This window comes from Schistocerca americana, chromosome 3 (genome assembly GCF_021461395.2).
Source record: "Schistocerca americana isolate TAMUIC-IGC-003095 chromosome 3, iqSchAmer2.1, whole genome shotgun sequence".
NCBI classification, from domain to species: Eukaryota; Metazoa; Arthropoda; class Insecta; order Orthoptera; family Acrididae; genus Schistocerca; species Schistocerca americana.
The window spans coordinates 354516666-354660844 of NC_060121.1; the positions used below are offsets into that span (position 1 = coordinate 354516666).

Consider the following 144179-nt stretch of genomic DNA (forward strand, 5'->3'; position numbering starts at 1 on the left):
CACCATTGGTGTGAAATTATGAATGTTCTGGAAGTTTTTGAACAGACCTTTTGTGTGTCCCACAATAGGTTATCACAGAACCAACTGTAATTTGTTGCTTGTAATTGCTGTGTGTCAGTGTTCCACCAGTAAAGGGAAGCCTGCTAACAGATAGCAGAATGCCTACAACTACAGATTGCACGTGTAGGTTGTGCTGTCCTCACGTTTCATTGTCAACCCTTGTCTCCATATCGTCACATCAAATTAGTTCACACCTGCAGACAGGCAACCCAATTACCAGATTCACAAAGCAAATTGCCTTCAAGCTTTCATGGACACATCATGTAAACAACTTGCACTTGACACATCACAAATGAAGCCCATGTTGAACACCTGGAGCGCAAGCTACAAACTTGAAAAGATGCTCTGTTCACTGATGTGCGAGTGCTTTCAGTACGTCTTGTACGTTTTGCACAATTGTCTTCTGAAACCCTGAAGGTATTTATGAGTAATCCTGTAAGTCATATCCCTCCCCCTTTGAAAAACGAAATGTGAAAAGCCAGAAACATTCTCTTTATATTGTTACTTCTTACAAAGACTTAATTAAGATACGCATACATTTTGTTTTTTTTGTTTTTTTTTTTTTTTTTTAGATAAAACTGGTATTCAAGGAGTTGAAATGTATGTTCTAAATCTTTTGAGCAGAAACAATTCAGATGCTTGACACTTTTAGAGGGTCAGGAGTGACAGTTTTAAGCACTGTGCCACCTGACTTCACTCAATCCCATAGTGACTTACACTTGGAATGGCTTCTTTTTTGAACAGATAGTCAAATTTTTTAAAAATATTCTGGACCCTTTAAGAAGCCAAGTCCCTGATTAACTCCACCATTAGCATAAAACAAATATTTTTCAAAATTTCTGAAATGTGGCCTCACTGCTCATGGACAGTTACAGGAAAGTCACTACATGGGAAATCAAGCAACAGTATGAAATGAAGGTGTTTGGAGTGCAGAATATATTTTTCATTCTTGTCAGACTATGAGTGGTTACTGTTTAACGTGAAGTGGAGGCTCACCAGCTTCAGTGCAAAGGTGGATGCATGTATGTCGGCTGCATAATCTTCTGGTCTACAGTGAAATCTGGATACCCCACTTACTCTTTATATCCGAGTTCCCCAATTTTAGTTCTGGAAGATTAAAAGCTCTACGGAAATGGTCAAAATACAATACACTCAAACTTTCTTTAAATTCAGTTCTTAGGGTCCTGTCATCTGTAGCTGGCATCTACTTGCTGCAAGACTAGACAGTGAACTGAAAATTGAAGTAGTTGGACAAGGCAGAGAGAGTATTTTGTGTCACTTTTCATTAAATTATTTTTATGTAAATGGTACACCGTGACAATTTTTATATACATTTTGAAGAGAGGAAGTGAATTATCAAATAAAAGATACAAAGTGCTATTTAAGAAAGATGCACTGCTGTTGATATCTTTGCAATGAGCAAAGTTACAAGAAAGGAAATCGTGCTGTTTAATGTCTTCCTGTTACTAAACATTTTCTCGATACTTTTTTTATTTTGCTTCTGGATAAAAAGTTATCTGGGGCAGTAAAGATAAATGAGATACCCTGTACTAAAGTGTTGACAGCAAGCATATTGTCTATGAATAGAAATTTGACACTATGAGGTTAGTTTTAAAAGGGCTGAAGTACAGTTTTTTTGTCTTTTTTTTCAGTATTGGAATCAAGTGAAATGTGGGACATCAAGAAATGTAATATAATTGATAGATACAAGTTCATATAAATGTCTGCTTGTGTCTGTGTACGTGCGGATGTGTGTGTGTGTGTGTGTGTGTGTGTGTGTGTGTGTGTGTGCGCGCGAGTGTATACCTGTCCTTTTTCCCCCTAAGGTAAATCTTCCCACTCCCGGGATTGGAATGACTCCTTACCCTCTCCCTTAAAACCCACATCCTTTCGTCTTTCCCTCTCCTTCCCTCTTTCCTGACGAAGCAACCATTGCTTGCGAAAGCTAGAATTTTGTGTGTATGTATGTGTCTGTTTGTGTTTCTATCGACCTGCCAGCGCTTTCGTATGGTAAGTCACAGTATCTTTGTTTTGTATATATATATATATATATATATAAACAAAGATGAGGTGACTTACCGAACGAAAGTGCTGGCAGGTCGATAGACACACAAACATACACACAAAATTCAAGCTTTCGCAACAAACTGTTGCCTCATCAGGAAAGAGGGAAGGAGAGGGGAAGACGAAAGGAAGTGGGTTTTAAGGGAGAGGGTAAGGAGTCATTCCAGTCCCGGGAGCAGAAAGACTTACCTTAGGGGGGAAAAAAGGACAGGTATACACTCGCACACATGCACATATCCATCCACACATACAGACACAAGCAGATATATTTAAAGGCAAAGAGTTTGGGCAGAGATGTCAGTCGAGGCAGAAGTGTAGAGGCAAAGAAGTTGTTGAAAGACAGGTGAGGTATGAGTGGCGGCAACTTGAAATTAGCGGAGATTGAGGCCTGGCGGATGACGAGAAGAGAGGATATACTGAAGGGCAAGTTCCCATCTCCGGAGTTCGGATAGGTTGGTGTTGGTGGGAAGTATCCAGATAACCCGGACGGTGTAACACTGTGCCAAGATGTGCTGGCTGTGCACCAAGGCATGTTTAGCCACAGGGTGATCCTCATTACCAACAAACACTGTCTGCCTGTGTCCATTCATGCGAATGGACAGTTTGTTGCTGGTCATTCCCACATAGAATGCATCACAGTGTAGGCAGGTCAGTTGGTAAATCACGTGGGTGCTTTCACACGTGGCTCTGCCTTTGATCGTGTACACCTTCCGGGTTACAGGACTGGAGTAGGTGGTGGTGGGAGGGTGCATGGGACAGGTTTTGCATCAGGGGCGGTTACAAGGATAGGAGCCAGAGGGTAGGGAAGGTGGTTTGGGGATTTCATAGGGATGAACTAACAGGTTACGAAGGTTAGGTGGACGGCGGAAAGACACTCTTGGCGGAGTGGGGAGGATTTCATGAAGGATGGATCTCATTTCAGGGCAGGATTTGAGGAAGTCGTATCCCTGCTGGAGAGCCACATTCAGAGTCTGGTCCAGTCCCGGAAAGTATCCTGTCACAAGTGGGGCACTTTTGTGGTTCTTCTGTGGGGGATTCTGAGTTTGAGGGGACGAGGAAGTGGCTCTGGTTATTTGCTTCTGTACCAGGTCAGGAGGGTAGTTGCGGGATGCGAAAGCTGTTGTCAGGTTGTTGGTGTAATGATTCAGGGATTCCGGACTGGAGCAGATTCGTTTGCCACGAAGACCTAGGCTGTAGGGAAGGGACAGTTTGATGTGGAATGGGTGGCAGCTGTCATAATGGAGGTACTATTGCTTGTTGGTGGGTTTGATGTGGACGGACGTGTGAAGTTGGCCATTGGACAGGTGGAGGTCAACATCAAGGAAAGTGGCATGGGATTTGGAGTAGGACCAGGTGAATCTGATGGAACCAAAGGAGTTGAGGTTGGAGAGGAAATTCTGGAGTTCTTCTTCACTGTGAGTCCAGATCATGAAGATGTCATCAATAAATCTGTACCAAACTTTGGGTTGGCAGACTTGGATAACCAAGAAGGCTTCCTCTAAGCGACCCATGAATAGGTTGGCGTACGAGGGGGCCATCCTGGTACCCATGGCTGTTTCCTTTAATTGTTGGTATGTCTGGCCTTCAAAAGTGAAGAAGTTGTGGGTCAGGATGAAGCTGACTAAGGTAATGAGGAAAGAGGTTTTAGGTAGGGTGGCAGGTGATCGGCGTGAAAGGAAATGCTCCATTGCAGCGAGGCCCTGGACGTGCGGAATATTTGTGTATAAGGACGTGGCATCAATGGTTACAAGGATGGTTTCCGGGGGTAACAGATTGGGTAAGGATTCCAGGCGTTCAAGGAAGTGGTTGGTGTCTTTGATGAAGGATGGGAGACTGCATGTAATGGGTTGAAGGTGTTGATCTACATAGGCAGAGATACGTTCTGTGGGGGCTTGGTAACCAGCTACAATGGGGCGGCCGGGATGATTGGGTTTGTGGATTTTAGGAAGAAGGTAGAAGGTAGGGGTGCGGGGTGTCGGTGGGGTCAGGAGGTTGATGGAGTCAGGTGAAAGGTTTTGCAGGGGGCCTAAGGTTCTGAGGATTCCTTGAAGCTCCGCCTGGACATCGGGAATGGGGTTACCTTGGCAAACTTTGTATATGGTGTTGTCTGAAAGCTGACGCAGTCCCTCAGCCACATACTCCCGACGATCAAGTACCACGGTCGTGGAACCCTTGTCCGCCGGAAGAATGACGATGGATCGGTCAGCCTTCAGATCACGGATAGCCTGGGCTTCAGCAGAGGTGATGTTGGGTGTAGGATTAAGGTTTTTTAAGAAGGATTGAGATGCAAGGCTGGAAGTCAGAAATTCCTGGAAGGTTTGGAGAGGGTGATTTTGAGGAAGAGGAGGTGGGTCCCGCTGTGACGGAGGACGGAACTGTTCCAGACAGGGTTCAATTTGGATGGTGTCTTGAGGAGTCGGATCATTAGGAGTAGGATTAGGATCATTTTTCTTCGTGGCAAAGTGATACTTTCAGCAGAGAGTACGAGTGTAGGACAGTAAATCTTTGACGAGGGCTTTTTGGTTGAATCTGGGAGTGGGGCTGAAGGTGAGGCCTTTGGATAGGACAGAGGTTTCTGATTGGGAGAGAGGTTTGGAGGAAAGGTTAACTACTGAATTAGGGTGTTGTGGTACCAGATTGTGTTGATCGGAATTTTGAGGTTTTGGAGGGAGTGGAGCTGGAAGTGGGAGATTGAGTAGATGGGAGAGACTGGGTTTGTGTGCAATGAGAGGAGGTTGAGGTTTGCTGGAAAGGTTGTGAAGGGTGAGTGAGTTGCCTTTCTGGAGGTGGGAAACCAGGAGATTGGATAGTTTTTTGAGGTGGAGGGTGGCATGCTGTTCTAATTTACGGTTGGCCTGTAGGAGGATGCTCTGAACAGCCGGTGGGGATGTGGGAGAGGAAAGATTGAGAACTTTTATTAAGGATAGGAGTTGACGGGTGTGTTCATTGGCTGAGTTGATGTGTAGGTGAAGGATTAGGTGGGTGAGGGCAATGGATTGTTCAGTTTGGAACTGGTATAGGGACTGATGGAAGGAAGGGTTGCAGCCAGAGATGGGAACTTTAACTGTGAGGCCTTTGGGAGTGATGCCAAATGTCAGACAAGCCTGAGAAAATAGAATATGGGAGCGTAATCTGGCTAGGGCGAAGGCATGTTTGCGGAGGGAATGTAAATAAAACTTAATGGGGTCGTTGTGGGGGTGTTGTGAGGGTGACATGGTATTAGAAGGTGGAAAGTGTAACATGGGGTGAAATGAAAATGAAAATAAAAATATATGGGGAGAGATAAAGGTGAACCGGAAAGTAACTGGAGATCTGGAATGAAAAAGGGCGAAAAGGTGTTGGTTACAGCTGGGCTATGTTGGACTTGGGTTGGTAGACAACGATGTGCATAAAGGTTAGGTGGTTGTGTTGCCGCCAAAACACGTTAAAGGACGGAGAAATTCGGGAAAATTTCGAAAAAACTGCGTGTAGTATATTAAAAGGAGTGGTATTGTGGTGGCAGATTATGAAAATGAGGTTAACAATTGTCTGACGAAGAAATAATGACGTTAAAACCTGTGGGAAGCGGCTAAAAATTATAAGTGATGTGGGAAAAACGGAAATGGAAATAAAGCGAAAGTTATTAGAACTGGCCCAAATGGTTGTTTAAAAGGTGAAAGGAGCTGTTTGTGAAGTAGAAACGGTGGATATTATAGCAGCGGTAGTGCTGAAAGCGGCAAAAAAATTTTTTTGGTTATGGTTTGGAAGTGGGTTACGTATTATTTAGTATATATATATAGGCGGGATAAAATAGTATAGCAGATTACGGTAAAAAGGAGAAGGTGAATACAAAGTGAAACTACTGGCAAAAACAGAAAGAGGAAAATAAGACGACAGAAAAGATTTCGAAATGCAACAACGACAATAACAAACGTAATTGTTGGATTCAAATTAATGATATCATTATAATAGAAGGAAACATTCCACGTGGGAAAAATTATATATAAAAACAAAGATGAGGTGACTTACTGAACGAAAGCGCTGGCAGGTCGATAGACACACAAACAAAGACAAACATACACACAAAATTCAAGCTTTCGCAACAAACTGTTGCCTCATCAGGAAAGAGGGAAGGAGAGGGAAAGACGAAAGGAAGTGGGTTTTAAGGGAGAGGGTAAGGAGTCTTTCCAATCCCGGGAGCGGAAAGACTTACCTTAGGGGGAAAAAAGGACGGGTATACACTCGCACACACACACACACACACACACACACACACACACACACACACACACACATATCCATCCACACATATACAGACACAAGCAGACATATTTAAAGACAAAGAGTTTGGGCAGAGATGTCAGTCGAGGCAGAAGTGCAGAGGCAAAGATGTTGTTGAACGACAGGTGATGTATGAGTGGCGGCAACTTGGAATTAGCGGAGATTGAGGCCTGGTGGATAACGGGAAGAGAGGATGTATTGAAGAGCAAGTTCCCATCTCCGGAGTTCGGATAGGTTGGTGTTAGTGGGAAGAATCCAGATAACCCGGACGGTGTAACACTGCGCCAAGATGTGCTGGCCGTGCACCAAGGCATGTTTAGCCACAGGGTGATCCTCATTACCAACAAACACTGTCTGCCTGTGTCCATTCATGCGAATGGACAGTTTGTTGCTGGTCATTCCCACATAGAATGCATCACAGTGTAGGCAGGTCAGTAGGTAGATCACGTGGGTGCTTTCACACGTGGCTCTGCCTTTGATCGTGTACACCTTCCGGGTTACAGGACTGGAGTAGGTGGTGGTGGGAGGGTGCATGGGACAGGTTTTACACCGGGGGCGGTTACAAGGGTAGGAGCCAGAGGGTAGGGAAGGTGGTTTGGGGATTTCATAGGGATGAACCAAGAGGTTACGAAGGTTAGGTGGACGGCAGAAAGACACTCTTGGTGGAGTGGGGAGGATTTCATGAAGGATGGATCTCATTTCAGGGCAGGATTTGAGGAAGTCGTATCCCTGCTGGAGAGCCACATTCAGAATCTGATCCAGTCCCGGAAAGTATCCTGTCACAAGTGGGGCACTTTTTGTGTTCTTCTGTGGGAGGTTCTGGGTTTGAGAGGATGAGGAAGTGGCTCTGGTTATTTGCTTCTGTACCAGGTCAGGAGGGTAGTTGCGGGGTGCGAAAGCTGTTGTCAGGTTGTTGGTGTAATGATTCAGGGATTCCGGACTGGAGCAGATTCGTTTGCCACGAAGACCTAGGCTGTAGGGAAGGGACCGTTTGATGTGGAATGGGTGGCAGCTGTCGTAATGGAGGTACTGTTGCTTGTTGGTGGGTTTGATGTGGACGGACGTGTGAAGCTGGCCATTGGACTGATGGAGGTCAACATCAAGGAAAGTGGCATGGGATTTGGAGTAGGACCAGGTGAATCTGATGGAACCAAAGGAGTCGAGGTTGGAGAGGAAATTCTGGAGTTCTTCTTCACTGTGAGTCCAGATCATGAAGATGTCATCAATAAATCTGTACCAAACTTTGGGTTGGCAGGCCTGGGCTTCCTCTAAGCGACCCATGAATAGGGGCCATCCTGGTACCCATGGCTGTTCCCTTTAATTGTTGGTATGTCTGGTCTTCAAAAGTGAAGAAGTTGTGGGTCAGGATGAAGCTGGCTAAGGTAATGAGGAAAGAGGTTTTAGGTAGGGTGGCAGGTGATCGGCGTGAAAGGAAGTGCTCCATCGCAGCGAGGCCCTGGACGTGCGGGATATTTGTGTATAAGGAAGTGGCATCAATGGTTACAAGGATGGTTTCTGGGGGTAACGGATTGGGTAAGGATTCCAGGCGTTCGAGAAAGTGGTTGGTGTCTTTGATGAAGGATGGGTTGAAGGTGTTGATCTACGTAGGCAGAGATACGTTCTGTGGGGTATTGGTAACCAGCTACAATGGGGCGGCCGGGATGATTGGGTTTGTGAATTTTAGGAAGAAGGTAGAAGGTAGGGGTGCGGGGTGTCGGTGGGGTCAGGAGGTTGATGGAGTCAGGTGAAAGGTTTTGTAGGGGGCCTAAGGTTCTGAGGATTCCTTGAAGCTCCGCCTGGACATCAGGAATGGGATTACCTTGGCAAACGTTGTATGTGGTGTTGTCTGAAAGCTGACGCAGTCCCTCAGCCACATACTCCCGACGATCAAGTACCACGGTCATGGAACCCTTGTCCGCCGGAAGAATCACGATGGACCGGTCAGCCTTCAGATCACGGATAGCCTGGGCTTCAGCAGTGGTGATGTTGGGAGTAGGATTAAAGTTTTTTAAGAAGGATTGAGAGGCAAGGCTGGAAGTCAGAAATTCCTGGAAGGTTTGGAGAGGGTGATTTTGAGGAAGAGGAGGTGGGTCCCGCTGTGACGGAGGACGGAACTGTTCCAGGCAGGGTTCAATTTGGATGGTGTCTTGAGGAGTCGGATCATTAGGGGTAGGATTAGGATCATTTTTCTTCGTGGCAAAGTGATACTTCCAGCAGAGAGTACGAGTGTAGGACAGTAAATCTTTGACGAGGGCTGTTTGGTTGAATCTGGGAGTGGGGCTGAAGGTGAGGCCTTTGGATAGGACAGAGGTTTCGGATTGGGAGAGAGGTTTGGAGGAAAGGTTAATTACTGAATTAGGGTGTTGTGGTACCAGATTGTGTTGATTGGAATTTTGAGGTTTTGGAGGGAGTGGAGCTGGAAGTGGGAGATTGAGTAGATGGGAGAGACTGGGTTTGTGTGCAATGAGAGGTGGTTGAGGTTTGCTGGAAAGGTTGTGAAGGGTGAGTGAGTTGCCTTTCCGGAGGTGGGAAACCAGGAGATTGGATAGTTTTTTGAGGTGAAGGGTGGCATGCTGTTCTAATTTGCGGTTGGCCTGTAGGAGGATGCTCTGAATAGCCGGTGTGGATGTGGGAGAGGAAAGATTGAGAACTTTTATTAAGGATAGGAGTTGACGGGTGTGTTCATTGGCTGAGTTGATGTGTAGGTGAAGGATTAGGTGGGTGAGGGCAATGGATTGTTCAGTTTGGAACTGGTATAGGGACTGATGGAAGGAAGGGTTGCAGCCAGAGATGGGAACTTTAAGTGTGAGGCCTTTGGGGGTTATGCCAAATGTCAGACAAGCCTGAGAAAATAAAATATGCGAGCGTAATCTGGCTAGGGTGAAGGCATGTTTGCGGAGGGAATGTAAATAAAACTTAATGGGGTCGTTGTGGGGGCGTTGTGAGGGTGACATGGTCTTAGAAGATGGAAAGTTTAACATGAGGTTGAAATGAAAATGAAAGATAAAAATATATGGGGAGAGATAAGGGTGAATTAGAAAGCAACTGGAGGTCTGGTATGAAAAAAGGCGAAAAAGTGTTGGTTAAGTTGATCCTGTAGTGAACTTGGGTTGGTAGACAGCGATATGCATAAAGGTTAGGTGGTTGTGTTGCCGCTAAAACACGTTAAAGAACGGAGAAATTCGGGAAAATTTCGTAAAAACGTATTAAAAGGAGTGGTGTTGTGGTGAAAGATTACGAAAATGGGGCTAACAATTGTGAAATAATGACGTTAAAACCTGTGGGGAGCGGCTAAAATGATCAGTGATGTGCGAAAAACGGAAGTGGAAATAAAGTGAAAGTTATTAGAACTAGCCGAAATGGTTGTTTAATACGTGAAAGCAGCTGTTATTGAACTAGAAACGGTGGATTTTATTGCAGAGGTAGTGTTGAAAGCGGAAAATAAAATTTTTTTGGTTATGGTTTGGAAGTGGGTTATGTATTATTGAGTACATACAGGCGGGATAAAATTGTATAGCAGATTACGGTAAAAAGGGGAAGGTGAATACAAAGTGAGACTACTGGTAAAAACAGAAAGATGTCACAGCGGGACCCACCTCCTCTTCCTCAAAATCACCCTCTCCAAACCTTCCAGGGATTTCTGACTTCCAGCCTTGCCTCTCAATCCTTCTTAAAAAACCTTAATCCTACTCCCAACATCACAACTGCTGAAGCCCAGGCTATCCGTGATCTGAAGGCTGACCGGTCCATCGTCATTCTTCCGGCGGACAAGGGTTCCACGACCGTGGTACTTGATCGTCGGGAGTATGTGGCTGAGGGACTGCGTCAGCTTTCAGACAACACCACATACAACGTTTGCCAAGGTAACCCCATTCCTGATGTCCAGGCGGAGCTTCAAGGAATCCTCAGAACCTTAGGCCCCCTACAAAACCTTTCACCTGACTCCATCAACCTCCTGACCCCACCGACACCCCGCACCCCTACCTTCTACCTTCTTCCTAAAATTCACAAACCCAATCATCCCGGCCGCCCCATTGTAGCTGGTTACCAATCCCCCACAGAACGTATCTCTGCCTACGTAGATCAACACCTTCAACCCATTACATGCAGTCTCCCATCCTTCATCAAAGACACCAACCACTTTCTCGAACGCCTGGAATCCTTACCCAATCCGTTACCCCCAGAAACCATCCTTGTAACCATTGATGCCACTTCCTTATACACAAATATCCCGCACGTCCAGGGCCTCGCTGCGATGGAGCACTTCCTTTCACGCCGATCACCTGCCACCCTACCTAAAACCTCTTTCCTCATTACCTTAGCCAGCTTCATCCTGACCCACAACTTCTTCACTTTTGAAGACCAGACATACCAACAATTAAAGGGAACAGCCATGGGTACCAGGATGGCCCCTTCGTACGCCAACCTATTCATGGGTCGCTTAGAGGAAGCCTTCTTGGTTACCCAGGCCTGCCAACCCAAAGTTTGGTACAGATTTATTGATGACATCTTCATGATCTGGACTCACAGTGAAGAAGAACTCCAGAATTTCCTCTCCAACCTCGACTCCTTTGGTTCCATCAGATTCACCTGGTCCTACTCCAAATCCCATGCCACTTTCCTTGATGTTGACCTCCATCAGTCCAATGGCCAGCTTCACACGTCCGTCCACATCAAACCCACCAACAAGCAACAGTACCTCCATTACGACAGCTGCCACCCATTCCACATCAAACGGTCCCTTCCCTACAGCCCAGGTCTTCGTGGCAAACGAATCTGCTCCAGTCCGGAATCCCTGAAGCATTACATAACCAGAGCCACTTCCTCATCCTCTCAAACCCAGAACCTCCCACAGAAGAACCACAAAAGTGCCCCACTTGTGACAGGATACTTTCCGGGACTGGATCAGATTCTGAATGTGGCTCTCCAGCAGGGATACAGGGATACGACTTCCTCAAATCCTGCCCTGAAATGAGATCCATCCTTCATGAAATCCTCCCCACTCCACCAAGAGTGTCTTTCCGCCGTCCACCTAACCTTCGTAACCTCTTGGTTCATCCCTATGAAATCCCCAAACCACCTTCCCTACCCTCTGGCTCCTACCCTTGTAACCGCCCCCGGTGTAAAACCTGTCCCATGCACCCTCCCACCACCACCTACTCCAGTCCTGTAACCCGAAAGGTGTACACGATCAAAGGCAGAGCCACATGTGAAAGCACCCACGTGATCTACCAACTGACCTGCCTACACTGTGATGCATTCTATGTGGGAATGACCAGCAACAAACTGTCCATTCGCATGAATGGACACAGGCAGACAGTGTTTGTTGGTAATGAGGATCACCCTGTAGCTAAACATGCCTTGGTGCACGGCCAGCACATCTTGGCGCAGTGTTACACCGTCCGGGTTATCTGGATACTTCCCACTAACACCAACCTATCCGAACTCCGGAGATGGGAACTTGCTCTTCAATACATCCTCTCTTCCCGTTATCTACCAGGCCTCAATCTCCGCTAATTCCAAGTTGCCGCCACTCATACCTCACCTGTCATTCAACAACATCTTTGCCTCTGCACTTCTGCCTCGACTGACATCTCTGCCCAAACTCTTTGTCTTTAAATATGTCTGCTTGTGTCTGTATATGTGTGGATGGATATGTGTGTGTGTGCGCGCGAGTGTATACCCGTCCTTTTTTCCCCCCTAAGGTAAGTCTTTCCGCTCCCGGGATTGGAATGACTCCTTACCCTCTCCCTTAAAACCCACATCCTTTTGTCTTTCCCTCTCCTTCCCTCTTTCCTGATGAGGCAACAGTTTGTTGCGAAAGCTTGACTTTTGTGTGTATGTTTGTGTGTCTGTCGACCTGCCAGCACTTTCATTTGGTAAGTCACATCCACACACAGAGTGGTAAGACCAAAATGGAGTTTAATTGAAAAGAAAGTAATCAGAAGATAACTAAAACTGGCTGAAAATAACCCTGCATTGGGCAACAAATATAATACTGAAATTGGCAAAAAAATAAAATCTTTTTTCCTGTACCTACCTATTTGCTAAATCATTTTACATTATATTCTGTATAATAAGAGCAACACTGAATCTAGATTCAACACCTGTGCTTACTTAGCCTCCTCCCACACCAGAACACAAGTCTGATTCAAGCAAATAAGGCATGAGCATCAGATTGCAACAGGTGAAGAGAGCTGTACTTGCCATAAGACATCTACTCCTTGCGGCTTCAATTTGAGAGAGAAATTTCTGAGACTGTGTGTCCGTATGAAAGTGAGTGACGAACTGTGGGAAAACAGGAAAAGAATATATTCGAAGGCCACTGAAAATTAATTGGACTGATAAGACAATAAATGAGGTGGTTCTCCACAGTATCAGTTATGAAAGAAATGTGTGGGACATACTGATCAGAAGAAGGGGCAGGGAATGTGTTTTCTGGGAATAACTTAATGGTATTTCAGGAAGCTGTAATCAGCAATAACCTTAAGGGTAGACAGAGACTATTACATGCAACAGCTATCTGAGTGTATCTGAATCCTCCCAGAGTTAAGGGGAATGTGTCAGGAAATCATCCAGTTTCCCATATTAAGTTAAAAACTTAAAGGATGATTCACTTTTCAGTCACACTGAGATTCTGCAACTTGCTATAACAAATTTTGTCATGGCCTTGTGCTGTGGCACATTCTGCAGTTACTGATGAATCCCACTCCCACATAGAACAGTCAGCTATAAACTTGACTTTTGATGGAATTTAATTCTCAATTGCTCACCTCAACAAGCACTTTGTAGTGACAAAAATCTGATCCTGGTTAAACATTGGAGGTGAACAGAGTGAGTGAATGCACTGCACAATGTCTCACTTACTGGTACAACATACATTAATAGTGCTTCTCCCGCCTCTCCTTGAATACTCGTATTAGCTTCCCGGTTATGGAGGTGTTTAATAAGACAGTTGATTGAGTATGCAAACTGTTTCCAGGGTATCGTTTTACTCTCTCATATTTATGAAAGATTTTAGCTCTTGCACCTGAAAGGCTGTGATGTTCTCAATAAACAAACTTTACTTCTCTGCAGTTGCACACCTGTTCCTAATTCATTATTCTTCCTATGGCGACTGTAACCCTTGAAGACAGGGGAACTAGTTTCTCAGAGATATCTCTTAGAAGCAAACACATGGGCCTCTCTTGTGCCACCTGTTTTAATTCCTCCACATAAATTACTAATACAATGATGTCCCACTGGATTGTGGAACACATATCAATGAGGTTTTCCTGCCTAGGCTATAAGCGTTATTAAGTGTATTGTCATTCAACGACAATTGGGTGTTAACTTAATTACAGTAGCTGATTTGGTTATTTAGCTATCAATGTTTCTATTAGAAGCATTCCATTCCAAAGGTATTTAATGGGCTTCAAATTTGTAGTAATCACTTCTAATGCATTTTGTACATAAAGGGGGAGGAGGGGTATCTTGTTGAAACTTTTCCTTCCTCCCATTTAATGGCAACACACAGAAAACTGAATTTTTTTGCTGCCAATACAGACTGCTCTGGACGACTAGTCTGTAGAGTTCTCTGGATGTTCAAACAAAGAGGATGATTTTTGGTTTAGTCATGAGCATTTTTGGTCCCACGAGAAGTTAGGGAAGTAAATACTCATCCAAACACAGCCTTCTGTAGGCAATAATACAACTTGAGTGTGAAAAGTGACTCAGAGATTCCTCACTCACAGCTGCTTTGCCTCAACAGCCATCTACCTGATCAACAGTTTTTTTAGGTCCAGTTTTAAGTGGATTGTAATATACTAACAATCCAGGTGATTACATCAAGATCCCCACTAACTCATTTTTTTACACCTTTTCTAAGAAAAGTACGCCATTTTTGGCCACATGCAGACAACGAGACATTGGACTGCACTACTCGTGACAGAAAAGCACACCAAGCACAAATTTTTGAGGCAATGGATTATACCTTTATTCAGAGGTACCAAACTCCCATCAACTTTATAAGAAAATTTATTTCAGAAACATTTTTTCTATAACAAATATGCTATACAATCTATAAATTTCAAGTGTTATAAAACAAATATAACACCAATGATCAGGTACAATTTAAGATGTTACAAACTGTATCAGACTGCATTAACAAAAAAACAAAGTAACAAAAGTAAATAAAAATAGTGAACTACAAATAGTTTTCCAGATGTTGCTACCTCGTAGCCTTTGTATAGTGCAAGTTGTACTCAGTACATTCTTCTATATTCTCTTGATTCAGTTTTCTCACCTTTAGGAAGTGTGTGACAGAAGTTATGTAATTTAGCCTGCCAGCAGGACACAATTCCATCAAGGGTATATAAATCAATATCATAAAAAACTATATTAACAGTAATACATTCAGTATTCTCAGATAATTTGTGAATTACTTCAACATTAAAAAGTTTTTCAGTGCAACTACAACTGTAAAACTCACTTCTCAGAGCAAAATCAAATTATGCAATTACATTAATTATGACATATTTAAAAAGACTTACAATTAGCCTATACCATTTACAAATAAATTTCATTCTGGGTTAATGATGATAAATAATGATATTCTGAGTGAGAAAGTTGCATGTCTGCTCTTCATCAATAATGAAGGACATTTACCAGTCTTAAATATTGATTTTTAAATATTAACATGAATTATGTTAATATTTTTATATCATTCTCTACTGTACATTATTATTTCTTTCCTGAAAAGTAACAAGCTTTCTTTGGCTTATATGTACACAAATTCGATTTATCTCTTGCTTTAAAATAAATAAGATAAATGTAAAAATAATACAAGGCCCCAAAAAGTGACCATTCAGGTCAATATTAATGACATTCTACCACAAAACATAATAATCAATGTACATCAAGGTAAGAGTAAGTTAGATGAAGAAAATGACTGAAAAGTTATAATTAATATGGAAGAGTAATTAAGTGCTAACTCAAATTTGAGTTATCTGCAAACTCTTTAAGTCTCAAAACTGATTTATCTTATAGGCATATCAGAGCAGTAAACTCTACATATAAAATATTTCCTTACAATACACAACACAGTACACATCATAGTCATCACTTCAGTGGTCTTACATTTGAATGTATCATGTGAACAACAGCTATTATTTGTTCCAGGCCATCTCAACATGAAGACTGCAGATTCCAGAAATGTATGACTTGTCAAGCACATTCTCATACTTTACACATAAATCATTTAACTGTTCTTTTATAACTTAAGTTTACATGTATTCCTCTCTAATAATGAACACTTACTTCTTTTATGTAAAGAGATACACTTCAACTACTTTCCATGCATCATATTGCATAACAATATCCAGAACTAACTCTCACATTTTTCCATTTCTGAATTCACAGAATATTTCTGATACAATTTCAGATAATATAGACAACAAAGATAAAATTATCCCAGATAAAGGGCATTTTAGGTACTGACTTAGCCAGTATTGAAAATTGAAATTTCTTCAATTAGTCACCCAGTTTCTTTGCAAGATTAAGTAAATTGGAAACACCTGTGAATAAAATCAGTCTATCCCTCTGTGGTGTCATGAATAAACTGCTACAGACAGAAACAAAATATCAACAACATAGTCAAACAGTTCAATTCACTGTGGGGCAAGGGGTGATATACCAACATTAGTATTTGCGCCAACAATAGTGACAGGTCCTGCTTCAAGATTTTTCAGCAGTTGTGTCAACCAGTGTTTTGTTGACTTGTCATCCTGTAGGCAATTTGAGAATGTGGTGTCCCTCAACTGATCAGGCAGACACTGTCGTAGTGCCTCTCTTGCCCTGTAACACAGCTTACATTAATGCACATTTGTAACACAGTACATTCACAATAGCACCTAGAAAAACAATACTGTAAGTAAAGACAAAAGGTCTACAACAGAATGCAGCAGTTTGAAACACACATCTCATCATATTTTGAACTGTGATTACTTTTTCAGAATACAGGACATAATAATGAATATTGTACTTCTGCAGTTAAAGCTACGTCTTTTTGTGAATTATTTAATTTGGATACAGCCCATGGTGAGTCCTGCATTTATTACCTTCTTAAACACCTTTATAAGTCATATTTGATTTATTCCATTGATATCCAGACATTCCTATAGATACCAACAACTTCCATAAGGCTTTAAAAGTCTTTACATTACTCCCACATCACCCAACACTGTCATGTAATAGTTACAATACCCTACTCTTATTTACTAGGAGTGGGCTTCCAATGTCCATTTGATCATCCTGAATAAAGAATTTCACTGTTTCTCTAAAACACTCCAAACTTTACTTCCAGAATGGCAAAGTGAATGACATAAAAAACTGAGAGTTCTGCCGACATTAAGGTACTCAATCTCTACACAATAATAAAAACTGATTCTAGTTCCTATACTGACTATAACAAAGAAAGGAGTAATGTGCTAATGGTCTTCAACTGGATCAAGTAATTAGTACACTCAAATAACTAGGCAACTAAGCTGCTGATCTACCTCAAAGGGAGCCTCTATTTTCTCATGGTTAAGTTACCGACAACTTTAACATGTTCCACACCTCACAGTTAACAGTAATTTATTGAAAGTAAAACAACTACACAAATTACCTTATAATCTTTATAATGAGAAAATTAAAAATAATTTTAATGTTTCAAAACAATACACATATAATAGTGGCACTAGCATTATCTTATTTAGAACTTACCTAGGGTTGTCAGAGAGGCGGAGGTAGCATCTCACAACATGTTTAAGCAGCCTTGCTGAAGGATCTTTTGCCAGAGACAATACCATTTTTCCCTAAAATATAATTTCCACAGGTATAAAACAGAAAATTTAAGATTCAACATGTAATACATCAATAAGCAATGTTACGCAAACAGAATTTCTGGTGGGTGAAATTATTGCAAAAACAGTGCACTGATCAATTTAAATGAGTCAGGTGAAATATAACTCAGCATACAGCTATTAAGACACTTACAAGGATCATAGCAACATGTGAGAATCTGTCATAAGTCTGACAAATGTATGAGAGGCCACTGTCATCAAGAAGTATCTTCTGTAATATGAAGGTAGCCACAGTCTTTGATAGTTCTGATCCACTTTCCATTATTCGCAGACACAGTGGGATTATCTCAGTTGTCAGAAGGAATGTAATGACCTCTTGTTCATCAGTCTGTGAAAATATCACCATAAAAAATGTGATAATCTGCATTTTGTGTCTAAAGATCTAGATTTTATGTTAAGCACACAAGATTCTTTCAACACATAACACTGAATGGCAAAGTTACACCAAAAATTTTACAATCTGATATGACAAGAACATTGAAATATTCTAATTGGTACAGCACAATTTTTTTTGTGCACTGATTTGTCTTGTACATTTTCCACACTGCCTGGCAGCTATCAGATGCATTTAACAGCTAACTTATAGATAATAAATACAGAAAATTGTGCTTATTTAAAGGAAACTCTGACTGTTACGGTGCCTGTGAAAACTAGCTGACAAGTTATATTTGAAATGAACGATCAAAATTTTGAAGTTAATCTCTTTCCAATCACACTTCATTGGTCTAATTAATCTAGTGTTGCAATGTAGTCACAAGTGCAAATGTAACTCCAGCTCCATATGAGAATGAAGGATATGCGACCTGCACAAAGACTCGAAGTGACTCAGTAACATTCTGTATGTTCCTTTATATTTTCACTTTGCCTTTTTGTTTAATTCCTTTACTTCTATGTTTCTCTCTGCCCTTCAAGGTACCCTCACTCAAGCCTTCTTATAAACAGCTATGGACATCAAACTCTTTCCAAAAACTGGAATACATTATCTCTGTGGCAATTCAGAATTCATTTGCTGCCTGCTAAAGAAAATATATATCAAGCCTATGCACTTACGATTTACTATACCTGCACTACTTATTCAGACACTCTTTCATATTTCTTACCCATGGAAGACAACTTTGATTCTGTTGATGACTCAATTTGAGTTTCTATTTGTATTTATGTCTATAACAATTTGCTAACTCCTGAAAATTTCATTATACATGAATAAATCTCCACTTATATGTTCAAATATTCACTGCTGCCATTAACTTTCCATGTTCAGAAAAGTCTTTGAATCCAGAAACCTAAATACAAATTTTTATATGTTCTTTCACTAGTTAAATCATCTTAAAATGTTGCAACTGGGGTTTTTGGTATATTTAACATTAATTGACTAGAAGGGCGCACACACACACACACACACACACACACACACACACACACACACACACACACACAAAGGAGAGAGAGAAAGAGAGAAAGAGAGAGAGAGAGAGAGAGAGAGAGAGAGAGAGAGAGATGTATTTCTTTGACACCTCTTTCTCCTACGTTTGCATTATTGCATTATAAAAATTACTGAGTGGTTATAATTACAGTGGAGCTACTCACAGAGGTCCAGTGTCGGCTGTAACTATCATATGTATGTATTCCAATGCGTTAATGCGGAAACTATTTATGCTGGAAAAAATTAGTTAATTTTTGCCACCAGGTGTAAATCTGGAACTGTGAATGTAAGAAAGATGTATAGAAATGTTTTCATATTTACTGGACTCTGAACGGGATGTGAGTAGAAAAGGTCAGACACATGAGAAAGGCATAATGCTGATTTTACTATTGACCGCTACTTACACAGCATGTTCAATATGAGCACTTGAGACATCGACAAAGTGCTGTATCCCTAAAATGACGTGATCAACAGTTGCTTGCAGCAGTTCTGTTGGAAATGGAGGAATGTGATTCCATATAGTGGCCTTCAGATTAGGTAGACTGAATGTGTCCCTGGTAAACATGTTCCCTTAGATCTCCCCCAGAGCTCTAAGTCACATGGATTCAGATCAGTTGACCTTTCAGGCCATGTGTCTGGAAAACCTCTGGAGGTAACAGGTTCATGTACGGACACATTATTAAGCAATATTTACTGGGCGAGTGACACAAGATGCTGCCCTGTCTTGCATGAAAACTGGGGTTTCCACACAGTTATGCTCTTCCAAAGCAGGATTCACATGCCGTACATGGAGGTCTTGATAACATGCACACGCCACTTTACACTTGACAGGCCCTCTGTGTGTATTCTCTTCAAATAATGAATAGAGAATACAGATGCTTGAGAATCCACATAACACAGTCACATGCAGCAACTGCAATGGCTCTTTGTGCACAACATGGTGTTTAATAATACCCCAAATTCAGTAGGCCTATGTATTCGCTGCACCCTGCAGTGTAAAAATGTGCCTTGTCACCCCATAGAATATTGCTTAGCCACATGTCATCAACTTCAATCTGTGCCAGAAGCCAAAGAGCAAATTCAGAGCATTGCTATGAATCATGAAGTTTAAGTTAATACACCTTCTGAATCTTGTACAGGCACCAGTGTAAGATAGGGTGCAAAATTTTCCATACTGTTGATCATGGGATGGGCAATTCTTGGGACACTCCACAAGCACTAGCACTACCTGGGGCACGTGTTCCATGGCTAGTTACAGCGATAACAACCTCATCAATAACTTCCACCGGCATGGGACGCCTTCGTCTTCTAGATGCCACACCAAGCTCACCTGTGTTTTCAAATTTCATTATCTTCTTCTTTAAAACATTTAATGACAGTGGGCCTCTCCTCAGATCTTTTAGTTGACAACAGTTTCTCAATAGAGCACTGTAATTGATGCCCTTCACAAAAGACAGCACTCTGTCTCTCTTCTCGATTACCATCCTATTCACTCACATTATTGCTTTTCAAATGACAGTGTGGATGTCATATCATCATAAGAACAGTGTACATCACAAGATTTGCATCCGTTAGTCGCAACTGGAACTAATTTGTTTTCCAGCATAAATTGGTTCCATATTAACACATTAGCATATCTACCAACTTTTGCTGTCATATGGTAATTACAGCTCACACTGGACCTCTGTGAGTAGCTGTACTTTAATTATAACCACTGTGTATTACTTGAGAAAGCATCAGAAAGCAAACTCGGCTGTAACAGAAACTAACTCATTCAGATGGTTAGCTGTAGACAAAATCCAGTGAAAGACAGTACACATTGTCGTCTTGCAGTCCAAGCAGGGAACGTCAGCAGAAAATATCTTCACTAGCAGCTGTGAAAGCACGGTGTTAACATCATTAAATTTACTGACAATGAGGTGAAAGCAATGACTGTGCTGATGGAAAGTGTAACAAGAAAAATGATGAGGTCATATCAACTGTGTGCAAGTTACATCAACGAGGGAATGATGATGAGCAGAGTGGGATTTCTAGAAGCACAGTAAATACATAAATATTCTATTGACACAGGAATAACAGTAATATTTGGCAGCAATTTCTGCAGTATTATGAACTTTGCAAAAGCTTCACAGTTTTTGTAACACAGAACTGAACTTCAATGCAGGCAAGGAAATTCTAGGAATAATTATTCCATCTATGGAATTCAGTTTTAAAATGCACCAGAAAAGACAAGTCATGCTATGCAGGACACTGGCATAGAGCCTGTGACAGCATTACACTATTACGAATACTGCAGTGTTCTCCCCCCAACTGTTTCTCAGGCAAAAAAGCACAATGGTTTTGTCACCCTGGACACATCCTAAGTTCATTTCCTTAGCTAATAATACTTCCAAAAGCTATAGTTTGCAAGAATGAAGATTTCCCTTGTAAATATCAACTTCTAGTACACCTACTCTCAGCTACACATCATTCACTCTTGTTTCTCAAATGGATCTCTCTGCAGTAATTTCGTGGATGGGAATTATCCCTCATGTGATACCGGCATTGATTCAATACTGTGTGGAATCCGTTACAAATAGGACTAACATAATTTTACTGTTGCTTCCCCCACAGCAAAAACACTAAAACTAAAATCAGTTTCAATGTAACACAATTCTGATAAGGCCTGGATGAAACTGGGCATTGGTTAATTGAATACTTCAAAAACTGTTATGTTCTAGGAATTACTGAGCTGCAAATAAAAATAAAAATAGGAAATACAAATTACTACAGCTGATGTTTGCGATGAAAATGGGAAACACATAACCTGGTTACAAGACAAGTATTTATCTTCAAAACTAATGAAATCTAGCTAAATTGGCATCTTCTACAACTTCACTGTTAAGTGCAACAGGAAGAAAAATACTGGAAACATACTGAAGCAAGATATAATATTAACAACACTGCTTTCTAAAAAATGAAAGCACTTTAAAAGCAAATGTGGCCTAAACTTGTATGGCATTTACAAATCAAGCAAATTCTTGAGAAATGGAAACAAACTAGATGCTTCAATTGCAGCATACAATACACACAAAACACGAAAAATACAAAGTATGAAACTAAGGATGACAAAGACGTTTGATTAAAAGGAACATGAAAGAACTGCAGTTCAAATATAAATAGGCAATGAAGCAGTTTCAGCATCCTACCAAACTGCAAACTGCTTCTGGATCGAGGATCTGGTGTGACTTAAGATGGAATCCATCCTGTGGATTAACAATGAGAGCCTGTGTGCTGGAAGCCTGGATGTGGTTTGCCACATCCAGCAAGGTGGAGACTGGATTTATGAACATTTAGAAAATGTTCGCACCCGTACACTTGAGAACACTACATGATACAGACACTTTTTCACCCCCCCCCCCCCCCCCCCCCCCCCCACACACACACACACACACACACACACACACACACACACAGAGAGAGAGAGAGAGAGAGAGAGAGAGAGAGAGAGAGAGAGAGAGAGACACTAACATTGCCAAATACTGTAATTAACATGCTAACCCTGTAAAGTTACAGGATAAAGGGCAGCAAAAAGAAAAAGATTATCATTCTGCAGCCAAGAAAGAATTCACTATATGGAATATTACATGGAACAAACTGAGATGAATTAAGTATCAATTTTGGACAAAGTAGAAAAATGTGAATATCTATTTAGAGAGCAAAATCATACGAGGTAACTTAAATACCGGGAAGAAAAATTCAAGGATGGAAAATCCAGGCTGGAATGTAACAATGTAAGTGTGGCTTCAGCAGTCAGAAACTGCAGTCGTGCGCTTGTGTGTGTGTGTGTGTGTGTGTGTGTGTGTGTGTGTGTGGGGGGGGGGGGGGGGGGGGGGGTCTATCTCTGATGAAGGCCTTGTTGGCTGAAAGCTCATTTTCTGACAGTCTTTTTTGTGGTGCCTATTTGTGACTCAGCATCTCAACTTAATATTGTTAAATACTGGAGTCACACATAACCAATACAGCATGGAAAGGAGAATGTTCTTCTACTAAAGATACAGTGTTTTATAATTATATACCATACTGTGACAAAAATGAAATCCAGAAGAGGAGGTTTATAAAAGATTCTCAAATGTGACAGTAAAACTAGTTTATACACTATTGAACAATAATATAAGACATTTTTACAAAATTTTAATGAAAGTGATACCCGTGTAGCATTCTGACATATGGGTATGGAGTACATTGATAGCTATCATCACAGGATGATACACATGAGAGTGAGGCAAATTTCCCATACACTACTGCAGTCACAAACCAATTGACCAGTACCTTTAAACCTGACCGACTGAGGTCATTACAGATAGATCTCTGGACAGGCATGTTGCAGGTTGAAGAAATGATTCCACCATTCACTTAAAGTAATTTGGAAAAACCATGGAATGCATAGTTTGAAGAGTGATGTTTCCACCAGCAACTTTGGTTAAAATAAGTAATGTATTTAGCACTAATGGCTGGTTTCGAGCTTTAACTCATCATGAAGTGCAAGAATGGATGTTGACACTTTCCTCAGTCAGATACTTATGAGGTGGATATGTTTACATTCATTCATACATTTGAAAATGAGCTAAAGCTAAATCAAGTGAGTTCACTTGTTTTATAGGCTACTTAGTGATTTATTACTTGGTCATTAGGTTGTGGACTATTTTTCTGTGTCTACATTTCACCTCCTAATGCTGCAGAAATCTTCAGAGGCCCAACAAAGCAGTTTGTTAATTCTCAAATTTTAGAATCTCAGCTGAACACTTCATAAGTAAAATGCAACAACTAGGCTTGACACCTGACCACTAACTAAATTTCATTGAACTGTGTGGAGATCATTTATTGTGCTGCAATTCCTAAGGTTTTCCTGGACAGGAGTTACATTTATAGTTTCCAAGCCAAGTTTACAACACCACTTTTCTGCAAAATGATTTGATGACTAAGTTATATGCTTCAAGTAATGGTCTCAGCCACTCTCCCATCATTTGAGGTAAATGACTAGGATACTCTTGAAAATACTGTATGGATGACTGTTGTTATTGTCCAAGTGGAGGGAGAAAAATATACCTTTCCACTTCTTGAAATGTTACTCCAGGCTGCAGTGGATCATGTCCAACCCAAGAGCAGTAACATGATTCACATAAACTGTGTTTTTACATAAAAACTGTATATAGGTATCATTGATGGAAGTGGGATTAATCCTCTTGTCCACAGCTTCACAATACATTTCTATCCTGAAAGTTCTCACTGCTAGTAAAATATTGTCATCAGTGCACAACTGCTAGAGCTATTCATTCTGGTGAAGTTCTTGAGAAAAACACTTGTTATCTGCGATCAGTGTTCATAATATCCTATTTTGCCACCAATCTACTCTACTGACACTCAAATTTTGTTGACAGGTGTGAAACCATTAATGAGGGCTTAGAAGTCTCCCATCAGGAACTTCCTCCTGAATGATTGTGAATTTTAGCCCTTGCAATCTGATAATAGCAGTAGATGGACTGTTCTTGAATGTACTGTGGCCACTAATCCCATGTGTTATTCCAATGATCAGATATTTCATTCTACACTAATTCATCAACCAAAATGAGCACCCATTTGGGGAGCATTGTTTCTACCACTTCATTGGGAATATGTGTGTGTGTGTGTGTGTGTGTGTGTGTGTGTGTGTGTGTGTGTGTGCGCGCGCACGCACGCACTAAATAGTTATGGTTCTCTGTTTAGTTTCTAGGTAAAAAATTATTTATAAAAACAATTATTGTTCTGTCATTTACACATGTTGTCCAATGAAATTACACTACAATACCCATATTTTCAGCTATGTATGGAAAAGGAGCAAAGTACAAGAGCAATGGCAGTTCTTATAATTTAAGTGCAGTTATTTTTTTATATTTAATCTAGACTGCAGTGGAGAACATTACAGCTACAGTAAGTTGTTAGTTAGTAAACTCCATCGTGCTCACAATCAACTTACAAATTATGCTATTTTTGTGGAGTTAGATAACATCTCTGGGTTATAATGATAGAAATCTTGAAAATAAAGGGGCAATGTGCTGAAACTATATCCACAAAAATCAGGTTTGGAGAGGGGGAGAGGTGGTAACAAAAGCAGAAAAATCAACACACATTCATGTTAAGAAGGAATGAGCAATATATCAACAATATTAATAAACTTTTATGTTGAAGAACCAGAGATGGGAATTTAGAAAAAAAATATTGATAGTATAAATGCAAGAAGAAGAGATACTCATAAGAGAATCAAATACAATGAACTTTCTTAACAGAAAATAATGAAGAATTTGAATAACTGATGAATGGAATGAACAGCAAATCTTCAGTCTCAGAACATTTTCTAGAGTGTTAATAGAGTTGTTTCTAGAGTAGCCAAGGAGAAAGTGCCATACAACACACTGTCTGTGATGAAGAGATAAATGATATGCAAGGTGCAGGTCCCACCTTCATTCAACAAAGTAGCCACAATACCTATGCCTTTGCAGTTTTTCTCGAGTTTCTACCCCTCAGTGTGAGTAATGAAAGTACTAACCCAAGAGGCCTTAATAATAATAATAATAATAATAATAATAATAATGCCTGAGAAAGACAAGAAACTAATTTGCCACTCATTACAACACAGATAGGTATAAATGTGAAATGAAACAAGGCATTCAGCTGTGGATACTACTGTGATATTGCACAAAGTGTTACATATTTAATCACTATGATTGACAGTAACAAGACATTTATAACACCAATAGCATGAAGTCTTCCAACTTCTACAGATTCAGAGCTAGGGAGGTGAGTGCACTAGAAAGTACAGATTATAACTTTGTTTATATCTAACTCAAATTGTACACTAAGTTGAAGGCAATAAGTACTGCAAAGGAGATGACAAATTTGCTAAATATCCAAATTCAACAAGAGATAGCAGTAGTATTTAAAGACTTCTGTTTCCTAGCAAACAATATTACACAATATATGAGAAATGAAATAAATGCACAGCAACGGTGTAGTGCAAACTGTTCAGATATATAGTGACAACTGACAATTTGTGCCAGATCAGGACGGGAAATGAGATTTCCTGCTTAGCACGAGAAGTTTCCTCAACAATTAGTCAACCTGACTTGACCAAAACTTCCACTATCACTGATGTTACCACAGGTTCTCGCAAGTGAAAAAATATTGAAACTCTAAATCAGGCCACTAGAAGTACTCAGACAGCCTAATGCAACTGCTAGTTGGAAGCTGGAAATCTGAATTTGAGTCCCAGTCTAGCACAAATTTTCAGTTGACACCACATTTTCGTAATATTACACAAAACAACCAAAGTGAGGGAAACATCAGAAATACAGATGCTAGTAAACACATCTTTCACAGAAAAAGCTTCACTGGTATCACATACTGATATGGAACTGAGGAAGTGTTTCCCAGAAACTGTGTCCACATATTTGCATGGAAGTGAGGCATCGACAGTGTAAAAATCATGAAGCACTTTAAATGTGTTACAAAAGAATGTAAGAAAATTACAGGACAGAATGAATAAAATGAAGATACGCAGGAAAAAGAATGCTACGAAAATTTCTGAAAATTTCTACTGGAAATTTTAAGCAGAAGATTAAAAGCAAATTTTGTAAAGTGTTCAGGATATTTAACATCAAATTGGAAAATACAGAGGAGAGGGAAAATTGGAAGGATATGCAAATATCAGACCAGGAAGAACGAACAGAGTGTGTCAGGAATAGCAGATATGCATACGTGAAAACAAAAGATATAACAAAAAAACTTCAGTCAGTGACAACAACAGGAAAGTTCAATAATAGCATAGAAGTGACATTAAACTCGGGGCACTCTACAAATTGGTGAAAATTGTTCTAGCACTTCATATATTTTAAATATTTCCTTCAGACAATTTGAAACAAAATCCTATTGTACTACACTGAAAATCCCATGTGAATATCAATACAGCACATCAAATTATGAAATTTCTTTAGAATACTAATGAAATTTTGAAGTTCACGTCTTACAATAACAGAGTGTGTATGAAGACAAGGAAAAAAAATTCCTGGATTTCCTGCTTTTAATACACTTCTTCCCAGGTTAAAATACACTTTCTTTGCATTATGAGACAGTATATTTTCCCTCAGAATGTTAAAACTTATCAATCCTTTGAATGGTAAAAGTTTTGTTCACTGGTGCGGAGCTTCCCTGCTCATTAGGAAACACTACCCAGGATAAAAATAACGTGTTTCGGAAAGATCTTTGGTGTGCAGCAACATATATGCTGCATATCTTTGTAATAACAAAGTATAAATACGTTCGTTTTGGAAGCACTGAAATCGAGATTGTGACGCGCATTTCGCAGCCAATCATAGCTCACATCATGTTATCTCAACCACACCTGTAACCATTCGTGCTGCCCCTCTCTGTATACATTCAATATCCCTTGTTAGTTCTATCTGGTATAGATCACACACACTTGAGCAATATTCTAGAAAAGGGCGCACGAGTAATTTGTAAGCAATCTCCTTTGTAGACTGTTTGCACTTCCTCGGTATTCTACCAGTAAACTTAAGTCAATCACCTGCTTTACCCATGATTTGACCTATGTGATCATTCTATTTCATATCCCTACTAAGTGTTACACCTAGGTATTTGTACAAGTTGGCAAATTCCAACAGTGACTCATTCATATTACAGTCACAGGATACTATGTTTTTTCGCTTTCTGAAGTGTAAAATTTTAAATTTCTGGCAAGTTGCCAATCTCTGCACCACATTGAAATCTTGTCAAGATCTGGCTGCATATTTATACATCTTCTATCAGATAGTACTTCATTATAGATAATTACATCATCTGCAAAAAAATCTGATTTTATTATTAATACTTTCTGCAAGGTTATTAATATACACCAAGAACAGCAAGGGTCCCAACACACTTCCCTGGGGCATACTTGAAGTTACCCAAGGTAACTTGCTGTGTCCTCCATACGAAAAAGTTCTCAATCCAGTCACTAATTTCACTTGACACGCGATATGATTGTATTTTTAACAATAAACGTAAGCGCATTACTAAGTCAAATGCTTTTCGGAAATCAAGAAATACTGCACCTATCTGGTTGCCATGATCCAAAGCTTTCAGTATTTCATGTGAGAAAAGCAAAGTTGGGTTTCACATAATTGATGTTTTCGAAATCCATGCTGGTTGGCATTGAGAGGTCATTCTGTTCAAGATACTTCATTATGTTTGAGTCCAGAATATGTTCTACAATGCTACAACAAACTGATGTCAAGGATATGGCACAGTAGATCTGTGGATCACTTCAACTACCTTTCTTGTAGACAGTTGTGACCTGGCATTTTTCCAAGAACTGGCCGCAGTTTTTTGATTGGGGGATCTACAATACCTTATAGTTAGAAGAGGGGCTAACTCAGCCACAAATTCAGTATAGAATCTGACAGGGATTCCATCATGTCCCGGAGCTTTGTTCAATTTTAATGATTTCAGCTGTTTCTCAGCACCACTGACACTAGTACTTATTTCATTCATCTTTTCAGTGGTATTAGGATTAAATGGGGACCAATTCTCCTGTGTTTTCCATTTTAAATTAACACTTGAAAACAGAGTTAAGCATTTCTGCTTCTGCTTTGCCATCCTCAATTTCAGTTCCTATCTCATTCACTAGGGACTGGGCAGTAGCTTTGCTGCCTCTAACAGTCTTTATGTAGGACCAGAATTTCTTGGGGTTCTGTGATAAATCACTTGACAATATTCCGCTACAATGATCACTGAAGGCATCACACACTGCCCTCTTAGGAACGCGTGTTTCATTCAGCATCTATCTATAGCACTACGCTTTATTTTATACCTGTTATTCAGTGGTCTCTGTTTCTTTAGAAGTTTCTTTACAGTGACTGTATACCATGTAGGTTCCCTTCCACTATGAACTGTTCTACTGGGTACATCTATCAAGTGCATGGTCAACTATTCTTTTAAACTTGAGCCAGAGTTGCTCTACATGCTACTGCCCTGTGCTGGGAGCTTCACGTCCATTGAGATATGACACTACTGATTTTTTATCCAGTTTATTGTACATGTATATCTTTCTGCTTGTTTTAGTTGTACTTTGCTAATCATTGCCGTCATAACTACATCATGTTCACTGATAACAGTTTCGATGTGGACATCCTCAATGAGTCCAGATCTATATGTTACCATTAGGTCCAATGTATTTCCATCATAAGTGGGGTTCCTAACTATCCATCCTAGGTTGGTTGGTTGCTTGGTGGGGATCAAACAGCAAGGTCATCAGCCCATCTAATTAGGGAAGGAAGGGGAAGGACGTTGGCCCTGTCCCTGAAGCAATGTAGGGAAATCATGAAAAACCTAAATCAGGATGGCCGGACATGGGTTTGAACTGTCGTCCTCCCGAATGTGAATCCAATGTGCTAATCAATGTGCCACCTTGCTTGGTATCTATTCTACATAGTTTTCAGGGAAGACATTTAGTAAAGTTTCACAGGGTATCTTTTCATGCCTACATCTAACAGAATTGTAATTTTCCCAATTGATTGCTGGATGATTAACGTTTTCACTGATGATTACAGTTTGATTGGGGAACTTACTTACAAGTGAACCGAGGTTTTCTCTCAAGTTTCCAGTTAGATCAGGAGATGCATCTGGCAGGAGGTAGAAGGATCCAGTCATTTTATGCCCACCCCTAATACTGAGTCTTACCCAAACAATCTCACATGTAGCTTCAATTTCTGTCTTGGTGGATTTGAATTCCTTGGCTACTGCAACAAATACATCACCTCCATTTCCCGTTTGCCTATCCTTTTGATATAGGCTTAAATTTTCCCAAAAAATCTCACTACTGATAATTTTAGGTTCCAACAAGCTTTCTGTACCTAGCATTATGTGAGCTTCACTGCTTTTCATGAGCACTTCAAACTCTGCCCCTTTGCTGCAAATGCTTCACCAGTTTACCATTAGGATTTTAATACTCTCACCTGTGGGGGGGAGACACTTTTTCCTACATTACACTGATACTGCTGGGTTTCCTACAGCTATCACTATCTGGACTGAATGGAGAGTCACCTCATCTAAAAAACCCTTGTGTGCACCCCACACACAGTCCGCTAACTGAGTAGCAGCCTCTGATGTATAGTACACATCTGACCTGTTTAGAGGGACCCTACAGTTGTCAAACATACGGTGAAAGTCCAGAAAGTCACAGCCTAGCTTGTCACAGAACCTTCGAAGTCTCTGGTTTAGTCATTCCATTTGACTCAAAACCAAAGGGCCACATCAGTTCTGGGGATAATGCTGCAAATTTAAAGCTTCATTGAAACTCCACATGCAAGGCTGGTTTTCTCAATCTTCTCCACCAGATGTTGGAATGACTCAAGAATGACCTCAGAGCTCAGACAACAGGCATCATTTGTTCCAATGTGCACCACAATCTGGAGTTGTTGCAGCCTCTTCCCTCAATGGCTGTCAGAATAGCCTCATCATCATGTTGAATGAGGCACCCAGGCATACACAATGAGTACACCTGGTCTCCTTCCCTGTCCCTTGCTGCCATTTCCATAAGGGGTACCGCCATTCATTGTATGTTTGAACTGCCAACGATTGATAGACCCCTACCATTCTTGTATGTGCCTCCTCCTGACACAAAATGAAACAGGTTTCCCAGAACAGATGAAGTGAGTCCCATTGGTTCAGTTTCAGTGAAAGACAGCATCTCAAACATTTTGGTTAGGGGAACTGGTAGAACACCGAGTCCTCCCTGGTCACCTCCACCTGGTACAGGATGCCTAGGTCTGCCATTGACACACCACCTGCAGACACATGGATGGATAGTGACAGCTCCCTTACTTTCTGCAGGGGAGACAGGAGCCACAAAAGAGGATAGCAGTTGAGGCACCTTTGGTACAAGTATCACAGGTACACTACTCTCAGAGCTCCTCCAACACACAGATTCACAACAGCTGCCAATCATCTGACAGTAGTCAGGGCAATTTCCAGCTGTTTATACGAATGTTAACCAACTAACACAGAGTTTGAGAATAGCATTCACAGTGGAGCAGCATTTTGGGTAGTGCAATGTATTACAAGGCAGTAAACAAATTAACTTTGAAGTAAGCCTGCTGATCATCTTTTAGTCTGTTGAACTAAAAGTTGCTAATTCCCTATAAGAATTGAAAAAAATACACAAAATGAGATATCTATTGAGGCAACACAAAAACCTGTGGTAAAAATTTCTAGTTTCCTGAAACAGTTTGATGTTAATTATTGTTGTCAGCAAACTCAAAAACAGAATTAATTCACAATAAATGCAGATAATAAATAGGGCTACTCCTCTTTAAGGGAAAACTAGATGTAACACAATATGTTAGTTACTAAATCTGCTACAGTAACTAAAACACAAACGCCAATTTGCTACAAACTGCTTGTGGGTTATGCAAAGGACAATGGGAGCTTCTGAAAATTCTCAAAAATGTATGTTTGTTTGCCAGTGACATTTTAAATGATAGCATAAATGTCTGGTCTTCCAGTCCCAAAATTTTTCTGCATGGCTGGTCCTCAAAGTGTTGTTTTGAATGCAAGTCAAACACACTGTGATTTGAGATTTACCACATATTCTCACATGTAACATAATTCATCTTGTGTGAAAGGAAATTTACTTTGAAAGTAACACTTCTCAAACCACCATTTGCAATATTTTCCCATGACCTGTTAGAAATTTTGACAGTTCTTATGCCATGCTCATCAAAAGAAGTTTTTTGTTAAGAAGCATTGCCCATCTTCACCCTAAGGCCTTTGACAAATTTTGCCACTGGCAAACATTTGTGTGTGCACTGTGTTTTGTTGTTGTAAATGGCACATTTTCCTTGCAACTTAAGTTTTATGTTGGTGTTTTTCTCTTCTTTATGTTTTATTGCTGCAGTATTATTCTGCAGTGGCAGGTCAAAGTAAAACTCTTTGTAACTTAAGTACGTATTAGTTCATACCATCAAAATTACAAAAATTTAACTCATAACTAAAACAATGAAAAATTCCCAGAATTCTAAGGAAATCTTAGGTGTTTCCCATTTTTCTCCTGGATAATAAAATTCCCAGGTTTTTCCAGAATTTCCCAGTTATCCTTGGGTGTATACATCATGAATAAATACATTTGTTATTTTTATAGTTTAATATTGATGACTTTTGTGTAGATTTAAATAACTCTAGACATAGTAGGGTAAACAAAACGACTGTATCAAAAATTACTTCCCGGATATAACACACTTCTCTCTAATCTAACACTATTCCACTGAACCATCACAATACAGTACACATGCAGTTCACAGAGATTGCACAATGTGTGACATGATATATTGCTATTGTAATATAGATCATAAGGCATATCGCTTATTGGTGCAACACTCTCATTCCCAGTGGGATGTGATACACGGTGTGATTTGCAATGCAACTCACTGTACGACAAGGAACAAGGCAGCATGAATCATGTTTCTGCTTCAGTTGCAAATCATGAGCTCTTCTAAAGAGGATGTTGCTGTACCTTACTATTTATAGGTCAAAAAATTGAAAAACGAAAGGAAGTACTTGGCGTACCCATGCAGGGCTACAAATATTCAACACACTTCAGCTGTGGTTTCTCGCGGAGCTCTCCCAACGTACCACAAATTCCACAAAGGAGACCACACAGATTCCACTTCGTGGAACAATACGTTGTGCGAAGGAATGAGCACTCAGCATTTTACTACTATTGTCCCAGAATGAACCAGTTAAGTGGCTTCTACTAAGTTTCTATGCACTCTGCCAATGTGGGCTGCTTCTGCATCGTATCTCAGGTTGTATCACATATTGTATCACCTCAGTGAGAACCATGCCTAACAAATATCTTTGTTCAATGTAAATAAATGAGATGTGCCTTATAGATATAATGCATATTACCTTACAATAATTTTTAATTACAAACATTTAGCATTTCAGTGGTCTGGGCAGCTTCAAGAAGCTTTTGGTATCATAGGCAACACTTCTAGGGTGAAAAATAGAAGAGGAAAACAGATATTACTAAATTTTTACTAGCCTATAGCTACTTTAAAAACATTTGTCTTTCTCTTTTTCTTTGTTATCTGCGGCAGAAATGGCCAATTGAATGAGCATAATGGTACAGACTTCAGTCAGTGTAGTATACTGCAACATACATGTTTTGCACAGTAGAAGTTCCTCTTGTACATATAGATATGTGTTAGAAACATTTTTTGCTTTCATATAATGTGAGCTTTCTTGACATTACTTCACTGGATCTGATAATACTTTTTGGTACAAATCTGCATGCACACAAGAAAAAAGAAAAACAGAAATGGTCATTACACTTTTTTTACCTGCCTTTTTTAAAATTTTAAAACGTTTAACTTAACTGACAAAATCAAACAATTATTACACTGAATTATTAGTTTTGGTTGTCTAAGCATCTGCTTTCAGATTATTTACTGTCACAACAAGATACTATTACATTATTGCATGTTCACATACATGAGATGCCAAAACTGAGCAGTACAGTTTTGACATAACGTCTATTTGATCGTGCACTACGTGATAATTTGTTGGGACAGTACCATGGCAATAATATGATCTGAAAAATGGTTGCTATGACAACTGAAATTGGTAACACATTTTAACTGTGTTATATGGTCATCCACAGAATAAACGTATTTTTTAAGAACAAAACATGACAGACTTTTTCATAAGGCTTAATGATTTCTGTACTGCCACAATAAATGTGCAATGATATGAAAGTACAGTTTTATATCTGCCACATACCTGGACAAAACTTATATCTTGCAGCTGCACCTAAGACTGTCACACACATAATGTCCCACAAGAAGAAAATTTCATGCAGTTTCACACATCAGAACAGATTAGAACCAAATCTATAATTTTCACACAATTAAAGCAGTCAACATAATAACAGTTAAATACAGTCACCAGACCACTTAATAAAATACTATTAAATAAAAGCAAACAATTAATCAGCTGCTTTTCAATACATCTAAGCACATACTTAATAATGACTTTATTATATCATTACTGTAAACCTACTAGAATACCAAGACTTGTGGTAATTTAAATTAATGAAATGATCAGTCAGTATCACATGACTGCTAGGTGCAAAGTTCTCTGACATGGAGAGAGATGGCATTGCTATCAACTAAATTTTGCTATTACTGTATCTATACGTACTGCACAATAATGTAATTATAGTGCCACCCTCATTTGTAGAAATGCTCATTTATGAACTTCTTAGATTAGTTGTAGTGCATATGTTATGTCAAAATGAGTAAACAGGAATACTGGTCCCATGCCATCATAAATCTCGGTTTTCGACAGTATGCAGACAACAGAATTTCATCCAAAGGTGGTGAAGGTTTATAAAGCATTTACTCCATAATTTTCTACATTAATAAACCAACGGGGTTCAAACATGACAACTCATCTTGCAGATGATAAATGCAAAGGACATTCTAAAACAAACAGCAAATGAAAATCTAGAGGAACTGCACATTGTATGATCCAGTAATTTACAAGGTTACTGCCATTTGGCCACTGCTAGCCACAGCAGGCAGCTCTGCTGTGCCACCATTGCCTTTGTTGCAGTCAATGTGTTAAAGGTGTGTGGAATATCTGAACCACTGGCACATCTACAGGAAGTTTGACTTAAGGACTGACTATAAGAAAGCTCTAAGTAAGATGCATATCAATTTTTTTAATACCTAGTGGTTATAATTACAGTCCAGCAACTCAGAGTTCCAGTGTGGGTTGTAATTATCAAATGGAAGCGAAACTTTGTACATATTTGAATGCATTTATGTAGAGCTAATTTACGCTGGGAGGGGGGGGGGGGGGGTGTGTATAATTCCAATTTTGGCCACCAGGTGCAAATCTGCCACTGTAAATGCAAGAAAGATGTATAGAAATGTTTCCACACGTAATGGATTATGATCAGCACATGACTAGTAACAGTCATACAAGTGAGAAATGCATAATACTGATTTTATTATTAACTGCCACTTACACAATTTGTTCAATATGAGCACCAGAGACATCGAGGACATGCTGTACAGTGCCAGATTTACACCAAGTGGTTAAACTTGGAAGAATTTTTTTTTTTTTTTTTTCCATCATGAATCCATTCAGCATTAACGCATTAGCATATCTACCAAGTTTCACTACCATAACAAAATTAAAGCCCACACTGGACAAATGTAACTGCACTTCCATTATAACCATGCAACAGTGACCACATGCTAATGTGAAAATGACTGCCAAAAACGAAATGATAATCAAAGTAGTGGTGGAGGCCTGTGAAACCGCACAAGAAAGGCGGAGTCAGTTTCCATTTACATCTATATTTATACTCTGCAAATCACTCTGTTGTGTATGGCAGAGAGGTACATCCCACTGTACCAGTTATTAGGGTTTATTCCCTGTCCATTCATGTACAGAGCACAGGAAGGAGGACTGTTTAAATGCCTATGTGCCTGCTGTAATCAATCTAATCTTGTCCTCATGATCCTCATGTAGGGGGTTCTAGTATATTCCTAGAGTCATCATTTAATGGCAGATCTTAATTTTGTTAGCAAACTTGCTCTGGGCAGTTTCCATCTACCTTCAAGAGTTTGCATGTTCACTTCTTTCAACATCTCTGTGATACTCTCCCATAGGTCGAACAAACCTGTGACCATTCGTGCTGCTCTTCTTTGTTTTTGATTAACACCCCAGTCAGTCCTATTACGCGTGGGTCACATGAACTTGAGTAGTATTCTAGAATGGGTTGCATGAAAGATTTGTACGCAATCTCCTTTGTAGACTGATTGCATTTCTCAAGTACTCTACGAATAAACCAAAGTCTATCGACTGCTTTACCCATGACTGAACTTATGTAATTGTTCCATTTCATATCCCTACAAAGTATTACAGCCAGGAATTTAGAAGAGCTGGCAGATTCCATTGTGATTCACTGGTATTATGATCACAGGAATGGCTTTTTTTTTTTTTTTCTCATTTATTTTGGCAATGCAAAATTTTAAATTTCTGAACATTTAACCCTAATTGCTAATCCTTGCACCACTTTGAAATCTTAAGATCTGACTAGACATTTACACAGCTTCTGTCAGACAATACTTCATTACAGATAGCTGCATGATCTGCAAAAAGTCTGAGATTACTATTAATATTGTCTGAAAGGTAAGTAATATACAGAGTCTGTCAAAACGACCTCCCACATTTCGAGAGGCCACTCAGTGAATTGTGGTGGGAATACCAACATGGAGCGGGTATCGATCGAAAGCAGTGCACATGCGCAATGGCTCTGCTACATGAGCATCGCATTTGTTGTGGAGGAGTTTGTGATGTGGTTCTGCGATTACTACTTAGTAACCATTTCACATTCGGTTGGACCTTTGCCAACTTTATTTTGTACTTGAATAGAAACAGCTACTCGAGTTTGGGTATTTGTCTTTAGAGCATTAGTTTCTGTACTGAAAAGAAAATGTATTGGCTGACTTCGGGCTATAACAATGGCGGAAAATGTGGCACATGAGAGTGCCTATCCAGCAATCGCCAATGCGTTCAGCACTTAAACATGTAGCTGTCCTGGAACAGGCTGAGAGGAGTGTAACAAGTATCCTTCACAGAAATCTTCACATATGCCCATACAAAATGTTGGTTACTCAAGAATTAAGTGAGAGAGCTTCTGAAACTTGCAGACCTGTTGTTGTTGTTGTTGTTGTGGTCTTCAGTCCTGGGACTGGTTTGATGCAGCTCTCCATGCTACTCTATCCTGTGCAAGCTCCTTCATCTCCCAGTACCTACTGCAACCTACATCCTTCTGAATCTGCTTAGTGTATTCATCTCTTGGTCTCCCTCTACGATTTTTACCCTCCACGCTGCCCTCCAATGCTAAATTTGTGATCCCTTGATGCCTCAAAACATGTCCTACCAACCAATCCCTTCTTCTAGTCAAGTTGTGCCACAAACTTCTCTTCTCCCCAATCCTATTCAATACCTCCTCATTAGTTACGTGATCTACACACCTTATCTTCAGCATTCTTCTCTAGCACCACATTTCGAAAGCTTCTATTCTCTTCTTGTCCAAACTAGTTATCGTCCATGTTTCACTTCCATACATGGCTACACTCCATACAAATACTTTCAGAAACGACTTCCTGACACTTAAATCTACACTCGATGTTAACAAATTTCTCTTCTTCAGAAACGATTTCCTTGCCATTGCCAGTCTACATTTTATATCCTCTCTACTTCGACCATCATCAGTTATTTTGCTCCCCAAATAGCAAAACTCCTTTACTACTTTAAGTGTCTCATTTCCTAATCTAATTCCCTCAGCATCACCCGATTTAATTTGACTACATTCCATTATCCTCGTTTTGCTTTTGTTGATGTTCATCTTATATCCTCCTTTCAAGACACTGTCCGTTCCGTTCAACTGCTCTTCCAAGTCCTTTGCTGTCTCTGACAGAATTACAATGTCATCGGCGAACCTAAAAGTTATTACTTCTTCTCCATGAATTTTAATACCTACTCTGAATTTTTCTTTTGTTTCCTTTACTGCTTGCTCAATATACAGATTGAATAACATCGGGGAGAGGCTACAACCCTATCTCACTCCTTTCCCAACCACTGCTTCCCTTTCATGCCCCTCGATTCTTATAACTGCCATCTGGTTTCTGTACAAATTGTAAATAGCCTTTCGCTCCCTGTATTTTACCCCCGCCACCTTCAGAATTTGAAAGAGAGTATTCCAGTTAACATTGTCAAAAGCTTTCTCTAAGTCTACAAATGCTAGAAACGTAGGTTTGCCTTTTCTTAATCTTTCTTCTAAGATAAGTCGTAAGGTTAGAATTGCCTCACGTGTTCCAACATTTCTACGGAATCCAAACTGATCTTCCCCGAGGTCCACTTCTACCAGTTTTTCCATTCGTCTGTAAAGAATTCGCGTTAGTACTTTGCAGCTGTGACTTATTAAACTGATAGTTCGGTAATTTTCACATCTGTCAACACCTGCTTTCTTTGGGCTTGGAATTATTATATTCTTCTTGAAGTCTGAGGGTATTTCGCCTGTCTCATACATCTTGCTCACCAGATGGTAGAGTTTTGTCATGACTGGCTCTCCCAAGGCCATCAGTAGTTCTAATGGAATGTTGTCTACTCCCGGGGCCATGTTTCGGCTCAGGTCTTTCAGTGCTCTGTCAAACTCTTCACGCAGTATCTTATCTCCCTTTTCGTCTTCATCTACATCCTCTTCCATTTCCATAATATTGTCCTCAAGTACATCGCCCTTGTATAAACCCTCTATATACTCCTTCCACCTTTCTGCTTTCCCTTCTTTGCTTAGAACTGGGTTGCCATCTGAGCTCTTGATATTCATACAAGTGGTTCTCTTCTCTCCAAAGGTCTCTTTAATTTTCCTGTAGGCAGTATCTATCTTACCCCTAGTAAGACAAGCCTCTACATCCTTACATTTGTCCTCTAGCCATCCCTGCTTAGCCATTTTGCACTTCCTGTCGATCTCATTTTTGAGACGTTTGTATTCCTTTTTGCCTGCTTCATTAACTGCATTTTTATATTTTCCCCTTTCATCAATTAAATTCAATATTTCTTCTGTTACCCAAGGATTTCTATTAGCCCTCATCTTTTTACCTACTTGATCGTCTGCTGCCTTCACTACTTCATCCCTCAGAGCTATCCATTCTTCTTCTACTGTAATTCATTCCTGTCAATTGTTCCCTTATACTCTTCCTGAAACTTTCTACAACCTCTGGTTCTTTCAGTTTATCCAGGTCCCATTTCCTTAAATTCCCACCTTTTTGCAGTTTCTTCAGTTTCAATCTGCAGTTCATAACCAATAGATTGTGGTCAGAATCCACATCTGCCCCTGGAAATGTCTTACAATTTAAAACCTGGTTCCTAAATCTCTGTCTTACCATTATATAATCTATCTGATACCTTCTAGTATCTCCAGGATTCTTCCAGGTATACAACCTTCTTTTATGATTCTTGAACCAAGTGTTAGCTATGATTAAGTTATGCTCTGTGCAAAATTCTACAAGGCGGCTTCCTCTTTCATTTCTTCCCCCCAATCCATATTCACCTACTATGTTTCCTTCTCTCCCTTTTCCTACTGACGAATTCCAGTCACCCATGACTATTAAATTTTCGTCTCCCTTCACTACCTGAATAATTTCTTTTATCTCGTCATACATTTCATCAATTTCTTCATCATCTGCAGAGCTAGTTGGCATATAAACTTGTACTACTGTAGTAGGCATGGGCTTTGTGTCTATCTTGGCCACAATAATGCGTTCACTATGCTGTTTGTAGTAGCTAACCCGCACTCCTATTTTTTTATTCATTATTAAACCTACTCCTGCATTACCCCTATTTTATTTTGTATTTATAACCCTGTAATCACCTGACCAAAAGTCTTGTTCCTCCTGCCACCGAACTTCACTAATTCCCACTATATCTAGCTTTAACCTATCCATTTCCCTTTTTAAATTTTCTAACCTGCCTGCCCGATTAAGGGATCTGACATTCCACGCTCCGATCCGTAGAACGCCAGTATTTTTTTTTCTGATAACGACGTCCTCTTGAGTAGTCCCCGCCCGGAGATCCGAATGAGGGACTATTTTACCTCCGGAATATTTTACCCAAGAAGACACCATCATCATTTAATCATACAGTAAAGCTGCATGTCCTCGGGAAAAATTACGGCTGTAGTTTCCCCTTGCTTTCAGCCGTTCGCAGTACCAGCACAGCAAGGCCGTTTTGTTAGTGTTACAAGGCCAGATCAGTCAATCATCCAGACTGTTGCCCCTGCAACTACTGAAAAGGCTGCTGCCCCTCTTCAGGAACCACATGTTTGTCTGGCCTCTCAACAGATACCCCTCCGTTGTGGTTGCACCTACAGTACGGCCATCTGTATCGCTGAGGCACGCAAGCCTCCCCACCAACGGCAAGGTCCATGGTTCATGCAATGCCACACATAAAGAATGCCATACTAAAACACCAACACTTCCCCACCTTTTGGAAGACGGCCAAGGTCCTGATGTTCAGGAAGTCGGAGAAAGACCACAGCCTCCCAAAAAATTACCGACCCATCAGCCTTCTGAGCTAGCTCAGTAAGATTGTTGAGAAGGTGATTCTCAATCGCATGACCAGGCACAGCATAACCAATGACATCCTGAGACCGGAGCAATTCGGCTTCAGGAATCACCACTCCACAACACAACAACTCTTACGGGTCGTTGAACATATAACACATGGCTTCAACATAAACAAAGCTACAGGTGTGGTGTTCCTGGACATCGAAAAGGCTTTCGACCGTCTATGACACAACGGCCTCATTCGCAAACTCAGCGACGCGGGATTCCCCGACGGGCTGGTGCGTCTAATACACTCATACCTCACACACAGGAGTTTCAACACTGACGTGCAGGGAAAACAATCAACACGACACGGTATACACGCGGGAGTACCCCAGGGAAGCATCCTAGGGCCCCTACTGTTTAACCTCTACATAAACGATCTCCCAGCCACACACAACACAACAATGGCAATCTACGCGGATGACACAGCCATCCTCGCGCAATATTGGAAACCATCAAACATTACGCCACGCCTACAGATTGCACTCAGAGTGGCTGAGCCTTGGCTGGAGAAATGGCGCGTTAGAGCAAACGTCGACAAGTGCGAAGCCGTTCTGTTCACTAGAAGACCGAAGCAACTGCGCAAACACCGATACTGCAGACCAATAACTCTACATGCACGCCTAATACGTTTCCGTGAGAAAGTCAAATACATCGGTGTCTGCCTGGACCGGAAATTACTCTGGGGGGACCACATACAACGCATGACCAACCGAGCTAGCGTGAGGCTCTAACAGCTCTACCCTATGCTCAACAGGTGTAGCACACTGAACAGAAGGATGTCGAGGTCCATGTACATGACACTTATCCGGCCCCTGATGACGTACGCAGTTCCTGTCTGGGGATACGCTGCGCCTACACGCCTGCGCCCTCTGCAGCTCATAAAAAACAAAGTACTCAAAATCATAAGCAATGCTCCACGATACACACGCATCGCGGACCTTCACCGGGAATACCGACTTGAGACTCTCACGGAGGTAATCCACAAATTCACCACAAGACTATACAGAAACTCCAGACATTCGCAGAACCTGTTTATTCTGAATCTGGGGAACTATGACCACAACCATAGATAGACCAAAAGACATACTTGTAAGGACCTAAAATATATGGCCAAGCATACGCTAACATAACGGTACAGGTGAGCCCCTGTTAATCAGACGCCATTACTGGATATCCAGCTGGAATACACTGCCGAATAACTGGCACCACGCAGGGAAGCCGTACCGTACACTGCATGCAGACAAGCTCCACACATCCCCCACACAGCGAGATGATCTATGGCCGATCTCCCACTACTGTAAACGATCTTGACTGTTCCAGGAATGTAGCGGCTGGAGCAACTGGGATACATCGCCATCGCTTGTCACGGTAATTATGCATGATACCCATACTAACAAATCCAACCTTGCATGAACTATCGCAGCTAGTAAGCCACTACTGCTCTTACTATCCATCCCACTGTCGCGGAGGTTTTTTTCCCATGGCATGAGCCTTGGCACTTTTTTCCCTCTGCTCTTCAAATCGCTACCCTCACAATCACAGACCTGTATGGAAGGAAATTCTGTATAACATTCCCCCTGATGCTGTTTTGATTTCTTCTGATAAAGTCCCAATGGCACTTGTCATGTAATTTAAACAAACAAATCTTCCACTACTGGGCAGCTGAAAACTACCAGGAAATTCACCAGTAATGTAGGATCCGCATTTTTTCGAAGAACGTGGTGTAACATTAATGATCACTGTCACATGATAAACATCTTCCTTTGACCTATGTTAAATCCATTTGTTGGGGACCACGAACAGGGGGTAGTTTGGTTCTAACCAGACGGAGTCACTGCTCACATCTCTCAGTGTTCTCTGGAAATTTTGAGATAGTTGTTTCCTGGATGGCCCCTCTCATCACGAGGAGAAATCGCCTGGTCCCCAAGATTACTCAATTTATTAGGTTGTGATTTTTTTCTTTGGGGACAGTTACAGGATGAAGTGTAAAAACATTGTGCCACACTCCTACAAGCTCTTAAGAAGGCAATCACCCAGGCAGTGGCTGCTATACCACCAGAAATGGCATGAATAACGATGGAATCTTCCGGGAAGGGCTTCGCCAATGTATCAACAATGGAGGACGCCACTTACTGGACGTAATTTTTAAAACCAGCTACTGTAAGATGGTGTAGTACTTTTTGTTCACAAATAGAAGTCTCTTCTCTGTATCTTCTGGAGTTTGCTAGTAACTACCTTTTGAAACACAGGGAGTCTTTTTGCTGGACCCTGTATGACATGAACAGTGAAGTTCCTGACTCACTTCCTTACGGAACACCCAAAGTAATTTCTACATGTATTGATGACTCTCCATCCAACATGCTGTGTCCTTGCTACGAAAAAATCCTCAATCAAATTACAAATTTCGCTTGAGATCCCATACACTTTTTTAATAATAAGTGTAGATGTGGAACTCAACTGATTTTCAGAAATCAAGAAATACCGCGTCTACCTATCTTCAACCAAAGCTTTCAGTACGTCACGTGAGGAAGCTTAGAGTTGGGTTTCACATGATCAATGTTTGAGATATTTCATTATGTTTGAGCTCAGAATGTGTTCTAAGATTCTGCAACACATCGATATTACACAGTAGTTTTATGGATCACTTCTACTACCCTTCTTGCAAATAGGTGTGACCCGTGCTTCTTTCCAAACTGGGCAAAGTTTTTTGTTCACCGGATCTACTATGGATTATAGTTAAAAGAAGGGCTTACTCAGCTACAAATTCAGTATAGAATCTGATTCCATTCCCCCTAGTGGTTTGTTCAATTTTAAAGATTTCAGCTGTTGCTCAACACCACTGATACCAAATTTATTTCACTAAACTTTTCAGTTGAATGAAGATTAAATTGGGGCAGTTCTCCTGAGTTTTCCTTTGTACAAGACTCTTTGAAAAACCAAGTTACAGATTTCTGCTTTTGCTTTGCTAACATCAATTTCAGTTCCTGTTTCATTCTCGAGTGACTGGGCATTAACTTTGTTGCCACTGTCAGCCTTTATATATGACGAGAATCTCTTTCTGGTTCTGTGAAAGATCATTTGGTCATATTCTGCAAAAGAAATCGCCAAAGGCTTCACACATTACTCTCATGACAGTCAAATGCATTTCATTCAGTATCTCTCTATCTGTAGCCCTATGCTTTTACACCTATTATGCAGTAGTCAGTCTTTCTTTGAACGTTTCTTTACAGAGACTTTATACAATGGAGGACCCCCTCCTATAATGAACTGTTTTAACGAGTAAATATTTATCTCCATTGCCTGATCAACTATTCTTTTAAATTGAGCCAGAGTTCCTCTACGTGCTCCTGTCCTGTGCTAAATGTTTCAAGTTTCTCATTGAGATATGACACTACTGCTTTTTTTTTTATCTAGTTTACTGAAATCACGCAACTTTTTACTTGCTTTAGTTGTCCTTTGTACTTAGTTAATCATTGTTGCTAGAGCTGCCTCACTGTCACTGACACCAGTTTCAATGTGAACATCATCAAAGAGGTCAGGTACATTTGTTGTCAACAGATGTAACATATTTCCACCATGAGTGGGGTTCCAATCAATCTGCGAAGTTTTCAGAGAAGGCATTTACTAATGGTTCACAAAATGTCTTGTGCCCATCACTAACAAAACTGTAATTTTCCAAATTGACTGTTGGATCCTTAAAAGTCTTCAATAATGATCGCAGTATGACTGTGGAACTTACTTACAAGCGAACAGAGATCTTCTCTAACATTTTTGGTTACATTAGATGGCGAGTCTAGTAGTCAACAGAAGGCTCCAATTACCATTTTATGCCCACTGCTGATACTGAATCTTGTCCACACAATCTTGCACATTACTTCAATTTCTGTCTGTGAATTTGAGTGTGTTTTCTGGTGCGACAACTACACCATCTTAATTTCCAACCAGCCTATCCTTTCGACATACAGTTAAATTTTCTCCTAAACTCTCACTGCTATCTTCTTCAGGTTTTAACCAGCTTTCTGTAGCTAGTTTTACATGAGGTTCACTCATCTTCAGGAGTGCTTAAAACCCTGGTACTCTGTTGTGAATGCTTCAGCAGTGAACAACTAGGATTTTAATACTGCTGCATAGATTACAACCAGTGTTATCTCACATGCATAAGGGGTTATTTTTCTTGATTGAAATGCTGAGGTATAATGGAGGACATCATGCTAGTTTTCTGAATAGAAAAATATGAGACTACAAGGACTGAACTATCTTTCATGATGACTGTCCATGATTTAAATGGTAAAGAGAAGTATCTGCACAATGAATTGGTGGGCATATCCATCCTACTTGCCAGATTACGGACCCTCTGATTTCAAACTAGTCCCATATCTAAATTAATTACTTGTGGCTGGGAAATAGGAGTCAACTGACAAGACTAAGGTAGCAGAAGTGGTACTATTTTAAGACCTCCCAGATTAGCAGTTGAAATGTAACCCAATTACTCGAAAAGAAACAAAGTACAATGACTTAAACAGGGATTACATAACATAGCAAGTGAGTTTTTTAAATTAAAAACAGTCATTTGAAATCAAGCTGAGAACTCTTTCCACTGACTTCTTCACAACAGAACACTGCAATCACCAGAATCGTTACTGACAATGTAGATGGTACTGAGTAGGTGACTGCCACACAGCATGCCTCCACCAAGTAAAATACGATAGTTTCACTACTCACCCTGCATATATACAGTTCTGTATTAATGAACATGTTTAGTAGTTACCTAAAAGTATGTGTGTGCATCTTCCCAACATACAACACAAAAATGACACTTTTTTTCTCTTTGCAATGCTAAAGATTGTTAAATGAAGTTCTAGCTATCTGCAATAGAAACTATACTCACTAGCGTAATCACTAATGAACACACAACTACATTCACAAAAAATTTATATACATGAGATAATGATACACAGCTGTGATGTCACTGTCATTACTGAAACAAATGACTGTCAGTACTGAAACAAATGACTGTCAGTACTGAAACAAATGACTGTCAGTACTGAAACAAATGACTATCTCAAGGTGTCTGCCTGGCACACAAAAAAGGTCAGTTAAAGAAATGAACAGAAATACTACAAGCATTTTACGTCTTCTGGTGAAATTTTACAAGAGCATATTGTCTATTTAGAGCTGTCAGTTCATAGCAATTGTCCACAACATACTCAACTTAAAGAAAATGTTCAAAATATCCTCTGCTTCTACTCGTATGAACTCACCAGATCATGAGCAGTTGCTTACATAAAAAAAGGCAAATTTTAATGTTAAGAAAACACCTGCAGCTGTTATTTTAAGAGCTTTTGTGAAGCCGTGACCAGTCTCGTTCAGTGCTGCATATTGATATGTGTCCAACACACACTGCTGACTGTGCTTAAATCAAGCCAGATTGTTGGGCTATGCTTTCGTCAGACTTGTTACACCATAAGTTGTTCAGCCTATCACTTGGTTTGAATAAGAATCTATGAACTTTTTTTCCAACACAGCTTCAATGAGTCTGGTAGTGGTCTTCTGTGGAAAGTTTTCTCAAAGGTTTGGACTGGATACACTGATCCTACCACTAAATTCATTTGATAGGTAGCTTTGATATCATTTGCATCACAAAACTTTGTGCATCCTACACTGCACCACCACTTACGGTGAGGAATGCTAGTCGTAATTACACTCCTACTTCTGTCTGCTTCTTATTCATTCATTTTCCAGTCTGTCTTAATAATTCTCAATTTGCATCTCTTCACCGTTCTCTGAGCCTCATCATATTCTGAATGGTTTTAAAATTAAAAGTTTATGTCTCATTTATAAATCAAAACTGGAAATAAACACTAATTGTGGACCATATTAATCTTCTGATTTTCATGGTGGTTGTCATAAAGGTAAAACTTCTGGGCGATTAGGCCACATCACGTTCCCCTTCAAAAATTTTCAATATTCAATGCACTGACTGCTCTGTTGGGATCATCTTCAGGAGTCTTTCGGTGTCCTTGCACTTGGCTGAACACTACCAAAAATCACACCTGTATTCACTTCCCCAAGCTGGAATTTTTATAGAAAATTTGGAACAGGAAGGAGTAATGTGGATAACATCTGTTATATGCCTGCACAGGAAAGAAGACTGGACAAAATAATCCACAAGCATACTTCTGATTCTGCAAAGAGCATAATATTTTGGTGATTGATCCAGCCACCATCATCAGGAAGTCCCACTAACAGCAGCAACAGGAGCAGTGCTCCCAGTAATAAAAGCAACAGAATCAATCGCCAAATATTAATGCCTTTACGCACATCAACAGCTAGCAGTACATCCATAGATTTTTTTTTTTTTTTAACCACAAAATAAGAAATTGAAGAACAACAATTAATTTGAGTGCTACAAACTTTGGTCTCCGATGTGGAATGGATCTAATAGGAATGTAATGGAGTGCGGCAAGATTGGCAACAATTATCCCTATAACAACACAGTAGATCCAAGTTAAGCAACAGTCTACTATGAACAATTTCAATATTTTGTACGAAGGGCTGAAAATCAGCTAGAAGCTAAATACAAACAATGCTATTTTCCATCAATATGTTTTTTGTATACACAACAATCCCAAAATCATCATCATCTTGAAGCTAGAGTGAGAAATATATCTTTCATTCCTAGATGTGTTGATCTATAGAAGACCTGACAATACTCCCAGACAATACAGTGTAAAGGAAGCCTACAGATTCAAATAGTATTTAGACAGCAACTTGCACCACCACCCAGCCCAAAAAATAGCAGTGCTCAGCACACTTTCCTGACGTGCCTTCCACAGCAGTGACAATTACAGCTTGGAATCAAATCTGAATTTCTTAAAAGAAACATTGATGGCCAACAGCTATGATCGCTTTTTCACTGATAGGACCTAGAAACAAAATTATATTAACTTTGTGAAAAAAAGGTAATTAGTAACCTACATCCCACCCAAAGATTACCATTAATTAGTAGAGTAACTGCATAAATAAAATCCTTTCGAAAAATGGTACTGAGACTAAATTTTTCAGCCAGTAGAAAATATAAGACTCACTCTGGTTTACACTGTGGGAGTCTGAGAAATAGCACTGTGTATGCTCATCGCACTCCTCGTGAATAAGTTAATAAATGAAAATAATGAAGGACAGCAATAGCATTTGCAATCATAGGTATATGTATGAAGGATTTTATTAGAGTAAGTTTGCTGGAACAGCATCATGATCAGAGTGGTAGATCACAAGATACTTCAATTTTAACTAAGCATGAAATTGAAATTTGTGGGACCCTGTGAAGGCAGAAAGCTAACATTGTCATGTTAGTGGGATGGCAATGCACTATGCCCAAGGGCGCCACATTATCATGGAAGGCTGGAGTACTTGGTTACAAAAGATGTCTGAGGGCCAGCACACGGATACAAAAGTCACAAATGAGAAGTAAGATGCAATTTTCGAGGGCACTCACCATTTGCAATCAACAAATGGACAAGTCCAAGGAGGGGATGAATGATGAAACAGTCCATTCAGAAAACACTTTTTATAAGGATCAGAACAAAGTGAGATTTATTTCAAAGTGTGTTTCTAAAAAGTCTCCAATGGAGGAACCAACAGATGACATTTCAATTTTCTTAGAAAAACTATCAAAATTTCTTGTCCAACATCACGGTACACTCAAAAGTTATAAGTAGGACTGATAGACCATTGTGTAGAGGAGAATGCATGGGGGCTTGACTGAGGTTGGACCTATGTCAAATGACAGTCAACCATGGTTACAAAAAAGAGCTATGTATTAGTTTATTTGATGTTAAACAAATCCGAATTCATTCACTCACACAAGCAGTGCTTTTAATTAGTGTTTAAGAGTGTATTTTTGCTGGTGACAGTATCTGCAGACTTAAATGAAGATAGTTTAATTGAACAAAGTTTATGGCACATCATATGTCATCATTCACTCAACTGTTGATAAGGGGAACACTGCTAACTATTCAGTGGTGTACTGGCTCGCTGTTGCTGTTGATTGTCAATAATAGCCATGTGGTCAAGACTAGAGGGATTAGCAGATTCCAAATCTATCCTGGTGTTGTGTGTGTAAGGCCCATGCGGTAGAAGAGCAAAGTAATAGTAAATTTATGTTCAAGTAGATAAATTTTAGTGCTACTGTAAACTTTGCATAAATGCTGTGAATTCTGTGCACCAACTTACGTGGAGGGCAAAGAGCTTAGAGAAGTAGCCATTTCTACCGTATCAGTTTGTTCTTTATTTAATGGTGTACATATTCCTTTCCAAGTGTTATTGTAGGCATGCAATATTCAATTAGGTAGACAGATGGGAGTGAGGAGTATCCACAACTGCATCATAGGTAAGGACAGGTGGGTTTAATAGGTCAAAATTGTGCAGCTGGACTTCATGGATGCAGTATCAGGAGGTAGGTCTGAGTCAAAATAAAGTTTTGTATCCCTGTTAGATCACCGTTTACCGCCACAATTTTAATTGCACTGCTAATAGCAAAAGAAAGACCACACACCTTTTTAGACAAGGAAACTGCTCCACAATAAAAGATATGTCATCTATCTTCATGCTAATCGTAGCTTAAGAATGCAACACGTAAGGTGTAACCTAGAACAGACACGAAGAACCTAATCAAATATAAATGAATTTTGTGACAAATAATGGCTACTCACGGGAAGCTGTGAACCCATTTTAAAAAACACCAATAATAAATAGTTCTTACACAAGAAATGGTGAGTGCTTGACCCACAGCATACCATGAATAGACAACTCGGGAGTAACACGCGGAAATACCGTCCTGTTGCACATGCGCAGCAAGGTGTGCCCGCCTCAGCCAAGTCATAGCTACCATAGTCATAAGATGCGAAGAAGGGAGAGTTTCATCTAAATTAAAAATTTTAAGTGCCTGCCAGCAAAGAAGGTAGAGGAACATCTGTCCTGTAGGCCGGGACACTTGGTGTGCATTCTCTCATCACTGCTGTAAGCACTATTTTTGCACCATGTCCTGAACCTCCCTTGAGTAACTTATCTATCACTGGGGTTAATTGCACATAGGCCAATGTCAGGTTTTTTTGGCGGTTGCTTGTTTACATTATGATCAGCATGAAGGTAGGGGACATCCATGTTTTATTGAACAATGGCTTCCATGTCTGAAAAGGTCTGCTGTCTTTCTTTCATTATTTTAATGCAATTAAAATTGTGTTATACAGGGTGTTTCAGAAGTGATGGTCAATATTTAGGTACATGACAAGAATGATCATTCGAAACAAAAATGTCGAGTAAACATAGTCTCTAAAACACATACCTTAAGAGCTTTGAGCAAATCTTTATCTTCGATACTGAGTAAAAATGGTTCAAATGGCTCTGAGCACTATGCGACTTAACTTCTGAGGTCATCAGTCGCCTAGAACTTAGAACTAATTAAACCTAACTAACCTAAGGACATCACACACATCCATGCCCGAGGCAGGATTCGAACCTGCGACCATAGCAGTCGCTCAGTTCCAGACTGTAGTGCCTAGAACCGCACAGCCACTCCAGCCGGCAATACTGTATAACAAATCTCTCTTACTGCAAGCTCTTTGCTTTCCATATTTTGGGAAGTGGTGTAGTAGGCCAAAATAAGAAAAAAAGTCCAGTAAACACGTGCTCTAAAATGCATACCTTTTTAAGTTATGAGCACTTGTTCATTAGAAGGATTGTGTTTGAAAGTAGAGAAAATGAACAAATGCTCGTAAGTCTAAAGGTATGCCTTTTAGAGCACATGTTTACTGGACTTTTTTTTTCTTGTTTTGGTCCATACTATCACTTCCCAAAATATGAAAAGCAAAGAACTTGTAGTAGAAGAGATTTGTTTCACAATATGAGAGATAAAGATTTGCTCATAGCTCTTTATGTACGCATTTTAGAGCCTGTGTTTACTTGACTACTTTGTTTCGAATGATTATTCCTGTCATATCCCTGAATACTGACCATCACTTCTGAAACACCCTGTATCGTTTAACGTACGTAAGACAACAGAAGTTTTTGTGTCTTATTTATGTCAACTGTTTGGCACTTCAGGATCTGACTCTATAGTCACAAAACTAGTTGTGAACCCACAGATCAATAAATCTTCTCACATTGTCTGTTGCATTTATTTATTATTCAAAAGGACTCCTACAGCTGTAGCTGCCCCATTCACCAAGCAATCTGGAAAGAACATACAAAGAGGACACTGAAAGAACAGATTAAAAAGCATGGGCACCACACTTGTATAAAACAAGGGGTGAAATATGTGAGACACCACACCAGTAGGACTGCAACCACAATACACATTCCGATATTGTACTTGTGCTACCCAAAAAATGTAAAATTTACAGAAGGAAAGTTTGAATAGTTGAAATCTCTAAGAACAAATATAATTTCAATAGAGACAATGGCAATTAGCTTTCAACTTAGTGGCTCCACACCATCACTGAGCCACAATGTGCAAGGAGTACAAACAACCAACAGGAAGCCACCTCGGTGGCACATCTACATCTATGTGATTACTCTGCTAATCACAATAAAGTGCCTGGCACAGGGTTCAATGAACCACCTTCATGCTGTCTCTCTACTGTTCCACTCTCTAACGGCACGCGGGAAAAACGAGCACTTAAAATTTTTCCGTGCGAGCCCTTATTTCTCTTATTTTATTGTGATGATAAGCAACCAATATTTTGGTAAATATTCTTTCATCTTCTTTCACTACTGACTGTTGCTGCATATCCCTTTATGATGGCCCACCAATGCCAGCCTGATGAATGTTATCCAATAACCCTGCTTGCTTGGTTTGCTACACTGTCCAGCCATGTGAAGACGCCTACAGAAGGCCCCAGCAGATGGAGTTGCAAAGTCTACAATTTAATAGATGACTGAATCACCCATATTTGACCTTCAATGATCACACACTGTTTATTCCATACACATAGTAGATAATGTTTAGAAAACTTTTTTTTTTTTTTTTTTTTTTGCTCATATGTTTGATGCAGTGAACCCAACAGTTTTTACCCTCTACAGTTCTCCCAAGTATCTTGAGGTTATTCCTTGACGCCATAACACTTGTTCTATCATTCTGTCCCTTCTTCATGTTAACATTTTCCATATGCTCCTCTCCTCACTGAGTCTGAAGAATCTCCTTTTACCAATCCACCTAATTTTCAACATCTTTCTGTAACACTTACATCCCAAACACTTTGATTCTCTTCTTTTTCTGTTTTCTGACAGTCCACGATTCACATCCATATGGTGCTTTGCTCCAGAACTACACATCCAGAATTTTTTTTCCTCAAATTAATCACGATGACTAAAATAGTAACCTTCCTTTGTTCAATAAAGTCCTCTTCACCTGTGATAGCCTCCTTTGTATGTCATCCTTGCTTCATCTGCCATATCATTTGGTTTCCAAGAAAGCAGAATTCTTTCACTTCATCTACTTCATAGACAACCTATATTGAGGTTAATTTCATTACTAATCTCATTTCTGCTAAACCTTATCACTTTTTTCCTTAGTTTTACGTTAAATCCATATTATATAGACAGCTCATTCCAATCAGTAGGTTCTGTAATTCTTCCTCACTTTCACATCACATCAGCAAATCTTTTCACTGATATCCTTTCACTCTGTATTTCAATTCCACTTCTGAAACTTTCTTCTATTTCCTTTACTACTTCTTCAATCTATAGCTTGAACAGTAGGGGCAAAAAACTGAATCCCTACTTTACACCCTTTCAATTGGAGTTCTCCATTCTTTATCCTCCATCCCTAGTTTTCTTTTGGTTTTTGTATGCAATGTTTTGTATATTGCCTGGCTTCAGATGCTTACACCAATTTTCCTGAGAATTTCAAACATTTTGCACCATTATACATTGTCAAATGCTTTTTCTAGATTCACAAATCCTATGAATGTCTCTACATATTTGTCAAGTCTTGCTTCAATTACCAAGTACGTCAGAACTGCCCCTCTGGTGCCTTTGCCTTTCCTATATCCAAATTAATCTGAATCAAAAATACCCTCAATTTTCTTGTTCGTTCCTCTGTATATCGTTCATACAGAAACTTTCACACAAGATTGTACAGCTGATTGTATGATAGTTTTTTCACTTATCTTCCCTTGCTACCATCTGTAGTGTGGGGATGACATTTTCCCAGAACTGTATCTACAGTCACATAGATTCCACAAATCAACTTGGAGAGTTGTTGGTTGCCACTTTTTTCCCAACGATTTTAAAAGTTCCGAAGGAATGTTTTATCTATGTCCTCTGCCTTTCTGATCTAAAGTTTTCCAGAGCTCTATTAAATTGTGATCCAAATGCTTGACACCCTATATCTTATATCCAGAGACCTGTGTAGATGCAGATATCTGCAGTAATGGTTACTTTGTGGATAAAAGTGTGTACTGTTGCAGTTATCCGTGGGTTATCTGCAAATGTCCACAGCAAGAAATGTTTTGTAGTTTTAAAGAACAGTATAAATTTTATTATCAGTGTTTGTCAAATTGTGGTACCTGTCCTTACTGATTGAATTATTACTGCTCTTCTGTTGTGATGTTAGCTGAAAACTTGAAATCTGTGGGCCCAGGTAAAGCAGAAGTCTGATCCCACCTTTACCTTCTAGCTACAATCACTTCAGCTGCACCCAAAGGACCTGCACCTATGACTATACGCATTGCCACAACTTTATCTTTCACCCAATCCTTTAAACTCATTCTGGATTACAACCCTGGCCACTGGCTACCAGACAAGTGCAAGCTTTCAAGTTTCTGCTGCCTTCAGTCCACAATTTATACAGGCTGTGTGAACGTGTAACAAATGTGTCTGAGTAAACATTAGCGAGGTTGCTTTAACAAAATTGAAACATGCATGTGAGGCTGGACAAAGTAGTGTAATTACTTTCTTAAATACTAATAAAAACATAAAAGTTTTTGAAGTCCCACTGAATTTTAAGGTAGTTGTACCAAAAAGCTTGTCTTCTTGTCAGCTATCTTCAGATGGATGGAGATGGATTTCTCAAGACAGTGCAGTTTGTTTTTTATGTGAGGGCCAAGTACAGTGTAGAGTGTGCTAAGGAATTACTACTTAATCCAACCAGCACTTCAAGAATTTTGAAGGAAACCACAAATCGTCTATGAGAAGCTGTTTCTAGAGGTGAAGAATGTTTCCAGATATGGAGGAGGGGCATAGGATGATTCATATCACAAAACAAACTACTTGGCAATAACTGCCCATCACATTAACAGTGAAGAAGGAAAACTTGAGGATTGTATATTGTGCACCAGATATTTCAAGAGTGATATTTTTAAAAAATCTAAAGAAAATACTGAAAATGAACTGATAAAGATATCACAGTTGCTCTATTTTTTAAACACTGTGCAAACCATGTTTGTTGCTGATAGTGGCCCAAACACTGTAGCTGCACTTCTCCAATGTTAAGATACTCTCATGCTCAGCGCACATCTTAAATACTGTGCTGGAGTAGACAAATCAAGGAGATATCAATGGTGATACGTATGGTGTACAAAGGTTAATAAATTCTTGTCGATCTGTCAACTTTTTTAAAATGATCAGGTATTCATAAATGCCTTCAAAGATACTGAAACGGGATGTGGACACTCAATGGGACAGCAAACTAGACATGCCTGAGCCAATTAACATGCAGTGGTTCGAACTTCTAGCAATTCTGTGCTGTGTCGTCCGAACAAGACACAGCCAGCACAAAAGCACCACTGGTGCAAAGATGCAAGCTGGTGCCAGTGCCATAGAGACTCACCACTTGCATGCATTCCACCAGTGCCACGGGAGCGTTGAGTATTAAGATATTGACTTCGCTTCGGCCATCTGCTACCCGAGTGCAATCTGCTCATGACTGGACAACAACGGACAGAAGACTACTCGGAAGATGGAAGAACAGCTCTCGCCGACTTGGTTATACATCATTGTCCAGGGCTGACTTAAGCAGGGTACCTCGTCTAGTGAACTCTTAGAAGCGAGCAGACAGTTGTTGTAAATTCCATTTGCTATGTACCGTGAAGTATTCCTATGATTATTTGCACCTAGCCATTGGTGGTCTTTTGCTGTGTTATATTGCATGCAGTGTTGGAGACTTCCTTATTCAACTAGTCACAAAAATAAGTAAACCTTTTTAACTCATTTGTGTGACTGTTACTAACTTTTCCAAGTATACCTCAAACTCTTTTGATCTCTGACCAATTCATTCATTCACTTTTACTATCTGAAATTTACTGTAAAACTCAATTAGTCTTTCTCTTCTCTCATTCCTATTAGTGAGCCCATATGCTTCCAGAACTCTTTCTTCTATTTACTCATATATCATAGCATTCAAGTTACCCATGATGTCCACATATACAGGGTGTCTATAATTAAAGTTCCAGTTCCAAAACATTGTAGAAAGAGAACCACTGCCAAGAATGATGTCAAAATTGAACAGCAGATTATTGACACAGGGAGAAACGCAGGGAACAAAGAAAATTTGACCAAGATATGACCAATAGATGGCACTGTAAGCATCAGGATGTGAACACCAACAGACATGTGGCACATGGGTCTTCCTCAGTTTGGGATGCCCAATATGACTGTCTCAATCAAGGATCATGCACTGCTGATAAAGCTCTTTTACGAGAACAGTGACTGCATGCCACTAGCCCTGCAGAAAATCTGAACACTTGGAGAAACTGATTACAAAATTTGAAAAGACAGGTTCTTTTGAAGTGCAATATGGCAGAGAGAGGAAAGCAGTTGATCCGATGTCTATCGAAGATGTGGCCACAGCATTGCAGGAGGGGTCCAGTGGTGGTGTGCAAACATACAGAGCACATGGAACTGCCTGAATGTTGGACATGCCTACAAGCACAGTGCATAAAATCCTGTGAAACATCTTCCATTGCTATCCCTACAAAATCACCCATGTTCAGGAGTTCCTTCCTGCTACCCCGCCAGCAAGATGAACATTCACTTTGTAATTTCTTGCTCGCATGGAAGTGGACAATGAATGGCCAATGAAAGTTCTGTGGACAGATGAGGCTCATTTCCATCTGCAAGGACATGTGGACATGCAGAATTGCAGAATATGGGCAACAGAATATCCACATGTACATCAGCCAGTATCACTTTATCCTGCAAAGGTGACTGTTTAGTGTGGGTTGACAGCACTGTTTATCGTAGGGCTATAGAAGGGGTTCTGTTACTTTTACAGTCATTGGTAAACACTATGAGAGTCTTTTGTGCACTGTCATTGCAACCTTTCAACAGTGTGGATGCAAGGGTAGGACCATTTTTATGCAAGATGGCACTCCTCCACACATTACGCAGCCCCAGTGAATCAGATGCTGCACACGAATTTCAGCATTGCTAGAAATATCAGCCACCATTTCCCTACAGCCTGGTCATCTAGATCATCTGATCTTAATCCATGTGATGTCTTGCTGTGGGATTATCTGAAAGATGATGTGTTCAGTGCTTCAACTACGGATGTAGCTGAGTTGAAAGCACACATCGCATAACACATTCTGAACATGACCCCCCCCCCCCCCCCCAAGACAATCCAATTTTTTGTGTAACAATAGCATACTGAACATATCCTGTGCCAGTCTCACGACAGTTAGAAACAGATGTCACTCTGCTTTTTATGTGGTTTTGGGCATGAGGACAATTAAAATTTGATGCCATTTTACTTTATATGTAGTGTTTGGCCTCAGGATCATTAAAAACTGACAAATTTCTGCTATGTGGTTTTTCAATTCAGGATAGTTAAAAACCAGTGTCTCTCTTCCAATGTGGCACAACTCGCCTTGGTGGATGGGCTTACCTAAACAACAGTGTCACAACTGTTGGCTGCTGAACTTGTGCAGTCATGCACACTGAACATCATGCATGGTGCAATGGGCAACTTAAATCAAAGCTGTTGTATTGCAATTCATCTGTCATTTGTAGGCAACCCCATTTATGTTAAGATGTTTACAAATGCTGCTAACAAAATTTTTGTTAAATTTCCTTTTGTTCAAAGACTTATCCCAGTGTCAATAATATGTTGTCCAAATTGGGCATCTTTCTGAGCAGTGGTTCTCTTTCTATGGTGTTTTGAAACTAGAACTATAGCTATCGCCATATCTCCCTCCCTCCCTCCCTCCCTCCCTCCATCCATCCATCCATCCATCCATCCATCCATCCATCCTCCCCACATGTGTACCTGAACTACTGTTGTCGACACTAATTTATTGTTGGTTCTGATGAAAATATATTCCAATCACTGAAATGTTCACTGTGACTCATTCTCTGCCTTCTTATTCATAATAAATCATACTTCCTTTACACCATTTTCTACTGCTGTTGATATGAACCTACACTCGTGTGGGGAAAAAAAAATAAAATCCTAATTTTCTTTTGATTTCACTTCATGGACACACTCTATAACTAGACTGATCATCTGCATTTTCCTTTTCAGGTTTTCTGGATTCACAATTATAAAAAGTACCCAAGACAATTTTTACTCATCTATTTATATCTTCTGTTGTCTATCCATTCACTGTCTTCAGCTGTCCTAAATAAAAAATTCAACTGGTTCTATAAATGTATTGTTAGTTTGAACAATTTTTTCTACAGTTTTTTGATTATATATTATTTTACTCTTACCGTATGTAAGTTTTCAGATCTACTTTCAAGCTTTCTCTGATAAAATTTTCCATTCACTGTGATGTTTGTTTATCTGCACTAGAGAGGAACTTAACAACTGATCAGCTAAATGTGTGTGATGCAAAAATCTTCATTTACCATACATTCTTTCATTGTTTCCTCACTAAGTATCTGAAAGTTTCATCTAGGATTTCAGAGAATAGTTTTGGTGGGAAAGATTCTTCTTGTCTATCATAACTTTAATTCTCCAATATTCTGACAAAGTCAAACGGAAGATGCAGCATTGATGAGCATGTCCTTCAGGAACAACTTCGCATATCTATGTGATGTAGCAGCAGACTAAGCCCATAGCCAAAACAGTAAAATATGGAGTGAGGAAACTTTTTATCACAGTATCCCAGTGGTAAAAGCAGTTTTCTTACTGTGTTCACAGCAGAGGAGCAAAGTTTTTCATATCTACTTCTGCCAAGAACTTATTTTCAAATTTTGGATCCATTTATACACAGATGAAGACTTGAAGCTGGAAGATAAATGGCACATAAACATTTATTTTTATTACTTAACTGAGTAATCCACAAATAAAAAAGAAAAAAAGCACTACTTCTTGGCTGATAAGTAAATTGATCTTTTAACATTTAAGGCAAGAATGCAACAAGACTCTGTATTTCAACAAAGAGTGGCAGTGCAGAGGACTCTGTTGTGGAATGAGGAACTAATACAGAACCTTATTCGAAACAGAATTGTAGCAACACAAATTGACTGTAAGCAAGGAAATACAATGATTTTAAATATAGAAAATAACACTTTCAGAGGCTGAAGATGCACGAGAAGGAATTGAAAATAATAAATTAAGTACAAAATCTAATGAGATAGCAACACTGGTATAAAAACAAACAGAAATATTAAAAATAAAATTTAAAAAATATGTACCCATTATTTCAAAGATTAGTGTAGAAATAAATCACTTTACCAAGAAATGGCCTCCTCATAACCTCAACACCACCCAAAAAATAATATTTAATCTTCAGAATTTCATAATTACTTTTAAAGGAAGCAGGAAGTCTAATACCATTAAAATTACAGTGGAAGCAACACAGATTGAAGAAGTTAGAAACCATTAAAACTATATGGAATCAATACAGATTAAAGAAGTCGCAGAGACAGAGATTGTATTAATGGTGTGTAAAGAGCGAAACATCAGTTACTACACATGAATGAGAAGCATTCAAAAACTCTGTGTCAAAACTGGAGAAGCTGAAACTGAATACCAAATATCTAAAAAAAAAAAAAAAAAAAAAAAAAAAGAAAAAAAAATTGCAATACTGTCCACAAGTGAAGATGTGCATGCACGTGTATGGAAAAAGTGTTGCTACTGTTAGTCAAAGTCAGTAGCAAGGTGCTGAGCACTGGCAATAAGCAGTCATTACATATATATATATCTTCCGAAAGCCACATTATGTAACACGGCTGAAGGTATGTTATACTAATATTAGTGACGTCCAATCCTATTCCAATTTGCGTACAGAGCGAGGAAAAAATTACTATCTATATGCCTAAGTACACATCCCAATACTACCTTCATGATCCTTATGCACGATATACACAATGGGCAAAATAAAACTGACCAGAAAAACATTTACAATAAACACTGACACCTGACTGACCCTTGTCACAAAAGATGTTGGAAATGGCCACCAATGATATTGATGCAGCACTGTGCTAGATCTGAGACATGTATAGCAGCTCTGGTTGTGGAATAGCAGTAATCGCTTTTTCAATGTTCTGCTGTTTCTCTTCCAGCGTGTGAGGGTTATTTGAGTACACCTGATCCTTCAATTCGGTGTACACGACAAAATCACAAAGAGATCAGGCAATCAAGGTGGCCCTGAAATTGCACTGTCTCTGTTGACTGTCCTCTTTTCATTGAACACGTCATGCACTCTTGACTGGGTTATCTAGGCGGTGTGTTGTTGCTTCATCTCACTAGAACTATCAATACACTCATTCACCTTCTATGAGTTGATTGACATACGGATTGAACCATTTCCACACATACTGGTAGGCATTAACAATGTGATGAAAAATCTTATGCTGTAGACACCAGACACTGAGCACCAAACGCCAATTTCTAGATTATGCAACAACTCTTCAAAGCACTCACGGGTATTTTCTGATGGCATAATGGCACATTTTCTATTGGTTCACATACCATGACAGAATGAGTCACGTCTTATCTGAAGAAGTGAAAAACTGAGGATCCATAAGTCCAATTCCACTTCACTCAGAAACCACTGGCAAAACTCAACATGATAGTTTGTCAGTATGCTTTAATTTTGTCAAGAAAGAAAATCTAAGGATACAGATGCAGGTCCTGTTTGGAAATCTTTCGACAAGATTATCTCTTAATTTACTACTACAAAGATAAATGATGTCAACATTTCACCAGATTTTGTTCTAGGTTTTCCTTCAATCTAGCAATACAAGGGTGGTTTGAAAAGTTCTCGCAATCACAGCGAGAGGTCAGTGCTAGTGCAATGAGTTGTTCACATGATATTCATTGGACTGTTGCCTGTAAATACGTATCATGTCAGTGGTCTTGGGAGAGAGCTGTGGCTTTGTTGTTGTTCCCATCTAGTGATTTGTGAAGATGGAAAGGGGGGGGGGGGGGGGGGGAATTTCGAGATTTGAGCAGTGATTAAGTACTTCGTAAAGGAAGGTATGAAAGCAAGGGACATTCATGCCAATTTCCAGAATACACTGGGGGACTCTGATCCTTCATATTCTACTGTTGCCAAGTGGACAACTGAATTTAAATTTGGTCAGGAGAGCTTAGATGATGATCCATGCAGTGGTCAGCCAAGATGTGTCACTTCTCCAGAAATCACTGCAAAAGTGCAAAAATGGTCATGGAGTATCACCAATTGAAAGTGCGTGGAATTGCTCATGCTAGCCAGATATCATCTGAAAGGGTATATTACATTTTAACTTAAGAATTAGAAATGAAAAAATTATCTGCAAGATGGATGCCGCGACTCTTGATGCTGGATCAAAAATGCATTAGAATGGACATATCAGAACAATGTTTTGTCATTTTTGGGAGAAATGAACAAAATTTTTTGCACCAGTTTGTGACCACAGATGAAACTCGGGTGCACTACTATACCCCAGAGACAAAATAACAGTCAAAGCAGTGGAAACACGCTGATTCTCCACCATCAAAGAAAGCAAAGACAATTCCTTCAGTGGGAAAGGCCATGGCAACAGTGTTGTGGGATGCAAAAGGGATTGTTTGTAGATTATCTCCCCAATTACTGGAGAATACTATGCTAACCTCCAGGACAAATTGCAACAAAGAACACAAAGAAAGGCTACGGTTAGCAAGGAAGAAAGTCATCTTCCATCAAGACAATGAGCACCCCACACGTGCTGTCGCCAGGACAAAATTACACGAACTAAGGTATGAATGGTGGCCACACCCATTTATTCACCTCATATGGCTCCGTCAGACTTCAATCTCTTTACAAAATTGAACATTTTTCTTTGTGCATGAAGATTCACTTCAAACGAAGAACTGATAGCCAGAGTTGACAACTATTTTGCAGAACTGGAGGAAACTCATTTTCGAGATGGGATCAAGGCACTCAAACATCATTGAACCAAGTGCATTAATCTACAAGGATACTACATTTAAAAATTAAAAAAAATCTCTTTCCAAAACTGAACATTTTTCTTCGTGCATGAAGATTCACTTCAAACGAAGAACTGATAGCCAGAGTTGACAACTATTTTGCAGAACTGGAGGAAACTCATTTTCGAGATGGGATCAAGGCACTCAAACATCATTGGACCAAGTGCATTAATCTACAAGGATACTACATTGAAAAATTTAAAAAAAAGTCAGTGATTTAAATACTTTTTTCCGTTCTGAGAACTTTTCAAACCACCCTCATATTTTCCAGTGTTCAAACTCTTTTTGAATAGTTCACCGTTACTCTTTTTTTTTTTTTTTTTTTTTTTTTTTTTTTTTTTTTTTGTTTGTGGTTTTTGGGCGCAAAACTTCTATGGTCATTAGCGCCCAGCCCGTGACATAGAAAACAGGAAAAAAACGAAATTTAAAATCAGCAGCAATGGGAACAAAATCATAAAATTTGAGTAACTAAAGGCAGAAGGAATGCTTAAAAATCCACTCTAGAAAGGGGTTGGTTGTCCCCCAAAAAAAAGCTTCAAATGACTGACGTCATTTCACTGTCACTAATAAACTGTAGAACGCGGTCAGCTGAGCGCGTGTCATCTGCTAAAATCGACGATAGATCAGGCGACAGCTGTAGACGGGAGCGTAACGGATTAAAATAGGGGCATTGAATTAAAAGGTGTCTGACCGTCCACAGCTGAGAGCAGTGGGGACAGAGTGGGGGAGGATCACCGCTTAAAAGATGTCGATGACTAAAAAGACAGTGCCCTATCCGGAGTCGAGCTAAAATTACCTCCTCCCGACGACGCGTTCGGGAGGAAGAGGTCCAAGCGCAAGGAACGGCTTTCACTTCCCGCAATTTATTGTGGGGAAGTGTTGACCAATGCGCATGCCATAAATGAGCAGCTTGGCGACATAAAACGCTCCGTAGATCGGTAAACGGAAGAGACTGAATAGCTGGCCGAGGAAGAGAGACTGCAGCCTTGGCCGCTATATCGGCCGCCTCATTTCCACAGATACCAGCGTGTCCCGGGAGCCAGAGGAACGCCACTGAGACGCCCCCCAGGTGGAGCAAGCGCAGACAGTCCTGAATCCGGTGGATCAGAGGGTGCACAGGGTAAAGAGCTTGGAGACTTAGGAGAGAGCTGAGAGAATCTGAGCAGATTACGTACTGTATCCGCTGATGGCGGCGGATGTAGTGGACAGCCTGGAGAACAGCGTAAAGCTCCGCAGTATAAACCGAACACTGGTCGGAAAGCCGAAAGTTATTTGGGGTGTCGCCAACAATATAGGCACTCCCTACACCTAACGATGTTTTCGAGCCATCGGTGTAAATAAATGTGGCTTCCGTCATTTGTGCACATAGAGCAGCAAATGCCCGACGGTAAACAAGTGTAGGGGTACCATCCTTGGGAAATTGACATAGGTCTCTGAGCAAGTTGATCCGGGGACGGAGCCAAGGCGGTGCTGTACCCCAAGTTGTCAAGAAGGTTTTAGGAAAGCGGAAGGAAAGAGAATGGAGCAGTTGACGGAAGCGGACTCCCGGGGGTAGTAGGGAGGAGGAGCGGCCTGCATACCCGACATCAAAGGAGGCGTCGAAAAAAAGGTCATGCGCTGGATTAGCAGGCATGGAAGACAGATGGCTAGCATAACGACTCAGAAGGACTGCCTGCCGATTGGACAGCGAAGGTTCAGCAGTCTCAGCATAAAGGCTTTCCACAGGGCTGGTGTAAAAAGCTCCAGATACTAAACGTAATCCACGGTGGTGGATAGAGTCGAGACGCCGAAGAATAGACGGCCGAGCAGAGGAGTAGACTATGCTTCCATAATCCAATTTCGAGCGCACTAAGGCGCGATAGAGGCGGAGAAGGACCACTCGGTCCGCTCCCCAAGAGGTACCATTCAGGACACGGAGGGCGTTAAGCGAACGCAGACAGCGAGCCGAAAGATAGGAAACGTGGGAGGACCAGCACAGTTTTCTGTCAAACATAAGACCCAAGAATTTAGCGACATCGGAAAACGGAAGGTTGACAGGACCTAGATGTAAGGAGGGCGGAAGAAACTCCTTACGTCGCCAAAAATTTACACAAACGGTCTTACTGGGTGAGAAACGGAAGCCGGTTTCGATGCTCCACGAGTGGAGGCGATCGAGACATCCTTGAAGACGTCTTTCAAGAAGGCTGGTCCGTTGAGAGCTGTAGTAGATCGCAAAATCGTCCACAAAGAGGGAGCCCGAGACATCAGGAAGGAGACAATCCATAATTGGATTAATGGCGATGGCAAACAGTACAACACTCAGCACGGAGCCCTGGGGTACCCCGTTTTCTTGGGAGAAAGTAGTGTTCACCCGCACCCTAAATGTGCGCTCTGCCATAAATTCGCGAAGAAAAAGGGGCAGCCGGCCTCGAAAGCCCCAAGAGAACAGTGTGCGGAGAATGCCTGTCCTCCAACAGGTATCGTATGCTCTCTCCAGATCAAAAAATATTGCTACCGTTTGGCGTTTCCGGAGAAAATTGTTCATGATATAAGTGGAGAGAGCAACAAGATGGTCAACGGCAGAACGATGCTTTCGGAATCCGCATTGGGCTGGTGTTAAAAGACTGCCGTGGAGGCAGACAAAAATGTGGGGACCCCAGTGTTGAGGCAGACTAGATCCGCTTGGTGGAAGACGTCTAGCAATAGTGAGCCACGTGGACAAGGATGTGGAGATCCCCAAAGCGGGTGGTGGGCATTGAAGTCCCCAACCAGCAAATAGGGGGGTGGAAGCTGATCAAGAAGATGAAGGAGATCAGCTCGTGCCATTGGTGTAGACGATGGAATGTATACCGTACAAAGAGAGAACGTGTATCCAGAAAGGGAAAGACGGACGGCGACAGCTTGGAAGGAAGTGTTTAAGGGGATTGGGTGATAAGGGAGAGTATCATGGAGCAGAATCATGAGTCCTCCATGGGCTGGAGTGCCTTCAACAGAGGGGAGGTCATATCGGACGGACTGAAAATGAGGGAGAACAAAGCGGTCATGGGGACACAGCTTTGTTTCCTGAAGACAGAAGATGACCGGCGAGTAGGATCGTAAAAGGATCGACAATTCCTCGCGATGGGCGCGAATGCCGCGGATATTCCAGTGGATAATGGACATAGGGTGAACAGAAAATGGAGGAACGTGACCAAGGGTGCTGTCAACTCAACGACTGCTCAGAGCTTGCGACCGACAGCATGGAATGGCATTCAGTCGAAGGCAGAAGATCCTGATCCATAGGTTGGTCAGGAGCAGCTCCTGCCACCAACGATCGGCCAGTTGACCGGCCACCAGCAGTGCGCCTCGGCGACACAGAAGATGGCCGAGGGCGATTTCCGCCAGGTGGTGCTGTAGATGGGACACGCCTTGGCGGAGAAGGAGAGGAACTGTGTTTCTTCGTAGCCTTCTTAGAAGTATGATGTTTAGATGAAGGAGGAACCGATGGTTGCGAAGTTGCGGTACGTAAAAACTCTTCACGAGAATGCTCTTTTTGCGAAGACTTGGCGTCTGACTTTTGGGCTCGAGATTTAACAGAACCCGATGAAGGGTGAGCCATAGAGTGGGCAGGCGAAAGGGGTGAGGTTGAACGGGCGATCTTTGCGCTGGCCGATCTGACGACCGTGGTACTAAAGGTGAAGTCGCAAGTCTGTGTGGCCGCCTCCTTTGTTGGTCGAGGAGAAGCAAGGACAGCGCTGTATTTACCTTTCTGAGGCACGGTGGGCTGTCGACTGGCGAGTAACTTTCGAGCAGCAAAGGTCGACACCTTTTCCTTCACTCTTATTTCCTGGATGAGCTTTTCATCCTTGAAAACGGGGCAATCTCGAGAGGAGGCAGCGTGGTCACCCATACAGTTGATGCAGCGAGGGGATGGAGGTGGACAAGCACCCTCATGGGCATCCTTGCCACAAGTGACACATTTGGCCGGATTGGAACAGGACTGGCTGGTATGATTGAACCGCTGACATCGATAGCAACGCGTAGGGTTTGGGACATAAGGGCGAACGGAAATTATCTCATAGCCTGCTTTGATTTTTGATGGGAGTTGAACTTTGTCAAATGTCAAGAAGACAGTGCGGGTTGGAATGATGTTCGAATCAACCCTTTTCATAACCCGATGAACAGCTGTGACGCCCTGGTCAGACAGGTAATGCTGAATTTCTTCGTCAGACAATCCATCGAGGGAGCGCATATAAACGACTCCACGCGAGGAATTTAAGGTACGGTGCGGTTCCACCCGGACAGGGAAGGTGTGGAGCAGAGAAGTACGCAGCAATTTTTGAGCCTGGAGGGCACTGTGTGTTTCTAACAACAGGGTGCCGTTCCGTAATCTGGAACAAGACTTTACAGGACCCGCAATTGCGTCGACACCTTTCTGTATAATGAAAGGGTTGACCGTGGAAAAGTCGTGACCTTCGTCAGACCGAGAAACAACAAGGAACTGTGGCAACGATGGAAGAACAGTCTGTGGCTGAGACTCAGTGAACTTACGTTTGTGAGCAGACATAGTGGAAGGTGAGGAAACCATTGCGGAAGAATCCCCCATGATTACCGGCGTCTCCGATGGCGCGCTCCTCCCTTGTGGGGGCCCTCACCGAGGGCACACCCGCCTTAGGTGATTGTTCACACCTCAGGTCACACCTCCCGACAAACGGACGGAGGGACCAATCGGCACTTTCGGAAGGTATCAGCTCGGGTAATCACCCCTCCCTGGGCCTGGCCGTTACCAGGGGGTACGTACGTGTCCTACCTGTCTACCCGGGGCGGGGAATTACGCGTTACCCCGTCACCGGCTACGCATGGAAGTGCGTGGGTCGGCCTTCAGACACGCACAGGGAGGAAAGAAGAGAAAGGGAAAGGAAAGAAGAGGGGGTCTCAAACGCCGTAGCGGAGAAAAGGGCAAGGAGAAGAGGGAAGGAAAAGAGAAGGACAGAGGAAGGACGAGGACTGGCAAGTGTAAGAGCAAGGAATTTGGAACAGTTTCGAGCGTCCGTCTCCGGACGTAGGCACAAACCATACTCCCAGAGGGGGAGAAAGGAAGGAAAGAGACAGAGGTGAGGGGGGGGGGGCGAAGATGGGGGACGGGGAGGGATGCGGAAAGGGAAGGGAAGGTATGCAGCCCAGAAAAGGAAGGAGGGCCACATTAGCTCGGGGTCCCGTGCTCGCTACGCACGTGTCCACAAAAGAGTTGTGGACCCCCTGGGGGGTTCACCGTTACTGTTTTAATTTGCTACAGAGCCTGTTTCACATCATTTTGCCATTAACATTCGCACTACAGACTTTGCTGGAAGTTTTGCTAAAACAGTTCCAATCAAACTCTTGTGCAATCAGTTCCGCATGTTTCCCAAGAATTACACTTGACAGTGAACATATGCTGTTTTATCATGAGCACCATTTTGTGTTGCATTCAATTAGTCATTGAACATGTTTGCTCCTTACAGTCACCCAAAAACAATGAAATGGTGAGGGCAGAGAATGCAGAAGATGTGCATGGCACATGGCACAGGCATGTAACAGCATCTGATTCCTGGATCTCACTCATAGTTTCCAGCATTTTCTGTGATTGACAGTTCTCCTGTTCATTAGTAAGAGTTGATTATGCATTGGTCTCATGAATATTATCCGGACCAATTTCATTTTGCCCATTCTATATAGGTAAAACCTTGCACCATATCCTCAGATACTGGTTATCTGAATCCCCACCCCAGACTTACACAAGGTGCTTCAAGGTTTCTATGTACTGTAAACAATATTTATTATCCTGCAACAAAAGTTGTGAACAAAAATCTAAGTCCCATGTGGCAAAACAGTACACACAATGAATTAGAGTAGCTGTGTTGCTATGATGTGTTATCCTATGCAGCAGTGCCCTTACTGGTCATATGCTGAGTGGGCTTAATCATTTGATTTCACCTGTAAAGGTCATCTGACTGTGATAAAGGGTAAGTGATGTTGATGTACCTTCTGCATATGAATCACCATTGAACAGCCACAAAGTTCTGTTGTACACGATTAAGTAATACTGTCTTATTGAACTTATGCAAATGGTGAAACAGCAGCAGCATATTAGGTAAACTGTGGCATATTGGTGCTTCATTAACTTATCAGTGGTTGTACTGTCACAGAGCAGGTGGTTTGCACTGAACATATGTAACTATGATGTGAGCACTTTCATACACGACACTGTTAGTACTGACAACATGGACATTGACATATGAACCCGCAAATTAATGGTATCACCAAAATTCACATACAATAACCCATTCTCATTAAGGAGAAACTCACATGGGCATATTTGCAATCCAAACCCAAGTGTTTTTCTACAAACGAAAACTTGCCTTTAAAATGTGCCCTTCTTGACACAATTTGCACGTCAGCCAATTGCTACAATCATAAAACGAATATGATATGCCACCTACCACATGAAACTGCCAACCTATACAATTTTTTTTATACACTATGTCGTACTATTGTCTTTACAGCCATAATATGTGCACTACGATTAAGATTTTATTAACAGTAACAATTCATGCACCTTCATGAACTACTAATTATCAATTTTTCATTTTTAGACAATACCACAATAGCTACTTTTGTCCACCACAAAAGCAATTTTTTCTAGAAAAGAGAATAAGGGGGCAGCAAATTTGGCCACTTTCAGACAGCCTATCAATTCTTTTGAATGACCTAAAAGCTAAATAATAAATAAACCACATCTCTCCCTCTAAATGCATATTAGCAGAAATTTAACCTGGGAACAATGTTCAGTTTCAGTGAGTGTTATACAGACAATCTTTTAACAGTATGTGGCACAAGATGAAAGATCACCAAATTTACTGAAGTATTTTAATCCTTACTTCAGTTATATAAGATCTATGAGAAATAAAGAAATGTTCATGATTAAAATGTTAGTGCTGGCACACAAAACCAATCATTCCATCAGTTCACTCAACTTTTCACAAAATTAAAATTTTCTTTCTAATTGAAACTTCTGATCAAAGGACACCACTATGATCACAAATGACATCATTTCTGAGAAAGACTGGTGTCAGGTCTAAAGAGATTGTTTCAAAGAGATTTCTTTCACAAGGTGAGCAATCACTGGCAAAAATATATCATTAAGCAAGTATGTAACATCTAATATCAGATTTATAGATAGTTGTCTCATTCACATACATTCTGATCTTTCAATACTGTATATTTTGAGAGTATTAACTACAACAATAATGTACCCTTAATTCATAAATGAAAAAGCAAGCAAGTTGGATGATTTAAATATTAATTTGAATGTGTCAGTAAAGATAGAGTCCGTGTAGAAACCTTGGCCGGTAGATGCCCAGACAGCAGGGCACATGTGGGGAGAGCAGTAGTGGTGGGAGTTATGGGCAAGCATTTTAGCGGAAATGTGGAGTGCTGGAGGAGAAGTGCCGTTCTAAACTAAAGCCTACATCCACATCTTTTTTAAATATTAAATGGAGTCCTTCCATGCCCACACTTGCATGGTGACCATCCAAAAAGATCTGTCACCTTTGTTATGGTTAGTATCTAAAAAGCATTCGGCCGAAAATGCAGGTATTTATTTTCACCTGGCTTGTTAACCATTTGTAACTTTCAGAGAATTCATGAGTGGTGAATTTTGAGTAAAACATATCCATTTCTTTGGTTGCCATGTTAAAATGTGCTTCTTTTGCCAGAACACAGCACATTTTATGCAGTCTCATTTCATAAACATGTTGTGTAGACAATTTCAACAGAATTCTGAAACAGTGGTTTATTAAGTTTGTTAAGAGAGGAACTGAGGAAAAGCAAGGTCAGAAGCTCATGAAAAAGCACATCCTCGGTACAAAAAATATGTAATGTCTTCACTTTTGTCCCAAAACCCATAGCATTTCTTGTTTCACCAGCTTAAAAATTACATCCTTTCATCGAACAAGTCTGTAGTTGGTGAAATAATACAGCTGACAATGATGTGGCAAAATACCCCCTCTTTTTGTGCTATCAATTGCCAAATCGCATTTCAATATCAGAAACCGTCGACGAAATACGAAAAATGTTGTGAATATTTCACTCTCGCTTTATAGCTAGCATGGCGTGATAATAGGAGTGTGCTGCATCAGATCAGTTTTCTCGGGATTGGTGACAAACACTTCTACCCAAGTCTAATGAAAAATTCAATGTGTCAGCTAAATTTCATATGCAGCAACATGTTATGTAATAAGCACCAAAAGTAAAATCATAGCAATTCAATGTAAACTTTTCTGAATTTTGCACAGCGTCTTACTACCACATAAATATCACAATAACTACGACCATTGATTAAATAATGGGCGCATCATCAGGAACCTGACACACAAAGCTGTAAGTACAGCAAAAGTGAAATAATTATACCAATAGTTTCTGTAAAACTGTTTGAGAAAGATTGCAGGGTATGTGCCTCACTTTTGTCATTGTCTGCTGGCCGAAAGGTGGCAAACACTTGTCGGCCTCCCCTTCTGAACAAAAGAATGAACTCGCCTGGCACTTTTGGACAAAAATTGGTCACTGTGCATCGGCCACCGTATCCCGTGTGGTCTCTAAAGCTGTTTACCACGTGAAGGTTGGTGTAAACAGCACAATGCTTTATTTGGCATGATCCTATTACAGGTGGTATGCCCTTGTCTTCCTTCAACTTCTAAATTGACTTACTCAGCCAGTTCTACAGTCATGTATAGTGTAATGTGAAGTCCTGGACATCTGTGCAACTTTGCTTGTTTCACACAAATAAATCTTTATCAGAGGTGAAAGAACCAATAAATTACATAAAAATCCCAAAACTAACTGAAAATTGATTCCAGGCCTATTGGATGCTCACTCATGTGACCACAGAGTCATAGCGAACACCCAATAATCTTCACTGAATTGATAGGCATAAGCATAAAACTGACTCTCTCAAACTATTAACAAGCTGTCATGTCACATAAATCAGCAAACATAAAGAGAATTTACACAATTAGCCCTTTGAAAGTACTTGCAGAAATTATTCCCTCCAAATATGTTAATATGTACAGAAAACTAAAACTAATGAATGTTCATGTGAAATACATATATCCAAGAAGATGATTGAATACTTGGGTGTAGTTCCTTTACAGCTAGCTCAACTACACCTCAAATAAAGTGCCAAGGTATCACTTTTTGCTCAATTTTTTTGCCACAATGATGAGCACAACATTTTATTAACTATGTGAAGATGTGCAATCTTTTCTGTTGAATTGTGCAGATGAACCCTAGACACCCTAAGATGGGAATACAAGAATTTCATTTAAACGATCTGAAGCTTCCCTTGGATTTCACATGAAGATCCCAATATGCCATGCAATATACCATTTGAACCCAGTGTAGTACTGCTAACAGCAAACAGAAGAGATTCCATTTCTTAAATGCAGAAGGGGAAGTTTTACTGTTCAGAGCAGTCTGAACAAACATCCCATTAGCACTTCTCTTTAAGAACATCCTCCTCTGAACTGCTTGATCCTGGCTAGTGTAGTTGTTGACAGCAGCAAAACATGCTGCTATTATCTTTGGTACGTCTTGTAGCCAAGAGACATAAGCTTTTGAGGGCAGCTCTTTTTGGGCACCTTTTGCATTTTCCGGAAATCCTCCTGACTGACTCCCGTACTGAGGTTGACGGCGTGGAACTGTTTATGGTGTTGTTCGGTAATTCCTGCAACGGACTATTGCATGGGATTTGTTAAGAGTGACAGTAATACACTATGAGTCACTTCACATTTCTGCAAGGTAAGATTTGAAAATGTAATATGTATATGCATACATACCTTGACAAGAGCTCCAATGACACCAAGTGAAGTGAGACGTAAGTACTCAAATGGCCTCGTCTTGCTCACAGTGTGTAAAAACGGATACAGGAAAAGAGGAACATGTGCTGAAAGGAATGCTGAGCGGGTTTCTGGGTGAGATGCAACACACTGCAGCAAGGCTAGTGCATTGCAAACCCTGTTGGACTGGTGGGCTGTAAGTGATGCAGGGTTAATTGCGGGATAGATATTCACAATTTCCTGGAGAAGGGCTGCAATTGTGCCAAATGAATGCCAAAGCATAGGAGCCAGATCTGGTACAACTTCACGTTTTTTGCTGTAACAAAATAACATACCCTCAAAAGTCATTCTTATGTATTAAGTAATTTGACAATACTGAAAAATTAAAGAAAAGAATACAACAAATACTTAAACAGAAGTGTGTGTGTGTGTGTGTGTGTGTGTGTGTGTGTGTGTGTGTGTTTTCAGATTTAATGGTACCAACACACTTAAAATGTTATCTGCACAAAAGTAAAATCTTAATAGCATCAATATGCTTTCTCAAAGCCAATCACTGCATCTCAAGGTTTTGGGTCTATCAGTTCTTACTCAGCAGAAAAATAGCCCAACTTAAGACAGAATGGGTACTCAAAAATATTGGGGCAACCAATATGACTTACGTGTTCCTCTAAACTGTCTCAATACTAAATCAAAATTCTCCGAAAGATACATTTACATTACAAGATTAAACAATGGAAAATATGGGATGGAATAACAACCAATATGAAAGGACAGATTCTACTCACAACACACACAATGCACATAATCTATATTCTGATACTCTTACTCAAGTGATAATTGTTGGCCATTGCCATTCTGCAGACAGAGAAACAAGTGACTATAAAACTCTTAGACAGTCTAAACATTGAAATAACATGCTTGAGTCAGCCGAAGTTTTTTCAAATGTAGATTGAAAGAGGTTTCTCCGTAACAATTTATTCTATACCACAGATGAATTTTTGACAAAAAAAAGTCATTTATACAGAAAAATCACTATATAATGAGCATACACATTCCCCATCATAACATTTATCATAAACAATTAATCAGATAAAGGACAAGAGATCAACAGAGGAGAAAAGAACATTAAAGGCAATGCTACAGTGTGTTCATTAACCCCAGTTCCATGTCTCTAATGGTTATACGACACGCAATCCAAGTGAATATCCATAACACTATCAGACTGATGTTCCTCAAGGAAAAGAGTTCTCTTTTAAATAACTAGCATACGTTCAGGAAACACCATTTATGTTAAAACTGATTGCTTTTCACCATACATGATAACCTGCAAATAGTACTGCCATGTGAACATGTACAGGGTTATTACAAATTATGGAAGCGATTTCACAGCTCTACAATAACTTTATTATTTGAGATATTTTCACAATGCTTTGCACACACATACAAAAACTCAAAAAGTTTTTTTAGGCATTCACAAATGTTCGATGTGTGCCCCTTTAGTGATTCGGCAGACACCAAGCCGATAATCAAGTTCCTCCCACACTCAGCGCAGCATGTCCCCATCAATGAGTTCGAAAGCATCGTTGATGCGAGCTCGCAGTTCTGGCACGTTTCTTGGTAGAGGAGGTTTAAACACTGAATCTTTCACATAACCCCACAGAAAGAAATCGCATGGGGTTAAGTCGGGAGAGCGTGAAGGCCATGACATGAATTGCTGATCATGATCTCCACCACGACCGATCCATCGGTTTTCCAGTCTCCTGTTTAAGAAATGCCGAACATCATGATGGAAGTGCGGTGGAGCACCATCCTGTTGAAAGATGAAGTCGGCGCTGTCGGTCTCCAGTTGTGGCATGAGCCAATTTTCCAGCATGTCCAGATACACGTGTCCTGTAACGTTTTTTTCGCAGAAGAAAAAGGGGCCGTAAACTTTAAACCGTGAGATTGCACAAAACACGTTAACTTTTGGTGAATTACAAATATGCTGCACAAATGCGTGAGGATTCTCTACCACCCAGATTCGCACATTGTGTCTGTTCACTTCACCATTAAGAAAAAATGTTGCTTCATCAATGAAAACAAGTTTCGCACTGAACGCATCCTCTTCCATGAGCTGTTGCAACCGCGCCGAAAATTCAAAGCGTTTGACTTCGTCATCGGGTGTCAGGGCTTGTAGCAATTGTAAACGGTAAGGCTTCTGCTTTAGCCTTTACCGTAAGATTTTCCAAACTGTTGGCTGTAGTACGTTTAGCTCCCTGCTTGCTTTATTCGTCGACTTCTGCAGGCTACGCGTGAAAATTGCCCGCACGCGTTCAATTGTTTCTTCGCTCACTGCAGGCCAACCCGTTGATTTCCCCTTACAGAGACATCCAGAAGCTTTAAACTGCGCATACCATCGCCGAATGGAGTTAGCAGTTGGTGGATCTTTGTTGAACTTCGTCCTGAAGTGTCGTTGCACTGTTATGACTGACTGATGTGAGTGCATTTCAAGCACGACATATGCTTTCTCGGCTCCTGTCACCATTTTGTCTCACTGCGCTCTCGAGCGCTCTGGCGGCAGAAACCTGAAGTGCGGCTTCAGCCGAACAAAACTTTATGAGTTTTTCTACGTATCTGTAGTGTGTTGTGACCATATGTCAATGAATGGAGCTACAGTGAATTTATGAAATCGCTTCAATCATTTGTAATAGCCCTGTAGATAATAGCTTTCTAGACCTCTGAAGAGCGTTTTCTCACTGCACAGCACTACATAATTAACCAATATCCAAAATATCGTCATACAAAGCAAAGTCATTGGCTTACAGTAAATATCACTGAAAATCCAGTGCACTACAGTTGACGCCCAAATTCTCGGTAGAAGTGTGAGTTACATTAACTGTAGCCCTTTGAAGTACTGTGAGACCACTAATATCATTAATATTTAGAAGTAGAGAAGGAGATATATTGGCATCAGGACCTCCAGCCAGGACAATACACTGTGTGCATATTTATGAAAAATACCAGTACACTGTAAATATTTGTGAAACCTCTGCTGAGCAGAAGGCTGCTTTAATAAGCCTTATGCGCCCACATGGCCCAGCAAATTCATTTTATGTGCCACCAAGGAGTGACAAGTGCTGGGACTGGAATAGCTCATTACTGTAGTTATTACAACATCATTAGCGACATCATATGGCCGGCAGTATATTTTTCTTCACGATAACAGTAAATTAACGTAACATATTAAAATTCAAGTAGCTTGAAGTAAACGCAAGCTGATGATCCTACAAGACCTTTTCTAGCTTTGGCCTCTGACACTTAAATCTATCATCAGGCTTGGAAACCTGTAGTACAGCAACCCACAAGTGGCTGCTGTTGCACAGTTATTCTGCGTGGCACTTGTGCCGATGTGGATGCCGGGTTTCTCACTGTGAAAGAAACCAGTTGTGGATAAGCCACCATGGACCCTAGCAGCACATTTATACAATTTTTCATTAGGACATTCACATTCAACATAAATTGCCAACTTTCGCAAACAGAAAATATGCTATACCTTAAACACAATAAAAAAAAAGACATATTCAAAATTCTCTATAACATGAATCCTTTCCAAAAAATGAGCTTCGCCTTTTACACAAAGTAATAACAATTTAAAACTTGAAGGCAGTTTATTCTGTGTGTCTTGCAGCTGTTATGCAATAATTTTAGTGTCCCGCTCTCCAATGCCTTAGTAATGTACAATTACATTATCAAGTTTATAGCTTCCTTGATTTTGTAGTTTATATAGCAGAAAAAAAAGACTGAAATATGTCACGAGGAGCCGCAACAAGGAAAACTCCTTTTTCAGTTCTTGTATCTCCCTTCATATTCAGGGGTGCACTGTTGAAAGCTAATCTATGGGATCAAATTAATTACTGTGCCTCCACAAGTATTACATAGGCAAAAATAAAATTTTACTTGATGTTCATTACGTTATTTGTAGTGAACTTCTGGAGCCTCCCACTGTCATAACTAAAAAAGACTGCATGAAAGAAAAGCTTGAAATGCAAATGGAAAACTTCTATTCACTGGGAAACGTCTAAAAAAGAAGCGTATTTCTGTTTTCGATACCGCACACAAGGCGTATGACCTACCCAGCTGCAGGCTTTTGGAATGGTCATCAAATGAAAAATAGGATCAAGGATAGCATCTTTGACTACTAAACCAGAGAATATTAGTTTTAAGTTTAATGCCAGCCACTGGTTAGATTTTAAATGAAAAAAAAAAAAAAAATTGTACTTCATGTCTGCCAATGGCCTTGCCAAAAGAGGGCTGAGAATGGGATTAGAGTTCAGAAACCCTCACAATCTTTGGATGGGAAACTGCTCATAAAGACAGAAGGAACTCCAGTGATCAATGGCAGGAGATTCAGAACGCTTCAAAAATCATTGCATTAAAGATAACAAGTATCCACAGGAAATATGGACTATAACTGACAAGTATTATAATGATCTTTGAATTGGTAAAAGATTCTTGATTAGTCTCCCACTTGGATGTCCAGGAGGGGACTGCCACAAGGGTGGGGGGCAAGGGGGGGGGGTGATAATGCGAAAAATATAATTACCAATGAAAGGTTAACATTCTTTACATTAGAGCATGGGATGTAAGATGTTTAATATGACAGGGAAACAATTAAATCTCAAAAATAAATGTAAATGCTGAAACCTGATGTAGTAGAGGCGATTGAAGTAAAGAAGACAAATGTAGGGTAATATCAACAGCAGTAAAAAATGATATAAAAGGAGAAGAATTCATTTTGAGTGGAAATGTACGACAGGATGAGTTACTCTGAACAGTTTGGCAACAAGATTATTCTACACCGAATCACAACCAAAATAATGCTAACAGCTATAATTCAGGTATACATGTTAATGTCACAAGTAGAAAATAACAAAATAAGAATAAATGAGGGAACTCAATAAGTAATTCTGAATTCGAAGGGCATGAAATTAATAACTCTGGGGAGTATAGTATAGTATTACTAATTACAGGAGAACAAAGGAGCAGCAATTGGACTGAGAGAGAAGAAAGGCTTATTGTGTTTTAAAATAAATTTCAGTTAGTAATCATGAATATACTGATCAAGAATCACAAAAGGAGGAGAAAGACGTACACTAAAAGTAAGATGATCAAACTGTACGAATGTTTATCTTGAGCATTGCAATGAACGGAAGTGAATCATTGGCTGTGGAAAAGCAATAAAATAAGAGAATCAAAGAACTTTACACATGGTGTCACGGAACAATGCTGAAACTTAAGTGGATTGGTACTGCAAGAAATTAGGAGCTTCTCACAAAACTGTCAAGGAATGGAATATGTTGGAAATATAATAGTTTTAAAAAGTTATATGAAGATAGAACATGGGTTAAGACATCTCTGGTACTACAGGGTGCTGCCGAGGGCAAAATTCTTAAGTGAAGACAATAATTTGAATACAAACATGAAACAATAGATGATGTCGTGTAGGTGCTACACTGATATCAAGGTATCGAAGGAAAGGAAACTGCAGCAGACCTCATCAAACCAGTCAGAAGAGTGATAACAAAAAACCACAAAGGTATGTTGGCACACACAAAACCATTCAGACATCATCAGATCATAACACATTAGTAAGACTGATATGGAAATGCAACAGAAAAGCACAGGAAATTCATATGGGGAGGCAGTATTTTGTTGAATGATGATGATTCTATACAACTCTGTTACACAAATTATGAAAACCGATATTTTCAAGTACAGTGTGCAACAGTTCTACGCCTTCTACTTATCTCCCACCTGGGGATCATGGGAACTATTCATCACTTGGTTTTGCAGCTCTTCCAGTAGTCCTACTTGCAGACAATATTTACTCAATATCATGTTGCCTGTTACACAAACAATAGTTTTTCACATACACTCAAACATGTTTCATCATCTTCCTGCCTCAGTGAGTATTCTTTAGTCAGTTCAAGAAAATATAAAATGATTTAGGTAATAATTATTGTAACCAAATTAAGCCTGAAAGCAGCTTTTGTAATTACCTTATTAGGGGTTATTATTGGGTTATGGAGGATCTCCTGTACATTATTCAATAATGGTAGCATGAAATCAACAGTTAAATGATTTTACAATGAGTTACTTTGGTAAGTTTACACATGTGCAAAACTATTTCACGCTATATTCTGCGATTACTTACAGTTAGTCTTACAAAATCATTTGCTGCTGCTGAAGAGTGTGTGTGTGTGTGTGTGTGTGTGTGTGGGAGGGGGGGGGGGGGGGATGGGCACGTGCATGCCTGCGCTCTTAAGCACAATTTTCTTACTGCGTAGGATAATGCACCACTGCATATTGTAGTGAAGTCATATATCATCTGCTTTCCTTCAGCTAGTGCCTTCTGTATATGGAAGTGTTTTTTAAGTACAGGCAGTGGCTGAATTTTCATATTTTTAAATCTGTTTCATTTTCCTTGAGTGATAGTTATTTGCTCTTAAGTGGTCAGCAAATATGCTATGCGAGCAGTTACTTTTAAGAGCTCTGAATTGTTCCGAATATCTTATTTTAAAGCTCCTGCATGTTTGTCTGATGTATGCTGACTGGCAAGAGTTGCATGTCAGTTGATGTATGCTTGAGCTGTTGAATTTATGTGTGGGTTTTTTTGTGTTCCAAGTCTCTTCCATGTTGTGTCGTCTCTTCTGTGTCCCACTTGAAGTCACAGATTCTTTAAAATGTTGCCTATTCTGTGGACTACTTTATTATATAGTATATTACTATGTGTGTGGTTTCATGCTCTGTTGTGTCCTGTGAATGACTACTGTCTGTGCGTTCCATTCTTCAGTATCACTGTGCAAAATCCTACGTGAATGTCGCCTGTTCATTCCTCGTCTGTTAACATATTTTTTGGTTTCACTATCATATAGGTATCATAACCATTCTCCACTATTATCTGTTTTATTATATTTAGCTTGTATGTAAATCTGTTTGTTTATGAGTGTTCTGTTAGTGGAGCTTTAACCTGAAGCTTACTTGCTTGCGTGTAAGTGGGTGGTGTGATTGATTATGAAAATTGTGTTGCTTATGGTTATAGGGTCCCTGATAGTGTGAAATCATATATTTTGTTTATTCTTTGTATGATGAGATACAGAAAATTTAGTGTTTTGACTGTTTCTAATATGAATTTTTACATTTAAAGTGTTTATTTAATGGTGTTGCTGTTTTATGTGTGTACATGGTTCATCAGCCAGGTATAATATGGTACTGTCATAATAGAACCCAGAATGAAGTGCTGGCCTCTTGGCAAAGATATTCATGAACAACTTAAAGAAAATATGAAGTTACATACTGATACCACTGTATCTCACTATACAACAAATAAACAATACACACGATTTTTGCAACATTCAGGAAACCTGCAATATGAGCACCACCATTCACAATCCATCAAACCATCCACTTACACACAACCAAGCAACCTTCAGATTAATGACAAACACAACATATCATAAACGAACAGAATCACGCACAGAAGCTTTTAAAAAAAAATAAAAAAGTGGGGGGGATGGGTATGATACCCATATGACAGCAAAACTAAACCAAAACATATGTAAACAAACAACGAACAAGCCATACACGTACAGGGTCTTGCACAGTAATACTGAAGAACCCACATTTACTACAGTAAAATAGTTCACAGAACAGGCAACATTTTAAAGAAACAAGGACTTCAAATAGGATACAGAACAGACAATGCAACACAGAAGAGACTCAGAACACATGAAACACCCACAGATAAATTCAACAGATCAAATATGTGCAAAATTACACGCAACTCCTGCCAGTCAGCATACATAGGACAAACCTACAGGAACTTTAAAACAGATATTCAGAATAACTTCGAGTTCTAAAAAGTAACAGCTCCCATTCAACAAAACCTGATGTTTCAATTTCACAGAATGGGCATTGATTAGTGAAACTGAACAGTTCAAGTTTCTAAGTGTTCAGATAGATAGTAAACTGTCGTGGGAAGCCAACGTTTAGGATCTTGTTCAAAGACTTAATGCTGCCATTTTTTACTATTTGAACAGTATGTGAAGTGAATGATCGTTCAACACGAAAATTAGTCTACTTCGCTCACTTTCATTTGCTTATGTTGTATGGTATTATATTGTCAGTTCGGGCAATAAGTGTTGCAAGTTCATGAACCTCTTGCCAACCCCTGTTCACGAGTCTGGGTATTTTGACATTGGCTTCTCAATATATATTCCTTAATGTCATTTCTTACTAACAGTATTAGCTTATTCCCAAGAATAAGCAGCTTTCACTCAGTTAATACTTGGCAGAAATCAAACCTGTAATTGGATCAGACTTCCCTAACTCTTGAACAGTGCAGTAAACTTCTGCATCCATTTTCAATAAGCTACTGCTCAAATTAAAAAATCTTAGCAGTAATCCACGTGCTTTCAAATCGAAACTGAATCATTTCCTCATGGGCCACTCCTTCTATTCTGTCCAGGAGTTCCTTGAAAAATTAAGCTGATTCTTGTTGTATTGTTGACTGTTTTACTTAAACTTATGGATTGACTTTTTTCGGGTTCATAAACATTTTATTTTTATGTGTTATTACTTTTATGTTGTAATTTCATGTACTGACGTGTTCCATGACCTTAGAGATTTGCTCCTCAATTTGGTCCTATGGAACTTGACTTGTAAGTAAATAAATAAATAAACAAGCATATTTCCTGACCACTTAACAGCACACAAGCATCAACCAACAAAAACAGAGAGAAATTTAGAAATATAAAAATCCAGCCACAGCCTGTACTATCAAGTACAATAGAAGAAATCTTCCACATACAGAAGGCCAGAAGGCATGAGTAAATGGGAAGTAGATTGTGAATGGCACTACACAATGCAATAGCACACCATTATACAGATTAAAAAACTGTACAGGAAAGATGACAGAGACAAACACATGTGTGCGCGCGCGCACACACACACACACACACACACACACACACACACACACACACACACACACAGCAACATTAACATTGTGTTTGTTAATGTGTTATTTGCAAGTGAAGTGCAACAAATTATGTATGATATTTGAGTGTGCACATCAACACAACAGAATGCTGATGACAAAGAGTATTTTGAAACTAACTCTTAAGTAAATGCAATATATAGTAAATATTTTCGCGCAACAGAATTACTGTTAGAAATATTTTGGCAAAACAAAATTACAATTAGAGATGAAATGATGTGTTAACGTACCAACCAAACTCACAGTAACATCATTTAATTGCAAATGACAAATTACCAATATTGAATAACGTAGATAGTGTCCTACACACCCCAATAATGTAGAAAAATTAATGGTAATGACAATAGACAAAAACTATTTTCAGGCCAGATTTTGTTAGGGTAATCATTACTTAAACATGTTTACGTTTTACAGAACTGTATAAGGAATGCCCATTATGATGGCACAAAGATGAGATGGGAGCATTTGGGTGAACGCATGTGGAGACATGAACTAATCTTTTACTCTGTTGCTAAAAGAGAACAACAGGGAATGGATATTCATGGTTCAGAGTACCCTACACCATTAAACTGTATACAAACTTACAAATTACATAAGTCTAAGGTACACAGGAACTGTAGTGCAGCTACAGAACAGACTGTTTAATAACAGTCACTTAAAATACCTTGATTCAGAACACAGTCTGAAAGTACTAAATCTATAGCAAAAATGACCAAAAATATTTCATCCACACTAAGTGCCTGTTGTGGACCTGAAATTAACTTTTTAGTCAAAGGCAAGTTGTGAATGTCTGGTGCACATGTGTCTGATCAATGATAAGGGATACCAGCAAATGTGGGACAGAAGAGATACCATTTTGTCTCCCAGAAGACAAGAGATGCTTATCAGTCAAGGGTTGGTACAAGGATGTCTGTCTTCACTGTAATCAATTTATGGTTAGCATCTCTGACTTTATGTATGAGGGCCTCAATGACTGTAGCCTGTATAACTATGAACTAGCTATGATCTCACAAATCTATATGAAATTAGAGCTGAAAAATTATTCACTCTCCATGAGTTGTACCACAGACACTTTGATATAGTCAATGTTTTGACGACTCTAGTTTTCAGTTTAAGTCAATTGTTGAAACCCATGTAGCAGTAATGAGCTCTATCCAGGCTGGCATTGCTGGTAATCTACAAAAAACATTTCTTCAATGTCTTCAGGTGTGATAATCACTCTCCACTTCCTCATTCCAATGCCACTGGCAGCCTGTTATATTTGCCCCATACCCTCATGATGAGCTCTGACAATTTTGTTCAGTTAGTGAGTAAGTGGAAGAATCCAGAAACATTCACCCTGAGTACTGCTTGTTCTATTTAATAACTCATTATGTCTTAATCCAAGCAACTGTAATTGCTGTGAACATCACCGCAGCTGGTCAGAGGGGAATGTTGCACTGCTGCAACCAGATTGCAAAGGAGCACTCTTAGTTCCATCAATACAAAGACTGTACTGTATAACCATGTGAAGGCTTTGGGGTGATCTGATAAAACAATGAACATGACCTGGCAGCATTCAGAAATATCAAGTACGCAATTGAGAGTATAATCTTAATACTGTTCAGTTGACAATCTTTGCAGTTTCTTATCAGAGATGGCTCTGCCTTGCAGGTGGACCAGACTGGAAAGAATCACTTATGTGAAGATCATTGGAAAATATCAACCATTCACAATTCAGAATGATAGCAGTGCAAAATAAGATTATGGCAACAACATTGACTTCTAGTGGTGTTGATGTGCATCTCAAACCAAGTACTGATCACATATAGATCCTGAAGTGGCACAAGGCTCATGCCAAACCCTCCAGAAGCAATTTTATATTTTGACTCTGTGGATTTTTCATACATAAAGCATGTCTCAATCTACAACATACTTATCTAACAGAAAACATTAAATATCTTTTTAAATCATGATCATCTGAATTTTTGTTGTGATCTTCACTTTGTCGCTAAACCAAAATTCAAGTAAAGGGGATTTATAAAAAGCTGCATACGGACCATTCACAAACTGACCCCAAGTGTTAAGTGCAGGTAAAATAACAGAAAGTACATTAATTGAGATGTTGTACACAATATCACCCAGTGATACACTGTTCTAAGTATCTCCTAAATATCAATTTCCAAATGGCAGCAATTTTCTGAAAACAGTGGACAGTAGCAGATAAAAAAAGTTGCCATATAAGTTGAAATGCATTGTGGAGAGAAATATAATAGAATATTTTCAACCCAGAAGTCATCATCACAGCCAAGTTACACTTACAGAGCACGAACACATGTACACTAATAAATAAGTGCTATGTCATTGAAATTATAAAAGAGTGGTTTGGGTGAAAAGACCAAAAAAAGTCGTTTTTTGTGTTCAGAGAAGGGCCCACTAGCTAAGAAGAACAAGATAATCAGAAATAATAGTCCAGGAGTTAAAAGGGAGAAGGTTGGGATAAGTAACAGAAGTCTGGTAGGACACACAGTACCTTCACTGTGGTATCTCTCTATGGCTTGATACCTTTCCATACATACTTTTATTGGCAGACCTATCTCACTATCCTCAGTCCGATATTTGTGAAATATCATTTTATGACTAACACTTCATCTCCTATTGCAGAAGAAATCCTCAAAGTTTATGGATGTGGAGTTAGTCGATTCTCCAGTGTTAAGTTCTTCAGCTATCCAAAACTGTCAAACTGTCTATTCATAACCACGTACTGATTGAGTACAGAGAAGTCAATGAGAATTAAGAAAAGCAGGATTGACATCAGAGTTGTGGGCCCCAAGGCTACATAAAGCTAAGTGCATCATCTCGTCTAATATGAAAACTTTCTAACACAAGTCAGCTTAATTCTGTGATCTTTGGCAAATCTCAGATGACATCACAAAATGACCAATGTATGGTTTTGAATGAAAAGCCTGGCAGTTTCCAATAGCTGTGATGATGAATCTATTAACTACATCTACTCTAAGGATGTTTCCTGTAGTAGGAGACGTTATGTCAGGCACAAAATTATACCTTAGATCACAGTCTAATCCAGAGAAAACTCATGTCACCAACTGTACAAAAGGTAGTCATGGACATCTATAGGGGAGAAACAGAAGTTTTATGGGTCATCACCATACTTAAATTCCCTTATAAGTTCTAAAAATAAAGAGATAAACAATTTTAAGATAAAATTCAATCACCCTTTTCCCTGTGATACAATAGGTTTCTCAAGAAACAAAACTATTTTTCAACTACTGTTCTCTTCTCCAATTTCTACAGTGAACTCACTCGCTGAATTCCACTATCTTTCTTCACAAAACAGACGCAAGACTCAATAACTAGATAATACACTATCTGCAAACTATTTCTTACAAACTTGGCTCCCTAAATCAGAAGCAGTACAAAGTGAAATACTTCACACTGCTATGTTTCATATTCAGCCACTACCACCCTTAGTAGTTAATACAATACTATAGTCAGTAGAACTCTAGTAGCCATCAGTTGATGTATCATTTTCATTAACTGATTGTGATTTGTATCAATAAATATTACTGTATATCTCAATAATGCACTATCAATTTTGAATACATGAAATATTTAATTATTAATTGTGTTTGCATTCACTACTTTCATGGGTGCTTGGTATAACACACAGGTACATTGGCAACACTTCATGAGGAAGGAAGCTTACTTCTTACTCTCACTGCATCCCCACTTTGTTTCTGCATTACAACAACTGCAATGGTTTCTTTGTCCCCCAACACACATTATATATCCTCCACTGCTAGTGCTGCCACCAGCAGTCTGCACGTGGTTATTGCCCATTGATGTGACACAAAAGTGCAACACACTTTATATGCTGCAACTAGCCATCTGTGAGCAGTTACTGCATACTGGTGTCCAAAAAAGATGGTCACATTAATGTGACTGGACCATGTGCTTTGAAAAGCTATTGAATTGTGGAAAACTGACCAAGCGACTGGAACGCAATGATAATATTCCAAACAAAAATTCAAAACCACCCAACATTGATATGACTAAAAGTTATATCAAACAGTTAAAATCCAACCAAGTCCCAACACGAAAATGGCCTCACAGCAACAATTCTTAAAGCTGGTGGAGTGCTAGGTATCACAATTATGAAAGAAATACTACGTTAAGATCTAGGGAAAGGAAAGTTCACATTAACTGTCCCACTTCATAAAAAGGGGACAAAATAGATATCAATAATTACAAAGGAACTTCATTATTGCCCTTAAAATACAAAATCTTGTCAAAAGCTCTTCTAAACATATTAAGTCTACAATAAGATTTAACAAACTAGAGAGTATCTCGCTGGATTTAGGAGAAACAGATCCTGTCCAGTGCAAATTCTAAACCTTAAACAAATTCCCTAGTGTTTTAAAATACCAAATAAAAAAATAATGCTAATATCTGTTGATTTTAAAAAGAAATACGATTCAAGAGACAGAGACTCCCTCCTCAAAACCCTGAAGGAGTTTGCAGTAGATATGGAAACTCTGGAAATAACTATACAAACTCTTACAAACGAAGTACCTGAAGTTAAATTTCTTGAAACAACTAGTCCCTTCCAAATTTTATCAGAAGTCACATAGAAGGCACTTTGTGACAACTGTTATTCAACTGTGGGATGGAAAAAGTTAAGAGAATAGAAAACAGACTAAGAGAAACAAAAAGTTAATAACGACATAATGTTTGGTAGATCAATGAAAGAAACAGCCAAGAAGTCAGGTCTATAAATATCTTTTAAGAAAACAGAATACATGACCAATGAAAGCAGCTAACCAAGAATTTTAAAAATCAAGTACAGCAACATCAAGAAAACAGTAAACTTTAAATATATGAGTGAAAATATGAACAAAAAGTGAAACAGCAGTAATTAAAATCAGGACTGAAGGAAGAGTAAACAAAAGTGAAAACTCTACACAATACAAAATGTTTTTCTGAAAATGTAAAATTAAGGCATAAATATACAGTTGTAAAACCAGAAATACTCAATGGGTCAGAAACAGTCCTTTTATCCAAGTGAAAAAGAGCATCATAAGATTTGCAGAAGATATAAGTATCCTGGAAAAAATATTAGGTCCACTCAAGAAATAAGATGGAAATTAGGTTTAGAGACCTAATGAGGAAATATACTCATTCTGCACTAAAATGACAAAGGAAATCGGGAAAAGAAGTGTTACACTCTATGGAAATTTACACTCTATGGCATTGAGAAAGAACCAATAATGTGGAGACAGGATCTGATTGCCGGTGACACTTTGACCCATTTCTCGGACACATGCTGTCGAAGAGTAATGAATGCTGGCATTCTGAAAATCCTCATTAGTTACATCAAGAGAGTGAAACAGGGTCATATGATGGTGACGTATTGTGTGCAGTTAGTGTAACATCAGTTACTGGATCGATCTTTTTGCACCTAACTACAACTTATGATGGGTTTATTAACAATATCTTGCAACAATTTCTTTAGAGAATGAACAGTTAACAAAAGACCTATGGATATATCATGGAGGACAATGTAAGAAGGGACAAATCACAAATGCAAGTATGATACTATTATGCAGTTATTTCTTTTCATCGGAAACACCTCGCAGTACTGTGTTACTAGGGAAGTTCCTACAATCGAAAACATCTCATAATACTGCCATACACGCATTGGTGGTGTGTGCTTTTACATTGTAATGCAGTCAACCACCACAGTTCTTTTTGTTAATTGTCATTCTCTGAGAAAATGGTTGCAGTAAATTGTTCACAAAGAAGTTGTTAGGTGTAAAAGATCGGTCCAGTACCTGGTGTTGCACTAATTGCACACCATATGCCACCATCACACTCTCCTGTTTCACACTCTTGATGTTTCTTGATGTAACTAGTGAGGATTTTCAGAACACCCGTGTTCATTCTTCTTTGAGAGCATGTTGACATACAGAGAAAAAAAAGGATCTTTCAGGATCAAAATCTCCATCTTGGACAGTCAGTTGCAGTACGAAAGTTGTGCAACAATGTGGGAATTGGTCAGTCTATGCACTACCAGCATTTTTAAGTTTTCAGTCAAGTGTTTGTGTATATCTGTGAGCAGCTAAATCTGATATGCCACCTGCTAGTCTCCGAGGAAAAAGCCAAAGCACCAGTGGTGATCGGAACCTTCCTCCCCATCACTGGTCCTCTTGTATCACCTGTGAAACACCCTGTACTTGTTATGTGACGTTCATAGCAGAATGCATGGTTCTCATGGCACTGCTTGAAAACTGCAAATTAGCTTTTGTGGTGCATTGGCAAAAGCAGAGAGTTCACATGTGACACTGAATGCTCTTACTGGAGGAACCAAGCTTCAAAACACAAAGTCCCAACTAACAAGAAATTTTAATCAGACTATACCTTTGTTTAACAAGAACCGTGGCAAATCTTACTCATTATGGCCATATGGGGTTTGAACCCTAATCTTCTTAACAACTGTGGCACATCATTTGGCAACTACTTTGGCCTGTACATTACAAATTTGGAATATTACCAACTCTTCGTGCACCACTACTCCTTTCTACCTCTGCATTAAGTGATCTCTTATTTGTGAACCCTACCCACATCACTTTGATCTCCCTTCAACTATCATTAAAAATTTTTGAGCTATAACCCTTTTCAGTGAGAAAGTCTTATGCAATGACTGTGTAGCTTCTATCATCTAACTAAGCACTACACTAGGCTTTAAAATGAAATTTTGACCTGACAGTTTCCACCTCATCTGGTCTCATCATTCATGAAGCTGTTGAACTTTTCTCTGCTTACAGGTTACTCAACAGTGGTCATCTTATAATTTTATCACTGAAGTGGCTGTATGTTTTATTGACACAGAACTTCATACCAAAACGTCACTACGATTTGCTGAGTAGCATGTACTTCATAACACTTGTGCTACACAGACTGGGAACCTACAGCAAAAAAATCAAGCACCTCCTAATCTGGCTTGGTCTTGTCAAGGGAGGAATGATACTACCAGCAATACTGTACTAATTATTAAAGTATGAACTGTGTTACATGACTCCCTTTTCATTTCATTCTGTATAACCTGCAGCAACTGAAATGGGCTTCCACAATATTTCCATTTCACTCTTGTGCTGGGTGACTGGCACAGCCAAAAGAAAGGATTAAGTCACAATTTGATAGCTTGTCCATATCAAATTCATATTTCATGCAGAATGTTCACATCTGTACAAAACAATATATAAATACTTTGGATGACTAGGTAACACTTGTTTCTAACAGTATTAACGTCTATTTGCAAGTCACCACAACTTTTAGAAGTACTTGTACCACATTCATTCATAGCAACCTCCATGGAGCAACATGTTCTTAATTATACAGTCCAGTTAAGTCATCTGCATTACCACTTATCTATAATTCATTAATGACAATAAAAAATAAAGACAAAGTACACAAACTCAGCCCAGCTCCTCTAGAAAATGAAATATGTGCTAAATTATGTCATCCAAACATAAATAGGGCCTATTCACAATAAATATGACTATGATAATACAGATGCATTAACATATTCACAAAATAAATATCTGTAAATAAGGTACCTCAGTTCCAATAGAGCATTTTCCCTCAGCTCTGGATTTGAAAGCTCTACGATCCATTGGTAAATTTTCTCTCTGTCAACACCACTCTGAAGTGTAGCTGGACTCTGCTGTGAGCTCATCTGAACCTGAGGTTAAAGGAAATGAAACAAAATTAGGCCTATAGAGGTATCACAAAAAGTGAGTTGCATTGTGCACTATCACATAAATTTAACTGACAGGTACATACATTAATACATAACAAACAACTCTTCTTTTACAGTGTAAGGTAAGTACAATTAGAAACAATAAACATGTCAATCTTCACTAATCTGTTTCTGATCTCAAGTTTTGTGTTACATATCTGTTCCAACAGTATACCAGAACACTACAAGAATTGATTCACACTTATAAAACAATAATGAATACCTGTTTCGAAAATATATTGCAAAGTCAATGAAAGCAATATTTATCCGGAAAATGAGATTTTGTGTGGATATCAGACACTTTGTAACACAACCTTGTATATTGTGCTCTACTCGATATCACTACAAAAAGTGATCAAATTTTGAAAAATTAGTCTCTTTCTAACAAATCACATCTGGTAACATTAATTCAATTTAAAAACACAAAACGATGAACCTTGTGAGTTAAACAAATTGAGTCACAGAAGGAGTGTACATAGATTAAGTAAAATACTGTGGGTGAGAACCAAAGGGATGTGACTTTTGAAAACTACCCGAGGTCAGGCTGAAACTGGTACCAAGTGAACAATGCAGCAGAGGTCTACAAAACAATCACTGCACACAATAAAGGAATAGAATGTTTCAGCTGATGCAAAGTTCATTTCTTAGGCATGTACATCGCACAAGAGTTAAAGTAGGTCTTTTGTTACAACCAACACGTAGCTGAGAAGCTTTCTCACAACGTAAAAACAGTTACTATTTTACAAAGTATTTAAAAGCTGCAGAGTTATATGCAGCACATGTAGAAAATTCACACAAGTATACTAATATCCTTCCAGAATGTGTGTGTGCCAAACCAGAGTCTCAAAAGAAAACGTTTCCTACTGCTATATGACATGGATACGTAACCATGATTAATACGTAGTCTGTAGCTATGAAGAATTCCACCGGAACCTTTATTTGTGTATAATTCCTTCAATTTATCTCTTTTACTATCTCACAGAAATTTCTAAACGCCGCTGTGCACTGTTTTATTTCAAATTGCACTACCGCTAATATGTAACCTTGCGCGCTATAGACGTCTAATTTTTCAGTATTAGATGTATTCCGTCTTTACCATCCTATCACCTTCGCCGACGTAATTCTTACAGAGGAACCAAGTGTTTATTATTAGATAAAACTGTTTCATGTGCGTAAGGTAACAGAAACGAGCACACAGGCATACTTTAAACACACCCAAACCAGGACCACAAAATGAAATACGAATATCTTAATATTGGACAGGAAATCTTGAGGCAGTTCGTCCATTAGAGGTAAACATACCATTTATGAAACTGCTTCACACAACAGACGCTTTACACCTACACTAAACAAATCACCGTATGTCATGAACTTTCAGCCGGTACACAAATCACAATGTCAGAGTTATTACTACGTGAAGTGTCCTGTAGTGGTGGGCAGGAAATCGCGTAACTGTTAGAAATCACAGTGACTGAGAAGCCACAGATATCACAGTAGCAACTTTACAAAATCTAACTGCGATTTCAGTCACAGTTAGCAGTTGCAAGTAGTATTTCACATTCAAAGACGTGAGCCATCTATTGGTCGAATTTAGCACTGCTTTCTGCGATTTCAGTGACAAGTCGCAACTAAGAGTCGTAAGTAGCAACTAAAAAGCGCGGTTAACAGTGGCATCTGTTGGCCAAAGTTCGTACTATGTCCATCTCTGCGGTACGCTATGGAGTCCAACTGCGATTTCCGTGACAAGTCGCAACTAAGAGTCGCAAGTAGCAACTAAAAAGCGCAGTTAACAGTGCCATCTGTTGGCCAAAGTTCGTACTACGTCCATCTCTGCGATACGGTATCGAGTCTAACTGCGATTTCCGTGACAAGTCGCAACTAAGAGTCGCAAGTAGCAACTAGAAAGCGCGGTTAACAGTGCCATCTGTTGGCCAAAGTTCGTACTACGTCCATCTCTGCGATACGGTATCGAGTCTAACTGCGATTTCCGTGACAAGTCGCAACTAAGAGTCGCAAGTAGCAACTAGAAAGCGCGGTTAACAGTGCCATCTGTTGGCCAAAGTTCGTACTACGTCCATCTCTGCGATACGGTATCGAGTAGTGATGGGCTAAACTGCGATTTTCCGATATCAGTGATTTCTGTGAATACTACTTTTAAATAGCTGTTATTCTTCACTGTGATTTATCGCAGTGAAGGAAGCCAGGTCTTGTATCCCTCCGCGCTCTACCACTGCTACCAGACCAACTAGTCACAATAAAGTCAGGGGATTGAGATTTCTGATGGCACTACTCAGTTTTTAAAATTAATCATTAAATGGTGGACAGCTTCTAATATACAGCATCCCACGAAAGGCAAATACACATCAGACGATAATTCTAGCCCAATCACTGGATCTACTGACTCCGAACTTCTGTTTCTTGAAAATTTGAAAACATATCTTGACATCTAGCATGCATTGCCTACTCATGGAAAATTAACCAATGAAACATATACTGCTTTATCTCACACACTTGCAACAACAGTTCAGTTATGCAGATACATTTTAACACTTGCAACTGGTCCTACATTCTTACAGCAAAATTACACCCTGATGCTTTAGAATTGGAGATTATAGAAGAAGAAGTGGCTGCACATGCAATGTTTCAGTCGAGCAAATCTTGGAAGCTGAGAGGAAACTCAAAGTAATAAGTCTACTAAAGCTCAGATCTACTAAACATGGTGAATTTACATTAAATGATTTTGCAGCAAAAGCAAATTACAATATAAAACACCAAATGAATGAAAATTTAGATAAATTAGAACCTGCTCTAGACGAATTATCAAACGTTCCCATGATGGATGAAGATTTGAAAGTCTCAGTTTGTATTGCTAGCTACACCAGCAAGACAGTGCTTGAAAAGCTGCGAAAAGCTGGAAAATGTTCAGGTTGTGAAGAAATGTTACAGACAGAGGATGAAATTTTATTGCAGTGTGAAACTAAAGAACTCTTTTCCTATTTCAACCAACTGAATCGTGGGGGCTGATGTGTCTTTCTTCTATAATGAGTTCCTTGTGTTGTAATCTATTTAAACTTTTTCAAATTCTGATTAGCAGTACATATGAATCAGATTTTCTCAAACTTGAAAATCAAAGCGATGCAGTACTTGCCTTAGGAACTGAATTGTGTGAAAATGCCATTAGTAACCTCAGTGATGTGTGCAAATGTGGCATTCCTTTAAAGACAATAATCAAGAAATGTATTAAAGTGCTTTCAAATATTTTTATTAATAATTACACAAAACTCTTGAATGAAAAGTGTGTTTCATAGGAGATTGCTCGAACAATAGTAAAACAAAAAAGAGGAACTCATGAAGACATTGCAGCAAAAACAACAAAATGCAAAGTGGCCAAGCTGAGCAGCAAATAAATCCAACAGGTACTCAAAATCGAACCACTTCTAGCATATTACATAATGAAAGTGACTAGAATTAACTGCATATTGTTTAATACAATTTTGTGCTTTAGTTAAATGCTTCACTTATTATTGCTACGTAGCTTCTATTTTGCAAATTATTATGAGAGTCCAAATATGCCATTTAATGTGTTGTGTAGTAGTTGTTTGGATTTGATTTTGAGTTGCATCTCCAAATTTTACTTCGTCATAGTACTTATTACGTACTTTGTGACTTTCGTTACAACTTTTTATTTAAGTTTGAATATAGAAAACTACCTAACAATACGACATTTCTTACGCAATTTAGAATCTACTTTCCATTTATGAAGTTTGTATATAATTCGTATTAGAGTACCGCTGAAATACTTGGTCTAAGACTACCGCCATCTTGGTTTCTGTCTTGTGGTCTTGCACTGCTACTTCTGCGATTTCTGCAACTTAACACTGCATGAAAAAGTTACACTTGTTCACACAGAAAATTGCATCTCAACAAAACTGTCATTAGTATGTTTTCGATTTATTCTTCTGTTGGCTTTACTTTTGTATTAAAGAACTGTGAAAATATTAATAGGTAATTAATATGTGAGTAACTATACAGTACCGTAATAGTTCGTGTATAGAAAACGAATTCTAATGTATTGTTATGCTCACAGGTACCCGAACTACATTTCAGTCATTCAGTAAAGTGATAATTCAAAATAGCATTGTCAACAGATCTGGAGAAATTTCCGCTGCATCTTTAGACTGTCTTCGTCAGACGAGAGATTAGTTTCTAAGTGTTTGATGAACTTAATTACTTAAATGAGATCGTTCTTGCAAATTTGAAACATCCCCCATTGAGTGGCCTTCATAACAACAAATGTTAGTAATACTACTCTGTCATTTACATTGCTTGTAATTAGTGACAGCAAGAATGTTTAATGATCATTGTGATTTTGCAGAGGCAGTTCAGACTCTGATTACTGGTTGCTGTACGTATCTATCCACATCAAGGCTCTTGAGAGAGAATGGTGAAGATTCAAGACAGCTCTCAGAGGATTTGCAGTTTAAAAGTGCCATAATTATGAAATAAGTGTGCAGAATGAGTGACTGAACTGTGTTTAACTGAAGTTGTTATGCGATTTTAAAGGAATAATAAATGTTAAATACAGTGAGCGAATAATGAAAATCTCATTTTCCGCATGTTAATCCGTCCTATACCTGTAAATTTTCCGCCATTTAATGATTAGTAAACACTTGTTGGAGAGTGACATGCCGCCCTCCCCCCGTTTCCCCACAACCTTGCTGTGACACTGACTTGTAACATAGCCTGAGGTCTAGAGTTTGCATTTTGAGTCTTTTGATATGAAAATGGGAAGTACAGATGTTATAGTTACGTTAGGAATAGTTTACGTGCAGTACTTGAAGGTAACCCAGGAAAAGCTTACTTATGCAGCCGGCTGTAGTGTCGACAAAAAGTTCTTGTGTGTGTAGTTGCCATGTAGAAAACCAGGTGTAAAACTTTTCTCCCGAGTCTTGAACTGTGTCGGAACAAAAGTGAGGCATTCATGTGACTCAATACTACTGTTTTCTTTTCATTACATTTATACAGATGTTTGAGTTCTGCTGTGTTAACTTTGCAAAGTCCTGTAGGCATGTGGAGTATTAACCACAACTGTCATATTGGAAGCAGAATCGAACATATTTTTTAGGTTACTTGTCTCTAAATGATGTTTTCAGGAGAAAAAGGGAATGTTGCTTGTTATTGATATAATACATTCAGAGTCACAGCTGTGTTTGACCAACCATAACTAGTGCTGAATGTGCATGTCATCACACACACAGTACATCGATCTCGTGAGGCACAAGGGTCTTGTAACGATGTACGAAAGTCGTTCAACAGATGGCACTAGGAAAACGATGTTAACTGCGCATTTAGTTGCTACTTGACTACTTGCGACTTCGAGTTGCGATTTGTCACAGAAATCGCATTTGGACTAATAGCGAATCGCAGAGAAAGAGCGTAGTACAAACTTTGGCCAACATATGGCACTGTTAACTGTACTTTTTAGTTGCTACTTGCGACTTCTAGCCGCGAGTTGTCACTGAAATCACAGAAAGTAGTACGAAATTCGGCCTACAGATGGCTCGCGGCGTTGAATGTGAAATGCTACTTCCTACTGCTAATTGTGACTGAAATCGCAGTTAGATTCTGTAAAGTTGCTATTGTTATATCAGTGGCTTCTCAATCAATGTGACTTCTAACAGATGCACGATTTGCTGCCTAAGTGCCTACCACTAGTTACAAGTGACGTATTGAAAATACTGTGATTCAGTTGTAATCTGTTGTTACAACACATTAAACAATCGAAACTCCGATGGCTGTACGTTAAGGCGTGGGCTCATGGCAGATTTTGTTTCGTTTCATTTTAAGAATTTGGTACTTTTAATAACATACCACATATTTTTAATTATCAATGAAAAGTATGGTAATTGGAATTGGGACTGTTAGAAACATCTTTCACACTGTGCAAAGTGTTTTAACACCACATTGAACACACACACACGAAACAGTGGGAAACTTGGTCTACAGTTTTTACTTAAGTACCGGTATCCAAAATGACTTTTTGTTGTGTTTTTTCATCTTAGTTGAGGATTTTGTTCCATTGACCAAAAGGTGAAGAGAAGCAATTGTATAACCCATTTTGTAAGTCAGAGTGACTAGAAATACTTTCAGTAAATTTGCTGTACCTTTATTGAGTAAATAAATAAGTTCGAAGAAACAATTTAAAATCATATTTAATGACTGACAGCCAAGCAGGCCTAATGAAAAATCAATAATTAGTAGATTGTTTAACCCCCTCTTTTACTGCTAGAGGAAAATATCGGTGAAGTAACGACGACAGGAGAAATAAGTAGGCTATGATAGGTTACAAATTATATCTTCATGGCAGATAATTTATTCTTGATATATTGCTGCAATCAGTATTATCATCTGACAGCCAAGACAACTAGAAGATACATTTTGATAAATACTTAGATCTCATCTACAGCAAAGCATCAAGTTTAAAGTGTAGTATTGGCAGGATTAGTATGACTCTGTGCAAAGAAATAACCATCTTCAGACATTGAAAAAATGATCTCTTGGCTACTACCTTGAATCAATAAATAAGAGTTCACAGCACTTCTTTGAGTACAAATCCTTCTTCCCTTTTTTTCAGTCTTTTCTGTTTGTAGACAGTAAAATTTTGTGTACAGGCAGTCTATGGCAGTCATTTTCTGATATAGTGTAAATAACTGTATCAGCATGAATGCTTTATATACCTATCAATACTTTCGTTAGCTATCAATATTTGTACGTTTCTTGAAAGGTTTGCAAATTTCACCTTTCTCAAATATCAGAACAGTTCTGTTAAGGTATTTTCAATTGATTCAACACTAACTGCCAGTTCTTTGGCTTTCATAATGTAGTTGACAACAAGCAGCATTCTCAAGACTGGGTCTCTATCTGTAGGCACAGTACCATCTATTAAGCCAGAAGCATTTTGTTGCTCATATTTTTTGAAGGATGCCTGAAATCTCGTTCTTGGTGATGAGTGATTCAAGAAGTTGAGACATTTTTAGCTGCATTGGAGGAGGGATCCAGTGGTGGTGTGCAAACATGCAGTGTACACGGAATTGCTTCTGAGCTTGGTGCATAAATCCTACAAGACATTCTGCATTGCTATCCATACAAAATGACACATGTTCAGGCGTGCTTCCTACTGACCTGCCAGCAAGACAAATGTTTCCTCTAGAATATCTCGCTTACCTCCCTCTCAGGGGACACCGCCTTATAGTAGGCACCTTCAGTGCCGGGCGGGAGGGTTTGCGTGCTTCGGTGAAGTCGAGAGCTATGCCGGCGGTAGCATAGCTACTGGCAGGGTCTCCCAAGCCGGACTGGTCCCGACAGAGGAGCCAGACAAAGTGTGTCCCACAACATAGGGCAGGGAGGGCTCTAGAGGCGTAGTGAAGCCAGCTTCCCTAGAGGAGTAAACCTCATACAAATCCTGGTCCTCCAGTTTGGGGGTTGGGCATGGGGCTAATAACCCCATACTGTAAAAAAAAAAAAAGAATATTACGGAAATTCAACAGAAGCCTCGGAAACTGGATGGAAAGCATGTATCACGACCCCGGCAAAGGAAACGGATAAAGGATCTAACAGTAGCATCATGGAATGTTAGGACAATGCTTCAGCCTGGAAAGATGAAAGAAATAGCTAATGAAATTTTAAAATTCAAATATGATATTGTAGGGCTACAGGAAATAAGATGGCAGGGGAATGGGCAGATAGATAAACCTGAGTACTCGTTGGTATATAGTGGACCAGAAGAAAGAACAGGCCAACTTGGAACAGGGTTTATAATAACTAGGGAAGTTAGGAAAAGCCTTCTAGAATTTGAACCCATAAATGAAAGGATATGCAGACTCAGACTAAAAGGTAAATTTAGGAATATATCAATAGTTAATGCACATGCACCAACAGAGGAAAAAGAGGATATAATTAAAGAACATTTCTACGAAGACTTGGAAAAAGTATACGGTGCAGTACCTAAATATGACCTGATGCTAGTAATAGGAGATTTTAATGCAAAAATAGGGAGGAATGAACATCTGTATGGAGTTTCTGGAAAATATTCACTACATGAAGAAAACAATGAGAATGGAGACTTATTATGCCAATTCGCAGCAAGGAATAATATGATTATTAAAAGTACCTGCTTTCCACATAAAAGGATCCATCTGGGAACTTGGAAGTCTGCAGCCAATGGAGTAGTCAATCAGATTGAGCATATTTTAGTGATTGCACGCCACTCCACGTCAGTTACGGATGTACGGAGCTGCAGAGGACCAAACTGTGATTCAGACCACTTTCTGATAAAATCAGTCTTGAGAGAGAAACTGTCACTAACAAATGGCAACAGAATGGGAAAGATGATGAAATGGAATACAGACAAACTGAACATCCCCGATGAAGTAAAAAAATACCAAGCAACACTAAGCAGAAAGTTGAGCAATGAAGAGACCACAGAAGGAGTAGATGGAAGGTGGAACAGGTTTGAAAAAGCCATTAAGGATGCTGCAGAGGAAATAATAGGCATAAGAAGGAACAGAAGAACCCAGGAGTGGTTTGATGAAGATTGCAGATCAGCAATAGAGGAAAAGAACAGGGCAAGAACAAAAATGCTACAGAGAGAAACCAGAAATAATGTGGAACAATATAGAGAATTAAGGAGAAGAGCTAACAGACTGTGCAAGAGAAAGAAAAGAGAGTGGAATAAGAAGAAATTTCAAGAACTAGAAGAACTAAAGGAACAGAGTGAAATAAGAAAGTTCTATCATGCCATAGGCAAAATGAAGAATAGATTCCAACCAAAAACAATGGCCTGTTCCAGTAAAGATGGGAAAATGATAAGGGAGGAAGAACAGATAGTGGGAAGATGGGCAGAATATTTCAAAGATACACTAAGCACCAGCCTAGAAGATGAAGAGACAGCTGCACAGGAGGGAAGAGTGGAGCTGGAAGTAGACAATGAAACCAATGAGGCAAGAAAACCAACACTACAAGAGGTCTCCCAGGCTGTGCACAAGTCAAAAAACAATCGAGCCCCTGGGGAAGACAGCATAATTGCTGAATTAATAAAAACTGGTGGTGAGGCTGTAATAAAGGAACTGCACACATTAATATCAGATATATGGGAAACAGAAACTATGCCAGATAATTGGAAAATTGGAATAATAGTCCCCATTTATAAGAAAGGGGACAGAACAGCATGTGAAAACTATAGAGGTGTAACACTCCTAAGTACAGCTTATAAGATCTTCACAAGTATATTAAACGAAAGGATACGGAAGTGTGCAGAAGGCATACTAGAGGAATATCAGTGTGGCTTTCGACCGGGCAGAGGAACAACTGATCAAATATTTGTGATAAGGCAAATGATGGAAAAGTTCTATGAATATGATATAGATCTGCATTTCTTATTCATCGATTTCAAACAAGCCTTTGACAGCATAATTCGGCAAGAACTATACAGAGTACTGAAAGAAGTTGGTATATGTGCTAAATTAATAAGACTAATCAGAATGACAATGACAGAGACAAGAGCAAAAGTAAAGGTCCTTAGCAGAACAAGTGAGAGCTTTGACTTTAATAAAGGTGTGAAGCAAGGGGATAGCCTCTCCACTGTCCTATTCAACATTGCCCTGCATAGTGCAGTAAATAAAATCAACAAAAGAGGCACCATATTTATGAAAACTAGCCAGATATGTGCATACGCTGATGACATTGCTATAGTAGGAAGAAATACCAATACACTCCTAGAAACATACCAGGCAATGGAAACAGAAGCCTTAAAAATTGGCCTCATAGTAAATGTAAACAAAACAAAATATATGGTAATGTCACAATCTGAGGCCAGAAGAACCCCTAAAAACCTAAACATCAATGGGAAATGCTTTAATGGAGTGTCCTCTTTTAACTATTTGGGAGCCCTAATAACAAATGATAACAGTATTGGAAAGGCTATAAGGGAAAGAATACAAGCAGGAAACAGAGCTTACTTTGCAAATATGCAGCTTTTCAAAAGTAGCCTTGTTACAAGAAAAACTAAATTGCTAATATATAATTCCCTAGTCCGCCCAGTTATCACATACGGCTCAGAGGTATGGACATTGACAGAACACGATAAAAATGCTCTAAGAAGCGTTGAGCGGAAAATACTACGCAAAATCTATGGGCCAATAAGGGAGGAAGAAGGCTGGAGAATACGCTACAATGCTGAATTACAGGAGTTAATACAAGGCAGGGACATAGTAAAATTTGTTAAATCACAGCGAATACGATGGCTAGGACACTTGGAGAGAATGGCAGAGGATAGAATGCCAAAGAAAACGATGAAAGGTATGATCCATTCAGTTAGGCGAAAAGGGAGACCTAGAAGAAGATGGATCGATGAGGTAATAATGGATATCAGCAATATGGGAGTCCGGGGGTGGAAAAGAGCAGCAAATAACCGAGAAGTGTGGAGGAAGATTGTTGAAGAAGCCAAGGCTCACCAAGGGCTGTAGAGCTACTGAAGAAGAAGAAGATCTCGCTTACCTGGAAGTGGAAAATGAATCATCATGAAACATACTGTGGACAGTCTAAGCCCATTTTCTTCTGTAGAATATGGGCAATAGAAAATGTGCATGCGTATCAACCAGTACCACCTCATTCTGCAAAGGTGACTGTGTGGTGTGGGTTGGCATCATTTATCATAGTGCCATATTTGTTCTATAACATGAGTCACAGGACTTGTAGAGTCTGTTGTGCACCAGCATCATTCCAGCCCTCCAACAGCGTGGATGTGTTGGTAGAACCATTTTTATGCAAGATGATGCTCCTCCACACACTTCACAACCAGTGAAGCGGCTGCTGCAGAGGCGTTTGGGAAATGCTAGGACTATCACCTGATCAAAATCTGTATGACTGCTGGCTGTGGAATTATCTGAAAGATGTTGCGTTTAGTGTTCCGATTACAAATGTAGCTAGACTGGAGGCATACATTGCGCAACACGTTCTAAATGTAGCCCCCTTAGACACACTGTTCTGTTGTGTAACATGCTGTTTCTCAATTTCGGTTGTGGCAGAAAATGGTGGACAGAATATTGGACATGTCTTGCACCAATCCCATGACAATTAGAAACTGATGTCAGTTTGAAATTTATGCAATTTTAGATGCGAGGACAATTAAAAACTGATGTCATTTTGGTTTTTATACAGTTTTTGGCCTCAAGACAATTAAAAACTGATTTTTCCCTTCCAAAGCTGTACAGCCTTTCTGAGGTGGATGGACTTAACTATCTTATGGTGCCACAGCTCCTAACCACCTAACTTGTGCAGCGACTCAAGGTTAAGGGAAGTATCCGATTCCAGATGATATTGTGTTTAGTGGAATTTGGGGAGTTTTGTGTTGTCAGTTTTTTTCGTCGTTTTGTATGGGGGTGGGTGTCTAAATTTGTTTATATTTAGTTTGTCCCCACCCAAAACCCCCAATTTCCCGCGCTTGTCCCGTTGGCGTCATTAGGCTTTTTGTGGAACGTGTGTGTGTGTGTTGGTTTTTTTTTACGTATTTTCGTCTTTATAATGTGTACGTAACGACTTTATATGCGCCATATTGGAATTGTGGTTTATGATCGTTTCCGCCATATTTGTGACGTCATGGGTCAAAGCAGATGGGTGGGATCGGACGCTTCCGTATTTCCGTCACGCACGTTGAACAATGTGGATAGTGTAATTTGCAACTCAAGCCATAGCTCTCGAATTGCGGTTCATGTTATTTGCACCCAACTCCATTTATGTTATGACACTTTCAGCACCATCTATTGGAAAAAAGTTCATTCTTATTTTTTTTAATTACATGACATTTCCCTAATTGTCAATAATATGCTGTTCAAATCTGACATCATTCTGAGCAGAAGTTCTTTTTCTATGGCGTTTTAAAACTGAGACTTTAACTTTACTCACTCTACATATTCCTACGTTCCTCAATTAATACTGTTTATTGAAACTTTTAGAGTAGGCTTTTTGGCGTAGTTTGGGTCTATATTCAAGAATATGTTGTTCAGGTTTTTCAGCATCTCAGTAACACTGACCGATGGATCAGACATGTGACCATTTGTGGTACCCTTCTTTGTATACATTCAGTATACCGTGTTAACCGCATTTAGTATTGGCAACATAAAAGGAAAAGCTGTCATTAACTTAAATGTTAGTTTGAACACTATAGTGCTTTACCAGGTATTGTAGTTGCCTTCTGCCAACCTTTAACTAGCTTGGGGGTTTATGAATTGCAAACCACAGGAAGCTTAGCATTTATCACATAACAAATACTGTCAGTGGTGAAAGAAGTGAAAAGTACTAGATAAAAATCTTAGGATATACTAGGAATCAAACCAAAGGCTGTAGAGTCTGTAATCTACCACTTTACCACTGAGCCACATTAAATAACATACACGTCAGCAATATTCCGGAATATGTCACATAGTAAACAAACTCCTTTATAGACATATTGCATTTTTCCAGTAACCCAACAATGAACTTGTGGGTAATTCCTTTCTCCTTAACCTTGTGCTTGAGTCCCTATAGCACACTAGAACGAATGGTGGTCAGTGAAAGACAAAGTGAACAGGATATGGAAAGTACTCTTGATTTTTCGGTTTCTTTATTAGAACAGGACACAATTGCACAAGAATTAACATGGGACATTAACACAACAAAATCACTTAGCAATTAAAATGGACACAGTGTGAATAATTCCCATAGCATGCGGTAGCCTTACAGAACTAAAGTTTCCAGTTAGTGGCTAGTAATGAATTGTAAATGTCAAAAATGATACACAGCTGTTCCATACCTAATAAATACCAGTAAAGAAAACTTGCAGGAATGCGTATGGTAGACTACACAATCAGGCGACACACAGCACACTATCCATTGTGACACAGTAATTATTAAAAATTACTTGATGTGGAAGAAGCCCACTAACCCTCTGAAATGCCCAGGCACAGCATGAAAAACGTCAATCTAAAGCTGTTCTGTATGAAAAAAATTCTAATGCTCTTCCACTTGTACTCAGGGAGTTTTTTTTGCAGATGTCTGCAAACACTCTTCAGCCAAAGCACGTGATACAGAATCACCATCGCCATCTTCTCTGCAACTGCACATGTCCTTGATATCATCGCTGTACCTCGTAGCAAGTCCCATCTTCACATCCACACAGCACAAAAGACACACACTATATCACTAACTTACTCAGGCAAGTACGTCAATCTTTTGGTGTCGGTGCAGGGAGCGGTGGCCAGGGAGCTCTTTTGTTGCATGCTTCTCTCAAGAAAATACCTGGGGCTGCCAGAAGGCAGCACAAGGTGGAGAGAGAGTCCATTACTTCAGTCTGCTTTGCTTGTGGCTGATCCATCTCGTCTGCTGTTGTCATCTGGTGAAGCAGACAGGTGGCAAGTACATCTGTACTGTAGCACATTGTCACAAACTGCAGTTAACCAACTGCTATGCCTCCAATTGGGTCTATATGAGCACTACATTTCATATCCCTATAAATTGTTCCGCACAGATAACTGTATGTGCTGTTACCAACTATGACTCATGGATATTGTAGTTGCAGGATACTACAATTTAGCATTAATGAAGACCACAATTTTATATTTTTGGACTTTTGAAGCAATATGTCAAATTATGCACCACTTTTAAACCTTATCAAGATATCATTAAATATGTCTGCAGTTTTTTGATGACAGTAATTCTTTATAGGTAATGACATCAAGTAATAATTCTGAGGTTACTATTAATATTAGTTGACAGGTCATTACTATGCAGCTTGAACAACAAGGATCCTGAAACATTTCCCTGGAGCTCATCTGGAGTTACTTCTACATCGATCAATAACTCTCCTTCAAAGATAACATGCTGCATCCTCTGTACCAAGAAATCCGCATGTGTGTTACTAACTGCATTTGATATCTCATATAAAAATAATGAGCATTAGTGTTGTACTGAATCAAATGTTTTTCAGAAGTCAAGAAATGTTGTATATAACTGACAGCCTTGATCCATGTCTTTCACAGTATCATGTGAGTTGGGTTTTATATGGTTGCTGTTTCCAAAATCCATGCTTATTGGCTTGCAAGGGCTCATTCTGTTCCAGATATCTCACTAAGTTTAAGCTCAGAATATGTTCTAAGATTCTACAACACTTGGTTGTCAAAGATATTAGACAATAGAGTTGTGGATAGCTTCTGCTTGCCTTTCTTTCTAAAAGAATATTTGAAAATGGAGTTCAGCATTTCTGCCATCACTTTGTTACATTACAAACAGTCCCTGTGTCTACCATGGGCATCTGCACACAAAATTTGGCAGCACCTTGAACAAGCCAGTAATTATCCCAATAAATTGACAGGTGCTTAATCTCTTCCAGTGATGATAGTGTGGCTATGGAAGACATGTACTAACTAGTTTTAGGTTATATCTGGGGGTGCCTCTGGTGGTCAATAAGAGAATTCAGTTATAAATTTGTGACCACCCTTGATACTGAGTCTTGTCCAAACGATCTTGCATGCAGCATTAAATTCAATATCAGTAGATTTGAGTCTCTTGTCTACTACAACAGACACACCACCTCCATTTCCTATTAGCCTATCCTATTGATATCCACTAAGCTTTCACTTAAAAATATCACTGCAGGCAATTTCAGGGTTTAGACTGCTTTCTCTGTCAAATGTTCTGTAGGTGCCATTGTCTTATAGGAACATCTCAGTTCATTCAGCAGTTGATCACTAAGATTTAAATTGTCTCATCCATGGGGAACATTTATTTGGACCTTATACTAATACTTAGGAATCTACTAAAACTGTTATTATGTGGGCTAGATGGAGAATCACCTGTTGTTGTTGTTGTTGTTGTGGTCTTCAGTCCTGAGACTGGTTTGATGCAGCTCTCCATGCTACTCTATCCTGTGCAAGCTTTTTCATCTCCCAGTACCTACTGCAACCTACATCCTTCTGAATCTGCTTAGTGTATTCATCTCTTGGTCTCCCTCTACGATTTTTACCCTCCACGCTGCCCTCCAATACTAAATTGGTGAGAATCACCTAATCTAATAAAAAAAGACTTCTGTGCATCCCACATACAGTCAGCTACCTGGGTAGCAGCTTCTGATGTGTAGTGGACCTTTGACCCATTCATGGAGGCCCATCAGTTCTCAGGCCTATGGTACAATCTAGAAAGTCACAGCTTAGCTTTTTACAGAGTCTTAGACATCTCAGGTTGAAACCCTCAGCTCAGGACAAGGGGACCATAGTCAGCTCCAGAGGCTATGCTGAAGGTCATGAGTTTCATTGAAATTCCTTGAAAGAGGCTGCTTTTTTCAGCCCTCTCAGCTAATTCCTGGAATGATCTGATAACTACTCTGAGGCTTGCTGTCAGGCATTGTTCATTCCAACATGCACCACAATATTCAGTTTATTGCATCTTGTTCCCTCAATGGTTGCTGGAACAGCCTCTTAATATGTTCAATGAGGCCCCCCCCCCCCTCACACACAGACATACATACACACATATGCTGAGAGCATGTGGTAATTCTATCAGAGAATTTTGGATGCTTACAACTGTTGTGTGTAATGTATCCTGTAGTGCACTGTGAAGTACAACTGTGTATTCTGTAAACTTTCACACCAATATCTTTTAAGAAAATCATTTGCCTCTTATTGCACTGTAAATACTTATGTGATTAGTGGATTGCTTCAGATTTTTTTCTGTTCATTGACCTGTTTCTTCTAAATTAGTGTTTTATGATCATGGCATAAACTTAGCTCTTCTCTATACCACTGTCCTCATTTGGGTTTGTCTTAATTTCTGTAAATAACTTTAGCTAAATGGAAGGATAGTTCCTTCTCATGTTAGTGGATATCTCAACTCTGCTATTGTCCACCTTAGGTTGTCTTCTGTCTGCTCCTATCATGACATGCTGTCATATCATTACTTCTCAATTCCTCTCTGGTACTGTGGATGTCTTATTGAGTTTGGCAATTTTACTTCCTGGTTGTGATGTGCTTAGGTTTATTTGCATTGGAGGTAAAATCAGTCCTTAACACAGCCAATGGGTTGATGGCTGGGCCATAAGAAAATTTACTTCTTAATATTTTGGTGCAATCTGTCATTTGAGTAACATTATTTTAATAATCAGTGTTTGAGAGATATGCAGTGACTGCTAGATATTACTAAATATCACCTTGATCTAATCAATGAAATTTTGAGATTATGCCTGTTGATTGAAGAATCATCTGACATTAAGTGCTATAGGGAAACATAGAAAGTAGGAACAGTTGATAGGTGAGAGCTGTGATTACTTAACAGCTATTCTGCATGCATCTATAAACTGCCAATCGCTATAAAACAAGTGACAGATGATAGTTTCCTTACATTTTTATTATGGTTTATTTTCCTTTAATTCACAAGTCGATTGTGGGAATAAATAGTACTCGTTTTTGTTTGTGCAGTTTTATTATTATTGTTATTACATGATTAATTAATACAAAGACCAATTAATAACAATATTTAGCTGTTTTCCTGTACATTTTGCCAAGCCTTAAGGGCATCCTCCTTACATAAGCCACATTGCTCCATTGTTTTGTTGATGTGGTCATTCCAAGACGTTGTGGTCTGTCATCTTTATGACTGCCAGGTGATTTCCATTCAAAAATTTTAATGGGCCAGCAATGAGCTTGCATTTTTGACAAATGCCCATCCACTTTAATGACTGTATTCCAGTTCTATACCTGTCTCGTTTGCTCACATTTTAGCTCTTACTTCATAACTATTTGCCATTAGTAAAAGAAAAGAAATGAAAATAAAAAAATCAGTCCTAAGTTGCAGAAAACTCTTTATTGGCTCCAAAATGACACGTTTCACCTGAGTAGGGCGTCATCTGGTGTTTTGGAAGTACAATAAAAATGGACATATAACTAACTGGGTGTATTTATATTGTAAACTGGTATACTCAAAAGCGAAAACCAAAAACATAAATATGTAATACATGTAGAGAAATGTTATTATTACTACCAAAAAGCATTCATCAAATATGCCTAAAATAGCTGGTAAATGAATATGAAAAACACCACAAGAGGTGATACAAAAATCATGGAGAATAAACTTACAGAGAAATACTTACAAAATGTAATCAACAGTTTACTTAATGCAATGTGGGTCATCAGTCATAGCAGCACAGAAAAAAGCCATGCTCAAAAATTGTAAATATGGCCCCAGAGCAAATTACTGAAGGCCAATCCACACTCATGCAGAGTATAACTAGTATTGATAGAATCAGAAGCAATTGATGGCACTACTAAAGATAACCATCACTAGGTGTCGTCAAAAGCAGGTTGTTGTTGTTGTTGTTGTTGTTGTGGTCTTCAGTCCTGAGACTGGTTTGATGCAGCTCTCCATGCTACTCTATCCTGTGCAAGCTTCTTCATCTCCCAGTACCTACTGCAACCTACATCCTTCTGAATCTGCTTAGTGTATTCATCTCTTGGTCTCCCTCTACGATTTTTACCCCCCACACTGCCCTCCAATACTAAATTGGTGATCCCTTGATGCCTCAAAACATGTCCTACCAACCGATCTCTTCTTCTAGTCAAGTTGTGCCACAAACTTCTCTTCTCCCCAATCCTATTCAATACCTCCTCATTAGTTAAGTGATCTACCCACCTTATCTTCAGCATTCTTCTGTAGCACCACATTTCGAAAGCTTCTATTATCTTCTTGTCCATAGTAGTTATCGTCCATGTTTCACTTTCATACATGGCTACACTCCATACAAATACTTTCAGAAACGACTTCCTGACACTGAAATCTGTACTCCATGTTAACAAATTTCTTTTCTTCAGAAACGATTTCCTTGCCATTGCCAGTCTACATTTCATATCCTCTCTACTTCGACCATCATCAGTTATTTTACTCCCTAAATAGCAAAACTCCTTTACTACTTTAATTGTCTCATTTCCTAATCTAATTCCCTCAGCATCACCCGATTTAATTTGACTACATTCCGTAACCCTCGTTTTGCTTTTGTTGATGTTCATCTTATATCCTCCTTTCAAGACACTGTCCATTCTGTTCAACTGCTCTTCCAAGTCCTTTGCTGTCTCTGACAGAATTACAATGTCATCGGCGAACCTCAAAGTTTTTATTTCTTCTCCATGAATTTTAATACCTACTCCGAATTTTTCTTTTGTTTCCTTTACTGCTTGCTCAATATACAGATTGAATAACATCGGGGAGAGGCTGCAACCCTGTCTCACTCCTTTCCCAACCACTGCTTCCCTTTCATGCCCCTCGACTCTTATAACTGCCATCTGGTTTCTGTACAAATTGTAAATAGCCTTTCGCTCCCTGTATTTTACCCCTGCCACCTTCAGAATTTGAAAGAGAGTATTCCAGTTAACATTGTCAAAAGCTTTCCCTAGGTCTACAAATTCTAGAAACGTAGGTTTGCCTTTTCTTAATCTTTCTTCTAAGATAAGTCGTAAGGTTAGAATTGCCTCACGTGTTCCAACATTTCTACGGAATCCAAACTGATCTTCCCCGAAGTCCACTTCTACCAGTTTTTGCATTCGTCTGTAAAGAAGTCGCGTTAGTATTTTGCAGCTGTGACTTATTAAACTGATAGCTCGGTAATTTTCACATCTGTCAACATCTGCTTTCTTTGGGATTGGAATTACTATATTCTTCTTGAAGTCTGAGGGTATTTCGCCTGTCTCACACATCTTGCTTACCAGATGGTAGAGTTTTGTCATGACTGGCTCTCCCAAGGCCACCAGTAGTTCTAATGGAATGTTGTCTACTCCCGGGGCCTTGTTTCGACTCAGGTCTTTCAGTGTTCTGACAAACTCTGCACGCAGTATCTTATCTCCCATTTCATCTTCATCTACATCCTCTTTCATTTCCATAATATTGTCCTCAAGTACATCACCCTTGTATAAACCCTCTATATACTCCTTCCACCTTTCTGCCTTCCCTTCTTTGCTTAGAACTGGGTTGCCATCTGAGCTCTTGATATTCACACAAGTGGTTCTCTTCTCTCCAAAGGTCTCTTTAATTTTCCTGTAGGCAGTATCTATCTTACCCCTAGTGAGACAAGCCTCTACATCCTTACATTTGTCCTCTAGCCATCCCTGCTTAGCCATTTTGCACTTCCTGTCGATCTCATTTTTGAGACGTTTGTATTCCTTTTTGCCTGCTTCATTAACTGCATTTTTATATTTTTTCCTTTCATCAATTAAATTCAATATTTCTTCTGTTACCCAAGGATTTCTATTAGCCCTCGTCTTTTTACCTACTTGATCGTCTGCTGCCTTCACTACTTCATCCCTCAGAGCTACCCATTCTTCTTCTACTGTATTTCTTTCCCCCATTCCTGTCAATTGTTCCCTTACGCTCTCCCTGAAACTCTCTACAACCTCTGGTTCTTTCAGTTAATCCAGGTCCCATCTCATTAAATTCCCACCGTTTTTCAGTTTCTTCAGTTTCAATCTGCAGTTCATAACCAATAGATTGTGGTCAGAACCCACATCTGCCCCTGGAAATGTCTTACAATTTAAAACCTGGTTCCTAAATCTCTGTCTTACCATTATATAATCTATCTGATACCTTTTAGTATCGCCAGGATTCTTCCAGGTATACAACCTTCTTTTATGATTCTTGAACCAAGTGTTAGCTATGATTAAGTTATGCTCTGTGCAAAATTCTAGAAGGCGGCTTCCTCTTTCATTTCTTCCCCCCAATCCATATTCACCTACTATGTTTCCTTCTCTCCCTTTTCTTACCCTCGAATTCCAGTCACCCATGACTATTAAATTTTCGTCTCCCTTCACTCTCTGAATAATTTCTTTTATCTCGTCATACATTTCATCAATTCCCTCATCATCTGCAGAGCTAGTTGGCATATAAACTTGTACTACTGAAGTAGGCATGGGCTTTGTGTCTATCTTGGCCACAATAATGCGTTCACTATGCTGTTTGTAGTAGCTAACCCGCACTCCTATTTTCTTATTCATTATTAAACCTACCCCTGCATTACCTCTATTTGATTTTGTATTTATAACCCTGTAATCACCTGACCAAATGTCTTGTTCCTCCTGCCACCGAACTTCACTAATTCTCAGTATGTCTAACTTTAACCTATCCATTTCCCTTTTTAAATTTTCTAACCTACCTGCCCGATTAAGGGATCTGACATTCCACGCTCCGATCCGTAGAACGCCAGTTTTCTTTCTCCTGATAACGACATCCTCTTGAGTAGTCCCCGCCCGGAGATCCGAATGGGGGACTATTTTACCTCCGGAATATGTTACCCGAGAGGACGCCATTATCATTTAATCATACTGTAAAGCTGCATGTCCTCGGGAAAAATTACGGCTGTAGTTTCCCCTTGCTTTCAGCCGTTCGCAGTACCAGCACAGCAAGGCCGTTTTGGTTAATGTTACAAGGCCAGATCAGTCAATCATCCAGACCGTTGCCCCTTCAACTACTGAAAAGGCTGCTGCCCTCTTCAGAAACCACATGTTTGTCTGGCCTCTCAACAGATACCCTCCGTTGTAGTTGCACCTACGGTACGGCCATCTGTATCGCTGAGGCACGCAAGCCTCCCCACCAACGGCAAGGTCCATGGTTCATGGGAGGCAAAAGCAGGTATAAAGCCATAAATGTAAATCATTATAGTACAGAGAGAAATTCGCATACGTGAGCTACAAACACATTGTATAGGAAATAAATTGTATGAATGTTATAACAGAATCCTGTCCAGTACCTGAGGCAGACGTTCAAGTATGTGAACATTTTACAATGAAACAGCAAAGATTTAGAAACAGGAAGAATAAATGCGACAGAGGTGCATAATACAGTAAAGAGAATGGAGAAGCTGACAGACAATAAGAAGATAAAGTAAAAACAATTATGCAGTACAACAACCAAACCTAAAATACCTAAGTGGGAGAGATTGTCAGAAAAAAAATTAAAATTTTTGCACACAATGACTAAAACTAAAAGAATGCCAAAAATTGTCAAGAGCCTACAACCCAAAACACAGTCAGTTGTAATCCTAAAACTGGCATATACTTCTGCTGTCATTAAGAGGAACTTACAGTATAAAATAAGACAAAACTGCTAACCTCAGCTTCCCTACCGCTTTATTGTATTAGACACCTCTGCCACATTCTTTCTTCCTGTTTCTAAATCTATTCTATTTCATCATAATAAATTCTTATAGTGGAACCCCATGCCTCAGGTATTTCACAGGATTGTATAATAATATCACGTAGAAGAAGGTGTAATTAGACAAATGACAAACACTAACCTCACTTAACAAAGGTTTATTCAGCACTTGCACATACAAGAGCATGGAGTGAAGTGCCTCCAGCCAGAACTCATACAGTATATAGACAGCTACAGAACATTCCAGTACAGTGATACTTGATATTTGTGGATACTTCTAGAATGTACTCGAACCAAATATGGAAATTAAAATTGTACAGTCCAGGTGAGTTTTGATCGCACAACTTACCAGGAAATAGCTTAGTACCATAGCCACTATGCCACAGAGCTACTCAGCGTATCTTGCGACAATATTTATACAATTTATTTCCTATTCAAGTTAGCTTGCTTATGAAAAGTTTTTCTCTCTAATATAATAATTTTTCATCGACAGCATTGTATCTACTTGCTTCCAGCAATTTACACTGGCTTCACCTTTTATTTTTATTTATTTTATTTTATTTATTTATTTACATCCTAAATCTTTGAGGTACATATATCATACTGTAGATGTTGAACAAAATGACATTACATTAATATACTGTTACATTGATTGTATACATTACATTTATAAATTGTTACATTGTTATATTGCTGCTATATTGTTACATTACATTTTTATATTGTTCCAACCGAAATTAACTTATTTTTCAAGATACTGTGTTACTGAGTAATAACAGTTTTCCAAGAGATATGAAGTTACAGATTTTTTAAAGCTATGGATTTTGTTTATGGCCTTTAAGTTACTTGGCAGCTTACTAAACAAATGCAAACCTGAGTGATGTACACCTTTCTTGCACAGTGTGATATGACAATGATGTCTGTGTATGTCACTATTTGCCCTTGTATGGTGTTCATGTACAGGTTTATTTGGAATAAATACATTTCCATTTTTAGCATGCTTTTTTTTAGGTACATTACAACTTCTAGTATATAGATACATGGTAGGGGTAGAATCCCCAGTTCTTTGAAGAATGGTTTGCATGATTTTCGGCTGTTAGCATTTTTCATTATCCTCACAATCTTTTTTTTGTTTCCGGAATGGGGTTATGCTATGAGGAGAATTTCCTCAGAGTATGATGCCATATCCCCATAGGGAGTGTATGCAAGCGTAATACACTGCTCTAACTGTTTCAGGACTTGTGTTGTCCCATATAATCCTCATCGCATAAGTCATTTTCGATAGTTTAGAATTTAATAATGTGTTGTGGGAATTCTATTTAAGATTGTCTTGTAAGTAGATGCCAAGAAATTTTGTTTCAGTGACACTGTTAATTGTTTGGTTTTCCATGGACATGTTTGGTTTTAATGGGTTTTTATTTTGTTGTGTATGGAAGTGTAAGACGATTGTTTTTTGAGGTTTTATCATTAATTTATTCCTCATAAACCACTCTGTGACATTTTCATTTGTGACTTTATCATTTAAACTTAGAGCCATTTCGTTTTCACCTTGAATTAATATGCTTGTGTCATCTGCAAATAGCACTGGTTCGGAGTGTTGAACGTGTAGGGAGATGTCGTTTATGAAAATTAAGAAGAGACAGGGACCTAAAATTGAGCCTTGTGGTACACCGTGGGGTAATGTGGAAGGTTTCGATTGATAAGCTTGGAGTTCGTTTTTTCCCATGTGTTTTACCGCTGTTATCTGAGAGCGATTTTCTAGGTAGGATTTCAGCCACTCATGTGGCGGGCCTCTTACACCATACCACTCTAACTTTCTTAGGAGAATTTCGTGGTCTATTAAATTAAATGCTTTTGTTAAATCCAGGTAAATCCCCAACACATTTTTGTGATTATCCACTGAATTTAAAATACGATATATCAGGCTAAAAGTGGCTGTTTCAGTACTGCACTGAGGCCTGAAGCCATGCTGACGTCCTGAGATCATATTTTTGGTTAAAGAAATCAGTTGATTGTAGCAGAGCTAGTTTTTCAATGATTTTTGAAAAACCTGAGAGGAGTGACATAGACCTATAGTTGACCATCTGCTGCCGATCGCCCTTTTTGTAAAGGGGTACAACTTTTGCAGTTTTTAACTGTTGTGGGAAAATACCACTTGATAGAGAAGAATTGCATATGTCTAGCAGTGGTACGAGTATCTGTTCAGCTGATACTTTTATAATATAGTCTGGCACATCGCCAACTCCAGCTGAATATTTATTTTTTAATGACTTTATGCTGTTTAACAGTTCTTCCCTACTTATTGGTCGAAGGAACATGGATGTATTTGTTACACTATTTCCAGAAATTTCCTGTAATATTTTGTTTGATGTTTTTCCCATTTGTTCCTTCACTAGCTCACCAGCAATATTGGTGTAGTAAGTATTGAAGTGGTTAGCAATTAATTTTGGCTCAGTGATCTTGCTGCCTGCCATTGACAATACAATATTTTTGTGTGTTTCCACCTTTCCAGTAAGTATCTGTACTGTGTTCCACATTTTCTTAACTTTGTTTGATCATTCCATAATAAGTCTGTCATTTTCCCTTAATTTTGCTTCCCTTATTACACAACTCAGAGTTAACTTGTATTTTTTGAAGTAGTGAGCAAAATTCAGGGCTGCTATCTGTTTTTGATAGTGCTAAAAGTTCTCTTTTTTCTTCTCTTTTTTCTTCTACATGATACTTTAATCCCTGATGTAATCCAAGTTTTGGGTTTGCTGGGGCCTTTACAAATTATTTTCTTTTTTTGGAAATGCAATTTCGAAAAAATGCCTGTAAATTTCCATGAAATTATCCTTCTTTTCATCTGTGTTGTAACTGTTGTAGATTTTATTCCACGAGTGGGTACTTAGCATATATTTGAAGTGCTCAATATTTTGCATGCTGAATTTTCTCTTCTAGATAACTCTTCCAATATCAATACTTCTGCATACGGAAAGTAGCTGTGCATTGTGGTCACTGTAGCCGGTATTAAAGTTGTCTGAAGAAATTTTTCTCTTTGGGGGCTGTGTGTGAAGAGGTCAATATTAAAATCACCACACAGAACTATAGTTTTGCAAGTATTTTTAAGTTTCCCTGGTGCAAGGTCAAGTTTTTTAAAGAAAATGTTTACATTGCTGTTGGGCGATCTGTAAACACACATTATTATAGCTTTTCCTGATGTTATTTCAATAGCTGAGGCTTCAAAGTGTTTTTCGCTTTCTAAGTGAGTTACACAGTCTATTGTCTTATAGTGTATGTTTTCTTTTACATAAATGCAGCTTCCTCCAATCTTTGATATTGATCTGCAAAAGTAGTTTGCCAGAGTGAAACCGGTTATGTTTGAACACTGTAAATGGTCCTTCTCTAGCCAGTGCTCACAAAAACATAAAACTGATACCTCTTTTCACTCATTGCTATGAAGCACATTTATTTCATCAAGTTTGTTTGGTAGGGACTGTACGTTTGGGTGAACGACTTTTAAAGTGTATGTATAAGTTTGTTCTGTAACACATTCCCATGTGGCACCCTCAGCTACTCTAAAAAACGTCTATCTGTCCCTTGGTGTATATTTCTTCCCAGCCATTTATCCAATGTGTTTTGAACCATTTTTGTGTTATTCGTTTTTTCCTTGGGTTTCATCCTTCCTTGTGAGTCAATTTGGACGCCTTTAACATGTTCCGCTTTGTTTTTTGCCTGTTATGAGCCAATAATCCAACTTACTGGTAAGTTTTCTAGTGTAATGCTTTACAAAGTTATGTATTTTCTCTGTTAGATATTGTTTACCAGCATAGTTTAGATGAAGCCCGTGTCTGGTGCACATGGATTTTTCAAGAGTGCTTACATCTATTAGATTTGCATGCTCAAATTTTCCACAAACATCCTTTATGTTAGAGTTTATCTTAATCACTAATTGATTCACACATGACCAGGGAGGTAGGTCATGCCTCTGTGGTTGGTTAATAACTAACACATTCGTGTGGATTGTCTGCTGCAGTACACATTTAAGAGCTATTTTTATTTCGTTGGCTTGAGCCCTCGCAACATTGTTCGCACCTCCAAAAATTATCACGTAGTCCGATGGTCCAAAGTTTTCACAAGAGTTTTCAACTGATTTTGTTACTTCCGAAAAACGAGCTCCTGGTTTCACGAAACCTATGACATTGTAGCTTGGTAAAAGGCTTCACGCTCTTTCTGCAATTTGATGACCATAACTGTTGGCGAGTATAAAGACCTGTCGATCTTTTTTGCACAGTCTCAGCTGGTCTATATTGTTTTGTTCTGTGTTGTTTTTCATAGCGGTACCCGAAATGCATGTTTCTGTATATTTTTTATAGTTTGAAACAGATGGGCATTTTTGGGTGATGCTATTTATTGACATACCGCGATCTGGACAGTTTTCACTACACATCACTGACTGTTCTTTACTGCTTGAACAAAGTTAACGTTTTTTAGTTATAATATTTGCGGTCTTAGCTTGGGAAATGTAGTTTTGTGCAAGACTTACGTTCAAGTTAGATTTTGAACACGTTTTCCCTATGTGGACTCTGTTCTTCTGATCGTTGTTTACATTGCAGTTGGCAGGTTGCTTGAGGTTATGGTCTTCACTTGTCCCATTGATGACTTCTTTCTCTCGCAGTTCTTGCAGTTGACTTCTTAAGGTGACGACTACCTTTTTTAGTTCGTTGATTTCACTGCTTTTTACCGTTAACATGCGGCCATAATCGACACATTGGTCACAAGGATGAATAACTCGCGTGTTTGCATCTGTGACTGTTCTGCTGTTCGATTTTGACATAGTTATGATTTCGTTGGCATTTTTAACTTTCAACTAACAGCGGTGGCACATTCCAGGATTCTCTCAACTAATTTTTACACGTTCTTCACACGGAACATTTTCGTTATCGACAAAATTTACAGAGCGAAAAATTCGCGAACCTTTTATTTCCGCCATATTGACTTAACAAAACAAATACTCTGCACTGCTAAGGCTGATGACCCACACTGGACAAGGTAAACTGATGGTTACACTTTGTAAGTGTTCCTCTTCTTTATCAGCAGAAAAACCATCTCTTTTAGTGTTTTTCATGTTCATTTACTGGCTATTTTAGGTGTATTTGATGAATGCTTTTTGGCAGTAATTATAATATTTTTCATATGATTTCCTATTCTTTATGCCTTACATATTTAAATTTTTGATAATATAATGTAAATGGATAGATAAAAAATCTACTCACCAAGCGGCAGTAGCGGAACACGCACTTTTACAAGCTTTTGGAGCTAGTGGCTTCTTCTTCCAGCAGAAGAGCTGAAGGACATGTTGTAGTGCTAGTTCCCGCCTGAGGGAATTTCAGTCCATTGACAACAGTTACTCATGAGCTGCATTATTCCTTTCTTCAAATAGTGACCTCCAGTTTTCAGTAATTCCACAGGAGTATTCCCAGAACTGGGTGATCGGCCATTCTTCATTTTAACTGATGCACTATGCACTTATTCTGTTGTAATGGTCGTATTTCGAACAGTTTCTTCAGTCTTACCTTCTTCCTCATTATGTAATGGGGTCTGTCTTCAATTAGAAGGTCTGCATAACGCTTTTTCGATTCTCTTAAAGGTTTTCGTTCACACAATTTTACCTTCATGGTTTTGTATGAAAGCAAGGAACCTGAAAATCAGTTTTAGGAATTTTCTGATTTTTGTAAGACATTGCTCATCTTTATGAGTGTGACTACCACTTTCGATATAGTCATATTACTGTTACTCTCTTCTGAAAAAGTAAGAAGCTTGTGATCATTAGTCCTCTTGTTCTGTGTACATACACTATGTCCTCTGCTAGTCTGCCCCATGAGGTTGACCAGTATTGCAGTATGAGCTGTAAGGGTTTTGTGAGCAGTCTCATTCCTAGATAAACCACAGATTATCAAAATTTGAGCAAGAAATCAAAAACTATAATTTTATTTGTCTACTTTGGACTTATGTAACTGTTTTACACTACATTTCAGTATATTGTTACTATAAGATATTGTATTGTTTTAGTGAACCTATTTGTTAATAATTTATCTATGTAAGTTCCAGGTGGTTCTGATATATTCCATTATGTGTCTAAACTATGGGAAGCAAAGTGCTGTAGAGCATTTTATTATTTGGCTGTATATAGTCAATGAGTTGGCTCTTTTCTTCACTGGAAAAGTTCCAAAGAGTGTACTTGCATGAAGTACGAGTTATCCTTACAAGACGAATGCAGGTATTTTGTATTATTCTTTAGTATTATTCTTTACGTTAAGAAAGATCAAAGTTACCATTAAAATGAGCGCAGCACAAATTCTGCAGATTAAAAGACTTATTGGTCACGAAAACTATGCAGTATGGAAATTTGCAGTAGAAGCGTATTTACATTTGAATGACCTATGGGATGTGATGCATGGGACAATGAAATCCACAGATCAGAATTATTCAAGTAAGGATAGGAAGGCAAAATTAAAGCTGATATTACTGGATGACTCAGTGAATTATGTTCACATTGCAAAAGCTCCAACAGCAAAAGAAGTGTGGGACAAATTAAGAAGTGCATTTGAGGATGGAGGTCTTATAAGGAAAGTAGGATTATTACGCGAGTTAATTACTACTCAGCTGGACAAATGCAAGAGTGTAGACGAATATGTCAACAAAATAATAGCCATGTCAAACCGACTGAGAAACATTGGATTTGAGATCAGTGATGAATGGATAGGGACACTACTGTTGACAGGACTGCCCAAAAGGAATGTGCCTATGATTACAGGGCTGGAAAGCTCACGTATACTGGTCTTGGGTGACAGTGTGAAAGTGAATACGCTAAAGGATGTAAAGAGTACTTCAAGCTGTCATATACTGGAGAAGGGAACTGCATCTGCTCTTTATTCAAAAAACAAAAGGAATTAATCAGTGAGGTGCTACAGATGTCAGAAGAAGGGGCATATTGCATCTCAGTGCAGAGAAAAAGTAAACCCGAGGTCAGACACGCAGCAAAATAGGTATGTCACTGATAGCCCAGAGAGAGGGACCAGTAATAAAGGTAGGGCACTCTCATGTTTTTATTCTTTTAGAGATGTGGATAATTGTCAACTGGAATGGATTTTAGACTCAGGTGCATCTGTGCATATCGTTAAAGACAAATCTCTTCTTTGTAATGTTAAAGATAAAACTCATATGGGAATATCTAGTGTTGATGGCAGCAAGCTCCACTGTCATTTGGCTGGGAAACTAGATCTACATGTAAGTGTAAATGGTGAACCCAATATGGTTACAACACATGATGTTCATTGCGTAGAAAATGTTGCAACAACCTACTCTCTGTAGGGGAAATTGTCAAGAAGGGAAATACTGTCACTTCTGACATGCACGGAGCAAGAGTAATCAACGAAAATGGTGCAGCTATAACTACAGCAAGTAATGAAAGGGGTATTTTTAAGTTGGATACCATTGACAGTAAACATAGAAATTTAAGTCGTTCGGTATAATCAGTGGAAGGTTTTTTATGGCACCGCAGACTTAGACACTAAATAGAGAAAGTATGTCTTTTACAGGGTTATAAATACAAAATCAAATAGAGGTAATGCAGGAGTATGTTTAATAATGAATAAAAAAATAGGAGTGCGGGTAAGCTACTACAAACAGCATAGTGAACACATTATTGTGGTCAAGATAGACATGAAGCCCACGCCTACTACAGTAGTACAGGTTTATATGTCAACTAGCTCTGCAGATGATGAAGAAATTGATGAAATGTGTGATGAGATATAAGAAATTATTCAGGTAGTGAAGGGAGACGAAAATTTAATAGTAATGGGTGACTGGAATTCGAGAGTAGGAAAAGGGAGAGAAGGAAACGTAGTAGGTGAATATGGATTGGGGGTAAGAAATGAAAGAGGAAGCTGTCTGGTAGAATTTTGCACAGAGCATAACTTAATAATAGCTAAGACTTGGCTCAAGAATCATAAAAGAAGGTTGTATACATGGAAGAATCCTGGAGATACTAAAAGGTATCAGATAGATTATATAATGGTAAGACAGAGATTTAGGAACCAGGTTTTAAACTGTAAGACATTTCCAGGGGCAGATGTGGACTCTAGCCACAATCTATTGGTTATGAATTGTAGATTAAAACTGAAGAAACTGCAAAAAGGTGGGAATTTAAGGAGATGGGACCTGGATAAACAGACTAAACCAGAGGTTGTAGAGAGTTTCAGGGAGAGCATAAGGGAACAATTGACAGGAATGGGGGAAAGAAATACAGTAGAAGAAGAATGGGTAGCTCTGAGGGATGAAATAGTGAAGGCAGCAGAGGACCAAGTAGGTAAAAAGAGGAGGGCTAGTAGAAATCCTTGGGTAACAGAAGAAATATTGAATTTAATTGATGAAAGGAGAAAATATAAAAATGCAGTAAATGGAAGCGAGCAAAAAGGAATATAAGCGTCTCAAAAATGAGATCGACAGTAGGTGCAAAATGGCTAAGCAGGGATGGCTAGAAGACAAATGTAAGGATGTAGTGACTTATCTCATTAAAGGTAAGATAGATACTGCCTACAGGAAAATTAAAGAGTCCTTTGGAGAAAAGAGAACCACTTGTATGAATATCAAGAGATCAGATGGAAACCCAGCTCTAAACAAAGAAGGGAAACCAGAAACATGGAAGGAGTATATAGAGGGTGTATACAAGGGCGATGTACTTGAGGACAATATTATGGAAATGGAAGAGAATACAGATGAAGATAAAATGGGAGATACGAAGGTCGTTGTAGCTAGGCTCAAAACCTTTTCTTCCAAATCCACCAGAAACAAACACAAAATAATTTTATTTAAAAAAGCGGATAAAGTGTCACTAGAAGCCTTCCTAAGAGACAATCTCCATTCCTTCCGAACTGACTATGCAAATGTAGATGAGATGTGATTCAAAGATATAGTAGCAACAGCAATTGAAAGATTCATACCTCATAAATTGGTAAGAGATGGAACTGATCCCCCATGGTACACAAAACAGGTCCGAACGCTGTTGCAGAGGCAACGGAAAAAACATGCGAAGTTCAGAAGAACACGAAATCCCGAAGATTGGCTAAAATTTACACACGCGCGAAATTTGGCCCGGACTTCTATGCGAGATGCCTTTAGTAGGTTCCACAACGAAACATTGTCTCGAAATTTGGTAGATAATCCGAAGAAATTCTGGTCGTATGTAAAGTACACAAGCGGCAAGACGCAGTCAATACCTTCGCTGCGCAGTGGCGATGGTACTGTTACCGACGACTGTGCCGCTAAAGCGGAGTTATTGAACGCAGTTTGCCGAAATCCCTTCACCAGGGAAGACGAATGGAATATTCCAGAATTTGAAACACGAACAGCTGCTAGCATGAGTTTCTTAGAAGTAGATACCTTAGGGGTTGCGAAGCAACTCAAATCGCTTGATACGGGCAAGTCTTCAGGTCCAGATTATATATCGATTAGGTTCCTTGCAGATTACGCTGATACAATAGCTCCCTACTTAGCAATCATATACAACCGCTCACTCACCGATAGATCTGTACATACAGATTGGAAAATTGCGCAGCTCGCAGCAGTGTTTAAGAAGGGTAGTAGGAGTAATACATCAAACTACAGACCTATATCATTGACGTCGGTTTGCAGTAGGGTTTTGGAGCATATACTGTATTCAAACATTATGAATCACCTCGAAGGGAACGATCTATTGATACGTAATCAGCACGGTTTCAGAAAACATCATTCTTGTGCAACGCAGCTAGCTCTTTATTCGCACGAAGTAATGGCCGCTATCGACAGGGGATCTCAAGTTGATTCCGTATTTCTAGATTTCCGGAAAGCTTTTGACACCGTTCCGCACAAGCGACTTCTAATCAAGCTGTGGGCCTATGGAGTATCGTCTCAGTTGTGCGACTGGATTCATGATTTCCTGTCAGGAAGGTAGCAGTTCGTAGTAATAGACGGCAAATCATAGAGTAAAACCGAAGTCATATCAGGTGTTCCCCAGGGAAGCGTCCTGGGACCTCTGCTGTTCCTGATCTATATAAATGACCTGGGTGACAATCTGAGCAGTTCTCTTAGGTTGTTCGCAGATGATGCAGTAATTTACCGTCTAGTAAGGTCATCTGAAGACCAGTATCAGTTGCAAAGCGATATAGAAAAGATTGCTGTATGGTGTGGCAGGTGGCAGTTGACGCTAAATAACGAAAAGTGTGAGGTGATCCACATGAGTTCCAAAAGAAATCCGTTGGAATTCGATTACTCGATAAATAGTACAATTCTCAAGGCTGTCAATACAACTAGGTACCTGGGTGTTAAAATTACGAACAACTTCAGTTTGAAAGACCACATAGATAATATTGTGGGGAAGGCGAGCCAAAGGTTGCGTTTCATTGGCAGGACACTTACAAACTGCCACAAGTCCACTAAAGAGACAGCTTACACTACACTCGTTCGTCCTTCGTTAGAATATTGCTGCGCGGTGTGTGATCCTTACCAGATGGGATTGATGGAGGACATCGAAAGGGTACAAAAAAGGGCAGCTCGTTTTGTATTATCACGTAATAGGGGAGAGAGTGTGGCAGATATGATACGGGAGTTGGGATGGAAGTCATTAAAGCAAAGACGTTTTTCGTCGCATCGAGATCTATTTACGAAAATTCAGTCACCAACTTTCTCTTCCGAATGCGAAAATATTTTGTTGAGCCCAACCTACATAGGTAGGAATGATCATCAAAATAAAATAAGAGAAATCAGAGCTCGAACAGAAAGGTTTAGGTGTTCGTTTTTCCCGTGCACTGTTCGGGAGCGGAATGGTAGAGAGATGGTATGATTGTGGTTCGATGAACCCTCTGCCAAGCACTTAAATGTGAATTGCAGAGTAATCATGTAGATGTAGATGTAGATGTAAATGTAGAAACTGCGTGAAGAGTTTGACAGAGCACTAAAAGACCTGAGTCGAAACAAGGCCCCGGGAGTAGACAACATTCCATTAGAACTATTGACAGCCTTGGGAGAGCCAGTCCTGACCAAACTCTACCATCTGGTGAGCAAGATGTATGAGACCGGCGTAATACCATCAGACTTTAAGAAGAATATAATAATTCCAATCCCAAAGAATGCAGGTGTTGACAGATGTGAAAATTACCGAACTATCAGTTTAATAAGTCACAGCTGCAAAATACTAACACGATATCTTTACAGACGAATTCAAAATCTGGTAGAAGCCGACCCCAGGGAAGATCAGTTTGGATTCCGTAGAAATGTTGGACCACGTGAGGCAATACTGGCCCTATGACTTATCTTAGAAGAAAGATTAAGGAAAGGCAAACCCATGTTTCCAGCATTTGTAAACTTAGAGAAAGCTTTTGACAATGTTGACTGGAATACTCTCTTTCAATACAGGGAGCGAAAGGCTATTTACTGTTTGTACGGAAACCAGATGGCAATTATAAGAGTCGAGGGGCATGAAATAGAAGCAGTGGTTGGTAAGGGAGTGAGACAGGTTTGTAGCCTCTCCCTGATGTTATTCAATCTGTATATTGAGCAAGCAGTAAAGGAAACAAAAGAAAAATTCAGAGTAGGTATTAAAATCCATGGAGAAGAAATAAAAACTTTGAGGTTCACTGATGACATTGTAATTCTGTCAGAGACAGCAAAGGACTTGGAAGAGCAGTAGAATGGAATGGACAGTGTCTTGAAAGGAGGATAAAAGATGAACATCAACAAAAGCAAAACGAGGATAATGGAATGTAGTCGAATTAAGTGGGGTGATGCTGAGGGAATTAGATTAGGAAATGAGACGCTTAAAGTAGTAAAGGAGTTTTGCTATTTGGAGAGCAAAATAACTGATGATGGTCGAAGTAGAGAAGATTTAAAATGTAGACTGGCAATGGCAAGGAAATCGTTTCTGAAGAAGAGAAATTTGTTAACATGGAGTATAGATTTAAGTGTCAGGAAGTCGTTTCTGAAAGTATTTGTATGGAGTGTAGCCGTGTATGGAAGTGAAACATGGACGATAAATAGTTTGGACAAGAAGAGAATAGAAGCTTTCGAAATGTGGTGCTACAGAAGAATGCTGAAGATTTGTCGGGTAGATCACATAACTAATGAGGAGGTATTGAATAGAATTTGGGAGAAGAGAAGTTTGTGGCAGAACTTGACAAGAAGAAGGGACCAGTTGGTAGGACATGTTCTGAGGCATCAAGGGATCACAAATGTAGCATTGGAGGGCAGCGTGGAGGGTAAAAATCGTAGAGGGAGACCAAGAGATGAGTACACTAAGCAAATTCAGAAGGATGTAGGTTGCAGTAAGTACTGGGAGATGAACAAGCTTGCACAGGATAGGGTAGCATGGACAGCTGCATCAAACCATTCTCGGGACTGAAGACCACAACAACAAAGTCTTTAATAAGGGATACAATAAAGGGAATACAGAATTATGGTGTATCCAAGGGCCCTTGCGAGATATGCATAAAAGGAAAACAAGCGAGGCTACCTTTTAAGACTAGTAAAAGTAAATCTGCAGAGGTCTTTCAGCTAATGCACACAGATGTATGTGGCCCAATGGAGCGCGGATCCATATGTGAGAGTTATTATTTTCTTATGGTTATTGATGATTATTCATGATGTATTCATGTTTATTTTCGTATTTCCAAGGACCAAGTGAGTGACACTTTTGAGGAATATTGTAATATGGTGGAAAGGTGTACGGGAATGACGATTAAGATCAGCAGGTCTAATGATGGGAGAGAATTTATAAAACAGAAATTGAAGACACTTCTGGCAAAAATGGATATCAGGCATCAAACTACCATAAGGTACAATCCATCTCAAAAGGGGGTAGCTGAGAGAGCTAATAGGACCATTGTCAAAAAAACAAGGAGCATGATAACTGATGCTGGATTATCAAAAGATTTTTGGGTGGAGGCGGTATCAACAGCCATATATTTGAACAATGGATCACCTAAAAAAGCATTAGGGAATAGAATTCCCTATGAGATATGGGTAGGAAGGTAACCTGACCCAAGCAATATAAGGGTTTTTGGGTGTGATGCAATGGCGCACATTCCAAAACAGCTGAGAGGAAAATGGGACCCAAAAGCTAAAAAAATATATTTTTGTAGGCTGTTGTGAGAATTCAAAGGGCTACCAAATAATGCAGATATTGAATAAACGGATATTTACAAGCAGGGATGTAGTATTCTTTGAAAATAGAAAGGACTCTGAAGCAGGCAAGACTACTAAGTTAATTGCACCTAGTTCCGAAAGTGAAACCTTATGTGAAGAAAGAGAAAGTGAAGAACAGGAAGGTGATGAGCCAGCAATAGCAGAAGGAGCAATGAGCGGCCCAAGTTCTCAAGAATGGAAAGAAGCAATGGAGAGGGAATTGGAATCTTTATCTCAGAATGAAACCTTTGAATGGGTAAATGCACCAGCAGATAAGAAACCTTTACCGGCAAGGTATGTACTCTCTTTGAAGAGCCCCAAAAATTCATCACCAAGATATAAAGCACGACTTGTAATAAAAGGATATTCGCAAAAACAAGGAGTAGATTACAAAGAAACTTTTTCACCTGTAGTCAAGTGTGTCTCATTGAGATATCTTTTAGCCTTGGCAGCAAAATGAAATTTAACAATTCATGATATCAATGTAAAAACAGCATATTTAAATGGGAAGTTGGAGGAGCAGATATATGCCATTCCACCAAGAGAAGTCATGGAAACCAGATCGGAAAGGGAAAAGATTTGGTGTTTGCGAAAAAGTATTTATGGACTGTAACAGAGTGGACATTGCTGGAATCAATGTCTACATAAAACTCTAATAAATATGAATATGAAGCAATCTAAGGCAGATCCCATATATAATATAAAAGGGGAAGAAAATCGATAATAATAATGTCAATATGGTGGACGACTTCTTCATCCTGACTGAAAACGAAAGCCAAATGAGAATTTTTAAGAAACAGCTGCAAATCAAGTTGAAGTTGCATGATTTGGGAGACGTTAAACGTTAGTTCGGTATGCAGATCACTAAGGATGAAAAGAGACAAGAATTGAGCATAAACAATCATCACATACAGAAAAAATCTTGAAGAAATTTGGCATGAGTGATTTTAAATCCACAACTACTCCAATGGAAGTAGGAGTGAAGTTAAATATAAATGAGACAGATATGGAATGTGATAAGAATATTCAATATTTAGAAGAAGTAGGGTGTCTGTTGTATTTGTCTCAAACGTCATTACCTAACATTCGTTTTGCCGCCAACGCAGTGAGCAGATATTGTAGAGACTCAAAGGAAAAGCACTGGAAAACTGTGAAAAGGATATTCCGATATCTAAGAGGAACTTCAAACCACGAATTAAGGTACCATAGAGAAGGTAATGCAAAACCAGAAGGCCACAGCGATGCTGACTGTGGGAGTGAATTGGAAGATGGCACTCTACTACTGGCTGCTCCTTTAAATTAATGGGGGGCCTCATTTCATAGTCCTGTCAAAAGCAAGAAACTGTTGCATTGAGTATTGTAGAGGCCGATTATATGGCGCTATCTTACACCACACATGAAGCATTGTGGCTAAGAACATTAATATGTGAAATAGAATCCAATTTAATCGTGGAACCTATAACAATTTTCTGTGACGATGAAGGAGCCATTAACCTAGTTAAAGATGATGTCACTAGTGCTAGGACAAAACACATTGATATAAGGCACCATTTTATTTGGGACCACATAGAGCATCAGAACATCACCATGGACTCCCTGCACATAGAAGACACATTGGCTAACCTTTTGACAAAACCCTTGGACAAAGAGAAGTTTGAAAATATTGTGGGGCTATTTGGTTTATCTTGTGAAGGCAAACCACAAAACATATGTTCAAAGGGTGGTGTTGGAACTGTGTGAACAATATATTTCATGTGAGACGGTGGCAAAGTACATCATGTGAAATATAATAGACCTCTCCGGTGCTACTGTACCTGAGTTATATCTTCATGGATATGGAGGTCCGAGTTGCCTAGGATTTTTTGGTATGTTCTTAGGGCTAGCTGTGATCGCTTGATTTCAGTGGGTTCTATGTTGCCTAGGACAGGGAGCCATGCACAGGGGGTGGCCTTGAGTGTTCCTGAGATTATTTGCATCGTCTCCCTCAGCTGGACGTCCACTTAAGCTATGTATGCACTTCTCATCCAGACTGGTGAGCAAGTGCTGATGTCCTCAAAGTGTTCACCCCACATCCCAGCCAGTTTCGAAAGGATAGCATTGCGGGGTTTTAGTTTCTGTTTTGTTTCGTCTAGGTGTGTGTTGTATGTTATAGTGCGATCTAGATTCACACCCAGGTATTTAGGCTCAGTAATATTCTCTCGAATAATTTATAGGAGGTACATAACAGGGATATTGTTCTGTAGTTCTTTGGGTTCAAATGGCTCTAAGCACTATGGGACTTAACATCTAAGTCATCAGTCCCGTAGACTTAGAACTAGTTAAACCTAACTAACCTAAGGACATCACACACATCCATGCCCATGGCAGGATTCGAACCTGCGACCGTAGCGGCCTTATTTGGGTTATCTCCAGGTTTCAGCACAGCGATGACTTTTGCTTGTTTCCAGATCTTGGGGAGAGCACCCATACTGATATATTCCGTGCAGAGTTTGACGAGCCACCTTCTTCCTTGAGTTTCCAGTTCCTTCAAGAATTCTGGTAGGATCTTGTGAGGTCCAGCTGGTTTTCCTTTCTTCATTAGCTTCAGAGCCTGGTTAATCTCTTCTGCCTCCATTTCTTCCATAATGTCCATGTTGGTTGGATTATAGGCTAATAAATTGTTCAAGTTTCTGGAAACCTCTTTCTTTTCACATGCCTTTAGTTGGATTTTGGAGGTGTGTTTCAGGACGGTTGAAATTGCAGAAGCACTTGTGCCAAGAGACTGCCTCTGAGGTACTGTAAAACCGCCTAATTTCCTCAACAGATGCCAGCTCTTTCTGCTAGAATGGGTGAAATCTAGATTTACCATTGCCTCTTTCCATCTGCTGCTTCGTTCCTCATTCATAGTGTTTATCAGTTGATCTGCAGTCTCGGTGACCGAACTCTTCTCAAATTTCTCCATTAGTGTTTCACACTTTTTCTTCCAGCAGGCGGTGTATTCCTTCCTTGACGCTAATGGAATAGCATTTAAGGCTGCTTGTGCATCAGGTTTGTGAAACTTTTGTAGTCCTCAGGTTTTGGCGGTATCCGATTTATCGTCTTCTCGACATAGTATCGCTATTTATTCCAATCAGCTTTCCTGAAGTTCCAGCAGAGGATTGGAGGGCTTATTATGATTGGGATTGACAGTCCAATCTCTACTATTACTGGGTTGTGCTTGCTCCGTGGAAAAGTCTTAAGGACCCTCCTCGTTGCTTGCACGGGTACGCCTGTTGCTCCACATGCGACGAAGGTCAGGTCGGCTTTGGATGTTGTGCCCCAAGCCTTTGATTTGTAGGTCGCTTTGTCCTTAGCGTCGAACAGGAGGTGTAGGTCCCGGTTGTCTGACCAGTCACTTAGTTCAATACCTTCATCTGTGAATCGCCGAGCGGTCTAAGGCGCTGCAGTCATGGACTGTGCGGTTGGTCCCGTCGGAAGTTCGAGTCCTCCTTCGGGCATGGGTGTGTGTGTTTGTCCTTAGGATAATTTTGGTTAAGTAATGTGTAAGCTTAGGGACTGATGACCTTAGCAGTTAAGTCTCATAAGTTTTCACACACATTTGAACATCTGAACATCAGTGGATGTTTCTAATGGCTCTGAGCACTATGGGACTTAGCTGCTGTGGTCATCAGTCCCCTAGAACTTAGAACTAGTTAAACCTAACTAACCTAAGGACATCACACACATCCATGCCCGAAGCAGGATTCGAACCTGCGACCACAGCGTTCACGCGGTTCCTGACTGTAGCGCCTAGAACCGGTCGGCCATTCCAGCCGGCGAACATCTGTGGATCTTGGGTAGACCTGTCTGGTATGTTGGGGGTTAAAATCGTCAGCATAAACTGCCGGGTGGTTAGTTTTTGGCAAGATACCCAAGGACCATTTCTGTGATGGAGGTTTATAATCATTATACAGTGTCAGTTCTCCCAGTTTTTTGCCTGTCGGATGTCCTAGGGGTGCCATTACTGTGTCTACATTTCTTAAGGTATCATCCATCACTAGGGTGGCCATACCATGCTTGTCGTGGCCGATGTAGCTCACATTAGTGAAACCCGGTATTTTGGGTCGGTTGATAGTTTCAACTGTGAGGTGGGTGTCTTGTAGATGTATGACATTTACTCGTTCTCTCGTTAAGATTTTTTTTCAAGGATTTCTCCCTTTGTCCTTGTGTATCCATGTTAAAATGACTTACATTCGGTCTCTTCATGTCAAAATTCCTTGCATTCCTTGCGTGCTCCATTTGCCTTTGTGTGGGCCGGGAGGCATTAGTGCATCCGGCCACCGTAGTTGTGTAGTCTTTTCCCATGTTACAGCACTGCTTGGGGTACACCATCTAGGAGGTTGTCTACGCGTCGCAAAAGTAGGTAATACAGCATATCAGCCAACCCTCCTAACTATGGTCACACCTCTCGGGTCCTCCCACATGCGGAGTGGCCACAGTGCTGCATACAGCCTCGAGATGACAGAATATGGTTTCAGTAGGCAGTTTAGGCTTTTATATTGGTAACGCCACGTAGCGCTCTGATGAAAATCACTGGCTGTGCTGTGTGCAGTCAGTGGCTGGTTTGCATTGTTGTCTGCCATTGTAGTGTTGGGCAGCGGCAGCTGAATGAGAACAGCGCGTAGCGTTGCACAGTTGGAGGTGAGCCGCCAGCAGTGGTGGATGTGGGGAGAGAGATGGTGGAGTTTTGAAAATTGGAAGACTGGATGTCCATTATGACTATTAAGGTAAATACATTGTTTGTTCTCTATCAAAATCTTTCATTTGCTAACTATGCCTATCAGTAGTTAGTGCCTTCAGTAGTTTGAATCTTTTATTTAGCTGGCAGTAGTGGCGCTCGCTGTATTGCAGTAGTTCGAGTATTTGTGAGGTAAGTGATTTGTGAAAGGCATAGGTTATTGTTAGTCAGGGCCATTCTTTTGCAGGGATTGTTGAAAGTCAGATTGCATTGCGCTAAAAAAAATATTGTGTGTCAGTTTAAGCACAGTCATGTATAATTGTTCAAAAGGGGACGTTTCAATGGATGAGAGCAGCCAGGAGCTGCTCTGACTCACGTACCAGCGAGACGACCCAGCCACACGAGACCTGTCATCAATGTTTTCCAAAACATGTAAAATGTTGACATAATGATTTACAACTTAAATAAAGCACCTATGACCTTTGGTAATGTTACACACCCAATTCTAAAGCGACTGCAGCTGCTGGCTCCATTTCGATGCACTGTAGTCTACATAAAAATGTTCAAGCTTCATGATCAGTAACCTCATCATTCAATAAAAGAAATTCATCATTGTAGACCATTGTTTTAAAACATATTACAAGCAAACTGTTTTGGCTTTTTGCTGAGGACAGTTGAGCACTGGTGAATTTTCACCCTGGTTCTCTTTTCTGATTATTATTTCTCTTCGTAGTGTGCTATACTCAAGTTGGCTTGAAATGATATATGACAGCTGTCAGTGCTGTAAACAGCTTTCAACTCTGAAGCGCAAATGTCTGCTTATGAAAACAACTGCCTTCTATAGAGCTATGGCGAAACAGGGGCGTTGCTATAGAGCCGTTTACAAAATTTTACCTAGTTGGTTGAAGCAGATGCACAAACATGCGATGCCAAAACCACTGAAACTGTCAGGGATCTTCTTATCTTTTTACCCTGACTTGTCTATAGTTCTGCCATCTTGGTTGGAACGGGGAACGGGAGGGGCATGGGAAGGGGCAAAGGAAAGAAGGTCAAAAATCATATATTGTGTCCTAGACCCCAGATGCGACATTATTGTGGCTCGCACGGGGACGGGGGAGAGGGACAATAAATTATTCCCTTCTTCAGCATGACAGGAAAGGGTCATTAATCATTTCAGATCCTTTTGTCTGCCTCAGAACCCGCTTAGCTGCTCGTCTGGTGGCCACTCCTGTCTTGCTCATAACTATTCCTCTAATTCCTGATTTTTTAATATAAGAATCACTATTTCCTGATTCATGTATTTAACTAAGTAACTAGCAGCCTCCTCTGCAGTTCCTCTGCGTGCTGAAATACACTCCTGGAAATGGAAAAAAGAACACATTGACACCGGTGTGTCAGATCCACCATACTTGCTCCGGACACTGCGAGAGGGCTGTACAAGCAATGATCACACGCACGGCACAGCGGACACACCAGGAACCGCGGTGTTGGCCGTCGAATGGCGCTAGCTGCGCAGCATTTGTGCACCGCCGCCGTCAGTGTCAGCCAGTTTGCCGTGGCATACGGAGCTCCATCGCAGTCTTTAACACTGGTAGCATGCCGCGACAGCGTGGACGTGAACCGTATGTGCAGTTGACGGACGTTGAGCGAGGGCATATAGTGGGCATGCGGGAGGCCGGGTGGACGTACCGCCGAATTGCTCAACACGTGGGGCGTGAGGTCTCCACAGTACATCGATGTTGTCGCCAGTGGTCGGCGGAAGGTGCACGTGCCCGTCGACCTGGGACCGGACCGCAGCGACGCACGGATGCACGCCAAGACCGTAGGATCCTACGCAGTGCCGTAGGGGATCGCACCGCCACTTCCCAGCAAATTAGGGACACTGTTGCTCCTGGGGTATCGGCGAGGACCATTCGCAACCGTCTCCATGAAGCTGGGCTACGGTCCCGCACACCGTTAAGCCGTCTTCCGCTCACGCCCCAACATCGTGCAGCCCGCCTCCAGTGGTGTCGCGATAGGCGTGAATGGAGGGACGAATGGAGACGTGTCGTCTTCAGCGATGAGAGTCGCTTCTGCCTTGGTGCCAATGATGGTCGTATGCGTGTTTGGCGCCGTGCAGGTGAGCGCCACAATCAGGACTGCATACGACCGAGGCACACAGGGCCAACACCCGGCATCATGGTGTGGGGAGCGATCTCCTACACTGGCCGTACACCACTGGTGATCGTCGAGGGGACACTGAATAGTGCACGGTACATCCAAACCGTCATCGAACCCATCGTTCTACCATTCCTAGACCGGCAAGGGAACTTGCTGTTCCAACAGGACAATGCACGTCCGCATGTATCCCGTGCCACCCAACGTGCTCTAGAAGGTGTAAGTCAGCTACCCTGGCCAGCAAGATCTCCGGATCTGTCCCCCATTGAGCATGTTTGGGACTGGATGAAGCGTCGTCTCACGCGGTCTGCACGTCCAGCACGAACGCTGGTCCAACTGAGGCGCCAGGTGGAAATGGCATGGCAAGCCGTTCCACAGGACTACATCCAGCATCTCTACGATCGTCTCCATGGGAGAATAGCAGCCTGCATTGCTGCGAAAGGTGGATATACACTGTACTAGTGCCGACATTGTGCATGCTCTGTTGCCTGTGTCTATGTGCCTGTGGTTCTGTCAGTGTGATCATGTGATGTATCTGACCCCAGGAATGCGTCAATAAAGTTTCCCCTTCCTGGGACAATGAATTCACGGTGTTCTTATTTCAATTTCCAGGAGTGTACATCTACTCCAATGATGAAATAAACTCACTTCCCAATTACCGTAACCTTACTATACTGAGATGATAAGTCATGGGTTAACGATATGCACATATTCATACGGTGGTAGTATCGTGTACACAGGTTACAAAAGGAAAGTGCAGTGGCGGGGCTGACATTTGCACTCAGGTGATTGAAGTGAAAATGTTTCCAGGACGGACTTTGAACGTGGAGTGGTAGTTGGAGCTAGACGAATGGGACATTAGGGACTTCAATATTCCGAGATATACAGTGTCAAGAGTCTGCTGAGAATGTCACATTTCAGGAGTTTATCTTTCATCACAGATAACCCAGTCATCGACAGCTTCACGTAACGACCGAGAGCAACAGAATTTGCGTAGGGTTGCCAGAGCTGACAGACAAGCAACACTGCATGAAACGACATCAGGAATCAATGTGGGACATACGACGAACGTATCAGTTAGGACAGTGCACAGAAACTTGGCGTTAATGGGCTGTGGCAGCAGACGATCACTGTAAGTGCCTTTCCTAACAGCATGACATCGCCTGCAGTGCTACTCCTGGGTTCGTGACCATAGAAGACTCAGACCCCACAAACAATGAACACAAGGCACTATTCTAGTTGCTGGTGGCTCCATAACTGTGTGGGCTGTGTTTGCGTGGAATATATTGGATCACTGACTGAAAATGGTTGTGTTTGGCTACTCGGAGAGCATTTGCAGCCATTCATGGACTTCATGTTTTCAAACAACCATGGAATTTTTATTGGTGACAGTGCGCCATGTTACTGGGCACTGATGCGAAGAACTTTGTAGACAGTTCTAGAGAATGATTTAGCAACCCAGATCGTCAGACATGAATCCCATCGACACTTATGGGATGTAATTGGAAGGTCAGTTCGTGCACAACATCAACCACTGTCACAGTTTCGCAATTACGTGCAGCTATAGAGGCAGCATGGATCAACATTTCTGCAGTGGACTTCCAACGACTTGCTGAGTCCATGCCATGCAGATTTGCTTCACTAAGCTGGGCAAAAGGAGGTCTGACACGATATTAGGAGGTATTCCATGACTTTTGTCACCTCAGTGTATACTGGTAAGATGTGGCATGGTACGACCCAGTCGCAAAGATAGCAGCAGTAACACCATTCCATGCCTGCAGGTAGGGCCAATCGCAAGTGCTACCCATGCAGAGCAGCTAGCAACAGTACTCAGCTGCTGTGTGGCAAGGTGCAACATAGACCCTGGCAGGTCCAAGCTTCACTGTGGAGGTGTACAAAAGTCTTGGTGACTGTAGAATAAGGGAATAGGAGGAAAGAGAGAAGGCGGTTGAAGTTTGAATTAGTTGGCAGCCAGTCAAAAAGAATAGAGCCAGAGATGAACGGCATACGCCATCGACTCCCTAATCCATCCACTCCGTATCAAATGTAATAATACTGTACGAAAGTAGGGGGATAATGTTCGTTTGACGCCAGTCTGCATTGTTGCCAAATTTTTTCAAGATGGTGGCTGTCTATGGGTGGTCCCCCCACTTCCTCTCTGTGGGGTTAGATGTGGTAATGACGCTCTGACGAAGTTGTAAGTGGGTCGTTTACGTTTTTATGTTGGTAACTCCTTTGTAGCGCTCTGAATGAAAATCACTGACTGTGGCTGGTTGGACTCATTGTTGGAATGTTCGCTTGTGTACTGTTGGTCAGTTGGATGTGAACAGCGCCTAGCATTGCGCAGTTGGAGGTGAGCCGCTAGCAGTGGTGGATGTGGGGACAGAGATGCCAGAGTTCTGAGAGCGGACAATATGGTCGTGTGTCTGTCTGAAAGAGGAAATTTGTAAGACTGGATATCATAAACTGATAGATATATGATGGCTTTTGAACATTATTAAGGTAAATACATCGTTTGTTCTCTATCAAAATCTTTCATTTGCTAACTATGCCCATCAGTAGTTGATGCCTTCAGTAGTTAGAATCTTTTATTTAGCTGGCAGTATTGGCGCTCAGTGTATTGCAGTAGTTCGAGTAGCGAAGATTTTTGTGAGGTAAGTGATTCATGAAAGATATAGGTTATTGTTAGTCAGGGCCATTCTTTTGTAGGGATTATTGAAAGTCAGATTGCGTTGCGCTAAAAATATTGTGTTCCAGTTTAGTGATGATCAGAATACGTAAAGAGAGAAATGTCTGAGTACTTTGAGTTTTGCTCAGCTGTTTGAAAATCAAATAATGTAGAAGTTTACCAGCACAGTAATTCAAAATTTTTCTAAGGGGACGTTTCAATGTTTGCACCCTCTCTCCTCTCCCCTCCCCCACTTCCCCTACAGTCCACCACCTCCCCTCCTCCATCCCATCTCCTCCCTTACATCTCTCACTTCTCCTCCCCTCCCTCAATTAGAAATTGGCTGGAAAAAGAATCAGTCTGTGTTGAGCTGCTGGAGAGGAAGGATATAAGGTACTGTCTTTAGTTGCTTATTTACTTTATTTTATTTATTTATTTATTTATTTTTTTTTTTTTTTGAGGATGTTACTGCTAGATTGTCCTACAGCTGACTTCCCTTCTCCACTTGTGGATTTGGGGAAAAAGACTGCGGAGGAAGGACATAATGCAGTTATTTATTTATGGTGGGAAATGTGTTCAATTGATGAGATGTTGGTGTTGGACAGGGAGGAGTTTAATAAGTATATTATCTGTAAGCATACAGCTGAGGACTGTGTCCATAGCCTCCTACATGATGAATGGAAGGAGGTGGTAACGAATTAGTGTAGGGGGAATACTTTTCAGCAAATACTGATGATGCAGCAGGGTGAACTGAGGATGCATTTCACAACTCATAGAGACTGCTGCCTGCGACGTAGCTATTCATGTTTTCTGAAATAGCTGGTCAGTCCACAGTGCAGGACATAACTTTGTCTTATTTCACAATCCCGGACTGAATGAAGAAGAGGTGCTCACGTTGTTGTATGGGGCTCAACTGAGGGCAGTTTTCCCGTTGTGTGTGTTTGCGTGTGCGTGCGTGTGTGTGTGTGTGTGTGTGTGTGTGTGTGTGTGTGTGTGTGTGTGTGGTTACGTCCACCTTGCTGTGTGTCCTAGTGCGCAATACCACTCGAAATTCGAATCTGTCCTACCCTCACTGCTGGAAGAATTGCTTCCTACTGATCTCAAGTGTATAGCTGCTGAGAAACTTGTACACAGATACTTGGTAACAAGGGATACGCCAACAAACCACCGCTGAACAGTAGGAAGGTCAATACATGCTAGCACAAGTGACAGAAAATGCTTCAAGTTCTAATTACACATCGAATTTGTCGTGAAAAAAACACCACTCACAAACAACATATCATAAGGCAAGACATGCGCTCGGACTTAAGTCTCTATAATAACACGACTACTGCAAAAGCCGAGCCGAAATGGTCTCACCAGGAGAGAATGGAAGCACCTGCACATGTATTCTTCACCTCGGTGTGTTGATACAGACTAAGCAGCTTAGATCCACTTTTACATCCCCTTCGACCCATCCTCTCTCTTTCTCCTCCACCTTCCATTCTCCCTATAGGTAGGGATACCGGTTTTGTATGCCAGATCTAACCTGTCGATGCTAGCACACGAGTAGATCCATCTGCTGGCAGTGATATACTGTTTCCGGTCTGCAAAAATCAATCACAGTTGGACAAAAGACTCGAGAACAGGACGCTTCCTGCAAGTTGTTAAATGTATTTCTCGGAATGACTGGCCCCTCTGGAGCAATAGCGAAATACCGGACTATTCATCACAGATAGAGGACTGAACGGTCAACAGTGGCTTGCTTTCAAACGTTTTGGATGTGCTGACACTATCTGAAAATGAGTCTCATTTAGGAAAAACATTGAAACAATACATCCTGCGGAAATGAGAGACACACAAATCTTTGCACTAGCCGTCTCACTGCGCGACGATCCGCCCCCTCTCTCCCCATCAGCTGGAGAGCAGTGTCCGCACTCACTAGCCCCCGCTGCTGCGCGCAGTTATAACCCCTCAACACTCCCCTCTCAGAATGTCGTCTTTTATCTGTTATTTAGGAACATCCATCTAAGTAAAGTGCTTTGTTGACAATGCTCTATGTGCATCCACACGTGGTTGAAACATGCTCCGCAAAGAACACGCACACACAAGCATTGAGTGATGTCGGTGTAGAAAAACAGGCATTCCTGCTGTACAGACATGGAAGAATAGATGCTGGAGGAATTTTTGCAGAGGTCACTTACTCCTCGTGGAGTAACATAGTGCGAGTCTACCTAAAGTTTTGCCGTTCTTAATATCTCAGTTCTGAATAAAATGAAGTGACTGCATAAATAAATACTGAATAAATAGGGGCACTCATTTGCTGCAAGAATTACATTTGTGTATTCTCCATGTGCGATTCTTATGCTTGCTACAACGAATACTGTACCAACAGACGTCATCCCACATCGTGTAAAGTTTGTAGTCTTACACTTGTAGAACGAGTACTGTAACAACAACACGGCAATAACTACTAAAATCAATGAAATCTCCATCTAAATAAGTTTAAATTCACTCTCTTGGTATGAACTTATGCTTGCTACAGTGGATATTGAATTGAGAACGTTAAATATTACATAAAATACACTACAAACACGCATTCAGCTAACAAGTTCCAAACACTATGCTCAGTAGAAGGCTTTGTCAATAACATAACTGGTAGGACCAAACAACAACACAACAAACAATATTGTGGTAACATTCTGGAATGGATAGAAGAATATTTCTTATGAGTGGTACCAGTGTATCTTAGGATGAGAGGGACGTTATCCTCTTATAAGCCGGCAGCTATTATAGAGAATACAATATCAATGACTAAGTTACACGACAAGTGCATCCCAGCCTTGCTTCTACAGGAAGACGAAACACTGTAATAACATAATACAACTATCAAGGAAAAAAAATCCACCAGAACAGTGCATGTGTATTCACCTCGATGTGTGGATAGAGACTAAGCAGCTTAGAACCAGTCTCACCTCCTCTCATACCTCCCCTCCTTCCTCTCTCTCCTCCACCTATAAGTAGGAAAACTGTTTTTCCAAGCCTTTCTAATCTGTTTCTGATGATACACAAGGAGGTCCATCCACTGCAGGTGCTCTGCTTTGGTCAGTGTTTGGTTGACAATGATACATTGTTTCCAGTCTCCAGCTGGACCCTTCCAGAGGTGGGGATACTTGCTTTCCCAGGCCTGTCTAGCCTCTCGCTGATGGTCCATGAAGAGATCCGTCTGCTGGCAATGCTCTGCTTTGGTCGGTGTTGGGTTGACAATGATATACTGTTTCGGTTCTGCAGATATCAAATGTATTTCTAGTAAATGCCGACCCCTGGAAGAGTAGCGAAATACTTGACTATTTGTCACGGATGGGGCAAAGGCAACGCTCCAGAAGAAGGATGGCCAACAGCTTGTTTTGGCCTTCAGCTATGTCTAGCGGTAGGAAGAGGCAGCTCCAGGGTGTGCAATCGCCAGAGGGGTGGGCGCCGTGCCCTGTGGCCACTGGGGTTGATGCGGTCGTTCGCTATTCAATACGCTGGCGCCAACCGCCCACCCCCACTTCACACCCGCTCCCGCCAGCCACTTCTAGCAGCTTCCGACACAAAAAAAGTGCGCGTGGAAATCTTGCAAATAAATTGTCATGCCTGTCGGTATTACACTACTGGCCATTAAAATTGCTACAGCACGAAGATAACGTACTGCAGACGCGAAATTTAACCGACAGGAAGAAGATGCTTCACACAAGGTTGGCGCCGGTGGCGACACCTACAACGCGCTCACAGGAGGAAAGTTTCCATCCGATTTCTCATACACAAACAGCAGCGAACCGGCGTTGCCTGGTGAAACGTTGTTGTGCTGCCTCGTGTAAGCAGGAGAAATGCGTACCATCACGTTTCCGACTTTGATAAAGGTCGGATTGCAGCCTATCGCGATTGCGGTTTATTGTATCGCAACATTGCTGCTCGCGTTTCTCGAGATCCAATGACTGTTAGCAGAATAAGGAATCGGTTGGTTCAGGAGGGTAATACGGAACGCCGTGCTGGATCCCAACGGCCTCGTATCACTAGCAGTCGAGATGACAGGCTTCTTATCCGCATGGCTGTAACGGATCGTGCAGCCATGTCTCGATCCCTCAGTCAACAGATGGGGACCTTTGCAAGACAACAACCATCTGCACGAACAGTTCGGCGACGTTTACAGCAGCATGGACTATCAGCTCGGAGACCATGGCTGCGGTTACTCTTGATGCTGCATCACAGACAGGAGCGTCTGCGATGGTGTACTCAACGACGAACCTGGGTGCACGAATGGCACAACGTCACTTTTTCGGATGAATGCAGGTTCTGTTTACAGCATCATGATGGTCGCATCCGTTTTTGGCGGCATCGCGGTGAACGCACATTGGAAACGTGTATTCGTCATCGCCATACTGGCGTATCACCCGGCGTGATGGTATGGGGTGCCATTGGTTACACGTCTCGGTCACCTCTTGGTCGCAGTGACGGCACTTTGAACAGTGGACGTTACATTTCAGATGTGTTACGACCCGTGACTCTACCCTTCATTCGATCTCTGCGAACCCTACATTTCAGCAGGATAATGCACGACCGCATGTTGCAGATCCTGTACGGGCCTTTCTGGATACAGAAAAGGTTCGACTGTTGCCCTGGCCAGCACATTCTCCATATCTCTCACCCATTGAAAATGTCTGGTCAATGGTGGCCGAGCAACTGGCTCTTCACAATACGCCGGTCACTACTCTTGATGAACTGTGGCATCGTGTTGAAGCTGCATGGGCAGCTGTACCTGTACACGCCATCCAAGCGCTGTTTGACTCAATGTCCAGGCGTATCAAGGCCGTTATTGCGGCCAGAGGTGGTTGTTCTGGGTACTGATTTCTCAGAATCTATGCACCCAAATTGCGTGAAAATGTAATCACATGCCATTTCTAGTATAATATATTTGTCTAATGAACACCCGTTTATCATCTGCATTTCTTCTTGGTGTAGCAATTTTAATGGCCAGTAATGTACCTACATTTCAGATGCACAAATATCAATACTGAACACCAGCTTTCACGTTATCTACTCGCTTGTCGGGAAAAATAACCAGTCCTTTTGCACCATACTGCAAACTGCAATTCGCATTTCCCCCCTATTCGTTATTTCGTAATAACCAACTGAGTAAAACTACGAACTCGATTCAGGATACTGTTGTCGATGATGGATGAGCAAACTGCCGAGGTCAGAGCTCTGTAACAATGTATCTGGTACATGAATTTAAAAATGGTTCAAATGGCTCTGAGCCCTATGGGACTTAACTTCTAAGGTCATCAGTCCCCTAGAACTTAGAACTACTTAAACCTAACTAACCTAAAGACATCACACACATCCATGCCCGAGGCAGGATTCGAACCTGCGACCGTAACGGTGGCGCGGTTCCAGACTGTAGCGCCTAGAACCGCTCGGCCACCCCGGCCGGCACATGCATTTACCTATCACACATCTCTAGTACATGTCTACAATGCATGAAATCGGTAACACATCCTAAATGAATCGAAAAATTCCATTATTTTGGTGTGAAAATTACCGATCAGCGCAGAATGTTCTCGTTACTTCAGAACATCCATCTGAGTAAAAGTGAGAAAACATTCAGCCTACCGAAACATCTATGTTATAAGCTGTTGTGTAACAGAAATTTTCAGTAGAGCAGTTATATACAACGTCCACTTACCTCTTTCAAGTGACCAACTATTTAAAAAAAGCCTTCTCGATGTTAATAAAGGAGTTACGATTCCAGCAGAACAGATACAATCGATTTCTTCCGGTTTGGTGGACAAACTGACATAGGTAATAGCATTCCTGTCGTTCAAAATGAGTGTGTGTGGCCTCCTTGTAGATAAATTCCCGTGTACGTGGGTATTACATGAATTTCAGACACATGAAATATCAATACAGAACAGTATCTTCCACACTCTCTATTCACATGTTGGAAAAATCCCATACTCACCTATACGCTCCACGGCAAGCTACAATTCACATCTCTCTCTCCCCTCGTATTTTTATAACGTCCAACGGAGTTGAACTGCGCACTATAACGCTAACGTCATCGGGTAGAAAACTCGATAATATATTTACCGCGTCTTTCTCTTCTGATATATCGAAAACAAATTGTGTCCGCTTGTTCACCTCGAGCATATGTGGCAACCCCATTGAACATGGACGTATTAGTCCGTTGTAGCAGGTCAGTGATCGAGTCGCTTTCACAGATCCGTGTAAGGTTTTGTCGCCTATGCTAGAAGAAGACTATAGCCCACAGACTATTAATCATGATAGGGGGTTCCTATGTTTTAGTTTCTTGAGCAGTTTGATACATTGTTTCTTTGCTGTAACTCATCAAAGCAGGGTATGCCTACAGCTTCCTACACTGCCGTACATTCTGCTCTTGTACCATGTCTTTGAGCTCTGTGTCAGATGCTTAACCAACATTAACACGTTTCGACCCACTGGCTCTCACAGAAAGCTGGGCATTGCATGGTGTGAAGTAAGCTGCTCCCACAACACGCAGGATGCTTAAAATAAGAGACAGAGGCCGTGCTTCTCATTGACAAAAATGTAGAAGACATCACAACATATGGAAACTGGAAGAGTTTGCAGCATTGTGGAGCGTTTCCAAACAGCTGTCTGAAGGTGACTTGAGGTCATGTTCCACAGTGACAGGGTAGCTGATGTCTCTGTGTTCCGTTGTCGAAGAAATGAAGAGAATTGATCCCTCGTATTGCAGCCAGGTACATGAACACTGTTTCGGTGCTCTAGTGTTGATCATTCTGCCTCCATATCTTTGGACACTGCGTCTTTCATTTTTGTGACTTACATGGTGTATTCCCAGGATTCACACCCATAGAGCAGGGATAGTATGCACCATCCGCTGTCAGTTTCGCCTGTGGAGGAATGGAATAATTTTCGTACATACAGGCATCACGTAAGTACCCTCACTTTTGTCGCATTTTCCTCAATTCTACGTATTTTCCATCAATTTTCTCAATATTATCAGGTTATCCACAATTTCAACGCATTTTACGCAAGTACTTGAGTTCCAAATCACTGCTCCTGATGACTTGTCATGTCAAAAAAATGTCTCATCATGTCGATCCCGTGATGCCCTCAGCCAACGATATTGCACATTGGTTTTCAATTTCTGTATCATTGCTAAACCACTTCTCCATTACCAACGTGTGTGTGAAGTTGATTGAAATAATACAACAACGGACAGTATCCCTCATGCAAACTGCTAGACGTCGAAACTCTCTGTATGTGTGTGATGCTACAGATGCGTGTGTACCGGATATTCAGACTACATCCTTAACGTGCTTGTGCTTGCAAACCTGTTGCGGCGACCTCAATGGGTTCCTTGGAAGGATCCGGCGCTTAAATATCACTCAGGACGCCTGACTGAGCGTCCTGACCTCAAAATCTTTGTATACATTCAACGTTACTACAACACCCTGCGCCTTTCAGGATTCATTCATTTCAATGGCTCACGATGATTAACCGTATGTGGGAAGGCTTTTGGCACGACAGCAGTCATGGTCTGATGTTAGGTAGTACTGCTAATACGTAGGGGGCTATGGCAGTTTCGTCTTGATACCACGTCTCTATGATGCAGCCTCCTTCTGCTGTTAAGGTGTATATGTGTATCATCAGTCCATCTCCCTCCAGAACACGCAATTGTATTGATTTCGCCCAGTACTGCAACATGTGCCCAGTTTCCATTACCGTTTACTGTAAATGCTAATAGTCCCACTGTCGAAAGCAGATTTCCCACGCACGATTTTAAGGCCATAAATAAATCCTGCTCGCACATCTGCAATTGCCGCTTCCTTTTCCAGTTACACCTGTCTTCGCCATATACCCCAGTTCTCTTTTCATGACTTAGATACCGTGTAGCTCCAGTTTTCTTTTTCGTACACATAGCGCATTAACTGTGCTTAGAGGAGTAATGTCCTTAATAAGGAATAGTTTAAGTCTTTTAGAAACATTGGTTCTTCTCTTCAATACCTGTGGGAAAAATATTGTTTGCGAGAACCAGCTCTAATTTGCTAACATATACACTCCTGGAAATGGAAAAAAGAACACATTGACATCGGTGTGTCAGACCCACCATACTTGCTCCGGACACTGCGAGAGGGCTGTACAAGCAATGATCACACGCACGGCACAGCGGACACACCAGGAACCGCGGTGTTGGCCGTCGAATGGCGCTAGCTGCGCAGCATTTGTGCACCGCCGCCGTCAGTGTCAGCCAGTTTGCCGTGGCATACGGAGCTCCATCGCAGTCTTTAACACTGGTAGCATGCCGCGACAGCGTGGACGTGAACCGTATGTGCAGTTGACGGACTTTGAGCGAGGGCGTATAGTGGGCATGCGGGAGGCCGGGTGGACGTACCGCCGAACTGCTCAACACGTGGGGCGTGAGGTCTCCACAGTACATCGATGTTGTCGCCAGTGGTCGGCGGAAGGTGCACGTGCCCGTCGACCTGGGACCGGACCGCAGCGACGCACGGATGCACGCCAAGACCGTAGGATCCTACGCAGTGCCGTAGGGGACCGCACCGCCACTTCCCAGCAAATTAGGGACACTGTTGCTCCTGGGGTATCGGCGAGGACCATTCGCAACCGTCTCCATGAAGCTGGGCTACGGTCCCGCACACCGTTAGGCCGTCTTCCGCTCACGCCCCAACATCGTGCAGCCCGCCTCCAGTGGTGTCGCGACAGGCGTGAATGGAGGGACGAATGGAGACGTGTCGTCTTCAGCGATGAGAGTCGCTTCTGCCTTGGTGCCAATGATGGTCGTATGCGTGTTTGGCGCCGTGCAGGTGAGCGCCACAATCAGGACGGCATACGACCGAGGCACACAGGGCCAACACCCGGCATCATGGTGTGGGGAGCGATCTCCTACACTGGCCGTACACCACTGGTGATCGTCGAGGGGACACTGAATAGTGCACGGTACATCCAAACCGTCATCGAACCCATCGTTCTACCATTCCTAGACCGGCAAGGGAACTTGCTGTTCCAACAGGACAATGCACGTCCGCATGTATCCCGTGCCACCCAACGTGCTCTAGAAGGTGTACGTCAACTACCCTGGCCAGCAAGATCTCCGGATCTGTCCCCCATTGAGCATGTTTGGGACTGGATGAAGCGTCATCTCACGCGGTCTGCACGTCCAGCACGAACGCTGGTCCAACTGAGGCGCCAGGTGGAAATGGCATGGCAAGCCGTTCCACAGGACTACATCCAGCATCTCTACGATCGTCTCCATGGGAGAATAGCAGCCTGCATTGCTGCGAAAGGTGGATATACACTGTACTAGTGCCGACATTGTGCATGATCTGTTGGCTGTGTCTATGTGCCTGTGGTTCTGTCAGTGTGATCATGTGATGTATCTGACCCCAGGAATGTGTCAATAAAGTTTCCCCTTCCTGGGACAATGAATTCACGGTGTTCTTATTTCAATTTCCAGGAGTGTATATTCGAAGGTATGGCGGAGAATACTGTCCTGGATTGGGGGAAATACGTTTCACCTGCTTCAGTGTAACGCTTCTGTGTAATACTGTATCGTCTTTGTTGGTGTCGATGTTACGAATGCCTACGTAGTTTAGAGGTGTATAATGTAACTGAATACAGACAGGGCACAATCTATCAGCTTATCTCGGTTCTGGTGTCGGAGAGATTGTGTTAAAACGCTCCCAAACCGCATTAAAATGTGTATCAAAATACATTCACACTGCAATTAACTGTTTCTGAAACTACAAATCCATCATCACAACTCTTAGCTCCTCCACCACTACAAGAACCCCCCATACTAACTTGGCTTTTCCCCAGTACAGGTCATAAAACTTTCACACAGGTTCTGATATATCAATGGAAACGCCTTCAATCACAGACCCATACATGCAGCACAGTAGATAAAAGCCCAAGCAATTATCCTGTGAAGTGACGTATTTCCACTACACTCTAAGTATAAATACAGATATCCAACAAGGACATGTCGTAACAGAATTGTACTGAATTTTTTTCATACTGTCGATATTTATCCGTATGTACGTACACATATTGCTTACCAGATGTGGTCTACTACTTCTGTTTACACCATCCAACTCTGCTACATAACCCCGAACCCAGTCACAGTATCTACAAACTATCGCAGATACACGCACGCGTGTAAATGGGTTGCTGCTGTGACGTAAAGTGTTGACGTCATCCGGTCGTAAACACAGACGTAGCAGAGCAGTTACGCTGTTTCGTGTGTCGGACCCCCAAGCTGAGACCTCTCTCCCTCACTCCACGGACACCTGAGGCGGTGTCGTCGTCAGCTGCGGTGCTTGCAGCTCACAGGTGAGTATCGAGATTGAGATTCCTTTAACGAATTTGAGGGAAAATTTTATCTGCAGATTCTAAAAATAACCCCAAAAAATTTTGGTTGTACGTAAAATCTATGAACGCTACAAATAATTCAATACCTTCTCTTGCTGTCAGTACGGATAATGTAACTGATGATGATAAACAGAAGGCCGGAATTCTAAACCTAGCTTTCAAAAACTCGTTTACGATAGAGGACTGCAGCACCATTCCCCCTTTCAATTATCGAACAAACGAAAAGGTGGCTGACATAGTGTTTAATGTATCTGGGATTGTAAAACAGTTAAGATCCTTAGACGCCAGAAAGGCATCTGGCCCAGACGGTATCCCCGTAAAATTTTATGTTGACTATGCTACAAATATAGCACCATTCTTACCCGTAATCTATCAGAGACCATTGGAACGGCGGAAAGTTCCACGGGACTGGAGGAAGGCCCAGGTCATAGCAATCTATAAAAAGGGTAGAAAATCGGATGCACATAATTACCGGCCAGTTTCACTGACGTCGATTTGTTGTAGAATCATGGAACATATTTTGTGTTTAGAAATAATGACCTTTCTAGACTCTGAGAAGCTCATCTGTAGGAACTAGCACGGTTTTAGGAAACAGCGGTCATACGAGACACAGCTGGCCCTCTTTGTGCACGATATACAACAGGTTCTAGATATTGGCTCCCAGGTTGATGCCATATTTCTCGACTTTCGAAAGACGCTCGACTCAGTTCCGCACTGTCGCTTGCTACAAAAAGTGCGCGCTTACAGTCTAACCAATGACATATGTGGTTGGATAGAAAGTTTTCTAACAGACAGGGAACATTATGTCGCCCTGAACGGGGTAACTTCAACAGAAACAAGAATAACTTCAGGTGCGCCCCAGTGCAGCGTAATAGGTCCTCTGCTTTTTACAGTTTACATAAACGATCTGGTTGATGTATTGTCAGCGGCCTTAGACTGTTTGCTTATGATGCTGTAGTCTACAAAAAAGTAATATCACACGAAAGTTGTGAACAAATCAGTGAGGATTTGCAGAAAATAAATGCGTGGTATAATGACTGGCAGTTACCTCTCAATATTAGTATGTGTAACCTATTGAGTATAACAAGGCGGAAATCCCCATTAATGTACGAGTACAAAATAAATGATCAGTCTTTGGAAGCGGTAACATCAGTCAAGTATCTGGGTGTGACTATTCGAAATGATCTCAAATGGAATGATCAGATTACACAAGTAACGGGTAAAACGAACCCTAAATTGCGGTTTATTGGTAGAATCCTGAAGCGATGCAGTCCTCCAACAAAGGAAATAGCTTACGATACGTTAGTTCGTCCAGTCTTCGAGTATTGTTCGTCTGTATGGGACCCTTACCAAATGGGTCAGATTCAAGAGATTGAGAAGGTCCAAAGAAGAGCGGCAAGATTCGTGACTGGTACATTTAGTCATCATGAGAGCGTTACAAATTTCATAGAAAGTTTGAAGTGGGACACACTTGCACATAGACGATGCGCTAAACAGAAGGGGCTGCTCACTAAATTCCGAAATCCAATCTTCACCGAGGATGTAGAGCATATATTATTACCACCAACTTTCAAATCGCTCAATGATCATCATTCAAAGATAAGGGAAATAAGAGCTCGTACTGAGGCGTTTAGACAGTCGTTTTTCCCTCGCGCGATCCGTGAGTGGAACAGAGGGGGGGGGGGGGGGGGGGGAATGTGACTCTGGCGCGAATTGTGCCCTCCGCCACACACCGATTGATGTAGATATAGATGTAGATCCAAAAAGTGGAGCTGCTAACATTATGCATTCTGAAATATTTATTTGGACGGATCTACCCACGTATACTCTGGGGTAATGGTTGGGGTGGATCCCTCCACATAATAATGCACGAATAATTTTTAGTACTGATACACCCCACATATGATTCGAGATATCACTCAAAAGGTGGATCTGCTAGTGTTACGCGTTCGGAAATATTTATCCACCCTTATATACTCCGGGGTAATGGTTAGGTTGGATCCATCTGTATGATAATTTGTGGATAGCGTTTAGTATGGATCCACCCCATACATGACTCAAAGTATTTCCCGAAAGGTAGATCCTTTTACTTTATGTTCAATGATACAAGAACCACCACCGACGGCGCGAGGCTTCCCAAAAGACTCATGAGGCGGAAGGATGACACCACCTGACGGCTCCCTCGACGACATTCTGTCCAAGGTGAAGATGGAAACTCGTGAATTTTTATGGCCGCCATCGCTTTACACAATGAGCATTTACGACGCTGTCGAAACACCCTGGATGGGCGACCTACTTCTCTCCAGCGTCCCTGTCCCTGCCGTGGTCAGAGGTTCCAGTCTGGTAGATCCAGGTACGTAGTTTTTTCGCCTCTTCGGTCGAAAGCATTGTCTGTACACTGGCGCGAGAAATTCTTGGGACCAGCGTTCTCTTCCCAGTAAGTGCCTCGACATGTTCCTCTCCCTAACAGCTGCACGTGGCTTCCAAGCCCCAGATGTCCAACTTCAAGATTTACTGTTAAATAACCATAATGCCTGCTTGTTCTCAAGCTCACAAAATACTATTCCAAGAAGAGCCACATCTCTTCTGTGACGTGGAGGAGTTCCTGCCGGCGGCTGTTGAGCGCACTGGGTGCAACTGGCTGCATATAATGGCACATGTCGGCACGAATGACGCCTGCCGCTTGGGTTCTGAGGGCATCCTCGGCTTCTTTCGGTGGGTGGCTGATTCGATGAAGGCAGCTAGCACCGCATACGGTGTGCATGTTAGGCTATCCATTTGTAGCCTCCTACCCATGGTTGATCGCGGTCCTCTTTTGGGAGCAG

General features: G+C 40.4%; 1 protein-coding gene across 2 annotated transcripts; it reads right to left on the reverse strand.

Moving 5' to 3' along the window:
- Nucleotides 1–14382: 14382 nt before the first annotated feature.
- LOC124606817 (CCR4-NOT transcription complex subunit 9) lies at nt 14383–88459 on the reverse strand. 2 transcript variants are annotated; one of them, XM_047138883.1, is made up of 7 exons: nt 88313–88459; nt 86829–86953; nt 70176–70491; nt 69978–70073; nt 17401–17595; nt 17128–17219; nt 14383–16218 (listed from the first exon to the last, which is right to left on the reverse strand). In XM_047138883.1, exons 1-7 carry the CDS (start codon nt 88313–88315, stop codon nt 16032–16034), a joined length of 1014 nt encoding a protein of 337 aa, XP_046994839.1. In that variant the 5' UTR covers nt 88316–88459; the 3' UTR covers nt 14383–16031. The 2 variants fall into 2 exon arrangements, with proteins under 2 accessions (XP_046994839.1, XP_046994840.1); XM_047138884.1 differs by lacking the exon at nt 69978–70073.
- Nucleotides 88460–144179: the final 55720 nt, after the last annotated feature.

Bases quoted from the DNA above. Each gene is read 5' to 3' on its own strand.
- LOC124606817 (XM_047138883.1), bottom strand. The intron at 17,596-69,977 runs GTGCCCAAAAAG...ATATTTTCACAG, and splicing joins ATTTCCGGAAAATGCAAAAG to ACTGATGAACAAGAGGTCAT. The intron at 16,219-17,127 runs GTAAGTTCTAAA...GCTGTGTTACAG, and splicing joins CGCCTCTCTGACAACCCTAG to GGCAAGAGAGGCACTACGAC.